This window comes from Emys orbicularis, chromosome 4 (genome assembly GCF_028017835.1).
Source record: "Emys orbicularis isolate rEmyOrb1 chromosome 4, rEmyOrb1.hap1, whole genome shotgun sequence".
Lineage (NCBI taxonomy): Eukaryota > Metazoa > Chordata > Testudines > Emydidae > Emys > Emys orbicularis.
Window position 1 is genome coordinate 50,439,484 of NC_088686.1, and position 144,179 is coordinate 50,583,662.

General features: G+C 41.8%; 1 protein-coding gene across 1 annotated transcript; it reads right to left on the bottom strand.

The window, feature by feature from the left end:
* Nucleotides 1-7,787: 7,787 nt before the first annotated feature.
* On the bottom strand, nucleotides 7,788-80,534 carry ARHGAP5 (Rho GTPase activating protein 5). Its single transcript, XM_065403798.1, has 8 exons — nucleotides 80,472-80,534; nucleotides 74,768-74,877; nucleotides 66,901-70,800; nucleotides 51,948-52,095; nucleotides 22,595-22,672; nucleotides 21,289-21,420; nucleotides 18,532-18,637; nucleotides 7,788-8,118 (listed from the first exon to the last, which is right to left on the bottom strand). The coding sequence occupies exons 3-8, from the start codon at nucleotides 70,624-70,626 to the stop codon at nucleotides 7,788-7,790; spliced, it is 4,521 nt and encodes a 1,506-aa protein (XP_065259870.1). The 5' UTR covers nucleotides 70,627-70,800; nucleotides 74,768-74,877; nucleotides 80,472-80,534.
* Between the last annotated feature and the right edge of the window lie 63,645 nt (nucleotides 80,535-144,179).

The following is a 144,179-nucleotide window of genomic DNA, read 5'->3' on the forward strand; positions in this document are numbered from 1 at the left end:
TTCTGGAAGCCCGCGCAGAACACTGGTCTACTGTGCTTCCCACATGCAGCATTCTGCACTAGGCTCAGCATCTGAATGGTCCTGAGTGCATTACAGCAATCTAATATTGAGGGGACAAAGAATTCATTGGAAAGAAAAGGTTACACTACTCTGGTCAAGAGTTGGTAGAAAAAGTATTCTTGGCCACAGCCGCTACCTGGGCATCCAAGAGTAGCCCAGAATCTAACAGCACCCTGTGTTGTGCTCCTGTTTTCAAAATTGCTGTTGTACTCTCTCATTAAGTTCGGTATAAGCAGTGTACTAAATACACTGCAACCCATGTCTCCTCGCTAACAATCTCATATACCCCATGAACAAGAAAGGTGATATTACAGACCCCTTCAGCAGCTGCAAAAGAGCACTCTTGGAACAGAGAAACCATTGACCACAACTCCCCTTTGTGGTACTCTCAGAAAGATAATAGCCACTCAAAAGCAATGCCATCCATCCCTGCTACTGTCTGTAAATCAGTCAACAAAAATCTCATGGCCAACTGTATCAAAAGCTGCTGACAAATTTATAAGACTCATACACCCTTAATCTTTGTTCATTGCTTGGATATAATAAACTAATGCAACCAGGGCGGTTTCTACCCCATATTTGGGCCTATGACCAGATTGACTGACTCCAAGGAAATCTCAATGACTTTCCTTAAAAATGGGAGATGGGACATAGGCTGACAGCCAGAATGTGAACATCAAGGGTTGGTTTCATGAGCATGAATCTCTCAATAGCTTATTTAAGAGGTGCTGGGATCCTGTTCTCATCCACCTACAGAAAAACATTCACAAGCTTGACAAACAATGGACCCATTACTTCTCCACTGGCCTTCACTAGCCAGAAAGGACAAGACTGCAACTCACACATTGTGTCAGGAAGCAGCTACAGCACCTCCATAGCCTCTGTGAGTAATACTGGCTGAAACTCAAGCAAAGAGGACATGAGCTCATGTCCTCTCCACATATGGTTGAGTTTCCATAGCAATGGGTAGCTCAGTTCAAATTTGAACTTCGTCTGCAAAGTAACATGAAAGCTCTCCACAAGGAAAAAATCAATCTGCAACCAAGTGGACACAGCGAGGATTCAATCACTCAGCACAGTTCTGCTATGTGAGATGTTGGAGAAGCTATAGCAGAAGTGAAGAAAAACAGTTTCTTCACTTTCTCCACAGCCATGGCAAACGATCTTTAAATATTCTGTATACTGCAATCAAATTAAGGATAAGATAGGGCTAGTGTAAGCATATAGGTTGCCCCACACTGATAAAAAAGAGCCTTCTGGGTTGATTAGGTTCCTTACTACACTGGTGCTGGAATCATCAGGACTGGTAACAATTATTTTAATATCCATGTAGATGATTCAACCCAAAATTCCATGGCTGCCATGATAATCATTCTACTGTCTCAGGTAGTTGTAGGCTCCATTCATAAGGCTGGACATGCTTTGAATCAGGTGTTTGGACTTGGGGTGGAAGGCAGAGGGATTGATATTAACATCTTTCTGTCAAGGACTGACCATTATCTTTAAAGTTAGGGCACACCAGTCCCAATGGAATGACTGATGTTTTGACAGTTTGCCTTCAGAAGTTGATGAACCGTTTGAGTTTCTGAGCAGCTACAAGGGATAAAATTGTTCTTCTGAGTTTTCTCTATTGATAATTTGGTAGGAATTTACACAATCTCTTGTCCTCCACTATTGATACGAAGGCTCCTCACCACCAGCTTTGTCCTCACAGGTCACCTTGATTATAGATTACCTGAGACAGATGAAGCAAGAGGGAAAATGGCTAGCAAGTCTGGGGCAGAAGTCTCATACTGATGTTGGTCTTTGGAAGGGCCCAGCTGTTACTGTTGGGTACTCAGATAAACTCCCAGGACAGACCTGCTTTCCCCCATGGAGGACTCTTCCTCACAGTTCGCTGCTTTTCACCAATTCATCTCCCTCCACAAAACCAGTCCAATCACACCTTCAAACACAAGATATCACACCACAAATTTAAAAAGCAACCCCCCCCCCCCCCGCAGATAAATTTCACTAATGCCTCACAATCCTGAGGGATGATGGCAGTGGTGGTTGATATAGGCCTTCCCTTCAGTTCCCCATCTGTAAAATGGGGACAATGGTGCTTTCCACCATCAGAGAAGTGTTATGAGGATTAACACACTACAGATTGTGAGGTTCTCAGATGCTATGGTTGATGGGAGCCATAAGTACCTAAGGGTATTGCTATACAGCAGACAGGAGGGTGCTTCCCAGCAAGGGTACATAGACACATGCTAGCTCACCTTGAGCTAGCACGCTAAAAATAGTCATGTGGCAGAAGCAGCACAAGCTGGCCGTTTTTAGTACAATAGTACAAGGATTAGCTGTAGTAAAGCTCTTATACATTTCTGAAAAGAGCTTGTGGATAAGTAAAGGAAAGATAGAATTCACTTTGACAAACAAGGTAGTGGATCAAATTAATCCTTGCTATACTCCACTGAAGCCCAATGGAGTTACCAGCAGGGATAAATTGACCCCAAGTGAACACAAATGTTACCCCTAAAGTCTGAACATTTTATTATAGTTAAGTTTCAGCACAGGAAACAACGAAACTAAAGGGATGTGTACAGAATCTAGTGAATCACTTAGATAACCTAGTGAAAATCTTGAGAATCTGGCATATGGCAAAATATAATGAAAGATTAAAATATGATGCAAGCAAAGGACATTCATCTTTGACAGAATAGTGTTCAGATAATAACATTTGTTGATCTAAGAAAACATATAGGGTTAATCTGGATTTGAAGGCAGCCAGAAAATTTTAGTAGTGATTACTACATCATAAGCCAGTGGTTTTCAATTGGGGATCTGCAGACTATATCTAAGGGGTCCGTGAAAGGTGACTATAAAATTAAAGTTTCAGATCCCAGAAAAGGCATTCCATTTTTCTGATCAATCAAAAGTATGTGAATACCCCCAGCTACAGGTCAAAACCTGGAAGCATTGTTGTTACCATAGAAGCCCACAGTTCAGCACCCTTTCTCGCGCTGTATCAAATGCCGTGCCAAACACATGCAACATTTATAGTTCAATTCTGTTCAGTCAGTTTTCAGTCTAAGACTTTTATGGTGGGTGTTCACAGACCACAGGTTGAATTTCCAAAGAGGTTTGCACCTCCATTCCAAATTTTTTAGGGGTCTGCAGATGAAAACGGGTTGAAAACCACTGTCGTAAGCTATATTGCTCATTGCAGTCTGACAGACATTGAAATAGCAAATACCTCCCGAATGGCCACATGTGCAAGAATTAAAACAGTGCAAGTATCAAGTTTGAAAATTAGAGGATATATTCCTGTCTAGGAATAGCAGAACAGCAATCCATGGAAAATTGACCAATATTATATAAATTAGAGAATCTAAAAATAGCCTCAAAATATGCACAGATAATTTTTAGTTCAGGATTAGTGTTCCAAGCAAGGATAAAAAAAATATTATTCTTCATTCTTAAACTGTTTCTCGGCAAACCAATATCAAGAAAAATGTTTCCATAATCATAACCAATTTCGTGTTGAACAGCTCAAATCAGGTTAAAAAAAGTCAAGACGCTATGAAGACACGAAATTTAACTTCTGTTGAACAAAGTCCTCAGTTCGTAAAGGATAAAAATATTTTAGAGGTTTTGTCATTTTCAGGGGGTCTATGCTTCTTCAGTGTATGTGTGTATACATCTTCATGGACCAATATATTCCTAAAGATGACTCAATTATTGCATGCATCAATACAAGGGGAGAAGTTATCCCTTATTGGCATGCTTTTATACTTAAATATTCAAGAAACCAAACAGCTTTTCAAGTTTTATAAGAAATGTTAAAGAGATTAAAGAAAACTACTGAATTATAAAATATTTGGTGTAGTCAGTTTGTAAAGACTTACTGCTAAATTTCACCTTGGCATTTTATTGAAAGATATTGGGTGATTTTGCCTTTAAAATTTTAATAGGCAACTAAACTGAACATTGTACACAGTAAGCATCTTAATGTTTTATCAACTGAATTCTTTATACAGAATAAGTTTCACTGATATTTAATTCACTGCAGTATTCTGTTGCTGGTGCAACACAGGATTACATTAATTATAATCAAAGAACAAAGATCTGACTTTTTAAAATTATATATATATATATATATATATTTTTTCTCTGTTGACAAATAGCATCACAATTACTGTATAAAAACTGAAATCACCATGGAAGCTAAGGCTTACATTTTTTTAAATCTCCAATTAAGTTTCCCTCTGTATATATTTACCAGAGATATTAGGAACAAAATTCCAGTACCTTAAAAATAAACAAGTCTATGGTAATTTCTAGCAACCACTATCAAGAAATGAAGAAAACATACAAGATAAAAATGTTTCTCTTCATTGAAGTCAGAAATCTGTCACCTATTCACACTATGTTTGTTCAAAATCCATAAAGTTGTGTATATAACGAATTTTAAAATAATCTGTAAAACATTACTTAACAAAATGCCACTTTTCAAACTCAATGTGTGGGATTTAAAAAATATTCAAAGAAGAATCTACTGAAAGAACACATTTAAAAACAATACATTTTAGTAGCAAAATTGCCTATAACAAAATACATAAAATACTAATCGGAGTTAAAGTGTCAGTGTGAGATGTTCAAGACAACGTCACATGTTTATCAAGATATTGCTCTTATGATTATTGTAAAAATGCTCATTAAAAAAATTTAAAGCAATGCTTTTCGTGGTTTGAACTTTAATTAGAACAATTATAAGAGACAATTCCATTAGCTAAACTACGGAGAATCTGTATGGAATGACATTCTTCCTTGCTTTATAGCAGTACTAAAGATTACCTATAAACTTCATTTTAAAATAGCAATGGTATAATTTTCTAGTATCTTTATTTTCTGTTACTATATATATAGCCATATAGTATTTTAATATTAATCTAAAGCAGGGGTCAGCAACCTTTCAGAAGTGGTGTGCCGAGTCTTCATTTATTCACTCTAATTTAAGGTTTTGCGTGCCAGTAATACATTTAACGTTTTTAGAAGGTCTCTTTCTATAATATATAACTAAACTATTGTTGTATGTAAAGTAAATAAGTAAATAAATTCTTAAAATGTTTAAGAAGCTTCATTTAAAATTAAATTAAAATGCAGAGCCCCTGGACAGGTGGCCAGGACCCAGGCAGTGTGAGTGCCACTGAAAATCAGCTCGCGTGCCACCTACGGCACACGTGCCATAGGTTGCCTACCCCGATCTAAAGACTACACAAGAAATACTGACAATGTCACCAAGTAGGTGTGTCATGCCAAGCTTTTTTTTTTTTAATTGAACCTTTTAGTAAGAGTTAAAGACAATTTCTAACCAGGCCAAATACAAGAGCAGCATTTTAACAACTCATTATGGATTAAGGGATGCAGTTGTAATAGCATACATAAAAACAGATGATATTGCAAATATTTTTGGATCTATAATAAGCTTAACTTGAAATGGAGTTGTGGAAATGTATTTGTAACATAAAAATAGATAATTTTGTAATCAAAGATGAATTTAACATCATGGCCAACTAAACGTATACTTCCACACAGGAAGCAGAACGTTAAAAATGAAATTCAAAACACAAAGACTGAAAATTGTTTTACCAGCTAGAACTTTTAAATATAGTTTTCTTTTTAGCCTACTTCCAATAGATATAGTTTGGTTTGTTTCCTGTACAGTTTGATGCTTTGTCTATACCATATATAGTAGAAAAATAAATTCTTTAGCAACCTAGAAACAGTTTATAAAACTCTTGAAGTTTAATTTTTCTTTGCTAAACATGCCAATGTTAGACTGACACCTATAAATAAAAGCTATGTAGACAACAGATGTAATGTAAAACAAGTTAAGAATACTACAATTTACAGGACAGACTTTATTATTGTACTTATCAATTCCTGTGTGCTTTGCGACAGGAATAGGGCTTTTTGTTCTTGTTTTCTTAGAAAAGATAATTACTTGCAAGAATATAACACAAATATCAAGATAATTTATCATATACATGTACTTCAACAGCAGCCTTGTTTATGGTATCATCTTAATCTAGAATGATAATCCAAGTCATAATTAGAAGTACAATACCTAGGACATAATTGGGAAAGGCAATTTTTATTTTAGGAAAATGGAGTAAATCAAAAACTCTTAAGAGCCTTAATTCTCAAAATCATCTATTTACTATAATACATAGAAGACGATCTTAAAATCTCATTATGAATGAAGATTACAACGGTGACCATCATAAAGCTTTTTTAAACTACACATAACATATCCTAGCAGCTGAGTGAACCAAATTTATTTTTTTTCCTTTCCAGACCCAAAACCAAAAAGCTATAATTTGAGCTTGAAAGAAAAAAACTGCTAAAAGTCTCAAATATTTTTTACTTATGTCCTCCCCTCAATTCTGCTACAATGTGTAGTCTTCTAAAACAATTACCACCAATTAAATGTTTAAAATTTTTTTTTAAAAGCAGCACTCTTTTAAAGCAAAATTGGTACCAATGTAAAAGAAAAAAGTAATAATTAAAAATGGTGCAAAAAGTCAGTAATTTTGAATTTTTAGTACAACATACCACAGAAAAAACATGAATACAAATATGTGATTTTATATATACACTCCAAAGAGGTTAATTGTCAGTACCCAAAGTATTTATTGCTATATATTAGCAATGCATTTTTGTATATCTTTAAAGGGCCGCATAAAAATAGATTTAAAGAATAGATTAAATTGAAGTCCTAGATTAAAACATTGTTTGGTTTACAGAATTTTACTACAACAAAGTTCATGTTTATGTATGAAAAGTTATATAACCTTATATGAAAATGTCATGAACTATTTTCTACACACTAGATGTGTTCCCAAGTGGGAAAAATTAAAATATCTAAAATATATTAGATTAAGTTTACAAGACCATCAATGATCTTTTAAACATGCAGCTGTTTACAGAATTAACAGTATTACAAAATGTTTAATTCAGTAATGGAACATAAGGAAATAACTAGGAGACATCAAAATTTTTGCACAATATTTGAAACTCACTTTTACAACAAGCATGTCCTTGGTATTGTGCTGTAAGAAATAATAAGCAAGTTCAACAAATTATCCACAGGTTTACTTAGAAGTAAAGATGGAAGGTGCAGGATTGTAATATTTTCAACAGTGCATTTTGCATTTTTTCAAAAACCATCCCAAGCATACTATAGCACAAGTAGCCAGGAGGTTACAAAATAAACTACAGCTGGGCTTCAGCTGTCTACACAGAATGCCTGAATGTGAATAACGCTGACAAAAATAGCACATTAAATAACAAAAACAGCCATAAAGCAGGCTGTAAGCACTGAATGTATCATAAATGTGATCTTTTAAATCATTAAATTTCTATAGAAAAATTTTATTCACAATATATTGTGACAAACTGCCACAGGAATGATATAGTGATTGCAATAAGGTTTCATGCAGCAGCAGCTTTGTACTTTATAGCTATTTTTGTTTTTAAAAATTAAACCTCTCCAGTCATGCTTATCCCATGGTTTTGATCTGCAGTGTGTATGAATGAAGAAATACAGTATGGGTTATAACAAAAATGTCCCATCAGTTTGGATGTGAATTATTTTTCATAAATATGAAGTACATTACTGAATCCTGAAACATGCTTTATTTTCTGTCCAATGCCAGGCTGCCTGCATCTTCTTCTATTTATATAATACCAAGAGGATCTGCTTGTAATTGTGGTTGTATCAGCTGAGGTTGCAATGGTGGTGGTAATTGAAGTGGTACCATTGGTTCCACCATCTGCACTGTGTTGGATGGTGGTGGCTGACATGCCACAGAGTTGGAGGTTTCTATAATCTCTCCATTGTAAAAGAAAAACTGGCACTGTTGAATGAAGGTCTCTATAACCGACTGGTGAATCTTGGTGGTAGACAGGAACTCTCGGTTTTCAAAATCAGGTCTCATCAAAGTTGGCCAGAAACAAATTGATAAGTTATCAGCAGTCATAAGATTGGTTCTATTTTGCTGGCTAACCCTGAAATGAGAATAAATTTTCAGAACACATTCACAAAGAACAATTAAAAATGATATATAAACAGGTCTGATTTCAAATATTTTCATAAACATGAACGTTAATGCAAAAGAATATTTTTTACAAATATCTATTAAAACAATAGCCCATATTCTTAGACGTTACACTGATGCAAATCCAGAAATGAATAAATTATTTCAGATTTAACAGCTAACAGATAAGACTTTGACTCAGTGTTTTACTATTCAAATTTGAATCATTGTGAAAACTAAAATGCAAGAAGTTATACATTTTAAAGAAGTGACAATGAATGTATATGTTAGAGTCCAGCAACTCACAGGGGATTTCCTGCCCTGCAAGGTAAAATCCATGAGCTCTGCATAACGTTTGACCTTTGTGCTGAGAGGGTTGGCTACGGGGGAGCTAAGGCAAATTTTGGAGTGGCTATAGCCCAAACAAGACCTCCCCTAGCACTGCCCCTGTCTATGTGTCTGACTTTTAAATTATAAATTACTTTTTTTTGCCGATCTCAGTGTTCTGGTCTTCGGTTTAATGCAGCTCTATAGCTGCTGAACAATCAAGCCCTCTAATGTTGTCTCAGCCCCAGGGGCAGCCTTAGGGAAAATGGCACCCCCGAGCAAACTTCTATTTTGGCACCCCTTCTTTGGAGGCAGAGTGGGGCTGGATGGGCTCAGGCTGTCAGCCCCAGCATGTACGGGGCTAGGGCTTACAGGCGGAGCTCCGCCATTCATGGGGGCTTACAACTCACGAGCCCCACATAAGAACTTTGCGACCCCCAGTTTGAGGACCCCTATTCTAGAAGAAAAAGAAGACAGCATGCCTATACAAAGCGGAACCTATATTTAGTAATATCTATATATCAAAAGAAAAAAGCAAGTGAAGATTGAAATATTTCACTTCATTATAGGCTTTTCATATTAGCCAGTGATAAAATAGTGTCTGAAATTAAGCCGTGCTATTAAGCAAATTCCCACTGTTATCAGTAGGTGTTTTGCATACATCAAGATGCACAGGTTGAAGTGCAACATGTCACCCCTCACAGTTACTTTGAGGAACATACACTGTTGAAACCTAGATGATTCTGCCATGTCATCACTAGCTAATGTGAAAAATGGAGAGTATAAATAGGAGTAAGATTAACTTTTATTTTTTAAAATGTTTAAATTTAATATAGCTGGGCAAAGCTGGCAATTTTTTTTTGCGAAATACAATGGAAAAGTTTTCACCCATTCATTTTGAATGGTTTGAGCCCTCCCAATTTTATTTTTCACAAAATTTCAAAGTCCCATTTTTTAAAAGTTTCTCTTGAGAAATCTACTCCCAACTTGATGTTTCAGTTTTATATCTTTGACCGCTTGCGCAAAAGCACCACAGTAGCTTGAGTTCCAGCTGATTTCATTTTTTAGTTCTGATACTCAAGTTCAAGATGCTAAAAAGATGTTTTTAGCTTGGGTGGGGAATGGGGGAAATCTATAATACAAACAATTGAGGCCAGGTCATGCATTTTGCTTTTTGTTCTGCAAGATGGAAGCTGTTGAATGAAGCATCATAAATTAAGCTGAAAAGAATAAAAAAGGTACCAATATGCTGCTTCAGTGATTATCCTGAGACTCAGAGAAATCCTCCAAACTGAGGGAAAAAATTAACTGTATTGTACATTTCAGATATTTGTATAGATTGATAGTTATTGTACATCAGTGACCTCCAACCTTTTTACACCCAAGGTCACTTTTTGAATTTAAGGGCAACCCAGGATCTACTCCGCCTAGGGTGACCAGATGTCCCGATTTTATAGTGACAGTCCCGATTTTGGAGTCTTTTTCTTATATAGGCTCCTATTACCCCCCCCCCCCGTTCCGATTTTTCACATTTGCTGTCTGGTCACCTAACTCCGCCCCTTCCCCAAAGCCCCGCCCACTCCACCCCACTCTCTGTGTCACTCGCTCTCCCCCACCCTCACTCACTTTCACCAGGCTGGAGCAGGGAGTTGGGGCTCAGAAGGTGGTGCGGACTCTGGGCTGGGGCCGAGGGGTTTGCAGTGTGGGAGGGGGCTCTGGGCTGAGCCTGGGGCAGAAGGTTGGGGTGCAGGAAGGGGTGAGGGATGCAAGCTCTGGGAGGGTGTTGGGGTGCAGGAGGGATGCAAGCTCTGTGGCAGAGTATTGGGGTGCAGGAGGGGGTGCGGGGCACTGGCTCTGGGAGCGGACTCAAGGCTGAGGTGTGGCCTCCCGCCGGGCGGCACTTACCTCAGGCAGCTCCCGGTCAGCGGCACAGTGGTGCCAAGGCAGGCTCCCTGCCTGCCCCCGCCTCACGCCAATCCCAGAAGGGGCTAACGCGCCCTTGCAGGGGTGGAGGGGCCACGTGGCTCTGTGCGCTGCCCCTCTCTGCAGGTACCGCCCCCACAGCTCCCATGGGCCACAGTTCCCCGTTCCTGGCCAATGGGAGCTGCGGGAGCAGTGCTTGCAGGCAGGAGCAGCGCGCCGAGACCCAGTCCATTGCGATTGACAAGTTGGTGACCACTGTTGTACACTGTAGAATCATAGTCTTGATTCTTGTTTTCAGGATAATCTCCACAAAGCAGGTCTATGTTAACAGACTGTTTGTCCCTGTTGACACACAAACCTTCTATATAGGGGGGCAAAAATGAAGACTTTCTGTGCTATGAAGGGCCTTGTTTAATCTGCAACTTTGGAACAGCTCTCTCTCACTTACTTTCCATTGCTGATTTCCCTGACCATCACCTTTTCCCCTTCAACATAGGTCTCCTGCCTCCTCCTAGTCCCTGCCCTATCCAACCCTTCTGAGATTTCCAGTCTACCCACATCAGTGACTTCTCTACTTTAAGTCCTCATCCTCTCCTCTGTTATCTCAGTAGATAACACTACACTTCCCTTGACTCCTTTGACTCTCTCCCATTGCAAGGTTTGCCTAATCAAGCACAAGCCACGGCTCAGCCCCTCTCCTATATCTGTTGCTTACTTTAATAAAGCATGATTATTTCACTGTTAACTTGTCCTCCCCTTCTTCACTTGTCTGCTTCATTCACCTGTTGTCTTTCGCCATATTTAAGCTCTTTGGGACAGTTATTAAATTATATGCATATAGCACCTGGTACAATACAGGCCAGATCCCTGATTGGAGCCTCTGTGCATACATAACCAACATGAATTTGTAGTGATAGGGCAAGAGATAGGCAGTTTTAAACAATTTTTGTCAGTATTTTATCGATTAGGTTAACTATTGATATTGCTCTGTATGTCCTACTGCAGTGGGTCTCAAACTTTTATACTGGTGACCCCTTTCACATAGAAAACCTCAGAGTGCGACCTCCCCTTAAAAATTAAAAACACTTTTTATATATTTAACACCATTATAAATACTGGAAGGAAAGCGGGGTTTGGGGTGGAGGCTGACAGCTCACGACCCCCCATGTAAGAACCTTGTGACCCCCTAAGGGGTCCCGACCCCCAGTTTGAGAACCCCTGTCCTACTGTCTTTTGGATCTTCATACATTTTTTCCCCAAAACATATGGTTATACACGCTTCCAAAGAGAAATATGGGATTTTGCCCTTTCGAGGAAGTGACAGAATTTTAAAGTATTCAAGGTATATAAAACTCCTAAAAAGATGTATAGGTATTCAAACAGTAAAGTATCAAAGAACAGTACCATAACTAATGCCAATCAATATGGTTTTATTAAAAATCTATCTAGTTAAATAAATGTGTGGTTTTTTGTTTGTTTGTTTGTTTTTAAGAGATTATACATTTGGTTGACAAAGGCAACTGTGTTGACGTAATAGACTTCTGTAAATCATCTGACTTACTATCACATGATATTCAGATTAAACAATCAGCACTGTACAAAAATCAACATAGTACACATTAAGTGGACTAAACACTGGTACATCCCAAAAAAGAACTGTAAATGGGGAATCATCACACAACATATTTTCTAGGGTCTTGCACGGATCTGTTCTTGGCCCAATGATATTCAATATCTTTATCAATGATCTGGAAGAAAATATAACATTGCTAGTCAAGTTTTCACATGACAACATAGATGGAGTGGTAAATTTTAAGGAGAAGTCAGTTCTACTGAGTAATCAGAATTGCTTGGTAAGCTGGACTCATTTGAACCATTTTAATATACTCAGAAATACAAGGTCATACATCTATGAACAATGAACATAGGTCATACTTACAGAACGGGGAGGGGAGCCCTGAATTTTGGAAAGGAGTGCAATGCTATGCATAAGAAACCTAATGCCATTATTGGATGTATAAGCAGGGGAATATCAAATAGGACTAGGGAGAAGGTATTATCTCTGTATAAAGCATTGATAAGACAAATACTGGTGTGCAGTTCTGGTGTCCACAATTTTAAAAGAATGTTGACAAATTGGAAGGAGTTCAGGAAAGAGTTACAAGAATTATTCGAGGTCTGGGAAACCTGTCTTCCTGTGAGAAAGTTAAGGGATGACTTCTTCATGGTCTGCATGTATCTACATGGAAAGAGTATGTCTTACAGTAGAGGGTTCTTTAATTTAACAGTCAAAGACAGAATTTCCAATTACTAGAAACTGAAACTAGAGATTCAGACTAGAAATGTGGTGCAAAATTTTAACAGTGAGGGTAATAAACCATTGAAACAATTTACCTAGGAACATGCTGGGTTCTCTGTCACTAGAATTCTTTCAATTCAGTTTTGCTCTCTTTCTACAAGATATGTTCTAGCTCAACCAGAGGTTATGTGCTTGATGCAAGAACTACTGATGAAATTCTATGGCCTCTGTTATGCAGGAGGTCAGATTAGGTGATCATAATGGTCCTTTCTGGCCTTACAATCTATGAAACTCACTGGCAAGCTTGTCTTTAAATCCTGTACTTTACCCAGCAGCAGTATGTTGGATTTTTAGGTTCTTCAGAAAATGATATATTTGTTTTATAGCAGAAGTTCCTGAGAATGAATTAAGCATTATATAAAATTTTAAATGCTTTTAATGCTTTATCATCAACTCCTGTAATGAAATGACATTTTTAAAGTAACAGCTGGCTTTGTGGCCAATACACACACACACACACAAAAAGTTTGAAATGAGAGTTCCTTTTGATTTAGATGTGACCACGAGAGAGCTCTTGCTTCTTTGAAGTTCTCAAGTTGCAACTGAATTTCTGTTGTGCCTTTGTTTCTTCTGTTTAAATGTTCCTGACAAAATGTGGGATTCTGTCCTACTTTGAAATACTGCTGCGTATATTTATTAACAAGAAGAACAATTGTTTTCAACATATAAAACGAGAATTTCCATCTTGGTGCCTGATCTTTGATATCCTGCACTCCTGCCAGGTGTGTGATCTGAGATAGGTATAACACCTATTTACTAGGCTAAATATTTCACTACTGTTTCAGCTTTACTGAAAATCAAATTGGTTTTAGATAAGGAATCTTTACCTTTAAAATGGGAAAAAACCATACATAAGACTACAGACATAAGACTACATCTTGTTGCGCAATTACAGATTTTAATGTTTTAGATTTGTTGTTTATCTGGAAATTGGGCAGAGTTTTATCTATTTTGGTTTTTAATACATGATTAAGGTTCACCAAGTTCATTATTTGTAGTGTGAAAATAATTGGTTAATAAATCTGATAGACAACTGGGACATTAATCTGGACTGAATGTATACACCTAATATTAAGATAATTGTACAAGAAAATATTTTCTCATTTGCAGTGGCAGAAGTAACTGCAACAGGTAATATTTTGTGTTAATAAATGTAGTGCCTTTATCAAGTAGTATAGGATGCATCAAATATTGTCTGTTTTGAATGTATCACGTCCAGAGATATTTACATACTCATCCTGAATTAGGGCAATATGCACATTCTCTTTCTTGAGAACTTCTTACATTTCAATGAGTAGTTAATGCTGTCAATATTCCATGTACAGAATTTTAAAGAATTCAAAAGACAATAGGGAAGAGGTTGCATTTTGTTTAATGCTTGTATCCAAGAATTTCAAACAAAAAAAATTGGCTCTTCTACATATAATTGTTTCTTAGGGTACCCCTCAGAGGAAAATTAATGAGTCAGTCTGTTGCCAACTGAATAATTTAATTAAACTTTTAAGAACATTGTTAAATGTAAACAGGCTAAAATGGTACACAATACCCTGCTGACAGCAAAGGGAGTAGACTAGTTATCAAAAGGTCATGTTTAAAGATAGAACAAATGTTCAGTCTTTAAAGTTATCACAGAACCTTCTTCCTTTTCTCCTTGAAGTAATTCAACATGCTGCCTAGAGATGCTCTCTGGAGCTCTGTCTTAAACTCCATCCTTGACCCTCTCCAGTGAGACTCCAGCTCTCTATACTTCTCTGAAACTGCTCTCACTTACATTGCTAATAACTTCTTCAGTGCTAAGTGTCAGAAACAGTATTCTATCCCCACCTCCTGTCAGGCTGCCTTTTACCCTGTTGACCATGCTGAGTGCAGGGTTTCATCATTTTTTTCTGAAAATAAATCCCAGCCATCAAACGGTAAGTCCTCAATGGTCTGCTACACCTCACATGCAATGCCCAAATTCTGCAGCCATGAGGCCCTCCTCATGGTCACAGCCAATGCTGCAACTCTGGTTGCGGCATCTACTATGTCCAGTGCTAACTGCAACAGTCTTAGCCACCATACGACCTTCTGCAATGAATGCTATAAACTATTTCCTGAGAGGGTTCTGGCAACTTATCCACAAACTATATAATATACATGGCTGTCCAATTGACAAGTCATATTTAGAGACCAACACCCGATTGTTCCCAATGGACATTTGCATGGAAGAGAAGGTATAAATCTTCCTCCCCATTAAGGCCATCCTTTTGGACTCTTTGTCCTTAGGGGTGGACTTATACCTTCCCTGCCATGCCCTGTCATTTGCTGCAGTTTCCACCAGAGAGTTAGGGGCCAGATGGGTGTAAAAACCCTCAAAACCTGGCATGGGAATGAAGTACCACTTTTCTGAATGCTTTGCCATGGGAGGCAATGAAGCTGCAGTATTCCAGAGGGCTTCTACAGGCTCCAAAAGAGCCTCATTCATCAGGAGGGACACTCTCCCTAAAGCGAATGATCGGAGAATATCCAACAACTTACGTGTATTCTCCTGTGGGCATTCCACCTTGATACCCAAGATAGCAGCCATATGCCTTCGGAGGACCTGATAAGACTTAAAATCCTCAGTCACTGAGGGAGAGAAAGATTCTGGTACAGAACAGTCATCTAGGGAGGAGGTTTGCTGCATCGCAACGGGTCCTGTTTTTGCACCATAAGATCTGATCGGAATAACCCCGGAGGTCCAGGGGGAAACAAGCTCAGCAGTTGCTTGCAGCTGAGATGGTCTGGGAGTGGGAGCCACCATTGGGACCGGGTATCTCGCTCTGTTGTCGGTCAAGGAGTGGGACCTCAGGGGCAAAGAAGCATCCGAAGGCTTCCAAGGAGGCCACTGGGCTTACAGATGAGGCATTGTTGGCCAGTATGCACTGGGCCAAGAGCCCCTGTCCCAACTGCAGGGCCAGATGCCAATCTCCGTACTGATGGTGATCCAAAGGGTATCTGTGATGCCTATCTGATGATGAAGGGTAGGATGACCCAGACCTGGAGCTTCAGGAGTCCTGGAGCTTCTCTGCTGACAACGGGGCAAACAAACAGACTCATCTAAAGTCCAATATGGGGGATAAGCAATGGCAGTACCAAATGAGAGAGAGAGTCCCATCTGGTACTAGGAGAAGCACCAGTATCAAGACTAAGGGCAGCACTGAAGTTGACAAAGAAATCTGCTGCCAAGATGACGGTGCTGAAGGATGCATCACCACCAGGGGCCATTCAGTGCCGGGCCCAATGTTGGCCTCAATTCCACAGTCTGAGGCCCAGATGGTGCTCTGGTGACGACGAGCCCAGGAGCTCTGCAACATGGCCACAAGATGGCCAAGGGCACAACAAAGGACAAGGCTGTAGAAGCCATATCACCAACCAACTCTTGAACCAGTGGAGAGGCTGGGACTGAGAGACAAAGCAGGTCGATGCTGCTTGTTATGTTGCCAGCATGGAGACAGTTGCGTGGTGCAAACATCATTGGTACCAGACTCAATGAACGCCCCATGGCCAGAACCAGAGTCAACAGTACAGGCTCTCTGAGTGGTATCAGGGAGCAGTTAGATGACACTGCTCCATCCTGTGTGCTGGAGGAAATACATTGCTCCTCTTAGAAGATCAGGAGAAGCCTCCCCAAGCCCTGGAAGGGTCCAGATTCATTTTATGGGATCTCTTCCTCACCATTCCAGAGGAGGGAAAACAACAACCCCTTTTTCCTCCTGGGGAAATGACAGAGCCCAAGCATGGAGCAGAACCACTTGCCAGATCTGAAGGTGACTGCCGATCTGGCAATGAAGCCCTCATCTAAGTGAGCCTCCTTCAGGTGCTTGTCTCTCACCACCTGAGTCCTCACTGTGAATGACTTGCAGATGGTGCACCACACTTTAATGTGTCCTTCACCAAGACACAAGCACCTTGTGTGGGGATTACTGTTGGGGATGCTCCTCCCCACCCCATGACAGACAATGCTTAAACACACAGGGCAGCCAACTACAGTAACTCCTCACTTAACATCCTCCCGCTTAACGCGGTTTCAAACTTATGTCGCTGCTCAATTAGGGAACACGCTCATTTAAAGTTGTGCAATGCTCCCTTATAACGTTGTTTGGCTGCCTGCTCTGTTCACTGCTTGTAAGATTCTGTGGAAGAGCAGCGACTTTACAAGGGAGCATTGCACAAGTTCCTCTTCTTCGCCTCCTCCTCCTCCCTCCCAGCGCTTCCCCCACCGCCAAACAGCTGTTTGGCGACGCTTAGGACTTTCTGGGAGGGAGGGGGAGGAGCGGGGAAGCGCTGCGTCTCCACTCCTCCCCCTCCCTCCCAGAAAGTGTCCTAAGCACCGCCAAACAGCTGTTTGGTGGCAGGGAAGCGCGGAAAGGAGGTAAGTGGGGGTGGAAAGAGGTGGGCCTGGAGTGGAGCAGGGACGGGAAAAAGCAGGCCTGTTCTTCTCCGGGGAAGCTGCCGCTGCTGTTGCGAAGGTGCTTCGTAGCATCCTTGCCTACAGCGGGGTAAGCCAGGGGCACTTCCCAATCACAGTACAGTACAGTACAGTACAGTGTATAATGCCTTTTGTCTGCCCCCAAAAAATTTCTTATGGGAAAATTGGATTCATTTCACATCATTTCACTTAAAGTTGCATTTTTCAGGAACATAACTACAATGTTAAGTGAGGAGTTACTGTATTCTAACTAATACTATACTAACACTAAACTTAACCTAAGTGTTACTACATCTCTACCCCGATATAAAGCGACCCAATATAACACGAATTTGGATATAACATGGTAAAGCAGCGCTCCGGGGGGCGGGGCTGCGCACTCCGGCGGATCAAAGCAAGTTCGATATAACGCAGTTTCACCTATAACACAGTAAGATTTTTTGGCTCCCAAGGACAGCGTTATATCGGGGTAGAGGTGTATATTCAAGAAAAATTTCTTAGAAACTGAGACAGAAACCGTAAGGTAAAAAACACCACATGGAACTCCAACATTAGCCACAAGTGGTCAGAAGGAACTGAGGAGGTCGGGACAGCATTGCCCTTTTATGGCCAGGGGAGGGGCTAGGGCCATAGAATATGAGTGTGCTCCTACAGGTAATGCTAGGTAAAGTTCTCCAGCTCCTGTGAGCTGGGTACGCACACATCTAAGTAGATTACACAGCTGCATCTACTCAAAGAAGAACCAGGGCTCCACAGCACACAGACACTCACAATACTGCATGCTTGTCTGCAGACTGTGAGCCACAGCAACAGAGCATTTAAGGCACCAGGGTTACAGGGAAGGCAGTGACACAACCTCTTACTGATCTAGCCTGCAGAATATGACAGTAGATTAAATACTTATTGCATTCTAATGTTATTTAGTTCATTGTATGGTTTTGTGCTGAATTTTAATTAAAGAACTCCCAAATCTACAACTGTTGCACGCAACTGTCTCTTCAACAGAGACATTTACTCAAGATATAAGAAATTTTGCTCTATCCCACAAAACTGATAGTGTCAGATTATCCTACTTCAACACATCACAGTATTAATAAGCTATAGTAAGGCAAACCTATTACACAAACCATGAACTCTTTTAATTACAAATTAACTTACATTTCAAATCCCCTTTCTTGCATTCCCTTTTTTTTTTTTTTTTTTTTTGGCCCTTAGTATTAGTTTGGTCATGCAGTCAATATTTTTACTGACAGATGAGTGATATGAGCATACAATTTTTTCAGTAATTATTAAATAGATTTTTAGTAGTGAAAACAATACTAAACCTGTTTAGATGAGTTATTACAAATTTGAAGACATCGTAGTTCACAGGATGGAATTTCTTCACAATTTCTTTTAACTCATGCAGTCGTTCTGTCTTATCCAAGATCTCTGTAGAGATAATAGCAAAACACCAATTTTCCTTATATACTTAAAAGGAAACCTTTACAAATGGTGCTGCTAATTCGTCTCATTAGTATGTAGGGACAGATAAAGCATCCATACTGGAAAGGAATGCCAACGTGAGAAATAGTATTTGATAGTTACATGAAGAATTGTATCTAGACGAACTATTATATAGTTTTACTTCTCTATCATAGGTAGAACACGCAGTCTGTGCCTGATAAAATTATTTATCTGTGTTTAACGTTGGAAAATCATTTTAATAGCTCATTGTTGGCTTGTGAGATGATCATTAACTCACTTACGAGTCAGATTTCCCTCTTTCACACTATTACTACTCAAAATATTTTATAAGACTTTTATTCAGAGACAGAAGATGCCCAAAATTTGGGGGAGGGGTTGTTCTAATACTTGATTCATACCCATGAATTGAAAATATGTTAAGCCTGTCAACTAGTCCAATTGATGAAATAACATGATTGAGCCTGGGAGAAATGATTTAAAAACCACTCCGTTTAGAAGAGGAAAAGGTAGAAACTAGCAGAAGCAGGCAAACATTCAAATTTTAAAGAGCAAGTATGGACAACAGTCTAGAGAGTAAATTAACAGAGAAGCCTTCCACAGACTATTAAAAGTGCAATGTACATAGGCTAATTTTTCTGTATGGATAGCAATCACAAGTTTATCCAAGCCTTTACAATTTATTTCAAATAATCTCTGCAGCTGCTGTTTGCAATTTCAGGGTGAGTTCTTAGTATTTAGATAAAAGGGCTGGCATATAAGGAAAGGTCATTCAATATAAAAGAAAAGAAGTTTAACGTAGCAGTAACAGAGAGAGCCATTGGAATGGGCTTGGTCCCTCTCGGAAGGGATATGATCAAGATACCCTCTTTAGCTGATATTTGGGAAATATTTTGTGGCTCCCAGTGGAGCAACAGGCCTGGCAGTTTAGTACTGCTGAAAGTTACAACTGCAGTTACAATTGCAGCAAAAGGACTGAAGCTCCCTCTTGGTTCTCCAGAAGACAGTCATAATTTCTTCAAAGGCTGACTGAATGAAAGTCTAAAGAACAGAAACAAAGGATGCCATCATGCATTTCTCTGGGTAGCCCACCAAGATGCATATGTGAAAAATTTTTGAGTTTTAAAAATGGAGAGAGAGGTGGGGGTCAACTGGCCAAATGATATTGCTAAAGGGAGCGATGCTGTTTTACAGCTTAAAAAGGACTGAAATGGAATTGTGTCTAGGGCCAGGAACTCCGTGTTTGTTATACAGAGGAGGAGACTTCTAGTGTGTTTTCCTATTTAGACGGTGTTAGGATTATTACTTTCTTTAAAAAAACAAAACAAAACAGTTCTTTTGATCCATCAATTTTACTGTTACCTTATCCTTCTGACTGGTAATGCTTAATTAAAAAAAGGAACAAATCTCTCTTACCCAACCTCAAAATAATGCTACAATTAAACAATATGTAGGCATCAGGGAGTTTCCACTCTGCCCTGAACATGCAAACATTTTCCGCGGCGTTAGCGCCATTTGGCATCTCGTTCATTAAAATGTTATCTGCATGATTTTATTACTAAAACCAAATTTGAAATTCAGGGCCATACAACACAGCATTAAATCTGTTCCCAAATTGGGATTATCATTCTGGAACAATAACATTTAATTTATATTCCTTTTTAAACAGTTGCTTCTATAGAAATTAAAAGTTTTCATGGGTTTTGACACATCTAATAAAAAAAAAAAAAAATCAGTAAAATTTGCCTGTAGCTCTATTAATCAAGTAATCTAACTAAAAATACTGATTGAGAATTAAGACTACTAACACCTTTTCCTATAAATAAAGTATTTATGGATATCAACTAGATAAAACCAAAACATACAAAGATACATGTGTTAAAAGGTAGGTTAATCTAGCTGGTCTTCTGTACCAAATTTCCAGTTTTAGTGTGATGAATATATTGTCATGCTTTGGATAAGAAAACAATACTATTTATGTCATAGTTCCACCCTGCAAAAATATGTAACACTGGCTTACGTTTATGGAATAGTTTGCTGCAATCCAATTCCCTGACCTAATCTGATTCAAAGAAAGAAGGCCTTTAAATGGGTGAGATCCATAAAAGGTATGCTTTGCAGCTGTAAGTGTATGAAACATACATGAAAGGTAAACAGATTTAACATTGTATAGTTTTTGGGTTTTTTTTAAATAAAGAAATTTGGGAAAATTCCCAAGTAAAAAGAATATTAAATATTTTTAACTTATAAACCTTTTTTAACAAAATATTTATTTCATGCATGCTTCCTTATTACTATTATATAAATTTCATCTTCAACTTTACTATAAACTGGCACAAAGCTAATTCTTTCAATTAAATGAGTTATCCAAATAAGACAAATAATAAAATCACAATTTGGTCTGAGATGTTCATTAAAGATTTACTTTTTTATGTAACAGTGTTCATTCATTTTAAAGCGTGTTATTTTAAAACTGCATAGACACAGCAGAGGGCAGCAATTTATTCTAAAAATTTCAGTTTCACAAGAGCTAATCATTTCAAAATATAATGAATTTAAAACCTATAATAAGATAACCCACAGAATGTAATCAACAAGAGACAAGATTTACTACTTACTTGATGCTTCTACCAACTCTGGATGTAGAGAATAAGGTATTAAAGGATCTGGCAGATCTGCAAAGAAAGCTTTAAGAGCCCCTGCCACAGCATTTACTGTCACTTCCATAGATTCTAGGTTGATATTATGATCTGTGAGACACAATGAAACAGCAATTTATTAGTGTAAGCAAAACCAACAGCTATCACTGCACATACCGCGTTATATTGAACTTGCTTTGATCCACCGGAGTGTGCAGCCCCGCCTTCCCGGAGCACTGCTTTACTGCATTATATCTGAATTCGTGTTATATCGGGTCGCGTTATATCGAGATAGGGGTGTATATTGCATCAATCCAACAGTGGGAATCAAGGTCAGAGTGGATGTTTCTATATAAATGACTGAAAGACTGGGGCAGTATATTACAGGGTGATGTTCAGAGAGGAATAATAAATAAAATAATAATAATAATAATAATAATACAGGACATCTTCCCTTGGAGATCCAGATTATAACCACAATACACTATTTGCATTCATGTACATGCTAACAAGATGAATAAAGGCTCTACATTGTACTGGAAGTGGACTACCTAAATTTAACATTTTAACAAGATTATTCAAAATATAATTCACTAATAACAGAATCCTCATTAGTCATACATCTTGCTTTTTAATCAGAACATGAATGCCGAATACTAATAAATATAAATATTTATCCAAAAATGCAACACTTAAGCTAGAAAGAAAGTAGAGGTATTTTGGGAAATTACAGTTGAGAAATGTCAGTCAGAACATAAGAACTGCCATACCAGATCAGATGAGTGGTTCATCCAACCAACATCCTGTCTCAGAGTGACCAGTAAGAGACAGGAGTGCTCTTGGATTCTTCGCTAACACTAAGGGCTTGTCTAAATGGGAACACTCAGGAAAATTAATCCAAATTAATTAAAGATATCAATTTACAGTGGATTAGTTAAACTGCATTAAACCCATGTGGACAAACATTCAGAATTGAAGTGGGTTTAATTCACTTTATCTTAATTCACTTCCAAAGTCAGTGTTCCGCTTTAGGAGTAGTAAAGGGGATATGTTAAAATACACTGTTAGAAGTAGAAGAACTCAAGAACTAATGACATTCATTTGAGCAATCTAAAAGGAATTAGAAAACAAAATACCTGAGCTCTTATGAATAATATTTAATTTATAACTGCAGAATGCTAAAGAGTGACCAATAGTGAACCCCAATTCCCTTCCAAAAATAGCTATTAAGAATAATTCTGGAGAAGAGACTTATTGCAGTACCAGGAAGACCAGCTACAATTACCTTGATCAAACTGCTTCTGAATGTTGTCTTGATCAGTTTTATTCCCACTAACACGGTAGAGGCCTTCAGTGCATAGCCCTGATTGGGGAAAGAAAAAACAAACATTTTTTAAACACAAAATTATATTTTACAGAATAACAATGAGATGGACATACTGTACATAATTATTCATTCATACATGAAAGTAGCAATTAATGTGTTCTGCACATAAATTCATTCAAAATAATTTGCTGGGTATTACATTTATATAGGAATTACCATATTGTTTCAGTCTAGTCCAGTATCTTGTCTCTGACAATGGCCATAATTAAGGCTACATTTTAGTCACAGGTATTGTTAGTAAAAGTCATGGACAGGTCATGGGCAGTAAACAAAAATTCACAGCCCGTGACCTGTCCATGACTTTTACTATACACCCATAACTAAAACCTGGGTGCTCTGGAGGGGGGTGGCCCGGGGGCACCGTGGGTGTTCGGGGGAGGGGTGTGACCCGGGACCTCCGCTGGTGCTGGGGATCAGGGGAGGTTGAAGGGGCTGGCTCCCTGTGTTGCCGCTTCTGGGGAGCCACCCCTAAGTAAGTGCCACCCGCACTCCAACCCCGTCTCAGCCCTGAGCCCCCTCCCACACCCAAACTCCTGCTGCTGTTGGGGGGAGGGGGTGTAGTGGCCAGAGACTGCCCCAGCAGCGGCCGGTGCCGCTGGCCCAAGGGCTGCCTGAGCCGCTCTGGCAGCCCCTGGACCAACTGCACCAGCAGAAGTCACGGAGGTCACAGAATCCTTGATCTCTGTAACAGACTCGCAGCCTTAGCCATAATACGTGCCTGCATTAGCCACATGTGGAATAAACTCCCCGCCACCTAAGAGATAAGGATTAGACCTAATCATCAGATATTTGCTTAAATCATGAAGTCCAAGGTTTAATATAATTTCTAAATGCACTGTCATTAACAACAACAACTTTGGATATTGATATCTATGTAAATATATAATCCTTTTTTGAATCTTAATAAATTTTTTGGATCAACAACTTCCTGTGACAATTAGTTCCACAGTTTAATCACATGCTGAATGAAAAAACTACCGTATATACTCGTTCATAAGCTGAATTTTTTTAGTAAAAAAGGGAAGCACCAGAGAAGGGAGTTGGCTTATGAACAGGTATAGAGAGGGAGAGGTGGGACACAGCGCCTCCCACCAACAGAGGGAGCAAGGAGAGGCAGCACGGCGAGCAGAGCCAGAAGGGAAGAGGCGGGGACAAAGTCTCTCCACTTCTGGACACGCTGCTCTCCCCCCTACCTCCAAAGCAGCTGCAGCTCCGGGGCTGGCAGGCTGCAGCCGTGCCGCTCAGCCCCGCCCCTGAGACCAGGCTGTGGCCGTGCCGCCTGGCCCAGCCCAGCCCGCTGGAACATGCTGCGGCCGCACCACTCACTCTGGCCTGCCGGAGCAGGCTGCAGCCGCACTGCCCAGCCTGCCGGAGCAGCTCCAACCAGGCTAGAGACATCCTCCCCTAGCCCTCCCCAGATAAGGTGGGAAGGGATGGGATGGGGAGAGTGTGGGGGTCCCAGGCTAGGGGTGGGGTCATGTGGGGGGTGGTCACAGAGGTTACTCCCCTGACTCCCAGCTTCTCCCCCCCAAAAAAGTTTCCCCACCAGTTGCTGTCCCGGCCCGTTACGGTAAGCACTTTGTTTACGTAGGCTTACCTCCGTGCCTGCGGACGCTCGATGTAAAAAACCATCTTGGCCCACCAGCGGCTTATCCTGATGGCCCGGGAGCCAAAGCTTGCTGACCCCTGAATTATAGGGTCGGCATATGAACAGGTTATATTTTTTTCCCCATTTTTACTTATCCATCTTGGGGGGGGTGGGGGGGGTCGGCTTATAAACGAACCTGCTTATGATCGAGTATTGGTTTTGAATTTTCTACCTTTTAATTTCATTCTACCTTGTTCTTAGTTAAAAAAGAGAACAGATGCCTCTGAGATCTACCTTCTTTATATCATTTATTATTTTATATACTTTTATCATGCCCCCTCTTATTCATCTCCTTTCTAAGGCAAATAATCCCAATCTTTTGAGAATTTTCCAGGCCTTTGATCATTCTCATCAATCTTCTCTGAACCTCTTCCAGCTCTGCCAGACCCTTTTGAGTTGGGGTGACAAGTATTACAAAAGTATTCCAGCTGAGGCCGAAGCATTGATTGTATAAAAAGGATTATGTTTTCAATATTATCCTCCATTCCTTGGGTAGCCTAATATCTTGTTGGTTTTTTGGCACATTTTCATTGAGCTGTCACCAGTGATACCAAAGTTGCTTTCTTGGGTTGATAAACTTAATTTAGAATCCTGTGAGATTTAAAAGTAGTTTAATTTTTTTCCCTCTACTGTGCATTACTTGATGTCAAATTTTGTTTGCCATCATAATGCCTATTCACCTAGCTTTAGGTCTGTCTGTAGTTCCTTACATTCTGCTCTGGTCCTGACTGATCTAAATAACTTTGTGTCATATGCAAGTTTTTCTACCTCACTACTCACTTCCCCCACCCCCTTTCCCAGACCATTAATAAATATATTAAACTAACACCAGGCCTTGTATGCAGAGACCTAGGTGTTAACCTTTTGCCATGTTGAAAATTGACCATTTAATCCTATTCTGCTTTGTCTCCTAGCCAATTTTTGATCCAAGACAGTACTTTGACTTTCACCCTGCGCCTACTTAGCTTCTTTAGTAGCCTCTTGCACAGGACTTTGTCAAAGACTTTTTGGAATTCTACATACACTGCTACCTCGATATAACGTGACCCGATATAACACGAATTCGGATATAACGCGGTAAAGCAGTGCTCCGGGGGGGCGGGGCTGCGCACTCCGGTGGATCAAAGCAAGTTCAATATAATGCGGTTTCACCTATAACGCAGTAAGATTTTTGGCTCCCGAGGACAGCGTTATATCGAGGTAGAGGTGTATATTATGTCATCTTGTTCTCCTTCATCCACTGCTTTACTGATGCATTCGAAGAGTGAGATATGATTTTCCTTTGCAGAATCCATACTGATTAGACCTTAGCAGCTCAAGATCTTCCAGACATTTTATTTTTAATTGTCAAATCACCAATTTGCCATGTATAGATGTAAGGTTGACGGTTCTACAATTCCTCGGATCACTCCAATAGCCTTTTTATGGATGCAACATTTGCTACCTTCCAATCCACTGGAACAGTAAATGTTTTGAATAAAAATGTATTGTTAGCAGCTCAGCTACTTCCTACTTGAGTGCCTTTAGAATTCCTGGATGTACCAACTGGGCTTGGAGCCTGATTCTATTTTAAATTACCATTTTGCTCCAGCACCTCTCTGAGAGTATATAATCTTTATCATGAAAAAGCATGCTCGGGCTAGGAATCTTCCCAACATTGTGAGTAGTGAATACTGATAAAAAGAAGTCACTTGGCTTCTCAGCAACATCCTCATCTTCCTTAATTACTCCCTTTAATCAGTTGTGATCCAGCAGATGCACAGATTCTTTCACAGGCTTCCTACTTTTGATACATTTAAAAAAAACTCCTGCTTGTTTTTGCACCTTTAGCTATTTGCTCTTCAAACTCCACTTCAGCCTCTCTCATTTACTTCTTTCTTAATGCCTGCTGTAACTTATGCTACTGTTTATTGGCTTCACTATGGTCAGATAAATACATTTTGAGTAATTTCTATTTGGTTCAAATAGCCTCTCGAACTTTGCCAGTTAGCCAGAATGGTTTCATCCTTGCTTTCCTGGTTTCCTTTTTGTTTAGCAGTATGCATGTCTCCTTGACTATTATTGTTTTTCTTAGTAGCACCCAAGCCACATCCAAGGTTTTAACTTCCTTTACTTTTCAGTTTAGGGCCTTTTTGGCTACCCATCTCATTTTATTGAAACCTCTTTCTCTATAGTGTAGTGTCACTGTCACTTTTTGGTATGTTACCTGCTTTTCAGATACTGGACCTAATTAGATTACGGTCACTTATTTAGTGGGTCAGTTATGGTCACCTCTTGAATTAGCCTCTATGTTGCTCAAGACTAAGCCACAAATAACCTCTGCTCCTGTGTGATCTACAACAAGTTGTCTCAAGAAGCAATCACTTAAGCATTGAGAAATTGTTTCTCTGAAGACTGTTCCGTTGTGCCATTTGACCAATTTGTATGTTATCGTTAGATTTCACTGCCTCATTGATCTTTCAACATTATGCATTTAATTTCCTTTTCTTCATCTGGAGACCACTGGTACTGCCCAACTAATATATTTATAATTTTTTCAGGTTGAGATTTGTAGTCATATAAAATTCAACTGTGTGGCCACTCAGAATTTTTATCTTGTTGGATTCTCTGAAATCCCTTATATTCAACCGTACTCTCCCAACACTTCAGTAGTCTGTCTTTCCTGTACAGGTATTATCATATCCCATATGGCTTATATCATCCCACCACAGTTCTGTAATGCATGTTATATCAAGGTCCTCATCCACTGCAAGGCATTCCGGTTTGCTTATTTTAGCATTTAATCTTCTTGAAGTTGTATACAGACATTTACAGTTTTTATTCTGGATTAAGTGCCTGTTTTTATTTAACACCTTAATCTAACACCTTGCTGAGTTTGCAGAATTTACCTCTGTGTTCTTATTCTGTCTCTTCTCTAATTCAGTTGTAATTTGCACCTTATCCTTTACTGGATACACAGATACCACTGTATTACCATCTTTATCAGATGACTGACTTGTGGGCTGCTCAGCTACTGTCGGCTTTCCCCATTTATAAGTTTAAACATTCCTCCAACATATTATTTATTTTACGTACCAAACTCTCCTGTGCTCATTTCACCTTCTGAGTCTGGAGCTTCTCCTCGTTGGAGACAAGCCTCTCTCAGCCTAGCTCTGTAGATAAAGCTATCCCAAACAAAGACCAAAGGCCTCAACTCCTACCACCCACTTGATTAGTGATGATTAGTGTCCTGAAGCTGGCATTAAAGAACTTAGTACAATGCCTAACTCAAAAAGTCTAGGGGGATGTCTACACTACAGATGCGAGAGCGGTACAGCTACAACACTGCTGCTGAAGCACCATAGTGTAGACACTTCATACATTGAGGAAAGGAGTTTTTCCACCTCTCTGAGAGGTGTTAGCTAGACTGACAGAAGAATTCTTCTGTCAAACCTAGCTGTGTATACACTAAATCCATCTCAATACAGCACTCAGGGAGCAAAATTTTTCACAACCCTGAGCAACATAGGTTGATATAATTTTTAAGCATATACCAGGACTAGTGATGGTTATACAGTTTGAAGAGTTGCTGTATGTGAGAGCCTCTTTAAAAAAATAAAGAAAGTCAGCAAGATATTTATAGATCAGTAATGTAAAACTGAATCTTCTTAATATGATTAACATCGTTCTAGTCAGTTACTACTGACATCTCTAAATCCATTCTCTCTTCCATACCAAAATTAGATATTTTCTGTAGACTGAAATCTTACACCTAATAGTGTAACTTGGCCTTTATTATAACCTAGTGGGACTCAGAGGCAGTGAGGAGCAGCCTATGAAGTAAAAAGCCTGAAGGCTTGGGGCAGGGAGTGGGGTGTGAGGAGTGGAAGCGGCAGGGGATCCTAAGGCAGCCTCCCCTCTTCTTCCTCCCACACATCCCTTATTTCCCTTCCCTACTCCAGCCTGTCCCCTTCTGTTCCTGTCCCCTAGCACCTCCCTCTTTTTCATTCTGCTCCTATCACTCAGTCTACATCTGTTTCTGGCTCCCCCAACTCTGCATCTCCGAGCATGCACCCCATCTGATCCCATCCTTCTCAGTCTGCACCTTCACCAATTTTTTGTCCCCCATCTCTGATCCTCAAGCCTCTGCATTTGAGTCATCTTGTTCCTCCTCCTCCACACTGCCTAAACACCAGCAGGGGGAGTGCTGAGAGTACAGGAGAGTCTCTCCCTGTTCTCAGGGCTGGTCTACACTGGGGGGGGAGGGGGAGAGGGGTCGATGTAAGATACGCAACTTCAGCTACGGGAATAGCGTAGCTGGAGTCGACGTATCTTATTTTGACTTACCTCGGGTCCTCACGGGCGCGGGATCAACGGCCGCGGCTCCCCCATCGACTCCGCTACCGCCGCTCACCCTGGTGGAGTTCCGGAGTCGATGGGAGCATGTTCGGGGATTGATATATCGCGTCTAGATGAGACACGATATATCGATCCCCGATAGATCGATTACTACCCGCCGATTCGGCGGGTAGTCTGGACGTACCCTCAGTACTTGTCACTGGCACCACATCAATCCCCAGCTGTCAAGAGAAACAACTGAAAGAGAAGTTCATCTCAGCCCAGCGAGACAATGTTTTGAGATTTTAGCTGTTTACAAAGCTCTAAAGAACACGATAGACTAGGATACAAAGCAGGGGTGGGATAGAGAGAACTGGCACAGCAGGCTGCAAGAGACAAACAGAGAAGCCTGTGCCCAGTAGAGTACACTGTTCCAGGACATGGAATGGGACCCAGCAGTCTTGAGTCACCCCCTTCGTCTACTGTCAGCAAATATTTGCAAAAACCACTGGCAAAGTTCATGTTTTCTGCCCTTCTAGTGGATGGCCCATATGGAGGAGGGTCAACCAAATAGTACTAACAGTTATACAGTTAGCTCAAGTGACAGAGGCCTGTGCTGTGGACATGAAAGTTCCAGCCCTGCTGATGACTCAGGTAATGGTCAATATGAGTCCCACAGGATGAAATTTGTTTTTCTGATTTGTTTTTAAAAAGTTAAGAAATTACACACAAAATGCTATGTTAAAAGTATGTTAATGATTGCAAAGTCACGCTTTCAAGTGTTAGGAAAAGAATTAGATTAATTTGGCATTCGAGTGTGTATGCATGATACAATCCTTAATTATGTGATCAGAGTTTTTCCAGTATTTTCCAGACTATTTTAGTGCTTTACAAACATATAACAAAAAGGTATCCTCTGCTCCAAAGAGTTCATTATGCAAGTTACCAGTAATTATTAGTAATCTAAGGTTGTTCTATAATTGCAGACTACAGGTTTTCTTGGGTCTTCCCCTGAAGCATCAGATATGTTGTCAGACTATACTGAACTAAATGAACCATTGGTCTGATCTTGTATGGCAATTCCTATGTAAATTAAATAATTTGTGGGGAAAGAATCTAACCCATTTTATTTTTGAAGGGGAAAAAGAATAAAGCAAATCACTTATTCAAGATATGTTAAAGTTTCACATGAAATTAACCTATATAAATGATAAATTTAGAAGAGCAGATATTCTTAATCTAAGCTTTTTAATTTGTAGAAAGGGTGGGATTTACAAACTACTAAAATGAGGTACCATTCATAAGCTCAAAAAACCAGAACCAGACAACTTCAACGTTAAAGTGATCTAACTGCGCTAATGAAACAATTTATAGTGAACATTAAGAACTTTCAGTAGGCAGTAGTGTGATCATTTAAAGTTCAAACTTTTGAAAAGTAAAAAACAGGGAGAGCTTCATCTGATGTTGAATTAACAGTTCTACATCTGCAAATACTAAAACTTTTTACATTAACCAATCTCTAACAAGCCCTCTGGCACTACAGCAAGCATGGCTATTCACAGCCTTGTGTCCTACAGTGCATTCAACCTGCTGACAACAGAATAAGATTTCTACTAATATGACATGACAAGCAGCAACTCACTTTCCCTGCAGATGTCCTAGAGGAGGTGCCTATGCATTTATTTTATTAAAGAATGAGTAACTCAAATGTGAAGATTATTTAATTTGACTGTACCCAACTGTATCAGGTGTTTGGCTGCTTCTGGGGGGCGAGGGAGGATAGTATATCAGTAACTACAGTGAAAGCAGACATTGACACCCATATTTAGATTTATGCTCATATGGTTTATATCTTCTTTACATAATTTCCATTGTGTTGGCTTTGAAGAGATATCTTAATTAGAAGATAGTTGAAATGTACAACATTATTGTATATTTCAAAACATGTGACATTTCAAGATCTTGTATGATACATAAAAACTAATTTCTTTCTTACTTGTATTCTGTGAAGCCCCACACCAGTACAAACTAGTGATATGTTTCTGTCCTCTGTAGCACATGTGGTGTCCAGTCAGGATACATGATTTTTCATGCTGGCCTCTGCCACCTTCTGTATTTGTGCAGGCAGACTTCTCACTTTATTATTTCCAAACTTGCATAATACAAGTTAATCTGTGATGTCTTTCCTAACCTTGTCACTCAGCCCAGGCCCCAAGTCCGATGAGGTGGGCATTTATAAATGCATGGTCACTCCATGACAAACAATTGACGGGTAAGAATGTTACTAGCAATACTCCTAAGCTATGGAGGGAAAGCTAAAGGCCAGGCTGAGGTAAGGTGACAAAGTCAGAAGGGGATAAAGGAGTGAAAAATTGGTCCTCTCCCCTGTGAACGGTAGCTTAGGTCCAACAAGAGACTACAGCTCAAAGCACTTACTGTCTTTGCCATAGCTGAAAAGGATCAAATGGAGGCAGAATTGGAGAAGGTGCATGGAGTACCAAACAGCAGTCTGATAGAATTCATCTACTGAGGTTTCTCCCTCTTCTTCCCAGGAGATGGGAACTATCCCAGCAGAGTGAGCCTGGAGTTAGGGCTCTAATCCACCGAGTACTAATTTAGAGGCTTTGTTTCCCTTCTTAAAATCCTCATATAAGAAAGGAATTGGAATTGCCTAAATTCCTTGATGAAATCAAGATAAATCTTACATACCCCACCACACATCTAAGGAATGTGACCAAATTTCTATGTGTGCTTTGGAAGAAGAGCAGAGAAAGAAGTCTGCTTAAAGAAAAAATTGACACTATTTTGGGGGAAAATGAGACAGATAGGAGTAACCATTTTTCTCGATCAAAAACTTGGTAGGCTCTGCAGACAAAGGGGCTAGCCACCTAAATGTAAACTATCCAAGACAGAAGAGAGAGAGGCACTCCAAGTATTCAGAGGTATCTAAAAATAGGTGTTTTCACACTAATTTGAGATTTCAGAGGGTCTGAAAACTTAAATGGGACGGGGATATCTTAGGTAAAATAAGTCACTGAGAAATCTACACATGGCCAGATAAGATCCATTATGAATCCTATCTACCTGACCCTGGAAGAAACAAAGGGCAGAGACCTGGACCTAGAAGAAGCTAACTGCAGACTGTTACCAACACTGGCCTATATGAAACCTAAAATTACCAGCTGTACCGTTTTCTGTTGGAGAATTTGAGAAATTTGCATTAAGTGCCTGGCTCAAATCCTGTAGTAGGCAAACAAGGGCTGTTCTTCCAGTGGGACCGAAGAATGATTAGGACTCTGCCATGCTTGATTTATTTAGAAGGCTTTGTTTACAAGGTGGGCCATTAGCCTTTAAGCTGCAGGACTGTGATGCAGAACAGATTTATCAAGCAAGGTTGGGTCTTCTGGGAAATGGAAGATTGAGACCTTGAGACAACTAGAGCACATCTGCAAATCACATTCTTGGCCAATCCAGAGCCCCTAGATCAGTGGGCCTATGCTGTTACTTGCCTTTTTGAGAAACTTCCAAATTAGACGTGGGAGTAAAGTAAAAAATTCCCACGCGTGCGTGCGTACACAAACACAGAAAATACATCTTGGCCCACACCTTGGGTTCTGCATACTGGCTATAGCACTGTGGTATCCAGTTGAAGATTAACTCAATGACCTCTCAATGTTGGCTATTAACAACAGTTCCTTGCACAGCAACCATTCCCTTCCTTGGATGGATCTATATTCTGCCAAACCAGTCAGTTTGGGTGTTCAAGAGGGCAAGGAATATGGAGCACTTTTAAAGAGACTCCAAGTGCTTCTCTGCCCATTAACAGAAGAGAGAGGACTCTCAGTAGATCTCTACTCCTGGCTTCCCCAGTCTCCTCAATAGTTTGGGATGCTCTCCTTGTCATCATAAGCCTGGGTTCTCTTTATAACCTTAGCCTACATGTCTAGGAATAGTGCCAATCCTCCTCCTCCACAGCTCTCTTTTCCCCTGCACAAAGCCTTGGATACCAAGGAAGCAAAGGAATAATCAAGGCTGCCTTCTACTGGGTTTTTCCCATTTGGGAAAAAACTGAGTTTTTGTGTCAGATTTCTGAGAGGAATGAGTCCAGTATGGCTGGATCTTGGGCTGGTATGGTCAGTACTCAATTGGAGACTTGCAGATAGAGAGATCTGGGTCAGCCCCTCCTAGAATAAAGGGGGAAAAAATGTCTCCATGACCTTAGATTCCAAGATGGAGAAGACATGTATAAAGCAGGGAGGTTTTTCTCCTACCAGGTCTCTTGGAGAGCTGAGTACTGGACTTCACAAAAGAATTTTGAGAAATTAGAAGATCTGAGCTTTGAAAATAGAAACTTCCCCCGTGCCAAACTTCTGGGGTTCTGCTTGCTAAGATGAAAGCCTCCCCACAAAACAACAACCTCAAGATAATTATAGACCTGAGCCTTGATGTTGAGACTCTTCAGAGCTAGCAGACACCTCGTTAGATTTCTGCAATCTAGTTTGTGAAGCCAGGAACAGAGTACTCTTGTCTAAATGGACCTCCATTAGACTTCAGATGGCAGCTGTAGATGTACAAGGGACATGCACAGCTGTGGCAACAGGCTTACACCCTAGGATGAATATCTGTCTGATCAGTCCTTCGTTCATGCAATTACTGTCTCCAATCAAAGACTCGAAATCCTGAAGTAAGAGGCCACTGCTGACTCCAAACTGGGGTGGGGCAGCCAGAGATCCTGAAACACTGAAACTGAGTTTGTAAACCTTGTGCTGATTCATAGGAAAAGAAAAGGCCTTGTCCAGAGTGGAGTAACCCACCTCTAACATTTTGATAGAGGGATGCACAGCGAGGACTTTTTCGTGAGTTAGCCCTTGAAGGAATACTGAAAAGCTCAACCTCATTCTTTGTGATCTTTTGCTCAACAGCAAAGATAGAAAGTCAGTGCCAAATGAGACATTAGAGAGGCCCACATCTCTGGTAAAATTATCTGGGAATTCCCCAGTGAAAAGACTGGATTTGAGAGAGGGAGACAAAACTGGATCTTTGGAGTAAGAGCCTACTTTCACTTCAACCTTATGCTTCATCTCCAGAGAAATGGAGAGCCACACACAGGACCCTTCCATCTCTCAGGGAAGACAAGTCCAAGAATAGGCCTGAGAAGGAAAGTCAGAAAGCAAGATGAGAGGGAGCCATTTAAGAAGCTTGTTACCTGAGGAGAAAGGACCTAACCCCCACAGACTGGAAAGGAGGGAAGCAGAGTATGGTTGGTTTACCTAGGCAATGGTCCTGGGATGCAACATCAGGGGGAGAGGGGGGGAAACAATGGGTAGGGAACTCCACTGGGTAGGAACAGGGAAAAGGATCTCTGAGGGTAGGTCCTCTTCCTTGAAAATAGTTCTCCTTTTCTTCCAGTCAAGGGTGAGGAGGAGGCCGGAAATATTACAGGAGAACCCAAATTTGACCCTGCTCCAGGTCACACCAGTGGCAGCCTGCAAAGGCCTGAGGGATCTGTAACAGTGGGGAATGCATTAAAGGGATGAAAATTTGAATAACAGAGGGAAGTGCTTGTACTTCCTACTTGGGATCCCCTCCTTTCCTGTTTTTTCCATCTTCAAGACTGAGGTGGGTCTAAACACCCCTTGGCCTGTGGGAGAGCCTGTCAATTACTTGATTTTTTTTTGAGAAATTAGGTGCAGTGAGGAAAAAAAAGATTATCTCCCTGTTTCTACAGCAGCATAGGAGATTTCTGCAATTGTAGCTGTCAAGATGGACAATTATACTAACAGCTTTTGACAAGCTATATTATCTAAAGCAGTGGTTCTCAACCTATTTACCATTGTGGACCACATATGCAGCTCTCCTTATGTTATATAGGCCGCATCCAGGGATGAAAGTAAGTTAGGCCAGTTACGGGTATGGGCCGGGGTGCGGGGGGCCCTCTGGCCCCTGGAAGGGGCAGGGCTTCGGGCAGAAGGGGCGGGGCTGGGGGGAGGTCAGCATCCCCCAACCTGCCCTTTCAGGCCGCCTCGCCTGCGCCGCCCAGGGCTCTGGTGTTGATTTAAAGGGTCCGCTAGCGGCAGCAGCGTCTGGAGCCCCAGGCCCTTTTAAATCGCCGGCCGCAGGGCAACTGCTCCCTTTGCCCCCCCCCCCGCCCGTCAGAGGCTGCGGTGGGGGGGGGGGCACAATGGGGCAGGGACATTAAAGTGCTGCAGGGCCCTTTGCCATGGCAGCGCTTTACCGTTGCTGCTCCCCCCACTGACCGGGGGGGGGGGAGGGGCAGCACAGGAATGTTAAAGCGCTGCCATGGCAAAGGACCGTCATGGCAGTGCTTTAATGTCCTTGCCCCTTTTGCCTCCCCTGTCGGTACGGACCCTACCAGCAGGGCTGCCGACGGGGGGAAGAGGCAGCGAAGTTAAAGAGCTGCCACGGCAGCACTTTAAGGACGGTCCTTTGCCGCTGCAGCGCTTTGAGGATCCTTAAAGCGCCACAGCAGCGCTTTAAGGTCGCTGCACATTCCCCCTCCCCCGTCTGCGGCCCTGCCAGTACAGACCCTCCCGGTAGGGGAGGCGAAAGGGGCAGGGACTTTAAAGCACTGCTGCAGCAGCTCTTTAATGTGGGCTGGGTATGGGCCGGTGCGGGTTCTTACCGGTACAGAGTACCGGCCTGGCCCACGTTCACCCTTGGCCGCATCCACACACTATATGTACCCTGTATAGCCCTGAGGATATCACATGGGCTCAGCTGTGTGCTGATTGGGCGGGTTGAGAACTACTGATCTAGAGTCACCCTATTTCTATGAGAGAAATAGAACAAAGTAGGTATAGCAAGTGAGAAAATGAAGATATGAAAAATTATGCTCAAGTGGGAGTTTCACCACTTTGAACCCTAGCTGTTAGCTATATTGCACATTGTAGGTGGGGCTGGTAGCACTGCATAGTATTAAACTTACCTGATACTTCTCATTATAAACCCCTATATTCAGCTGCTTATAACTTTACCAAACTTTAACCATTTGGGCTGAAGTTTTCCATGCCAGGTGTCTGCCCTAGGCTGAGTTTTTTTGGAAAATTTCAGTCAAAGCAGTTCAGCTGTTGCCAAGAGAGAGGCTAGGGAAAAAACATTTTGCCCATGTTAACTCTTGGTAACCTTTACTTTGAATAGTTCTGGCATCCCCATGCTTTGGAGCAGGGACTCCAAATTTGGCAGGAAAGCGTCCCTTGTATCACAGATATGTCTTTTGCCAGCCTTGTGAAAATCCACTTAAATTTGGCTAAGTTATAAGCCTTTGGGGGGGAGGGGGGAGGGAGAATGCAGTTTGCATGTGCTCAGTAGATACTTATTAGGATTAACAGCTAAAATCTCTGAAGATTCTGCCCACACTGGGTATGCTCACGGCTCAGCAGGACTTTCCTGCAATTGCTGCTCTGGGCTGCTGTAGGCTCTGTCAGGTCCAAGCTCCAGAAAGCAGAGAGCCTGTGGGCTTGTTGACACTGAAAATGCTGTAGTGGCACAGCTGCACTACTGCAGCTGTGCCCCTATAATGATTCACTGACGACACTATATATGCCAAAGTGGGCTTCTCCCATCAGCATAGGTAATCCACCTCCCTAAGAGGCAATAGCTAGGTTGATGGGAGAATTCTCTAGTCAACCTAGCACAGTCTACACCAGGAGTTAGGTTGGTTTAACTGCATCATTCAGGGGTGTCGATTTTTCACACCCCTGAGCAACACAGTCATATCGACCTAATTTCCTAGTGTTGACCAGGCATATCTTCCTGTGCTCTCAAAGCTCCCTGTGTTGATATCAGGATATTAGAGAAACAAGGTGGGCGAGGTGATCTCTTTTACTGGACCAACTTCTGTTGCTGAGAGAAGACTTCTGTGTAGCTCAAACACTTGTCTCTCTCACCAACTTCAATTTGTCCAATAAAAGATATCTCACCCACCTTGTGTATCTAATATTGCATACACTGTTTAAGTGTGCATCCCTCTGAAACTCCTTACTCTGATTTTTAGAAAACAGCAGGTGGGAAAAAACCTATAATGTACATGCACTGAACACAAGTTTCAAATAATTCCCCATCAGTGAAGTCAGTATCTTTAGTTTGGGACATTACAGTTCATTTTCATGGTATAGACTGTGATGTCACAAACACGATAATTTTCCATTACTAAATGAGTCAATAGGAGTAGAGAAAAACAAGGTGAGTGAGGTTATCTCTTTTATTGGACCAACTTATGCTGGTGGAGAAGACAGGCTTTCAGGCTTCAGAGAACTTTTCTTTATGTCTGGAGAAGGAAACTAGAGTATCCACGCTAAACACAAGGTGGGACAGATTGTTAAGTATAAGGGGTTCACATATTTTGTAGGAGACCGCTTAAAATGAAGTTGGCAATTAACATTTCTGTAGTCATAGGACAATGAAGGGATAGTAGACTGCAGGGTGTGCTACTAGTTGCTGTAATAGGCCACAAAACCAGTGTGTCTATTAAGTCCATGGTTTTTAATGTCCAGAAGAGTTATGAATTTAAGCTCCCAGGCTCATTTTTTTGATGATGTTGTGCAGTTTTCCATTGAGGATATATCTGACCTCTCAGCTCTCAGATTGATCTCCTTGTGCAAAGTGTTCACCCACAGGGTTAGGGTGTTTTTGTCTTATTTTTCTGAGACAGATCATTCAAGAAAATGTGTTGGGGCATTTGATGCGCTGGATGAGGTACACCACATGTTGTGATAGGTATGTGTGGGACCCATACATCTTGAAAAGTGTGTTGTGTGGCACATTGATCATTGTAGCAGTGGAGATACGTCTTCAGATTTTACATCTGTTATTCTGGCAGGGTCTGGTGCCGCTTTGAGTTAAGTGTGTCCTGGTCTGCGGGGAGCTTGCCAAGGTTAAGGGTTATCTGAAGTCCAAAAGTGGGGGAGAGTTGGAAAAGATTTCTTCCTTCAGGATGTAGTCTCCATCAAGTATGGGTTGTAATTTTTGATGATACCCCATATAGATTCCAATGTGGGGTGGTAGGTGACAGCCAGGATGTGCAGTCTGTTTTTGGGGGGGGGGGGTTCTCCTGAGGTATTTGAAGCAGGTTCTCTTGAGGTATTTGGGTGGCCCATTCCATGATGTGATCTACTTCTCTAGTGGAGTGTTCTTGTTTGGTAAAGGTGGCTTTAAGTGTTAAGGTGTATATCCTGGACTTTCCCCTCAGAGCATATTCCATGTTATCTGAGTGCCTACCCACTCAGGAGTTCTAGGTTTGTTTGGGCTGGCTACTATATCTGTGGAAGTAAGTGTGGTGATCCATGGATTTCTGTCTATAGTTGTCCATAGGGTTCCATTGCTGAAACAGATTGTGGTGTCCAGGAAGTTGATGCTGGTGTGCGACTGTTTTAGAGTTTGATGGATGGGTGGTGGCTGCTGAGGTTGTGGTGGAAATCTGTGAGGGAGTTTAGGTCATCTGTCCAGAGGATGAAAATATCATTGATGTATCTCAATTATATTACTGATTTTGTGGTACATTTGTCCAGAAATTTTTCCTGAAGGTGGCCCATTAAGAGACTGGCATATTGGGGGGGCCATCCTAGTACCCATGGTTGTTCCCAGGGTTTGGACAAAATGTTTGTTGTTAAATGTGAAGTTGTTATGGGTGAGGATGAAATGGATGAGTTTCGTGACGTTGGGGTGGATTTCTAAGCGTTGTCCATTCTCTTGAAAATATTTGAGGCAGGCAGCTATGCTGTCATTGTGAGGCATGTTGGTGTATAGGAAAGTGACATCCATGATGGCAAGGATGGTTGTTCTGAAAGACACGTTAATGCTGTGGAGTTTCTGGAGAAAGCTGGCTGTCATGGAGGAAACTGGCCCTATGTGTAGTGAGTGACTTCAGGATAGTTTCTACAAAATCTGATATTCCTTTAGTAAGAGTGATGTAGCCAGATATGATGCATCTGCCTGTGTTCTTTTTTTTATCTTGGGAAGCATGTAGAAGTTCCTGGGGCAGGTTTATGGGGGATGAGGTTATAGAGTTTCTCTTGGAGTTGTTTGGAAGAAGTATGTGAAGATATATTTAAATTACTGTGTTAAGTGTGGTGGGGGGGTCTTCTGAGTTCTATAAAGTACATTGTGTCACTGAATTGTCGGTTGGTCTCATCAACGTACTCATCACGGTTGAGGACTACAATGGCACCCCCTCTGTCTGCTGGTTTGATCGCTATCATAGCTGAATGTCAGGGACTGAATAACTACCTTCTCAGCCACAATGCTCAGGTGGATGTAATGTTTGTTAAGGATTTCACAGTCAATATTTTTTCTAATGCAATTGATGTAATGATTCATTGTGTGGTCTTGTCCACTGGGGGGGCGGGGTGTCCAGTCAGATGATTCCTTTTGCTTATGATTGTCCGGGATGCGGTAGTTCTGAGTGGTATCATCTTTGTTGTGAAAGAATTCTCTGAGGCAGAGTCAGTGAAAGAATTATTTTTGTTCACCATGTTAGTAGGATACCAATTTCTGCAGTGGTGCAGAAGTTCAGTCCCTTGTCATGGTTACTCTAGAGCAGTGGTTCTCAAACTGTGGAGTGCATCCCCTCCCCCCCCCCCGGGGAGGAGTGGAGAAATGTTCGGGGGGATGGGACCGGCCCCCACAGGGGGCAGGGAGGGTGTGCCACACTTCCATCCCCGCTCCACCCCCAGACCAGCTCCACCTCCAACCCCAATCAGCCCCCAGTCCTGTTCCACCTCCAGGCCCAGCTCCACCCTCATTCCCTCTCCATCCCAGACCAGCTCCAACCCTAGCTGCAGCTCTACTCCACCCCCCAGCTCAGCTCTGCTCTCATTCTCTCTCCATTCCCAGACCAGCTCCGTCTCTATCCCCAGCTCCTCCCCCATCCCCAGTTCTGCCCCCAGCTCTGCCTTCAGCCCAAGTTCCGCTGCCGAGGAAGCCTTGGCTATGCAGTAATGAAGGGGAGACGCAGACAGATTCAGTTACTGGGAAAAGGGAGGCACAACTGAAAAAGTTTGAGCACCACTGCTCTGGAGGTGTTGTTCTGTTGGTTGTGGAGTTATAGTTGGTTCCACTTTTTGTTTTTGTGTTGGATGGCTTGTTACCTGGGGTTTTCAGAACCCTAAGCAGTGGTAACTTAACTGTTTCTCTCCAAGGGGTAGCAGAAATAAATCAATGGGAACACCATGCTTCCATCTCATAAATGATTGATACAAGCAAGTGTGCTCTTATCTAAAACTACTATTTATTAGATATTAAGCACACACCTGCAACAGGTTGAGGACATCGCAGGTATAGTTACCCATAGTCTGAGATGGTTTCGAGTGATCTCCAGCTGGGCTTCCAGGGACCCTCCTTCCATCGAGTTGATGGGGAGTTTAGAGGTCAGCTCCTTGCCCTATGAAAAGCTCCCGCGAACTGCTTTGAAGTATTTACTTTTACCTAATCTTTTATAGCTAATTCTAACAAAGCATAAAGCCTATATAGTGGCTCCTAGCGGGTCAGCATAATAATCTCTACTGGATCACCAATTCTCCTAATTTCAACAAACTACTCACTATCTCAAAACATTTGTAGCTATAAAAACAATATGTCAGAGGCACCTAAAACCAAGGTCTCTATTCACTCACTCTCTTCCATAATTTTTGTGTCCCATCCTCCCATTCTGATTAGCAAACTGCAAGTATGCAGTCATCTGACCTTGCCTCACAAAAGCCTAAAATTATTCCTCGATATGTGGCATTTGGTTTTCAGCTGGCAATGGCTGAACATACAAAATAACTGACTGTGGTACTATCAAGTTCTGGGGTGCAGGAATGTTGAATTCCAGGGTAACAGGCTGACACCATGTTTTCTGATAGTTGTTTTGAGGTTCCTGCATGATTTCCAGTAAGTTTCGTGATTATTTTTTCTTCCAGTGTGTGGGATAATGTAATGGATTTTTTGTTTGACATGGTCCCTTCTGGAGTATGTGAGGTGCAGAAGATGGTTCCTCAGTTTTTCCAAAGTATGTCTGCAGAGCTGTTCAGCATATGTGGAGTTTTATACGGCATATGTGGTGGTCAGAAGGTTGTAAAAGGCGAGTTCTCTGGGGATGGTATTTTGTTTCTTGCCTTTGCTCAGGAAGTAGCTCAGAAACTTTGCACTGTTAAGTTTGGTTTCCTTCTTGTTGTCGTTGTGGAGTTTCCATTCAGTAGGAGCAGGCAGATTATCACGGTCTCCTAGCCAAAAAACTCAAAAAACAAGGAAGAAGAACTGGTTTTGAGACTAAAGAATTGGTTGATTGTACAGCAGATACCTGGCCTTTAATGTAATGGAGGCTCAGGCCTTTGGAAAAACAGGTAACCGGAACCCAGTAAATTTTTTTAAATAGTGGCCTGCAAGAGATTTATTGCCTTTGGGCACACTAGAAAAACCCATTCTCTTGCATGTTCTTTTATTCTTCCTCATTATTAATTTAAGGAGGAAATCCAATAGCTGTCTGAAGTATTTGTGCTATATAAGACAACAACTGGAGTCTCAGCAGGTCTGAATAATGAAAAGGACCTTGATGAATTAAGTATCTCATGAGCAAAAATAGCTATTAGTCTGATGTAGATAAGAGAACCATGGTCTGCGAGGCCAAAATTGGAAAGTTAGAATCAAAAAGGCATAATCCCTATAACTTCCAAGCTACTTTTACCAACAAATAGAAGGCAATAAGTCAAGCACTCCTCAACTAGAAGGGAAAAAAAAGAGTGTCCATCTTCCAAGACTCCACAATGAAACTTCTGTATAGGTAATTTGCAAACAAGGTTATCTTTTAGAATTAACTATTTGGGGCTAGAAACACAAGAATATCCTAGCTCATTTTCCTTTATTTCTGTGAAGAGATCTCTCAGCCTCATGTGGGCTGCTTCCTCTAGATGTAAGTGGTTCAAAATGGAGATCTAGATGTTACAGACATTGGCAGGATTTCTGAGTTTCTGGATCTGTTTGTTTCTAGTGCCTCCTTTCCTACTGATGTGAACAATGGTGATGTGGTTGTTGCTTTCTATAAGCAGAACTTCTAACAGCATTCTTGGAAGGATGATTTTATTGGACTTTCCAAATGACCTCATCGTCAAAAGGCTTATGCTGAAACAAGAATCTTCAAGATCACTCCGGACTAAGGGAAGGCTTGGCTACACGTTGAGTTGCTCCTGATTAACTTTTCTTGATTAACTCCGTGTGTAGACACGAATTCCTGAATAATAACATCAGAGAATTAAGCAGAATAAATCAGCGTGTGGACTAACTGTTTTCCCATCTGAGCATCTCGCAGAGAAGTAGAGAAAACTAAATACTGCACAAGGGGTATTTAGCCCTCAATCACCACTGGGAGGAGATTAGTCACAAAGCAAAGTCCTGAATAATAAAACAAAATGGGAGTCTTACAACTGAGGAATGAGAAAGGTGAAAGACTAAGCCTCAAATTTGAGGCTTACTTGTCTTGTTCTTTGCAACGATTGGTAAGAAAACTGGCGCTGAAAGCAAAATAAGTCTGAATGTATATAATTACATAATCTTGAATTATTTTGTAATTTTCTCCTTTTTCTATTTCTGCCATCAAAATTACCACTTCAGAGCATTCCACGTGATTTCTGTACAATGTGGCAACGTCTGCAACCGAAAAGAAAATTGCCAGACCTTGGCATACTGGGACAGCAAGTGTTCCTTACAAATTAGGAAAGGACCTGGAAGGAATGCTAAGAACCACTATACTAAGCCACTGGAAAAATCAATAGCAGTTTGGAACTCTAAGGAAAGCTTCATGTAATGCTGGTGCCAATCATCAAAAGTAAAATCTTGCTTGGGGGATGAGGGAAGGCTATATTAAAATAGAAACTGGCAAAATCCAACAAGTCTACTCTTTAAAAACTTAAGATATTACACTGCTCTGAAAACAGATTTGCTTTCTTTAACATTTATTTTTGCTTCATCTGTCATAAAACAGAAGCTTTAGTAAATGGAGTAAATGCTTGTTTTATGGCATGTATATACTGTAGATTTTTATGGCATGTATATACTGTATATACATCAGTATATTTGTAGAAGTTCCGGTTCTTTCTTCTTACATTAATTATTCACTGAATATACAACCTTATGGAAGCAGTACAAATGGAAAGGGGGGTGGTGAGGCTATTTTCAGGGTGGGTAAAAATCAATGATTTTTTTTTTAAATCTGATTTTTTTGATAAAATGCTTTCTTTGGGGGGGGAATCTATCTAAAGATAGTTTTAATTAAGATACATTATAGCTCAAAGATATCTCATCATGGAATAGGGATTATAAATTCTAATTCTAGGGTATGAGACAATATATTTATGTAATGTTTAAGAAAAGTTTTCTAAATGAGTTCCAATAGTTCATGGATTAGGGACCCAATCTTATGGGGTTCCAGGGGCTTCAGTATAGATTATTTAGGTTAATCTTTCTATCTACCCAATGGGACTCAGTGCTCAGTCAAGAAAATACTATCAGAGATGCTTAGTTTTACAGTTCTCAAACTGTGGATTTGTGTCTCCAGAGATAACATGCTTGTTAATAGCAAAAATGTTTTTAAATAAATAATATATAGAGGTGAGAAATAACAGACCTCAACCCTATTGTCTGTCCCTCTGCAAATTTGTGTACACAGAGTCAATCCCTTACCTCTCTCTAAAAGTGCAAAGTTTCAAAAAGTTCAATGAATAGAAGATTGTTGGGGGCAGAATAAATCTGGATAAGGAGAAATCTGGAGATACATGTGAGAAGGGAGGGATAGGCAGTAGAAACAAAAGTGAAACTGTTTGAGCCAGCATATTCCAGAAGTCTTGAGGTCTGAGTGTAGCCTTCATTGATTTGAGATCTACCATACCATTCTCTCACTAGCAGGTAAAACCTATAATTGCTGCAGGCCATAAAAGAGACCCAGTTTGGGAATATTTTAATGAAGTTCCTCTATCTGTGGGTAAGACAGGCATGCGTGCAAAATGCAAACAGTGCAACAAAGAAATGCAAGGCCTGGTTGCCCAAATGAAACAACATCACGAGAAGTGTTCCTTCTTAGGAGGAAGCTGTGTTGAAGATGATGAAAGGAACATGTCTGAACATGCAGGATCTTCAGGTTGGTAAACTTTTTTATTTCATACTTCTTTCTTAAGGACTGCCTGTCTTCCTTCTGGACTACTCTTAAATACTCATGTTTGAGCAAAAAAATAATAGTTGTTTCTCTATGATACTATCATTTTAGATGCAGTTTTGATAAAAAATAAATAGCTGAAATAGGCAGATCTTCCTTTTACAATTTCACCTTTAAGGTAGTACTGAGTGTCAGTGAATGCAATGAGTAATACTAAATGAGCAGTATGGTAATAAATTAAATAACTGCATTGACTTATTTTGTTTAGGAGAATCCATCCTCAACATACAGGATTCTGAAGACTATCCACCTTCAAGATCACCATCATCTTCTATAGTTTCAGAGTTATCTGCCAATGATAGTGCTACAGTCACATCATGTATGTCACATAGCCACAGTATATCACCTGTAGCAAAAAGAGAAAAAAAATCTCCATCATCCAGAAACAACCAGTTTGTGGTAAGAACCAGCAGATTACAAAAGAGGTAATTGATTAAAAAATCGCCCAGTTTGTTTATGCAACAAACTCCTTTCCATATGATTGAGAACCCACACTTCATTAACATGTTTCAGTCATTAAGACCAGGATACAGTCCACCCAACAGAGCAGATGTTGCAGGCAAATTGCTGGATAAAGTGTATGAAAGAGAAACTGAGCAGTGTGCAAAAGGTCTAGAGGGTAAAATTGTTAACCTGAGTCTTGATGGGGGGAGCAATGTCCACAATGATCCTGTCGTATTTGCTTGTGTGACAACAGAAGAAGGGAATGTCTTCCTCACAGAAACAATTGATACATCAGGAAATGCACAACACACAGCAGAATACTTACAAGTATCAGCAGTTAAAGCTATAACTGTGAAAAAAATTCAAATGTCTAGTACGCAGCTTGGTCACAGACAATGCTGCAAACGTATCCATGATGAGAAGAAATTCTTTAGAAGAGAGTCCCAAGCTAGTAACATACAGTTGCAGTGCTCATTTGATGCACTTCCTAGCCAAAGACTTGTTGAAATTGCAAAATACTTCCGTAACAACCACTTTGCAGCAGCTGCTCTGAAAAAACCAAGCTAACGCTCCCACAAGACTTGCAATGGAACTCAGTAGTGGACTGTTTTAAGCACTATATCAAGAACTGGCCTAATCTAATGAGAGTTTGTGAACAAAATCATGAAAAATAGATGGCACTGTCACAGCCAAAGTTCTCAACATTGGGCTTAAGAGAAATGTTGAACACATGCTGAGTACCCTGAAACCTATTTCTGTAGCCTTGAACAAAATGCAGGGAAATAGCTGTTTTATTGCTGACGCTGTTGAAATTTGGAAGGAACTGAGTAAGATCTTAAAAAGAGAAATATGCAATGACAGAGTTAAATTACAAGCATTAAAAAACAAATGGGACAAGCACCATCTCCAGCTCATTTTCTTGCAAATATTCTCAATACTCGGTACCAGGGTCAATTCTTAACTGCTGAAGAAGAGGAGTTGGCTATGACATGGACATCCAGCAATCATCCCTCCATAATGCCAACTATATTAAACTTCAGAGCTAAGGGTGAACCATTCAATAAATATATGTTTGCTGATGAAGTTTTAAAGAAAGTCACACCAGTGAACTGGTGGAAGTCACTTAAGCACTTGGATTCAGAGACTGTTGAAGTGATAATCTCATTTTTAATGGCAGTAGCTTCTTCTGCTGGTTTAGAAAAAATATTTTCTTCCTTTGGACTAATTCATTCCAAATAGAGAAATAGTTTGGGACCTGAAAAAGCAGGAAAGCTTGTTTTTCTTTTCCAGATTATGAACAAACAGGAAAATGAAGGTGAAGACGACTGAGTTAGCTGCAGAAGCCAATATTTTAAGTTTCTCATGTTGACCTGGCTGACAGTCGATTTAGTTAGTTTGTTTTTTACATATTTCATTTAACTATTTTAGTTAAAAACAATTTTAACAAAAACAAATCTGATTTTAAAAAACTTGAACGTTTAACGAAATTCAAAAATTCATATGCTTGTTTTGTTAAAATATTAAACGTTTGCTGTTGAAGAAAAAAATCCAGAATACTTAACGTTGTTGTTTTAGTTAAATAAAACAATTTACATGTTTGTCTGGTGATGTTCTCCTCCTAATACAGCATGGCAAGAAAATCCTCCAAATATTAATGATTAACCTGTTGAATTGGAGATAGTTCACCTCCCAATGATTTCATAAATATCTGCTTCAATTACCTTTGGTAAATGAAATAACCAATCATTCATTTTCTGATATAGCTGTAAAACTAATCTGAAAAGTTTTCAAAATAAATCACTTTAAAAATTTATAGTGTGTACCTTCTAAAAATGAAACCTACATTTATCTCTGAGTTGTGAAGAATATGTATTAAGGTTATAACAACCAACAAGAATGCACTTTTATGTAGAAATCCATGATTAAATCGAGTCTTCCTGACTAGTGATTTAAATCAAATCCACCCTGGCTATTTTCAATCTCTCTTCAGTCATTTCAAAAGCTCAGTGCAAAACTAGGACTCCTTAACACTGATACTAAATATGTTCTGTACTTGGAAGTCTGAACCTAAAGAGACTAAGGAGGAAAACAGAATTAAACAAGAACAACATATAAATAGCTGACAAATATATCTGTTAGTGGTATGCTGAACAGTGGGGGTGGGGGGAGGAAGAGGACATGGGCATGCTCCCACACCTCTGAAAATGAAAGAAAGTCAGTTTTCCTACTAATGCCAATTAGATTCACATATGGCCAAATGGCTTTTAGTATCTTAGCCTTCAGTTGTATGTATTTATATTATTTTAGTTCAATTACATAACTGCAACATGAAAGCCGTGCAGCATGGGACCACTGAGACTGCCTCATAGGTAGATATGCCCATAACTCCAAATACTGTTACAGCTATCAAACCCAACAATTGTATAACACCTGCTGAATCAGACAAATCTTTTCCTTCCTCAACAATGAGAGAAATGATACAGCCTTGTGATTAAAAGCACTAGACTGTTACTCAGAAAATTCTGGGTTAATTTTCCATGTCCACTGCAGTTTTCCTTTGACCTTCAACATGTCAATCTCTCTGCACCTCAGCTCCCAATCTGTAAAATGGGGTAATCATACTTTTCTCCCACTCTTTGTCTTGTCTATATAAACAATAAGTTTCTTGGTCCAGAGATTACTTCTAGTGTGACAATGCCAGTTAGGGCTGCTAGGCACTGCTGTAATACAAGGAATATTCAATATTGTCATGATCCACACAGGAAGACTGGTGCATCCTGACACATCTGGGGCAGGAAGTTTTTCAGTTGGGGTGTGGCAAGCAGGACTCTTACGCAATGCGCAAGGTACCATGAAGCAAAATCACCTGCTTTGTGGCACATTTGGAGCAGTACATTGGAAATTCTGGATCAGCCTCAAATAAATTTAAAATAAAGATTTTTAACTGAATACACAAAGGAGTATAATCCAAATAGTACTTGTTTTTATTGTGTTATATTAAGTTTAATGTGCTTTTCCTAAATTGTTCAATATTCCACCTACTTTTGTATTGACAATATAAAACTGCATTGCAGAATTTATATGGGGCAAAATCTAACCAATTCTTGTAATTCTGCATTAGGAATTCCCATGCCCTGAAAAAGCTCCCACTGATTCAGAACAGAGCACCCTGCCTGCTCAGAAACACAGATTGCCAGGAATACATTACTTCAACTTGCCAATTTTTGCACTGACTCCCCAGTGACACAGACTAGTTCAAGGCTATTGTCAAGATTTTCAGAGTCCTACGTGACAGAATGCTTCTCTGTCCACAACCACCTCTCATGACAGCTACACTGGAACAATTAAACTGTTGATCAATATGGCAAATTTATGACTGCAAGAAACAGAACTTTCATGGGAGCCAAACAAAGACAATGGAACTCACTGCCAGATGAAATAAGAATGACCAGCATTAGCAGAATTCAGAGCTAAATGCAAAACTCACTTAATCCAAGCTTTCCTGCAATAGTACCCTCAACTTTTGGCAACTATAAACGTTACGAAAATGAATCCATTTTTATGTAAAAGCTTCCGTTAAGTAGGAAGGTCTGCTAATCCTTGCAGTCAATCTTCAGCCTACGTGCAGATTTGAGGAAAGAATCAGACTTGTCAACCACTGGCAGTAAAGAAGTGGTCCTTTTCCTGGAGAGGCCACTAGTTTGAAAACTTTCACATCTAAGAATACCGTAATTATAACTAGATGTCAAAGTGAACATTTGTAACAGTGAACTCTAATAGAGAAACTATGAATTTGCAGTTCTCTAATGAAGATCTTAAGAATTTTCTCCTCCACTTTGACAGCTACCATTTCTTATAATACAACGTTTTAGCCCAGGATAAATTAGATCTGATGAGATTCTCAGATAAACACAGATAAGGGAAGGACAAAGGAAGGTCAATAAGTAGAGCATAATTTTAGAACACTGCGCAGTCAGTGTGGGAGATAAAAATGTTGAGAACTATACATACAATTTACATATCTGTTTCCACCTTACAGAAATAGTACAGTAGACTATACTTTTCTGCTAAATGCAGCTTCAGTTAAGCTAACATGCCCACTTTCCAGAACTTTGAGAGAGTGTGATGTCCTTGCATTTGTAGCCTATGTAGCTAAAACTGCAGGACCCTAACATGCCAAGTCCCTTCCTTACCTCAGCAGAAGTGTGGCAATTCTCCAAAAAGGGCCATATTTTTGGAGTTTAATATACCCACTGTATACACAATCACATCATATAGGATTTGAAAGTTTATTTTAATATGTTTAGATGAGATCTGATGTTGAGCTGCCAAGTGGTGCCATAAGTCTGTAGACGAGGTAAAACAATGGTACCCAAAATAAAAAAGTGTCTTTTTTTCCCCCCCAGTTCCAGAAACACTGCAATATGACTACTGACTATAGTTATTACTGATTACATTAACTCAGAAGCTTAATGTGGTATTTATTGGTCAAAGCTACCAAATGACAACGTATTAAGAGATTTTTAGTGGTTTTGAATGGTCAAGGATTTCCCTCCCTGCCCCCCCGAAATGATTAAACTGTTTAGCATGTGTCAAAAATAGCAAATAACATTTTGCAACATACTAACATGAAATATTTTCACATTGCATATTCTTAATTATTGAAGTATTTCACAAGTGATAACAGTTTTCTATACTTTCAACTGAACACTGCTGACCATATCAGTCTCAAACTAAAGGTTATGCACCAGGAGCATGTGTTCTCATGGCTCGCACACCATAGCGGGTAGATATAATGTATGTGAATTCCTATCGTAATGCTTCTCCACTTGCAAGCTTTTGTTCATAAATGCAGCCTCTAGTCTTCTTAGGGCAGGTCTACACTATGGCAGGGATCGACACTCTGAGATTGTGTCGATTTAGCACCGGCGGTCGATTTAGCAGGCCTAGTAAAGACCCACCAAATTGACTGCAGATCACTCTCCAGTTGACCCCTGTACTCTACCCCCGACGAGAAGAGTAAGGTAAGTCGACGAGAGATTTTCTCCCGTCAACCCCCCGCGGTGTAGACTCCGCAGTAACTCGACCTTAAGGTACGTCGACTCCAGCTATGTTATTCACGTAACTGGAGTTGCATAGCGTAGGTCGACTTACCGCAGTAGTGTAGACATAGCCTTAGTAGAAGGTTTTAATTTGTAATAGCCTGTGCATGCACTACTAGCTTTTGAAATACTCTAGAGACTAGCTTTTTAATTCTGTGTCACTTATGCACAGGTCAGTATTAGTGTTATGCATGACAATACACAGCTTCATAGTATATATTTGCAAAAGCTATTCATAATAGAGAAAGAAGTGGCCCAACAAAAAGTAGTGAAGACAAAGTTCACAAACAGGTCCTCGCCTCTGAACTGAAGACGAATGTAAAGCATGTAACAGCTCCTACCAACCATGTCATTAATAATCTGAGAAACCCATTGGTCCTGAATCACATCTAGAGGTGAATATCAGCATATCTACCAGACTGCATGTGACATCAGATAGACAAGAGACTCTACTGACAATAGCAGATGTTGGTGAAGAACAAATGGAGAGATTGGTGAGAAGTACACTTGATTCTGATGGGACATCTAGCTCCTTCAGCGCAGTCAAGAAAACTGTCATCAAAACGTTTGCTGACATGGCCAAGACCACCAAATTTGGCAAGGGAAGAAGAATCACAGTAGCTATCAGTCCAGATATTGCTTCCGCAGAGCCCTGTCCTTAGCAAGACAAAGATGTTTCAATGGGAACTGTTCTTAATCACCCAACAGGACTATGTGCATATGTCAGACAAAGCTGAATGAGGGCATCAAGTAAGAGCTCAAGCTGAAAGAATCCATGAGCTAAAAACCCACAAGCAAAAAATCCACAGTGTACATCAGCGATGCCATGGCCATCATACCAATGATGGCTGGAGACAAACTCCACACTTTTGATGAATTGACTGCTGAGCATTTGATGTGGGTCCTAAAAGGATTTGACAAAGCTAATTCTGCAATCAAAGGCTTTGAAAGATACGACAATAGTATCTCTGAAAAATGCAGAAAGACAGCACAAGACAGGATACAAGGTTAGCCGCAAGAAATACTAAGCGATTGGTGGATGCTCTGTGCCTCCATGTGTGGTATTCAACAAGCAATCACCTGTAAAATTCCCCGGTTAATATAGGATTCAAAATTAACTTCAGAGAATTGAAAGTGCTCTCACAAAATTAAATGTCCAATTTATTGTTTGACAGCTAAAAGACCTATGAATATGCAAGAGTTTATTTAGATAATATTGTATAGTACCTATCTGTAGCCTTTCTAAAAATTAATTTATTCTTCCAAAATATCTGTTGATAAAAGTTATTTTAACTTAGAACATTTTATTCCCATTTTTAAGAGAACATTTTTGATTTGGGCAATGGATTCACCACCAATGAACATATTCATCTGCCATATTCTGGTAACATTTGCAAGCCATTATCAAGTAGACTACTGTATACAGTGCCTTCTCTCTCTCTTTTTTTTGGAGGGGGGGGGGGGTCAAACACCAGCTCTTGCCTTTAGGCAGGGAAGTCATGAAAGAAAAGTGTTAAAGACAGACTATTCATTTTCTTAATTCTCTGATCCTACAAAAGGTCAATGCCAGATCAGTTCATCTAATGTATGGACATCATATCAATGCCACATACGACAGCTGGAACTCCTCCATGGCAATGACTATTAGTCATATCACCTGTAGTAGCTCTCTTGGAAACATTACAATAGCACATACTAAACAGCATTTGTATTACTGATAAAAATATACAGTTTTATTTTACTAGCAATAGAAATACTGTGTCTCCCTACAACCATTGAGATCACTGGAATGCTACAGGGGGTAAGAATGCTGGCCAACATGAATCAGTAACATCTTAGTATGATACTTTCACTGGTGTAAAAAAATACAAAACAGATTAAGAATGTGTGTTATGCTGTATTAGAGAGTGTGCATGCATATACTGTTTTCAAATATTTTTCACTATTAGAGAATCCTCAGAAGAGTTCAACTGGACTACACAATCAATGTACTGCATGAACAGTAATTTTTACTTGAAAAATGTTAAATATCATAAGAAAACCACTAAGAAAAGCATTATTATGTCAATTTAAAAAGAAAATTTAAGTTGGTAGAAAGGATTTTATTGAACAAATTGGACTCACGTTAAATCAAGAAATTGTTTTCGCCACTTGAAAAACGTGGATTGAGTTTTTTTATATATGATTATGCAAAATAGATTAGTGACAATCATGGTGTCATTGTGTTAAAGTTCTAAATAATTCTACGTACATTAAAAATGAAGCTAGCCGCTTATTTAAAGAGCTGCAGTGGCTGTATTTAAAAATTGTGTGTGTAAATACCATAAAACCAATCACTTTAAGCATATGGTCTAAACATACTCGATCTTCCTGAAATGTATTTTTATCTTACAGTAAACAAAATCTTAAAATTGTACAAATATGTACTTGTATGTCAAAGTAAAATTATCAAATCAATTTCACAACTAAAGAAAAGACATACATTCCTCACTGAAGAAAAGGGTAAAAATCTTTCTTCCAACAATACTTCTATCCTACCTGTATCTTCAATAAATTCCACACATTTTTCAACAAACAGTGGTATGGGCTTCTCAGGTGTAACCAGATCCTGTAGGGGCATCCCAAAGTAATTACTTTCCCAGTTTCTACGGGTTGGAGGATTGAATGCCTTAGTTTTCTTTTTCTGCTACAACAAAACATACCACAGTTACTCCAAAAATATTGTTATTAAGCAGTGTAATAAAACATTCACAATACAAACCTTCAATTAAGATCACATCTACAGTATGTGAGTTTTCCTTAATGGCAAAACTTAAGTAAAAAGATACTTAAAATAGTGTGCTTTAAGTAAAAATCATTCTGACATAATGGAAATGATTGGTCATATCTGCACCAGAAAGCCAACAGGATGACCTCCCCCCCAAAAAATCACAAGAACAAATATGCAGCCTCAGGAATATAATATACTATTTGTCTAGAGTTACAGTGACGCTTTTTCTTCTGTATTTAAACTAATTAACATGTTAACATGAAACACCATTCAAAGTGAAATTATAATGATGCCATCTTTCACAAATCTACAGAAGTCAGTTATGATTATGTATACACAAAAACAGATGTAATAAAGATTCACATTGACAACAAAAGAGGTAAGAATATTTCTGCATCTTTTGAGAACCAAGTTGCTTCAGTATGTTTTATATTAAGGATACTGCATTCTGCACATTAGTTAGTTTACTTACACACACACACACACAATATCCCACAACAAATGTAAAATAAAAGTATAGTGTAGCATCAGCTTGGCATCTAGGACCCATTCATTGGGGCTTATTAAAAGTTTTGCCATTAGGCTTGTGATTTTGGCTTAAAAAAAAAAAAAAAGTTTGCTCTGGGTGAAAACTGAAGAGAAAATAGCTGAATTTCATGTCCAAGTCTTTTACTATTAGCATGTGCAGGAGCTTTCCATAATGAAATTCATGTTCCAGCTACTAAACAACTGATGAAAATAATCCTGAAATCAAACATTTTATCTGTCAAAAATGTTTGCAGCTACATATCCACTTTTTTCCATTTCACTTGTATAATCAGAACCTAAATGTGGAAATTAAACTAGCAACCAGAAATAAAATATTACATTTCATTTACAAGTTATACACATACAAAAATGTCAAACTGAACGAAGATCAGAGTCAAGTATGTGTCAACACAAAGATGCAATCATCAGTCAACACTTAGAAAATAGTACAAGAGTAGTGAGTTGGAGGCCATCTAAAAACTACAAAAGCAAGCTTTTAAATTTGTTAAGCAACTTTTCAATAAAATGTTATTCAAACTACTGACCATAATTACAGTTCTGCTGATATGTCCAAAAGATTATCACCTGAATTAATATTTAGAGTACAGCATATAATCCAAGATTTTTTATTAGGAAAAAACTCCCTACTAAATCATCATCTTGCAAGACACAAGGACCTATTAGGATATTTAAAGACAGAATTTCTTTAGATGTTATTTCTTCTGAAACTTCACACAGTTTCTTCAATCTCGTGTTTACAGGAGGGTATTTTCCTTGGTGTGAAAGTAAATAAAAACGTATCTGTTGCACAGGATAAAACACTGCAGCATCCTCCCCAATAATGGGAAAAAAACAGACTAATAGAAATGTCTACCTTCTAAACTGGGTTGCATATAACAGATTATTAAAAGTAACTGCTTCCCCCCAAAGCTGAGTATTTTTAAGTTATTACCCCTTTGCCTACTACAGGGCTGCTTCTTCTGAGGAGACTGGATTAGATCAATGTACACAAGAATAATAGCCTCCCTACCTCACATGAGTGCTGTGAGGGATAAAATTCTTTAATGGTGGTGAAACACTCACAGACTACAGTGAGGATGGATAAATGTGTTAAGTTCTTCTCTTGGTGTTTTCCCTGAGGAGGCAAGGAGAAGAAATGAAGCGGTGCTGGTGCATCTTACCATTAGAGCAATTTGAGCAGGACAGGTGAGGCAACTGACGCAAAGCCGTGCCAGCACATGAGTGCCATATTCTGTGCACAGCCACTCCAGAGGCCTGTTGGCAGTGGGATAGGGCAAGAGAACAAAAAGCTAAGAGGGATTAAAAAAGTGGTTTTTTCTCAGGGTCAATTGTCACCCTCATCAACTCCTTTCCTCAGAGATCCCTCTAAGTATATGCTTCATTTATAGTTCAGGCATAAGGGACTTGGGATGTTTGGCTTTGAGAGGACTTGGCAGTGTGGGTACTTCCTGATCCTGAAGCTCCTGCAGGAGAAAGACCCCATGCTGCACTCACATGAAAGCTGACCCACTGCCAATAAGATTAAAAGCTGGAGGCACAGCAGTGTGAACCTCAACACTGAAATGTCCTTGTTTTTGAGTACTTGACTTTGTAACTGTAATATTCACTTAAGGTATTTTTAAGGCAATTTCCTAATTTTTTTAAAAAGCCTATTGAAAAAAAAAACCCACAGGAATTACATGTGGAACCATTATGACTACCAGACAGCTCATTAGAAGAGTTGGAACCGTGAGAGCCAGAGCACAGATCACGCAAACTACTTGAGTAAAATGAGTAACTGATAGCAGTTAGCCTCTATGCAGAATAGAAACCATAAAGGGAAAAGACATTTTGCCAGTGCGTTTCACAGCTATTTGGAAGACAGCAGAGGACTATTGAGACTCCAAGACCCTGGATTAAATTCAAAGTTCTGGAGGAGAATGTTTTCTAGGAGTTAGACACACTTCTGCACTTCCCCTTCACAGATACTGCCTGCCTTCATCGGCCCCTATTTCTGCTGTCAGACTCCTGCCCCATCCCCTCCACCTTCCAAGCTCTTATCCACATGAGCACTACTCCTGTCCCTTCCCCACTCCAATCCACATGCACATGCCTCCTGCCCTCTTACCACCTGTTTTTAGCCTGTTCCTGTCTATTCCATCTTGTCCCTGCCCTCCCTCTGCATTCATCAAGCAAGTTGAACTATTTCCTCCTCTACTGCATGGTGCCTGGGTAAAATGTTTTTTTTTCAGGGTGGGAGGTGGGAGAGAGGGGCATTCAGTACACAGGAAAGTTTTCCTGCTCCCCATTTTTGTGCTCAGCAGTACACAGCCAGCCCTTGGTAGCCAGGAGGAGCTATTGCAGGAAAAGTCCTCAGTTTTGCCAACCCACAAAAGTTCTAAAATCATGAGTCAAACCGCAAAATAATCACGACTGGCCCAAAAACCGAATTTTTAATACACCAAAAAGTACAAGACATTTTTTTCATTTCTGAACTCCCCCATGCCACCCTGAATGTGTGTGTGGCAAACCAGTGTGGCCAGCTCTCTCAATTCGTAGAGAAAGGTGATTTTGGCCCCTGCTGCAGGAGCTCTCGCTGGCTGTCTAATGATTTGGATCTTCCAACTTCTCTCCAAATCCCAAAATTTTAATGAATTCTGTGCTGTCCCCAGCATCATATCTATCTGTCCCCGAGCCTATCAATGCATTCACCTCCCAGCCTTGCATCTTCCCCTTGCTCATCAGTGTACCTCTGCTTCTCCTGAGGTTTTTCACCCTTCCTCCCCAGGCTTGGGGGGGTCCAGCTCCATCAATTTTTCCACCCACCCACACACGAAAGGGGGAGGGGAAGTTGAAGGAGTAGAGGGGATCAAATCCATTTTTCATGTATTCACAAATGTAAGGTTTTGGACTTTGAGAGAAAAGTCCCCTGAAAAATACATCTGCAGAAGACAAAAAACTGGTGGTGATATTAAAAGGTCCCCCCCACGAAGTAGATTCATGGGTAGGAGTACAATGACACAATATACTGTTTGGGACTTATAATATTGAAATATAAATATGAAATAACTAAATGGTAAGATTAAGAGTTATATTTTAATAATTTATAATTATGAATAATGAATGAATTTAGATAAGGTAACACTTAAGTCAAGGCCTTACTAGCATGATTGTGGTTTTGCCAATTCTCCTCCTCTCATACAGATTTGCTTAAAATGATGTTATTATTGACAGGACAAAGGTATCATGTTGTGCTGGAAGTTCTGAGGTAAAAATACACAAACCTATAATGACAAGAAGCCCCCTTTTCATGGGAAAATCCAGGGGAAGGATGACACTGAACCATGACGACATGGAAATTAAACAGCAAAAGTTGTGTAAATTGAAGCTTGTGCATGACCTAAAACGCTTGCTTAATGTGTTTAAAATTGATTGGAGAAAGGTTAACAAATATGTAATGAGGAAATGTATAAAAGTACTGAAGTAAACAAGGCCCAAATTGGAGAAACAGCAGACCAGAAACTGAAGGAAAAGGACTGAAGGAACAGACTGAGGGATCAGAGGAGGTGACAACCATCACAGAGTATAGGAGAACTTCCAGGTGCCTTGAAATGTGGTAAATTGGGACCCATACCCATATAAATATATGTTCAGACAGTATAAGTCAGTATTCGGTCTGAAATTGTATAAATAGGGCAGAATAAATTGTATAAAAGGCAGAAATTCATTAAGCCTAAATTGGGTGGACTCAGTTTCCCACCTTAAATCCCAACAGGGTCCATTTAATATTTATTTTCAAAAAGGGCAAAAATCTTCAGCCACATTTATAGAAACATTTAATAATAATGCTATTATGTTTTAATCATGATTGAAAAAAGGGAAATTTAAGTGAATTACAAACAATACATTTTAAACAAGTATTTGAATGTAAATGTTTTCCTGAAACATATGCCCAAAAGAGAGATCTGCCCTTCTGCTTACTACAATTTTAACTTCAACATCACTTACAGTAGTTTTACATAGACATGCATGAATATCCTCCTGTAGCAGCCTGGTTTATACATATTGTCATCCGCAACTCACTGGCAGCTGAAAAAAACCTTTCTTTCAAGCTTTTTAGCCTTTGGACAATTGTTATATATGCTTAAGAAAATAAGAATGGCCATACTAGGTCAGATCAAAGGTCCATCCAGCCCAGTATCATGTCTACCGACAGTGGCCAATGCCAGGTGCCCCTGAGGGAGTGAACCTAACAAATAATGATCAAGTGATCTCTCTCCTGTCGGTCATCACCACCCTCTGACAAACAGAGGCTAGGGACACCATTCCTTACCCATCCTGGCGAACAGCCATTAATGGACTTAACCTCCATGAATTTATCCAGTACTTTACATTTATCCACATTAAATTTAATTTGCCATTTTGTTACCCAATCACTTAGTTTTGTAAGATCTTTTTGAAGTTCTTCACAGTCTGCTTTGGTCTTAACTATCTTGAGCAGTTTAGTATTGTCTGCAAACTTTGCCACCTCACTTTTTACCCCTTTCTCCAGATTATTTATGAATAAGTTGAATAGGATTGGTCCTAGGACTGATCCTTGGGGAACACCACTAGTTACCCCTCTCCATTCTGAAAATTTACCATTTATTCCTACCCTTTATTCGCTGTCTTTTAACCAGTTCTCAATCCATGAAAGGATCTTCCCTCTTATCCCATGACAACTTAATTTACCTAAGAGCCTTTGGTGAGGGACCTTGGTGAGCTTTCTGAAAACCTAAGTACACTATGTCCACTGGATCCCCCTTGTTCACATGTTTGTTGACCCCTTCAAAGAACTATAATAGATTAGTAAGACATGATTTCCCGTTACAGAAACCATGTTGACTTTTGCCCAACAATTTATGTTCTTCTATGTGTATGACAATTTTATTCATTACTATTGTTTCAACTAATTTGCTGGGTACTGACGTTAGACTTACCAGTCTGTAATTGCCTCTAGAGCCCTTTTCAAATATTGGTGTTATATTAGCTATCTTCCAGTCATTGGGTACAGAAGCTGATTTAAAGGACAGGTTACAAACCATAGTTAGTAGTTCCGCAATTTCACATTTGAGTTCTTTCAGAACTCTTGGGTGAATGCCATCTGGTCCCAGTGACTTGTTACTGTTAAGTTTATCAATTAATTCCAAAACCTCCTCTAGTGACACCTCAATCTGTAACAATTCCTCAGATTTGTCACCTATGAAAGCCGGCTCAGGTTTGGGAATCTCCCTAGCATCCTCAGCCGTGAAGACTGAAGCACGATTATAAAACGATTAAATTCTTGCAGATTCATAAAAGTTGAACTAATAGGGATATTCAAACTCCAACATCTATGATGGTCCTGGCAGCACTATTAGGTGTTTTTCCATTTGCCACAATTTTAACTTCTGTAGACAAATAAGTCATTGCCTGTCCTTTAGCTCAGGGTCTCCAAATTATCCTATTCAACATTCCCACACACGCAGTTATTGGAAAGTGTCAATATATAATCAGGCTAGACATGCATCATGTAATTTTTGGGTCATCTTCTCTTTCATTTCCAAGCAATTCACTGTATAGCTGTAGTTAAAAAGTTAAATTGTGCAGATTCTTTATTTTCATACTTCGCATCTCCACCAAATTCCTCCACATGTCCAGTATATGCGCCGTCACAATACGGCTTCTCCAATTTCTTGACCAGGATAGGTTCTCTAAAGCTCACAGAAAAGCAAAAACCACTTTCCCCCATTTATAAAATACACTGCTAAAGGAGCACATTGCTATTATATCCTAAACTCACTTTACTTAGGATCACCAACCTATTTGTACGTGGCCTGGAATTCAAAAGACCATAATTTTATAAAAAAAAACATAATAGCTAATACATTTCTAAGTCTTTAACCGAAGATTTTCTTGATTTATGTATTACAGTGCAATTCTTCCCAAATATTAGGTAATACACTTTAGAGAAGGTTTCCTAGTCTACTTTGATTATGACTTCTTAGCAAGAATACTTGTAGAACAGGCTGACTGCTGCTACATGAACCATGGTGTATTTAGCCTATAAAGGTAAAAGGCTGTGGTACTAGTGTCAAGTCTAAGGGGAATACACTGAGCATCTCGAGATGATTAATAGTTCCTGGATCAAGAACCAGGTGAAGAAAAACAAACCATCTTCAACATCTTACTTCTGAAGTCAGTATTACAATTTACGAGCAGAATCTAAAGACCTTGTCTGGAGTTAATTTCCATTTCAGGAATGAGTGTAGCTGCAACAGCGCAAACCCCTAGTACAGATGAGGAAAACTTCAGTTTGCACTTGTGAAGTTTACCTGAATTTCAAGCAGGTGTAAGCTTCACCATTGGAAATTGTGACTCTGTCTATAGTAAGGGTCTACATCAATGCAGCTACACTAGTGGTTGAAAATGGGGCTAATTCCAGGTACAGAGAAATTCAAAGATCCAACAACTTCATACTGAACCCCAGTCCCATTCCAGGTATAACTAAGGGTACATCTACACTGCAGCTATAGGTATAATTTCCAATTCAGATAGACTACATGTACACCTTTACCTCGATATAATGCTGTCCTCGGGACCAAAAAAATCTTACCACGTTATAGGTGAAACTGCGTTATATCCAACTTGCTTTGATCCATCAGAGTGCGCAGCCCCGCCCCCCCCGAAGCGCTGCTTTACCGCGTTATATCCAAATTCATGTTATATCGTGTCGCGTTATATCAGCGTAGAGGTGTACTAAAAAATACCTCTGCAGAAATGGCAGTGTAAGCAGCAGCATAGACTATCCTCCTGAGTTAAATCCCATCTGAAACCTAGTTAAGTACTCGGGCAGCTAGCCCACACCACTGCTGCCACCTCACTACTATTTTTAGTGCACTAGCTCAATTAAACACTAGTGCATGTACATCTACCCGACCTTGAAATTACACCTTGGGTCTAAGGGTTAGGTCTAATTTCCAAGGTAATTCCTGGAGCCTTTTGGATTCAAGCCTCTGCAGTTGAGTCATACATTGTCCCAGGAAAGGATGTGACAGGCCTGAGAGATCATGAATTAGTCAGACTGTAGGGAGAAAAGGATCATCTTCCATTGCTCTGAAGAGAATGGAGCACAAATTACTGTCACTCCAAGCTCCCTTTTAGAACTGACACAGCACTCTGATCCAAAGGACTCCAAAGGTAAGAGAGCAGACTGTCAAGAATCACATCTGAGGGGCCCAGAATTCAGAAGGTCAGAATTAAACACCCCTTCTGACTCCAAGACCCTTCCAAACCCAATGGATGTTACCGCCTGTACACTAAACTCTTATCACTGGCTCTTCATACTGGGCTCAAAGACAGTGCTCAGATTCTTGCCTTTGTCTCTGGCAATCAGAAAAAAAAGGGATTAAGAATTCTCTCAGGCTTTGTCTAAACTGGATTTTCATCGGTGAAACTTTGGTTTTTCTCACACCCCTCAATGACAAAACACCCCAAACGACAAAAGTTTCACCGACAAAAAACACCGGTGTGAACAGCACTTTGTTGGCAGGAGAGCTCACCCGTCGACAAAGCTACCACCGCTCATTGTTGGGGTTTTTGTTTTGTTTTTTGTCGGCAGGAGAGCTGCTACCCTGTGCACCTTTTAGCGGCACGGCTGTAGCAGCACACCTGCGTCGCTAAAAGGTGCATAGTGTAGACAGGGCCGGCTTTAGGCCGATTCAGCCGATTCCCGCGCCTAAGAGGGGCCCGCGCCCTTGCCATCGCCGGTACGCCGTACCGGGGCGGCCCGGATTCCCCAGGGGGCAATTTAAAGGGCCTGGGGCTCCCAGCAGGAGCTGGAGCCCCAGGCCCTTTAAATTGCCACCAGAGCCCCACTTCTGGAGTCCTGGGGTAGGGCTGTGGGACTCTGGGGGCTATTTAAAAAGTCCAGGGCTCCCGTTGTTTCTACCGCCCCGGCCCTTTAAATAGCCGCGGGAGCCCCACTGCTTCCCTAGGGCTCCAGCAGCTATTTAAAGGGCCGGGGCGGTCGAAGCAGGGGAGCCCCGGGCCCTTTAAATAGCCCCCAGAGCCCTGGGGTAGCAGGGGGCTCCGGCGGCTATTTAAAGGGCCGGGGCTCCAGATGCCTCTGCCGCCCCGGTCCTTTAAATAGCCACGGGAGCCCCACTGTTTCCCCAGGGCTCCGGCAGCTATTTAAAGGGCCGGGGCGGTAGAAGCAGGGGAGCCCCTGCCCAGCCCGCAGCCAGTCCCTGCTGCACCCCCTGCCCGCACCCCCTGCCCTGCCCGCAGCCAGCCCGTCTCCAGCCAGCCCCTGCTGCACCCCCTGCCCTGCCTGCAGCCAGCCCGTCTGCAGCCAGCCTCACACCCCCTGCCTGCAGCCAGCCCCGCACCCCCTGCCCTGCCTCCAGCCAGACCCTACCTCCAGTCAGCCCCTGCCCTGCCTCCAGCCAGCAATGTACACAATATATAATTTTGTTATTATTTATATCGTTATGGAAAGTAAATACATGGAAGAAATGAAAGTTTTTTTACGTGGTTTTTTTTTTTTTTTTAGTCATCCCTGCCGGGGCCCCATTGAAAATGTTCGAATTGGGCCCCGCACTTTCTAAAGCCGGCCCTGAGTGTAGACATGGTCTTAGTCACTCAACTCCAGATCTGAGTACATAGGGTTCAGGGGAGAAGGGCGGGGGGGGGGGAGAGAAAGGAAGAGATGGGACTTCTGCAAAACTACTTAAACACAGCCTTCAGTCCAAAGCCAGAATATTTGGATCTGGTGGACTGTTTCACTCTGAAGCAGCCCTGCATCCTGAGGGATTTAAGAGTCTCTGAAACAACAGGAATGAAAGAAACGGAAACAGTCCTATTAAGCTCAGCACTCTAGGTTCTCTGTGTTAATGGTAGCTCCAGCCAATGCTCCTGCTTAACTTAATCCACAAAGCCAATACACTGACTGCAGAATCCTTTAGCAAAAGAACTGAGGAACTTTCAGCATTTGGAGTACTGTTTTCTCTTGGATACTTTGTCCGAATACGACATCTGAGATCACTTGAATCCAGATTTCTATGCAGAGTTGTTGCATTTGAGCAAACAAAAGGAGCAATGATAAACTTACACTAAACAAGAAAACATTTACATAATTTTACTTCTTCCTAAGTTAGAAATGTTAAATAGTACTGAGCACTTAAAGAGAAATGATGGTTCAGAGACCTGCTCCCTTCAATAATAGGAAATGAACATAGAACAGGAGCCACAGCCCCTTTCAGACACATGTGAAGGCATATATACCAGCCCCACATAGTGATTTCCAGATGGTTCTGTGACTAGTAGGCACTCTTGAGAGTGGGGATCTGCAATGGCAATACTTGACAGAAAAGAAACCAAAAACCTGGCAACTCAAATATGGAAAAAAGAAAAAGAAAAAAAAAGTGTTTTAATCTATAATCATTAGCCATGTACAAATCTGGACTCATCAACTATTTACACCGTTCCATGACATGCTGACCAAGATCATCTTAATCAAAGACATCAGCAATTTATAAAGACACGTCTATTAGGACAAACATACACAGTACCAAGGTAAGGCCTGAAAAGTGCTTCCTTTAATCAAAACAAGCTGTTCTGGTCTCATCCTAGGCAAAAAAGCATCCATCTCCTAGCACAAATTAAATATAAAAGCCCCTCAAGCTGACCAGTTTATTGGACTTTTATTTTCTCAACAAAACTCAGCTATATAGCTAGTTTCAGCTATTAGAGAAGATCAAAATACTTACATTATACACCAATAATTCTAACTTTAAAGCAATAACATGGCAGCAGGGTAAGTTGTAGATGTGGCTTTTTGTATTCAAATATATATATAAAAATATCTTACTGGCAAATAACTAGAGCAAGATTTTCCTTTGCTAAAGACATTTCTAAATAGAGAAACAGCAGCCACACAAACGCTGACGCAATATACTTTTATCCTCTCATCCAATTTGTATATTCTACTGAAAAGTATTTTTATTTTTGGCACAGCACAAGAAAAAATTAGTTTCTATAAATTTTGTTTACTGTGTGGGTATTTTGTTTTAAATACTTTTACTTCCAATAGTATATCAAGCTTTTTACATTAGACAAAAGAAAAGGTGTGTATACATTGTCTTGGTTAGAGACTATTGAACAAAAAATCAACTAAGTGTATACAGACACTCCCCGGGTTAGACAAGACCCGACTTATGCAAATTCACACTTACGGAAAAAGTTCCATAAGCCAGAAATACGATTTTCGAGTTGCGGAAATTTTTGCGTAAAATACGGATATACGTTTCCAACTTACGCAAAATTCGAGTTATGCAAGGCTTTCTGGAACGGAACGATTGCGTAAGTAGGGGGGCATCTGTACTGGAAAATTCTGCCTTCAGGTACATAATTACTTTGCTTCATAGCAGACAGAAGATAAAAAACTTAAAGACTTTCCACAACCTTCTATGCAAAGAGTCCTCTGCAGTGCTATACAAGAGACCCAGATTAAATACCAAGTCTTTCACTCCCTTAGCCAGAAAAGAAAGAAAGGAGAGTGTGTTTCAACAGCTACTATTTAAACTGAGTAGTCAGAAGCTTCTAAGGGCATCTTACCTGGAATTTCTCAGTCACTATAGAATGTTAGGTGTTCGTGACACCAACAGAGAAAGAGAGGACACCAGTCCATGCATAGTTTTTTTAACGTTCATTTTCTTTACATACTTACAGCAATCAAACTGGAAGTTTCCAAAAAGTTTTATGAACGCATGGGCCACAAATCTATCTGAAACATAACAGTACATTCCACAATGTATTTCTAGCCTAATAACATAAAAATAATAATATTGTACCATATGTCATAGATGAAATAGTCACTTGCTGAGAAAGGTAGCCAACTGTCCTGTAGCACCTCCTACAGCTGAACAATTGAGACTGATTAACAAATTTAAGAAGCCTGTATATACACCCTTCTAACCGTAAATCTGTAACAGCAGTCCTTTCATGGTTGAAGGGGAAAAAAGTTTAAAAGCCTCTAAACAAAAATGCAATAACAGTTTTATATTGGTGGTACTAGGAGAATCTGGATGTTTGTCATATGTGCAACATATCTTTTCTATTCAGTGAGGAGTAGATGTAGTATAAGAGTCACATTCTGCAATTATAAAATTCACAAAGTGCTAAAAGACTACATCTTACTCCTGAGGGCATTCTGCACCAAAAATTTTAAAATTCTACGCACAATATTTTAAAATTCTGCAAATTTTATTTGTCAAATAAATGTGGATGCTCCAGCATGGCATTGGGGAGCACAGGCCACTGGCTGCACAGAGGTGGGAGATCACTGTGCAGCTTCCCCCGCCCCTCCCCTCCTCCCACCCCGCCCCCCGTGACACAGACTCAGTGGTGAGGCTGCACCCAACCCTCACATCACAAGGACCGGGCCTGCCCCAGAAACACCCCAGGACCCTGTCCCTCCATTCCAGGTGCACCAGGTGTGGGCAGGCAGGCTCAGCAAGGCAGGATCCAAGTGTGTAGGGGCTTTGTGTGGGGGAATCCAGGTGTGGGTTGAGAGGGTTCTGTGTGAGGCAATCTGGGTGTGGGCAGCTCAGTGGGGGACCCAGGTGCAAGGGACATCTGGCTGCACAGGTGCTTGTTGGGGGAGTTCTGGGTGCAACAGTAATGAGACTCTGCAGGGGGGTCCAGGTGAAGATGATTGGGGATCAGTAGGGGGGTCAGTGTGAGGGGCGGGAGCTCAGCACGGGGGCCTGGGTGTGCGGGACTCAGTGGTGGATCCGGATACTGGCAGAGTGGGGCTCAGTGGGGTGGGGATCCAGGTGTAGCTGGTTGGGGCTCGTTGGGGTGGGGATCCAGGTGCGGGTGGCTCATTGTGGTGGTCCAGGGGGAATGGGGCTCATCAGGGGGGTTCTGAGTGCAGGGGGGTTCGGCTCAGTGGGAGGGACTGGATATGAGGGGATCTGGATACACGGGGTTAAGGAGATGAGGGACCAGCTCCCTGTACAGGGATCCCTCCTCCTGCAGCTGAGGAGCCATGGGTGCAAGAAGTGGGGGGAGGGGGAGGGCGGGCAGAGGGCAGGAAGTTTGCAAAGATTCCTCCCCAGCCTAGCCGGGACTAGCAGCTGAGCCCGCGCAGGGTAGGAACCACCAGCCGGGTCTTCCCCAGTCCCACTCCCTGCCTCACAGTGATTTTACCTCTCTGCCCTGGGCACCCAAAACATACAGCTGGGGAGGGTTGCATAACTGCTCTTGTGGCTTCCCTTTGCTTCCCTGTCAGAAAGTCATTTTTCTGCAGGGAAGCAAAGAAATCTGCAGAGAACGAATTCTGCACATGTGCAGTGATGCAGAATTCCCCCAGGAGTCATGACATCTAAGAGGTGTAGGAAAAGAAGAAAGGACTACACCCTTCCAAACTGAACTTCCACTCTGCCAGAGAATCCTCTTGCACTTAGATCAGTGGCTCTCAAACTTTTCTATTGGTGACCCCTTTCACACAGCAACCCCCCAATAAATTAAAAACACTTTTTTATATTTAGCACTATTATAAATGCTGGAGGTGAAGTGGGGTTTGGGGTGGAGGCTGACAGCTCATGACTCCCCACGTAATAACCTCATGACCCCTATCCCCAGTTTGAAAACCCCTGACTTTGATGATCCTGCTGGAGGTATATATGCCAGCTTCAGAGCAACTTTGTGCCAGTAACGCAGTACAGCAAAGGACATTTTCAACTCTACACAGCAAGACTGTTTGCACCCAAAGTAATAGACACCCCTCAATTAGGTTTATTACAAAATTATTTAAAAGTGAGTATTTTTGTAACTTCACAACTTTGTCGAAGATATTTCATGAACATGAAGGCTTCATTCATGTTAGTTTGGGAGCCTCAAGAAATTGGCAGTGACTTCATATTGAATACTGTATTTCAGAAAGTACCGTATATACTCGATCATAAGCCGGTTCGTTTATAAGCTGACCCCCCACCCCCCTCCCAAGATGGATAAGTAAAAATGGAAATTGTTTATAACCCGTTCATAAGCCAACCCTACAATTCAGGGATCAGCAAACTCTGGCTCCCGGGCCATCAGGATAAGCTGCTGGTGGGCTGAGATGGTTTGTTTACCTCGAGTGTCCGCAGGCACGGAGGTAAACTTAAGTAAACAAAGTGTCCCGGTGCACCAGCTGCTTACCCTGACGGGTTGAGACAGCAACTGGTGGGGAAATTTGGGGGGGGGGGGGGGGGTGAGAAGCTGGGAGTCAGGGGAGTAACCCCTGTGACCACCCCCCACATGACCCCCACCCCTAGCCCGGAACCCCCACACTCTCCCCATCCCATCCCTTCCCACCTTATCTGGGGAGGGCCTGGGAAGGATGTCTCTGACCTGGCTGGAGCTGCTCCGGCAGGCTGGGCAGCGTGGCCGCAGCCTGCTCCGGCGGGCCAGACTAGGTGGCGCGGCCGCAGCATGTTCCAGCAGACTGGGCCGGGTGGCACGGTTGCAGCATGCTCCGGTGGCATAACCACAGCCTGCTCTGGGGGGCGGGGCCGAGCGGCAGGGCTGCAGCTGCTTCGGAGGCTGTGGGAGAACAGCATGGCCAGAAGCGGAGAGACTCTGGCCCCGCCTCTTCCCTTCTGGCTGTGCTGCCTCTCCTTGCTCCCTCTGTTGGGGGGGAGGGGCTGTGTCCCAGCTCTCCCTCTCTATACCCGTTCATAAGCCGACCCCCTTCTCTGGTGCTTCCCTTTTTTACTAAAAAAAAAAATCAGCTTATGAATGAGTATATACAGTAGTCCATTTATAAAATGCGGATTTTAATTTTTCATGTGTTTGTGAAGGTGAACCTGTCTAGAACTTTGTAAACAACTGATGCATAAGGGAAAAAAACCCAGCTCATTCCCTCATATTAAACTGGCTGTGCAGTGCTAACAAGATTAAAATATGTAAAAACTTGCACAAAAGAAAACAAATACAAGTCTGAATATACACAAAGAGCAGATCTATTCATAAATGAAGTGCCACTTTCTAATCACAGAAATTAATGTTAATGCTTTATAAGTTAGGACAGCCAAAGAACAGTTTAAAAAATTAAAAAATAAAAAGGGAGTCTTAGCTTAACGGAACTCATCTATACACCATTTAACAAAATGGATTGAACTAACTTACCTTCTTATCTTCTTTTACTTTGTGAGTTTTCTTCTTCATTTTTTTGTCATCTAACTCTTGATCTGAAGTGATAGCGGGGTTATCAATGCCACCTTTCCAGGTTTCAACTGGAGACAGAAGTGGATCTTCTTCACTTCCACGATGTCTTCCTTTTCTTTTTGTTTTCGATGTGGTAAAAGGCTCATCATCACTTGCATCTGAATGTGTCCTCCTGTAGTAAGATTTTGCTTTGCTAAATAGTGTCTTGGATTTATATTTGTATTTTGATGGCCTTCTTTCCCCATGACTCTTTGATATTCTATCAGAAAATCCATTTTCTTCATCTCCTGGGGCATTTATAACAAATGAGTTTCGGATTTTAATAATACGATTCTGACTATCATCTGGAACTGCATAGATATCATCAGTGAAACCTCTGTGTTTAAAAATAGTGTCAATAGGTTCTGCATAATTATCGGATTGGTCTGAATCTTCTGGTGGTGCCAAAGGCACTCGAGAGGATTGTTTCCTTGGGTTTTTACCAATGCCAGCCTCAATTGTTTTTAGAAGGTTTGGATCCAGTTTTTTCACATTTCCCTTAGGTACAAGCGGCTTGGGTTTTATAGGAGGAGGTACTTTGTGGTTGCGCTCATGGTCATGACAGTTGAGTGGTGTGCTATGAACAGGATACTCATTTCCTTCCATGTCTAATCGATTTTTTGAACGATCGCTAGGTGTCGGGAGCAACTGCACATCATCTCCAATTGGGCTGTAGGGGGGTGGTGCTTCCGTATCATCTTCTGAATCCGGGTAGTAATTATATGCAAGAGAATTTCCTCTGGGAGACTGCAGGAAAACATCTTCACTTGTATGTGTTGATTCTCTGGTGCTATCAGACATATAGGAATTTTCAATCATGTTTTTCTTCTCTAATACATCACTGAAGAACAATGTGAAAACCTCAGTCTGACGATGATACTGAGATAAAGAATATAAAGCTGTAAATTTAGCAGTAATCTCTGTTGCTATATGTTCTCCTTCAGTCATTAATTCCTTGATAGCTTCATTCTCAAAAAAATCTGCCTGGCTATCAGTTACAGCCACCAACTGGACAGGAATAGTGTCCTGTACTTCTGAAAGAAATGCCCGAAGCATTCCCATGGATGCCTTCCTTTTAGCAGAATAAACTAGTATATACCCATGAACTAGTTCATCTTTCCTTACACCAATTGAAGAATGGTATGATAATATTGTTATCTGTATTCGCCTCCTTTTTTCACCTATAATTTTATCAAGCATTAAAGAGTTATTCTGGCCAGCCTGAGCAGCACTACAGGAGTGAGAGTCAAGGAAGGGTGAAAGAATAAGATCCACACTAAATGGATCTCCACACATGGCACACATCACAATTCTCAAGTCAGCTTCTGACAGATCTTTAATGGTGGGAACTGGGCTTACAACATCCAAATTGTGTTTAACTGCTTCCAGCACTCCCCTTAGAGCTTGCTTTATTTGAGCTTCATTAAATTTACGTGGATATGTACCAGCAGGCACATCTACAAAAGGACACTGTAACTTATTGGCTAATTGCTGACCTTGGTGTCTCAGAATAGGTAGGTTTTTGCTAATGCTGTCTCTCTGATTAGCCAATATTAATGTAAATGGAAGACTAGCCATATACTTGTCTCTCCTTATCTGAGATGCTTCAGCCCTTATTTTTCCAATGCATTCTCCAATAAAATTGAGGGATTCAATAGAGTTAAACACACAGAAAAATCCATGTGGTTTAAAGGCAGAGGTCCATAACTGACTTAAAAGGTAAGGTGACTTTGCATCAACTGGCCTAAGATCTAGTTCATATATTTTTCCATCTAAGGCATATTCATCATCAGTGGATTGTGTCCGAATCTCATTTGCCAACTCTTGCGCAAGACCATCTTTACCCAAAATGAAAAGATTAACTTTATCAATATTGGCTCTATCATGGTACAAATTTAAGCGACCATGGTCAAGCTGCAAAAGACTATTGGCAAGTAACTGCTCTACTTTAATGTCCATGCAATTTTGGCCACTGAGACAAGTTTCTTTAGTGGGATGATAAACAAATCCTATGTGTTTAAGAAGAAGAGATTCTCTATCAGGTGCAAGTTTCTGTAAAGCTTTGTATCTAGGCTCTTCACTCAGAACTGCATGAATTTCACTCATTTTATCTGAACTGGGTGTTGCATTAAGATCTAGGTCATAGAACAGTTCCGAATGTTCAAAAAGCATTTCCTGAAACTCCTCTTTGGCTTTTTCAACTATTTCCCTCTGATGCCTACTATATACTTCTTTACTGTCCGCATCAGTGATATATTTGAACGCTTCATCCTCCATTACAAAGCACATAACTTCTTCCCATGGCTGCCCAGGTGAAATGAACTGTATTTTCTCAAGAGTTTTTTTGAACTTCTCCTTCATTTCAACCCTCCTCTTCTCAGATATAAGATGCTGTACATGGTTTTGATAGACTTTTTCAGCTTCTAATGTACTGAGAAGGTCAAATGGTATCCTCCTATCATTCACTTTGTCTATATGGTCAGTTTCATCCCATGGTGTTTTTTCTAACACAATAAAACAAAGTTGGAAGTCTGGTCTTTTCTCCATTAACTTCAGGGCTTCTGACCAGTTCAGGTGTTCAATCTCATCAAGGTTTGACAGCAATGTGTTAAAAGCTCTTGGTAGTGTATTAATATATTCTTCTCTTCTTTTTCTTATATGTTCCTGTTTAAGCTGCTCTATGTGTTTTGAAAATGTATTTTTGGCCTTTTTTGTTCCTTCCAAATGTATGTACTCCTCATAATCAGGATGATTTTTCAGTTTATTACTAACCATTTTCCAAGTTGCATGATAGTCTCTCACAGTTTGCACAAGTTTTTCAAATTTATCTGTTGCAGTAACAACAAGTTGTCTCTGTGTCTTATAGGCATCCAAATACGGAATTATTTTAGGTTTGCCACGAGTTTTATCCATCATTTGTACCAGTGCAGTAAAACATGTCTCAACGTTGATATTGAATCTTGCTGATGTTTCCACTACCACAAGGTTCTTTTTATTTGAAGCAAATGCCTGAACCTCTCGTAGATAATGATCCACACATTCATCACATTTAGTTGCTGCTATTATTATAGGTTTTTTAGATTTTGAGAGCTGGATATAGAGATTATTCACAAATTTAAGTTGATCATCGAATTTCCTATTGCATCCTTGGCTAACATCAATGCATAATAAAAAGCCATCTATGTTCAGTTTCCCTTCAGGCATTTGTTTTTGCTCAAAGTCTTGCTCCAAGCCTAGCTGATCTGTGCAAATGTACATTAATTTTTCTGCTGACTGCAATTTGGAGGCAGCTGCCCGTTTTATATATGGTTGTAAATTCGTACTCCGATGAGGCAAGAAAGTCTGATCATCAATGAACTCAGTCTGTTCAATTACATGAATTTTGCATTCTATTCCGTCCTCACTGCTTTGTGTTACGTCACCCCAGTACAAAAAATGATCATTATTAACAACTCGTCCTCCAAAGTCAATTGTGCTAAGCACAGAGGTATGCTCAGGATAATATTCATCTGCTTTCGAACGCACAAACCTATTGCACAAACATGACTTTCCAACTCCACAATTACCTTTGTCTTTTTCAGTTCCAGATAGTCCAACCACACTAACAGCATAGGATGGGGGACGAGGCTCTTTGTTTTTAGCCATCATAACTTTCTTCTCGTCCTTCTGCACTCATCAAGATAACTGAATGTGGTTTTCATTCTGAAAAAAACTCTTCAAATTAAAATTGTATCTCCTCGTCTCCAGGATTAATTTTCAGTTTTTCTTGTTTCCTCCATCACCATGAGAGCTTACATATTCAGGATTAGGTGAATCATCGTCCTATAAGAGAAAAAAGTCATTTTTTAAAATGTTGACTATGATTTAATTGAATATTTCAGATACAAAATCAATAAGCAAAAGTGAATCTATTTCAATTTTAACTTATAAATATCATATTACAAATGCCCTTTTCAAGTTAGGAGGAAATTTTATAAATACTTTAAATTAAAAACATTTGTAGTTCAGACTTCACCCTTTTATATTATTTAAAGCACCAAAACTTAAACTTGTGTCTGAAAAAATGTCAACTACTGTGTTGTTAAATTAACACTTTAAACTACTCTAAAAGATGAGAGAAAAATAAATTCTGTAGGGTTTTTTCCAGGTTGTTGGCTCTGTACATTTGGCAGCACTTTACACATAATCAGTGTTCCATTGTTTCCCTTGTTTGTTTTGGTCTTTCACATACCACAAGGCAACTAAAAAAAAAGAACACTGAATTCTCACCTAGATAAAAACAATACAAAATATATTCTCTATAGAACTGATGCTGTACACACTTATGCATCTCTCTAATCATGTGAGTAGTTCAACTGAAGTTAATGGGACTATTCATATGAATAAAGTTACACGGATGGGTTTGGGTCTTATGTTTGTAAAATCCAAGTCCTACTAAACGTAGCAGGAATCTGCATGATATTCCTTGAATACTTATTTCAGTAAAGAAATGCTTAAAAACAGAGTATAAAAACAAAAACTTGGTAGAGTAACTCAGGAGTACACACACAACCCAAAAACTAATATTTGCCTTTTTTTTTTTTTTTTTAAATGGACTAGATTTCATAGTTGACAGCAACCCATTTAAGCAGAACAAGTCACTAACAAAGCATAGAAGAAAACAAAATGTTAACATCCAGAATGGGCAATTACAAAATAACCTTAATACTGAAATACACACAATCTCAAATTTTGTAATTGGTACCACTCACATTGCTTCCAAGAAAAATAAAGGTTTAGAATTTGTTGTACACAAAAAAAAAAATGTTTTAAACAAACACCAAATATAATGGAGTTACTCCAGGTTCACAATGGTGTCCCTGAAACAATAATATGGCACAAAGACTACCACCAACTTTTAGCTTTCTTAACAGATCATCTATTTAATTTAGAAACTATGAAGTTATGGGGAGAGGGGGAAGAGAGGAGTACATTTTGATAGGTAGTCTATTCTAGTTATGATCTGTTTTGACAGACTTCTGGGAAAACAAGAAGTATCAGATGACACTGAAGACTTGGTAGGACTACTGCTAGATTACAGTACCACCCATACATTTGTACAGATGTAATGACTCATAAAATAAACATCCAATTGTGCATCTATAAGCAACCAAAACGCAAAGAAAAAAATTTAGGTGGGTTATATAGACTGAAATTCCAATTTTGTAATCAGACAAATTATAAATTTAGTCTTTATTTTTATTATCCCAAGAAATCCATAGACAACAGTGGATATGAATGATGTGATTCCCAGAAAGCTTCTTTAGGGCTTGTTTACACAGGATGTTAATACACTGCAAACTAATGTGCTGTAGATTTGCACCGTGGCTTGCCACACACTAATGTCTCATATAGACAAGCTCTTAGGTTGTTGTTTTTTGGTTGTTTTTTTTAAAAAGGTTGGCATAATACATTTCCAAAACCTGTCAAAGTTTAGGTCAAGACTTTTAAAACTGATAGGCAAATATTAAAATGTATCTAAATTTGAAATCCGAAATTAAGATAAGGTAAACAAGAATGTATTGTAAATAGACTAAACTGATGAAAAATAATTTCTTGAATATTTGACATGGCTTTATCTTGTAAAACAAATGTAACACTTAAACACAGCTTTTCATTTGACATCTACATTAGAAAGAACTAAAACTGAGCTTCAAATTGATCAGAAGCAAAATGCTTACATGTACCATCCATTGTCATGATACTCACTTAAAATTTAACAGCTTTCACCTACAATGTTATCTCAGCTATACTGCTATTACTAAAATGGGTAATTTTAAAACCAAATACATTTCATTAAAAACAAGGAATTTAAACTCAGATTGATTTCTACATCACAGTGAGTTTTTTGGTCACAAGAGGCAAAACTACTATTATGCATTTTATTATGCTTGATATTATTTGCCAACAGTCTCAGTCAGAAACATGTTCAAAGAGAGTAAAACAATGTAAGATATTGCAAGTTCCTTCTTCCTAGGTTTATTCCTGCTCTTACAACCCGGAGAATGCAGGGCTAAAACAAAATGGCTCTCTCAGCAAAACCATTTTAGCAAAAATAAATCCTTTGGGAACATTGTTTATATTACTATAGATAATACTAGGTTTATTTGTTTGTTTTTTAAAGTAAAACACATTATAGCGGCATCATTCACGAGATGAAAATTAGACGGTGAGTCAACATTTTCATTATAAACTATTTTCTGTTCATCACAGTCCAGTAAAAATTTGCTGTGAACTGAAAGTTGGAATGTAAAGTCTTGGCCAAGAAGGTCTGATTCGCTGATTTATTTCAAAATACACCATCAATTTGAAATCCAGTTAGTTGAAAAAAATAGTAAACAGTAATTTCAGGTACTATGACTACAAATTTAAGGTTTTACTTTCACATTCTCGTTTTTGATTTTTAAAAGTTTTATTTTCCTTGTGGCTGTAAGATGGCATAACAGGACAAAATGAATGACAATACCAAAGACTGATACCAGCTGCAGACAGAATACTGTCAAATGAGAGGTAAACAAACATAACAGAAAAAAAAAATCTTATATGCTTTTGGTTATAACAAACTTGGAGTTACTCATAACTCTAGCATATAAATGTTTTCAGACATAACTGATTTTTCATTTGATGTATCCCCTTTAATATATAAACTGCACACCAATTCTTTCCTTCTCCTCTCCTCTGCTTTTAAGAAGTCTGGGTTCAGAAATCAGTATCAACTTTCAAGTTGTACAACTGAGAAGACAGTAAGGAAGTTATTCTAAAAGACTAAACACTTAAGAACAAGAGGAATTAAGAGCAATTTCAACTAGGAATAACAGAATGAAATTAAAGAAAGAAAAACAGTTTTGCTGAGTAGCAGTGAAAAGTTCCTGACAGGTGTATTAGACTGATGAAGATCTTTCATGGAAAGTGGTAGATGTTGCATCAGTTGGGGCATTAACAAGACGGACAAAGGAAAAAATTGAAAGGAGGGTTGGCATTAGCAGGAACATGAACTACATGACCCAGCAGTTCTCTTTCCATCTCATTCATATATAGAGATAGCTATATATAGGTAGATATACAGATATCGAACTAGAAAATAACACACAAATAGACAATGAAATGCCTTTTAAATAAATACATGAGAAAGTAATAAACCTGTTAAAGAAATATGCTGACTATGAGTAGGCATTTAACATTACTACTATATTGTTCCCTAAAGGGAAGCAAGACTTTCTTCTAAGTACACCTGTATAACCCTACCTCTAAATGTTCCATGTTTACAAAGTTTTGTAAACTTACAAATGTGCATTTTCTAGAAATTCATGATAAGACATGAGCTTTAAAGTCTTATTCTATTCAACATAAAATAATTACACTGAAGTATCATTAAAGATATGATTAAAAGATGAATTTCTAGAAACTTTCCCTAGTGTTTTTGATTGCTGTGAGTTCAGAGCTTTGTTTTGTTTCATTTCTAAAATCCCCTACCTTCCAAGATTTTGGGGTTACTAAAGGATCACACAATTTCTATCTTTGGGTCCCTAAAAGAAGGGCTTTGTGAATTAAAGCATATTAAAAAAATGCAAGACATCATTGCAAAAAGAGTTGCTTTGAATTGTCTATGTCTTGCCATAGGACTTTGTCTGGACGGGTTTTTAAATTTCAGAATGTTGTTATTATAAAAAAACATAATATGTAGCGATCAGTATCCATTCACTTCTATTAATTTTTTAGAACATTATGAAGATCGAAAGCTTAAACTTACCCTGATAGAAGCAAGGTACCAAGCAAGAAGATGGTTAACTTGCAGGGATTTCCCTGCAGTGATGTCACACATTTAAACTATCTCCTTCAATGAGTCCTTCCTTGAGGGATCTGAAAATGAACACATGATCCATTAATACTTTCAAAATTACAAAGGCATAAGAAAACCAGCATTGGGCTAAGGAACAAAACATTTTATTTTGTTCCATCAGAAAGATTTACTTTAGTTTAAATCTACAAATACATGTAATTTCAGAGGCAAAATCCAAGTCAGAACTCCATCCTTAACTTATGCTGTTGTGCAAAAATCCTCAGCACCACCACATACAGCTGAGATAGAAACTTAGGCCAAGATTTTCTAAATCACTTGTGATTTTGAGAACCCAACTTGACATCGAGTCCTGATTTTTAGATGGTGGACGTGCTCAGTCTTTTCTGAACATCAGGCCCCTTAATGGCGCCTCATTTTGGACATCCAAAAACTGATACAACCAAAATCACTAGGATGAATTTATTTTTGTAAGTCTGACTCCTCAATATTAAAATATAACATAGGTGAATTACATTTGTTTCTGCATATATGTATCTTAAAAATACTTACAAGAAATATATTTTTAAAATACAGTTATATATTACATTAAAAGCTACTGGATAGGTTTGTAATTAGGAAGTTACAGTGGGTTATAACAATTGGAGCAGAAAAATAAAAGCATCGCTATGGCTCAAGATGACAAATCCTCAGCTTTTGGATACAAGTTTTTTGATTTTAGCTCTCCCCAAAAATTGAGTTTATACCAAGGGATGCTGCAATAAAGTAATAAGGGAGGAAAGGGAATTACACTTTTACAGTGCTGTCCTTTGAAAAAGCACATGAACAAAGGTTCATTTTTTCCTGTCTCTGGTGGTGGTTCAGTTCTTAATTAAATATTAGACTGATTTGATTTTATTTTGGGGGCGGAGGAAGGTGTACAATGAAACCTTGAGTCCCGGGAAACATTCACTAGGTTTTAGTGTTCAAGGCTGGGTATGAACTATATTGATGATGCATACACCAGAGCCATTGAACCACCGGTATTCATTTCATTACTTTCAGACATCTCAAGATGTTCCAGGATGTTAGTTACCAAGAGTTACCCTTAGATGTTACTTGTGAGGGCCGTTGTAAAGTGAGTTGGTAGTCTCAGTCCATCGCCTAGTGGACAAGAGTGGACGCACCTCACTTCAAATCAACACTCATGCACATTAAACAAAGCAGTTTTGGAATGCTTGCACTACCTCTGACCATATTTTACTCTTAAGTATCCAAGACTGTCAATTGGACACCTTTCATAAGCATTAATAATTTTAGTAAGAGTGACTATAACCAAACTGAATTATTTATAAAAAATGATTGAAAATGTGTAAATAACTTTCAAAAATTATTTTAAAGGGTTAAAAACCCACAAACACTAAAGCAAGGAAGAAAACATTCAGGCTACATGTCAGGAAATAAGTGCAACACAGGAATAACTAACAAGAATAAATACGGGAACAAACTACAGGTCTGTCGCATCTTACACTGGGGTTACGTTCTGCAGTCAGTGCGTAAAGCGAAAATCGCGTATAGTCAAAATTACATTGAGTGTAATGGCGGGCGGAATTGGCCGCACTATGGGTACAGTATTAAAATTGTTCTTTTTCTCTTTTTTGTGTTTTGTTTTTGCCAACCGCGGAAAGCTGAAATCGCGCATGTTAAATGCGCGTAAGATGCAACAGACCTGTACCAAGAGAGGACTTGAGCACTAACATTGCAGGTATTTCAAGATCAGAGAAGACATTAGTTTGAATGATACAGTAAGTAGTAATGCGAAATAGACAGAGGATGAGACTGGGTGATCCAAATTTTCGTTTGTTTTTCTTTATTATATGAATTCTAAATATATCACATTACATTTTTAAAGAGCAATACAATCTAATTAATCCTCACCCCAAAGCTATAAAGAAACTGCTATCCTCATTTTACAAACTGGGACGGACAGAAAAATTAAGTGCTTTGCCCAAAGTGGAACCAAAAAAAAAAAAAAAATACAATGGCAAAACTCGGTTTAAAAGCAAGTGTTCCAAGTTCTCAGTCCCTTTCTCAACCCACTAGATTTTCCATTTCATCTCTGACTGACTAATATTACATTCAGCTTGAAAATCCCTAATTCTCTTTTATGATTTAACATAATCTAAAAATTATTTCCACTTTTAAAAACAAAACACCCCCCAGAGCTCTCAGGATGGGATCTTGTATTCCAATTGTTCCAAGAGTAACTATATTTTGACTATTGATAATTTCACATGGTGCTCACCAACTAAGTTTTCAAAATAGCAAATGGTAATTTCTCTCTAAAATCCTAGGAAGCATTTTTATGACTATTACATTACTGTATTCAGATAAAAAGTTAACTACAAGTGGATGTTACAATCAGGAACCTCCCACAACATGTGTTTTCTTGAAATCTCAAACAACTGTTTTATGAAGACACACATGTTGGCAAACAGTAATGGTTCAAATTACCATCACTATTCAAGTCTGAACTTTTTTTCTCTAAATTAGGCTATTGGTCTTTTACAGAAGATTTTCAAATATCTGAAAGACAACTGTTAAATTTAGATACAATACCATTATTTAAAACAGAAGCAAAAAGTAAAACTGTAACACAAAATCAGACTAGGCCTGATCTTGTAGTCATTGTGCAGGAGCAACTCCCACTGAAGATATTCATGCTGTTCAACAAAAGTTTCTCAGTGCAAAGACTGCAGGATCAGGCTCTCCATTTACAGATAACATTATAGTTACTCAAAGACCACAAAAGTGTTGCTGGAAGGAAGATTACCAAGGGGAATTATGGGGAATTCAAGACAGAACCTGCAAGATAATGGGATAAAGGAAGTGATGGGGGGGAGGGGGGGGGGAAGAGAGAGAAAAAAAGTCATAAATTAGAAGAAGAAACTGTGAAACTGAACTAAAACCTGTTTGGCATGTGGAAGAAAAGAGAATAAATCCAGTCACTAAAAGGATAGAGAAAATAGTGGAGCAGAACTCAGCAACCCATAGGTGTTGTGCCATGTAAATCAAATGTCCCTTTTAAGGAGGAATTGTGATATATGGCCTAGGCCACAGTACTAAAAGTCAGGAGATCTGGGTTCTAGTTCTAGTTCTGCCACTGACATGTGTGACCTTGGGCAAATCACACATCTTTGTCTCAGTTTCCCTCTTTACAAATGTGAGTAAGCATTATTTTCATTTTACAAAGTGCATAAAAAGCACACTCCAAGTAGCAAATATTATTAACTATTATAAAGAGATACTCTGATACTTTAGGCCAAGTTTTACCTTTGAAAACATTTTGCAAATATCATCTTCCAGTGCTAAAATAATTGCTCACTGCAGTAGTGGTATCAAATTATCTGGGATTTACTCAATGTTTTCTCTAGTAACTGCCCATTTACAGAAGAACATCTCTATGCATGGTGACTACATTTTGAAGTCACAAATTACTCATTCACTCCAGACATCCACTTAGACAAAACTTTTATTCCTTCAATAAAGGTAAATTCACATATAGAATCAACTCTGGAGGCTGCTTTATAGAAAATTTTAAAAATATCCCAAAGTCTCATCCCAAATAAATGTTTTAAAACTATATGTAAGGCATCCTCCAGGAGTGCCACTATATTTACCTTTAGTTTTACCTCGATTTACTTTTAGTTAAGGAAGTATGTTTGGGGGTCTGATAAGATTGCCAGCATCCTTTAATACTTTATTAAATGGAATGGAATTATTTTTAGTAGCATTATTAATAAAGATGCTCCGAAAACTTGAATACACTAATATGGTTATGTAAACTTCATAGAGAAAATTTCTGTGAAAATAAAGACCTACGGGACAAAGAAAACTTTTTAGCTTTAACCTCAAAAAACAAACTCTGTTTGTTTATACCTGTGCTAACAATAGAATTTTAAGACAATTTGTTCGGAGCATAAAATATTTAATTGGATTATGTTACCCATGCCGCACCTTAGCAAAAATAAAGCCTAACACCACCAAAAGAAGAACCTTGGCTGTAAGTCTTTCATTTTATTGAGTTGTTCACAATTGCACCATTAAACCTATTTAAATTCCAATCAAGCTTATAAAAGATATGTTTTAGTAATTTGTATATTCAGTGTTTAGAATGTTATTTTTCCAGATTAAAAGCAACAAGCTAGTGATAATGTAACAAACTCTTAAAGTAGTGTTCTGACACTGTATGATGTACTATATGGCCTCTAAAAATATCACCACTGTATTAACTGCACATTTACTACATTATAGTAAAATTAGTATATTTAAGTTGTAGCATATAACCATAAACAAAAACAATAGTCACAGGGAAAAAATATAAGCCCCCATGTCAAAAATGTACCTGGATGCTCATTTATAAACCTGCCAGTTTTAAATATGCACTGTTAATTCTTTTTTTTTTTAAAGCATAATTCTGGGATTACAGTAACTGTTGTCACAGCTGAAAACAGTTTTCATACCACAGAACCTTATAAGGTAGGACACAGTGACATCAACACAATAGAAAAATACCACCTATTAAACTCCTCATTTATATATGAAATGGGTATACCAGTATCAGTGCTGTAATACATTTCAATAGTAGTGAAAGCCTTCCAAAGACACACAGTTAAAATGGACGTGCGATTGATCAGCAAATGCAGTGATCCATTTCAGTTTTATTCTGCAGTGCACACTTTTAAAAAAAATTCTGTCAATCTCTACTACCTAAGCAAAAAAAATTAATCATCTGTGTGAATCTCAACTTACGGATACACACACACACACACACACACCTCTACACTATTTTGTTTTAGATTTAAAATGTTTGACTCCCACTTATTAGGCAAATCCTTAGCACTGAGGATACCAAAAGCCTCATATACAGAGGGGGCAAAAAAGGGGGGTGGCTTCCCATTTTCTCTGTTATTGATCTTAAATTTTTAAACAGATCCAGTGTTTCACCCTCCCTATATCATGCATCTGCAACACCATATTGTTATTTCTATATGTATCTCTGGAGCTTTCCTTGGGTGGAGAAAGTCTAAAGGTTACACCGGTTGAAGGGATATAAAATGCTGTAAATTGCAACATCTCATCCTGGATCCCCTATTTCAAAAACCCACCTGGTGGAAAAATAGAAACGCACACAGATCATTAAGGGAGCGAAGTTTGCTGAGATTTAATTTCTAGGAATTTTTGAGGCGTAGGGGAAGGGGACTAGGGTGGGAGAACTGAGAACAGTTGAAATCCATTAGAGAGGGGAAGAGAAGAGAAAGGAAGAATTAGGAGGAGGAGGGAAGGAAGGCGAGAGGACTAGGATAGCTCCCCCCACAACCGTGACCAGCTGGCAGCCTCGTACGGCAAGCTCAGACCCTCCCATTACTCAGGCCTTGCCCTTCACCTGTCTGGGACCAGGCAGCGCACTCCTCTCCCGCCCTCCCCCGCGCGTAGGTGCCGGGGCAGCCGGCTCCCCGGTTCCGCCGCTCCCGGCAGGCACCAGTCCCAGCCCTCCGAACTGGTCACACCCAGCGACGGCAGCAGCTCCCCTTTCTCCGCCGGCCGGCTGGCCGGCCCCGGCAGCCCGGGGTGGGGAGCCGGGTGAGATCCCAGGGGAACGGATTCTTTCCCCTACCTCGCGCGGTCGGGATCCGGCTCCTCCGCGGCGGCGGGGGTAGTAGCATTCCCGGGACGGTCTCTCCTCGCCAGCGGCTTCTCCTCCCCGCCGGGCTTCCTAGACTCGCCGGCTCTCAGCGCTCTTGGCCGCCGCGGCCCCGTCCCACCTCCCCAACGCTCTCGGCTCAGTAATGGCGGCCGCTGAGCCTCCCCGGCTCTCGCTTCGCTGACGGAGTCTCTCTCTCCCCCTAACTTTACCTCAGCAGCTTCCCTGCCGCCGCGCGACTCCGCGCTCCCGAGGCCCGGCCGGCTGCGCGTGCGCGGGAAGAACCTCTGCTGCTCCCGCGAATTCCCTGGGAAGCTGGGCGGACGCGCGCCTTCCCGCACTCCCAGTGCGCGTATCCGTATGGGCGCGAGCTGACAAGGCTGATTTATTCCCTCTTGGCTAAATGGCTAGTCCAAGGAACTGGCAGAGGGTGAGACTCCGGTTCTAATCCCACCTCAGGCGGTGATTAAGGGCTACGTGTGCGGCCCTGGACAGGAGACACTTAAGCCAAGCTTTTTGAAAGCAGCTGTCCAAAACATTGGGCAGATGAAGATGGTCTTTTGAAACTGGGGGAACGTAACCTTTGCACACACACACACACCCCTTCTCCCCTCTATAAAGTGGGGTAGTGACACTTGCCTAGCTAATAACATGGTTTGCGAAATTTAATTCCCACAGGAAAAAAAGCAAGAATTAAAAGTGTAAGGACACAATGATCAATAATACAGCCTATGAAATTTGCTTAACACTCCCATTCTAAGACTGTTTTCAAGTGCTTATAATTTTGCCAAACTATAACTGTTTGGGCTGAGAATTCCAGCTAACACCCACTGCTCCTCAAAGTCATCTAAGGAGTCAGTAGACACACTCTGCCCAGAGGCATGATCGGACAAGGACGGAAAAGGACCCACCATTGTAGAACAGTTGTAGAACATTCTCCTCCCTACCCTGTTCTCCACTTTCCTTCTCCTGCTGTGCTGGATGGCTGTCTTAGCCAGCACCAGGAGCAGGTTGACAAGGAAGTCTCGCAACTTTCTGAGGCCACAGATGGTGTGTGAGTGAATCAGGAGGTGCGGGAAGAAGTGTAGCCAGAACTTCAGTAGGAGGTTCTGGAGGTGCTGGAAGAAGGGCTGCAACCTGACGCGTTCTGTGTAGATGTGCACCAGGTACACAAAAGGGACAGTTGTTGGGGGAGTTTGTGTTTGTGAACCACACCAAGTACACAGCTGTGCTCGGAGTTCTATGAAGGAACTGCCAACCATAGGCAATGCATGGGGATTGGGGGAGGGGCATGCAGGCTCAAGTACACCTCGCCCCCCCAGATTTCTGTTTGGCCTGCCAGGAGGAGGGAGAAGGGGTCTGTCCTTGTCTCGCTGCACCTGCCCCCTGGCACACTCAGCCCCTGTCACTGGCAACCGGGCTTGGTTGGGAACCAACCACTTTTCACGTCCGCTGCTCCAAATGTGCCAGGGGGCAGTGGGAGAAGGACAGAGCCCCCCTTTCCCCTGCAGATAATTCTGGTGGGGCAGCAAAAGCACGGTGGGCCCGGACTGGGGGCAGAGTAGGGGGGGTGTCACTGGGCAGAGAAGACGTGGGGTGGTAACGTGTCCTTCCCTTTAGATTGTGCCCCGCCCCCATCAGGAGGCACAAGTCGTCTATGACATCAACTAATATCCCTGGCGGGCTGTGGGACCAGAATGGAGTGCAGACTGCCCCACCGGGGCTCCTCGCCCTCCTTCATTGGCAACAAGTCCCACCACTCAGTGTCGGGGCAGGACACAAGGGCAAGGAAGTGGATGGTGTGAAGCACAAGTAATACAGATGTTTCCTGGGCGCAGTCCAAAGGCAAACCAGCTGAATGTTGTGCATTCGGCTCAGATTGCATGTTGGGGTCAGCCAGGGAGGCTCACAGGACAGGGGCCCATTGATGGGTTCCAGAGGGCCAGGGTGGACAGCCTCATGCACTGGTTAAGCACCATGGGGTCCTCTCAGACCCTCCAATTATAGTCTTGGAGGTCTCAGTCTGGTGGTAGCAGCCAGGACCAACCTCCAGTGCATCAAGGGAGATTCCACCACCTGCACACATAGACAGAAGAGCCAGTCCCCTTTAGATCCTGCAATGGAACCCAGAATTCCTGAGTCTCACCATACCTCTGCTGCCAGCAAACTTCTTTGAAACTCACTGACAAACTGTATCATCCCCTTTTAATGCTGGTCTGCATAAAAAACCATCCTTCTACTTCTATCAGTCACTCTATTAGCTCAAGCAGCAGAAGTGTATGTGTGAAGTGTAAAGGTTCCAGCCCTGTTGATGATCCACGTGGGTGTCCATACAATGCCAAAAAATTAAATTTGTTTGGGTTTTTTCAATTTGCTTTTTTAAAATCATAGGAAATTAACAAAAACAAAAACCACCAAACATTAAGCCTGCAAAATCAGGCATTCCCTAATTCTAGTATTTCTTAACTTTTGAGTCCTTAACTTGGCAGACTTAATAATGTTCTTTTGTGCATAATTATATATACATATTATAAAATTCTGGAAAGAAAACAGGAAATTAGACGGCTAGTTCAACAATCTTCTAATCCCTTCTGAAGACTCGCTTCTTCTGAGATCTTGTCTACATGAGAAAGTTACACCAATTTAACATCATTGGTTTAGAAACCAATTTTGTAAATTGGTAAAAACTACTTGTGTGAACACTTTCAGTATAAGAATACCCATATCAATTTAGCTTACATAAATTCCTCACTGGTTTAAGTTAAATCAATATGATCCACTTTAAAACTGAAATAAAGAGTGTCCACACAAGAGGCCTGAACTAATTTAAGGTTTTTTAAACTCACCACTACAACATCCTACTTTTCCAACTTTTGAATTTTTAATCTTAACTCTAAATTGCGTGACTTTCAAGTGCTTGGGGATTTTTCTTTTTCTGTTTTGTTTAAAGTTTACAACTTAGACCATTGTAATTACCTTTTACATTACTGCATATCAAGTTACAGTTTAAATTCTATCTGAAAGTTTTTGCCTCGTATCTTAAGAAAATTGTTATTTGTATAGCTTTCTAAAAGCATTGAAATATTGATTACCTGAACTTTTTAAAGTAATGAATTAAAAAAATGTTTTATCCCATATACTTGTGTATAAGGCAACTCAGATATGAACCACCCATTTTGCCCGCAATCTGAATGTTAAAGTCATTCAGGGAGTAAAATTAACACAAAATGAGTAGGCTTATATTTTTATATAAACAATAGTACTAAATGGGACCAGGAAATATCAGGATAACCTGTCCAGCAAGCCCAAACCTTAAGAGTATGAAGATGAGTCAGGCTGCCTGAATTAGGAGCATACAAATCATCATTAGAAACTGCACTCCTTCAGAGCTTGAGTAGGATTGTCCCTTCTGCTTTCAGGTCTTTGGGGAATCTCCTCACTTACGTATGAAAGCAGAGTGAGTTAACTGCCTCTGCAGCACCATTTCCTTGTTCCCCCTCCCGCAGTCCCACCAAGAATGCTCCACTAGAGAAAGGGGCAGAGATTGTAAAGTCTCTTTGCAGGAGTGGGTAGAGTCAGGGGGAATGCTCATTCTTCCTCTTCTGACTTCATGGTATCTCAAACAGGTTATTAATAAGAGAAAGCAGAAAGCCTACAAGGAATGGAAGATGGGAACGATCTGCAAAGAAAGCTACCTCTTGAAGGTCAAGAAAGTGTACGGGAAAAGTGAGAACTGCCAAAAGCCAAGTAGAGCTAGACCTTGCAAAGGGAATTAAAACCAATAGTAAAAGATTCTATAGCCATAGAAATAAAAAGAAAAAAATGAAAGAAGTGGGACCACTAAACACTGAGTATAGGGTAGAGATTAAAGATAATCTTGGCATGGCCCAACTCCTAAATGAATATTTTGCCTCAGTTTTTAAATAAAGGTAATGAGCTTAGAAGTAATAGAAGGGGAGCTAATGGGAAATGAGAACATGGAAGTAGAAATTACCTCATCCGAGGTGGAAGTCAAACTCAAACAGCTTAATGGGGCCAAATCAAGGGGCCTGGATAATCTCCATCCAAGAATATTAAAGGAACTGGCAGATGAGATTGCAAGCCCAATAGCAAGGACTTTTAATGAATCTGTAAACTTAGGGGTCACACTCTATTACAGTAATGCTAAATATGTTGTTTATTGCTAATTATCTTTTGTGCCTTCTTTGGGACACAAATCCCCCTTGGAAACGCCACAATACCTCAAGTACCTCACTCTTGGGTACCTGGCATTCCATGAAAGCTCTGTAACATAGGCTAGTTCTATCTCCCGCTAAGGCAACATGACCTGAAGGGGAAGCAACAACTCATTGCCAGCCTCTCTCTCTCTCACACACATGCACACACTTTTCCTTCACTGGCAGCAGGAGGAGAGGAGAAGGCAATTCATGTCTTTATCCATCCCCTCTCCCCCAACACTTCTGGAAGGTTAGAAATGCAGTCTTGCTTGGTGACTCACAAATCATAGACCAGACCAGCAACATACACACTCCTCCCACTGTCATAGTATTTTCTTAATTGCCTTTACTTTTCTATCACTGCTTTCTTTCAATAATGTTGTAAGCATTTAGTCTCTTGGTTATAAAATGCTGTATTATATAACAGACAAAATGCTTACAACATTGTTACTACATGGTTTGATTAATTATTGTAGCATACTAGGTAGTATTTTTGTAAGGGAAAACAAGTCAACCTGGAAGCACAAAGTATTTATACGTTTGCATTTATATATTACAGAAATGTTATTTAATTTCTGATAGGAATCACTTAGATATTTTTAATTACTTAATAGGCCCACCACATCACATAGACTCACAACCAGGGATTTAGCTGTAGTGGAAAGACAGAGAAATTCCCCACCCTCAAAAACCTATTGGTTTCTTAGTTATAAAACATAAAATACCTTTCCAGTCCCAGGGCAGGCATTCCCCACATCCCCCTTTTGCTTTCACGTGTCTTGAATTATCATTTGTTAAATATGCTATTACATTCACCTGCATCTTTGAGATATTTGCATGATTTGCCATTCCCAAAGGAATTTCATAACTAGTGTAAATCATTGCGCAGAAGCCAGGTTATGCAAAATCAAGTACACTTTTACTATGATGCGTCTTCCCTAAGAATTCTTGACATGTTGTATGTAAACAAAAAGTGCCATTTAGTAAACCATTAGGTTACCATAGTTCCGTGTTTAGATTTGCAGAAATAAATTCTTTTGGAGAGAAATTAGTAGGGCTGTCTTGTAAAACAACTCTGGTGTTTTCTCAATCTTATTATTATATCGGAAATGAATTGTCCCATGCTATAAAAATTATTGAGCAAAGAGGACCAGTAAAATAACACAAGAAATGCTCTGTTATGTAAACATTGATATGTGCATCCATAAACAGTCATTGGATTAATCAAAAATTGCTTGGAGATTGTAGGCTTCTTGAATATATGATAATTTGTATATGTTAATCCATCCTTTACTGGCTTTTTGTGGAGTAGGGTTGATAGTTTGTAAAAAGCTGAAGTGTCAGTAAAAATTTTGAGTATGTCAATAAACTATTTTTATATGGATTGTTCATATCCTACAATATTTACAAAACTCTTCATTTTCATTAATGATTTCCATGACAAGATCCTTGTCTTAAGTGTAATCACTAAGTGATTTACTTTATCGTCCCATTGCTTCACTCTGGTTTTGGCAACAGTGAGTGACAGAATCATCACTCTTTCCCTATCAATACTCAGGAAACGCTCTATGTTTATTCAGCTAAAGCCTCTGGTTTAGGAGAAACTTTTGGCACAGCATTGCGGCGGGGGCAAGACTACCAAAAGGGATTGTTGTGCTTCTGGTAGGTGAGTATAAATCCCTCCCTCCCCTCACTGTGTGTTCCCACACTTCAAAATAGCGAAGCATGTTCTCCCTTGTACTCCCAGATAACTCTGTGGGCCAATGAGGAGGAGCCATAGACCCATCTTTGCCATGCACCATTAGGGAAATGTGTTCTCCCCAGGGGTGTACAGAAGAAGCAGTTTTTGGGAGCCCCTTAGGATAGGAACTGCAAATAACCTTGGTTTCCATGAGCATGCAATGGGAGGAAAGTTCCTTTCAGTATTCTTCTGGGCTGAAATAGTGGCTACAACCCCTGTATGCATTCTGTGAACTGTGGCTGCTGGATCCATGTAACCCTGAATGCAGTTGTCCTGCCATCACCCTTTCCCTTACTCCCCCCCACCCTAAATCCACACCATTAATGGGCAATATGGAGCCCAGCTCCACTGCACACAGAAAGTGTGGTGTCCAAATAGCCTAATGGTTAGAACACGAGACTGGGGGTTCACAGACCTATATTCTAGTCCTACTTAGGCAGGTCACTTACTCTCTCAGTCTCAGTTTCCCCTCTATAAAATGGGTATAATACTTATCTGCCTACCTCATTGGGTTTTGAGAGGATTAATTATTTAAATTTATAGAGCACGTTGAAGATTTAAAATGGTATGTAAATATTATGTATTTATTATTATTGCTGGCCAGTGAGAACCAGAACTGTACTGGTTTCACTACTCTGAGAGCTTTTCATAGCCTCTGCTACCATAGATGAATTTCATCATCCTAAAGAAGGTTGCATACTTCCTTTTGTGTGAAAAGAAAAGACAACATAGGGAGAATCCAAAGAACAAAATAAAATGCAGAAACCAAATTCACCTCTACCCTGATATAACGCGACCCGATATAACACGAATTCGGATATAACGTGGTAAAGCAGTGCTCCGGGGGGGCGGGGCTGTGCACTCCGGCGGATCAAAGCAAGTTCCATATATCGCGGTTTCACCTATAACGCGGTAAGATTTTTTGGCTCCTGAGGACAGCGTTATATCAGGGTAGAGGTGTTCTTCTAAAGAAAAGACCAATAAATCTGAGAGATTAAATACATACCTAGGAGTTCAAAATAAAGAAAATAGAAGGAAAAATTGTAAAACTTAAATGCAAAACAATTAAAAATATTGTCTGAAAAGCTTGACTGTCCCAAAGGTCATCTGCTCTTGCCTTAGAAATATATATTTTTTTAAATTGCGCAATGCAATTTAAAACATCACCAGAGGTTTCACTTCACATAATATCTGTTCTTCATTTTATTTGGCAAAATTAACCAAACAAAGGTTTAGCCAGGGATCTTGCATGTTTTTGATTTAGAGATTTTACAGGGAAAGTTTAGCACTTTGCAATATGCCAATAGAACCTAAACTTTCATGGTGTTTTAAGACCTCTACAAGAGGTAAATTTTCAATTTTGTGTGTGGGTAAGGAAAGAGTAGGTTAGCCAATTATTTGTTTGTTTATTTTATAATAAACCAATCTTAGCTTCAACTCAAAGGCCCTGACTGCTGTAATCCAGCATCAGAGAAATCTTGAGTCCAGTACAATGGAATGCAATGCATCAGTGGCACTCCCCTACCCCCCAACACACACCCTGCACCCTCTGTAGGAGGCTCAGGGTAGTCACTGCCTTAACATCCTTCTCAGCCAACACAGCCAATTGCTGTAGCCTGTACTGAGTTGGATACCCATTCCCATAGACTTCTTAATAATTATGAATGATTTCAATACAGGTACCAGTCTGGTGCAGGAGAGGGAGGAAGGATCTTTGTGAACAAACACGCTTTTTCTGTTGCCTGCATGCTTAGGGAAGAAATCAATGAGTGAAGCTTTGGCAGCTGCTGGTGAGAGATTACACTTATCACAGGTGAACAAGAAGAGGGCTGTGAGAGGCAGATACCAAAGAAGACTCCTGGGGACAGGGGTATGAAGGTGGTTTGCTGTTACCATCCCTCCCTCTGCTTTCAGACAACTCAAGCATTTCTATTTAGTGGCACATTGCTCTTTTTGGGGAGGAAGGAGGGTTGGGGATAAGCTGGTTTCCTTTAGCTCTTTCTGTTAGATAATTGGATAGTACCAATATATTGCAGCTTCTGATGCCTCAGGGACACAACAGTCTAGGAAATGGGTGGATTTTATTTGCCTAATGTTTTAAAGCTATAATTGAGGATTTCTCTGTATGAAATAAAAAGATGCTAAATATGCCTTAGGAGAGGTGGTGGGAAATATTTAGACCCCATTCAAGATGATTGCAAACACTGTAAGGCTGCAATGCATGCAGATGGCCTAACTAAGCATATATACTCGAAATCCTCATTTTACTGTAGTATTGTTGGTCAAATCCTAACCAAAACACCAAAATGATTTGGATGGCCAAATTATTGAACTATCAGATATTAGCCCCTTGGCTCTTACAACATATGTAATTATAAAATCATTATTTTCAAAAGTCTTTTTTTTTTTATAGGGAAAGTACTTTCTTCCCCTCCACACTAAGAATAGTTAGTCCAAATACTTTGGTATTTTAGTATCATAAAAAGAACTATTGCCTCAAAATTAAACCCATTTGGTGAGTTTTAAGGTTTACAACTTGAATTTATGGGGTTCATTTTACAATTTGAAAATAATACATTTTATACAGATTTCTAATATTAAAGCACTAATTGTAAGGATATCCCATGTCCTAAGAAATAAGAAAAATTGAAAACCGATTGGAACAAAAAATACTTACCCACTAGCAGAAAGGAAGGTATAGCTACAACAGTCAGACACAAAATGGCAACTCCAGGGCTGCTGTTGTTTGTCTCTCCCAAGTTTAAAGGGCAAGCTCTGAGAAAAGCATGCTAGAAGAGGTTAACTATTAAGAAAGGAATTGCATTTTTATGTTTGCAAGGGATAGATGGAAAAGGTCTTGGGTTTCTAAAATATCTTTTTGATAGTATGCAAGTATAAAAAAACTAGATACTTTTTGAGCATCCACTTAGAGTTAACCTTTAATGTATCATAGTACTGTAATTCTGATGCATCATAAGACTGTTCTAAAAGTAATTGCTTTGGAAGAGAGCAAACTGAGATCAAATAGGAAACATGTATGTTATGATATTTGTTATATATATATATATACACTAACTAGTATTTCCTGGTTAATTATTAAATAAACTTACATCCCGATCCTGCAGCCTTACTTAGGGTATGTCTACACTACGAGAGTAGTTCGATTTTACTTAAATCGAATATGTGGAATCGATATTACAAAGTCGAACGTGTGTATCCACACTAAGGGCAGTAATTCGACTTTGTGAGTCCACACTAACGGGGCAAGCGTCGACATTGGAAGCGGTGCACTGTGGGCAGCTATCCCACAGTTCCCGCAGTCCCCGCTGCCCATTGGAATTCTGGGTCGAGCCCCCAATGCCTGCTGGGGAAAAAAATGTGTCGAGGGTGGTTTTGGGTAACTGTCGTCATCCAACCATCATTCCCGCCCTCCCTCCCTGAAAGCGCCGGCGGGCAATCATTTCATTTTGCGCGCTTTTCTGGTGAGTGACAGCGCGGACGCCACAGCACTGCGAGCATGGAGCCCGCTGCAACCATCGCTGCAGTTATGGCCGTTGTCAACACCTCGCACCTTATCGTCCACCTTTTCCAGAGGCAGATGCTGAGAAATCGGGCGAGGAGGTTACGGCATTGCGGTGAGGACATGAAGTCTGAGAGTGGCACAGACCTTTCGCACAGCTCGGGACCCCGCGCCGTGAACATCATGGTGGCAATGGGTCATGCTGATGCTGTGGAACGGCGATTCTGGGCCCGGGAAACAAGCACGGACTGGTAGGACCGCATAGTGCTGCAGGTCTGGGATGAATCACAGTGGCTGCGAAACTTTCGGATGCGGAAGGGAACTTTCCTGGAACTTTGTGAGCTGCTGTCCCCTGCCCTGAAGCGCAAGGACACCCGGATGCGAGCAGCTCTGACTGTCCAGAAGCGAGTGGCCATAGCCCTCCGGAAGCTTGCAACGCCAGACAGCTACCGGTCAGTCGCGAACCACTTTGGCGTGGGCAAATCTACCGTGGGGTTTGCTGTGATGCAAGTAGCCAACGCAATCGTTGAGCTACTGCTGTCAAAGGTAGTGACCCTTGGAAACGTGCAGGTCATCATAGATGGCTTCGCCGCGATGGGATTCCCAAACTGCGGTGGGGCTATAGATGGAACTCACATCCCTATCCTGGGACCGGACCACCAGGCCAGCCAGTACATTAACCGAAAGGGCTACTTTTCAATGGTGCTGCAAGCACTGGTGGACCATAGGGGACGTTTTACAAACATCAACGTCGGATGGCCGGGCAAGGTTCATGACGCTCGTGTTTTGAGGAACTCTGGTCTGTTTAGACGGCTGCAGGAAGGTATTTACTTCCCGGACCACAAAATAACTCTTGGGGATGTGGAGATGCCTATAGTGATCCTCGGGGATCCAGCCTACCCACTAATGCCCTGGCTCATGAAGCCCTATACAGGCGCCCTGGACACTGAAAAAGAACTCTTCAACTACCGTCTCAGCAAGTGCAGAATGGTGGTGCAGTGTGCTTTTGGACGTCTCAAGGGGAGATGGAGAAGCTTACTGACTCGCTCTGATCTCAGCGAAACCAATATCCCCATTGTTATTGCAGCTTGCTGTGTGCTCCACAATCTCTGTGAGAGCAAGGGGGAGACCTTTATGGCGGGGTGGGAGGTTGAGGCAAATAGCCTGGCTGCTGATTATGCCCAGCCAGACAGCCGGGCGATTAGAAGAGCCCAGCGGGACGCGCTGTGCATCCGGGAGGCTTTGAAAGCTAGGTTCCTCAGTGAGCAGGGTAACCTGTGACTATTAACTTTGTTTAAAGAGAAGCTGAACCTGCCCCCGTTTCTTTACCCAGTTTATGTTGACTATCCTCTGCAGCTACATACCCCGTTCACCCCGTCCCCCCCCTTCCAACACACGTTTAAAAATAAAATACATGGAACTTTGTTAATGAACACCATTGTCTTTATTACGGTTTTCGCGGTAAAGGGTTGAAACTGGGACGCAGACTGTGGTGGGGAGCGGGCGTAGTGATGGAAAGAACGCTTATAAACTCGAGGAATGACAGGCTCCTGCTCCTAGAGCGGTCCGCAGTGCTGGACTGGTTGTTTCAACGGAGCCTGCCACCCCTCCTTTTCGGGACTCTGTGTGTGGGAGCTATGTGACTTTGTGGCGGGGGAGGACGGTTACAGATCCCCTGCTGCGTGGCTCTGTCATCCAGGATAAGGACCGCTGCATAAGATCTCTAACCGCCCTCCCCCGCCACAAGTCACATAGCCCACCCCCACACAGAACATGAAAACCACCTCCCAGACTGACCAGGGTGCCTAGTGACTGCAATGTGTGTGTGACCTGCTGCTGAACCTGCCCCCGTGTCTGTACCCTGGTAAAGGTGACTGTCCTGTCCAATTACCAACCCCCTTCCACCCTTCAAACACACTCTACTATAAAAGAACATGATGGAAACAGTAATTAACAGAAACGTATTTTTTATTAGCAACTACACAGTTAGGGGATGAAACTGGGACGGGGGCTTGGGTGAGGCGGGAAGGAAAGGACTTATCAAATTTTGGGGAATGAGAGCCTTCTGGTACTCGAGCAGTCTGCAGGGGTGGAGTGACAGTTTTCACAGCCCCTGCCGCCCCTCCTTCTTGGGACTTTGGGTGAGGGGGGTATGGGACTTTGTGGCGGGGGAGGGCGGTTAGAGATAGACTGCAGCGGGGCTCTGTCCTCCTGCCTCCGGTCCTGCAGAACATCCACAAGGCGCCGGAGCGTGTCCGTTTGCTCCCTCATTAGTCCAAGCAGCGTTTGAGTCGCCTGCTGGTCTTCCTGACGCCACCTCTCCTCCCGTTCAATGTGTGATCAATGGATTTGGGACATGTTCTCCCTCCACTGGGTCTGCTGGGCCGCCTCGGCTCGGAAGCAGCCCATAAGTTCTGAGAACATGTCGTCCCGTGTCCTTTTCTTTCTCCGCGTAATCTGCGCCAGCCTCTGGGATGGGGATGCCAGGGTAGGTCGGGAGACAGTCGTAGCTGTGGGATGGGAAAAAGGGAGTGAATTCCTCACAAAGATAATTTTTTGTGAACAATGAACATAGTCTTTCTCTGTGAACAAGACCATGCACAGCACCTATCACATGCGCACTCAGGACAAGGTCGAATTTTCGGCCTTCGCATTCAGTGCCTGGGGTCTTGCACTGGAGATCAGAGAAGCGGGGCAGGACAGCGGAATTCGGGTAGCAGGCTGACATGGTAAACCGTAGACTTTTGGCTGCTTAAAACTTAAATTATAGCAGTGCCCTCCTTTCACGTTCAAAGCAATGCTCCTAGCGTTGGCCAGTTCCTGCTGCCGGCAATCCGGCAAGCATGAACTCTGCCCCTGTCCCACCCCCTCGCGGCTGTCCCCGGTAAAGATCCCTGTATGCTGCCCCTCTCCCGCCTCCACCGCGTGGCTGTAAACCGCCGGTTACAGTTCTGTAAAGGAACAGGCAAGCAGTCCCAACAGTAACATTCCCCTAATTCAAAGCAGGTCACCATGAGCGACATCACTCTGCTGAGGATTTCTGGGACAGAGAAAGACCGCATGCTGCGTGAAAGCCAGCAAAAACCAGAGCCGTATGCCGCCATGCTCTGCAAGGCAATGATCCCGGAGTACTTGATGATAGCCTGGCGTGGAAAAGTTTCCTACCACGGAGGACCCAATAAGGCCGCTCTCCCCAGGAACCTCATGCAAAGGCTTTCCAATTACCTCCAGGAGAGCTTCGTGGAGATGTCCCAAGAGGATTTTAGCTCTATCCCCGGACATATAGACCTTATTTTCCAGTAGCTGCACTGGCAAGGAGTAAAAAGTAGAGCGCCTAGGGCAAACTAATCATCATAAACCGGACATTGTTTGATTCTTTTGCAGTAGTTGCACTGCCAAGGACTAAAACGTTAAGCGCCTAGGGCAAACTAATCATGAAAAACCCATTGTTAATATTGTTAATATTCCTGTTCTGTTCAAAATAAATGTTTACATGTTTTAAACACTTACCGACTGATCCTTCCCCTGATTCTGGCTCCGGGTTAACGCCTGGGGACGGTTGGTAGGGGATCTCTGTGAGGGTGATGAAGAGATCCTGGCTGTCGGGGAAATCAGCGTTGTAAGCGCTGTTGACTGCCTCGTCCTCCTCATCTCCTTCCTCATCTTCCCCGTCCGCTAACATCTCCGAGGAACCGGCTGTCAACAATATCCCATCCTCAGAGTCCACGGTCAGTGGTGGGGTAGTGGTGGCGGCCGCACCTAGGATGGAATGCAGTGCCTCGTAGAAATGGGATGTCTGGGGCTGGGATCCGGAGCGTCCGTTTGCCTCTTTGGTCTTCTGATAGCCTTGTCTCAGCTCCTTGATTTTCACGCGGCACTGCGTTGAATCCCGGCTGTATCCTCTCTCTGTCATGGCTTTTGAGATCTTCTCGTAGATCTTTGCATTCCGTCTTTTCGAGCGCAGCTCCGAAAGCACGGACTCATCGCCCCACACAGCGATCAGATCCAAGACTTCCCGATCAGTCCATGCTGGGGCCCTCTTTCTATTCTGGGATTGCATGGTCACCTCTGCTGGAGAGCTCTGCATCATTGCCAGTGCTGCGGAGCTCGCCACGACGTCCAAACAGGAAATGAGATTCAAACTGCCCAGACAGGAAAAGGAATTCAAATTTTCCCGGGGCTTTTCCTGTGTGGCTGGTCAGAGCATCCGAGCTCGGACTGCTGTCCAGAGCGTCAACAGAGTGGTGCACTGTGGGATAGCTCCCGGAGCTATTAGCGTCGATTTCCATCCACACCTACCCTAATTCGACATGGCCATGTCGAATTTAGCGCTACTCCCCTCGTTGGGGAGGAGTACAGAAATCGAATTTAAGAGACCTCTATGTCGAACTAAATAGCTTCGTTGTGTGGACGGGTGCAGGGTTAATTCGATTTAACGCTGCTAAATTCGACATAACCTCCTAGTGTAGACCAGGCCTTAGTCAAACCTCCCATTGGAGTCATGGTAGTATTAAAATGTTGGGTAGCGATCACACCAATCATGTGTTAAATCATATGTAAAGAGACAGGAGCAGTGCAGAACTACCAACATATGCTCTGATCCTGGAAAGAGAGCTGTGTGCCCTACACTTGCATGGAGCCCGGCTGATTTCAATGGGGCTTCCTGCAGCCCACAGGGGTCCATACCCATTGCTCTCTTTGCAGGATAAGGGCCATAGTATATTGGCAGGTTTCAGCTGATCTTACAAAAATCTTTATATCTAGAGTTCTGGGCTCTGACGCCAAGGTGACTCAGCAGAAAAGTTTTGTATGCCTATGCTGATTCCTAGAACTTGCCAACTTCTTACTTTCTAAATCATAATTTTAAAACAAATATAAAATAAATGGTCAGCTTGGCAAAAACAAACCTTAAAAAATGTTGTTAAAACACAAAAGTTATTTGCACATATATAATAAATAGAACATGTTTTGGACTTTCTTTTGTTTTTTGTCTTTGTAAATGGTTTAATGGGACTTTATATGAACATATTTAAAGGCAAACCTGCACATATTTAAGTCATTGGGAGATGGATCAGGCCCTAGTATTGTTTAAGCAGTAAGTGCATTCTTATCATTAGCATTGCCATTCATGCCACTGCAAGTATAGGATTTTGTCACTGCATTGTAAACCACTGTGATCACTGTGTTCAAGGGCTTTATATCTTGATATAAATAATTTTTCTACCATACACCCAAATGCAAATTTGAAAAACACACCTATGACTCAAGAAAAAAGGAGAAAAGAAAAGTGTTCGGGGTCTGGTTTAATTCCTTCTGCATCTTTAACTAAAAGATTTATTCTTTGCAGTGAAATCTTCCTGCCAAATCTTAACAGGAAAAAATGTAAAATATTTTTTGGCAGCCAAATACCTGTCTTTACCCAGGCAGGATTCCCATTGACTTCAGTGGAAGCAGGAGCAGATCTTGAGCAAAGACAACAGGATTTGGTCCTTTCAGCCTACAGTGTAAATAATACCTTTAGGTATTTTCATTTAAAACAAGTAAATGTAACTATTAAATGTATTCTTTACAAGTGTATTGTTTCTGCATGTATTTTTCCCCCCATTGAAAACTTATGCAGATCTTTAGCATATAAAAATTGCAGAACAACCTGATTTTCATAATAGACTCTAATGGTTCTTAGATGAAAAAGGTCCATAAAAATTTCAAATATAGATCCTAACATCTCATGCAGCTTTCTTCTTTACCCAGTGATATGAGTTCAGGACAATGAGCCTATTCTTGCAAACCTGTATGTACGTGGGCATATTTTATAAATGTGAGTACACCTATTGCAGCCAAGAGTATTACTCACTTGAGTAAGGACTTGTTGCTTGAATGTGTTTGCAGAATCAGTTTAATAAGTACCCCTTAACATAGTAATTCTTGGCATAAATTATGTGAATAGTTTTGCTTTGTCACAGTTTTACAGACCTGTTCTTCTCTTGATGATTTTTTGTTTCCTATTAATTCTTTCTCAGTGACTCCTGTAATGTCATTTTCTATTGCACATTGGCATATATGTAGGTCTGGCTGGCAAGAATCACATGGTGACATCGTGGCCCCACTGGAGTCAATGGCAAAATTCCCCCGGATGTCACTAGGGCCAGGATTTCTCCCAGAGAGTCTGCTCTTTCCAGAACGAAAACACACACACGCACAAACACACAGAGCAATTGTACAGCAAGTGGCTGAAAAGATCAGCTAAAATTGTTTTGCTGCTAGACAGCTGTTCTCCTCCTTGAGTACCCCTCCTGAATCTGCCAACTTCTGACTATGAATCTGTTTTGAATACATGGAGGTGTGACACCCCTGTATCTTTGGCCACTGAAATAATGGGAAGGAAGTGTTTGGTGAACAGTAAATATAAGCATTAACTTTTCTGTTATCTTATAAATTCCTTATTTACAATACCTCATCCATAACAATGTTGAAATGGGAACATAAAATAGTCTTCGCAAGTGGAACAAGTATGAATGTACTATAAATCCTGTTTCATCAAACAACTTGACAAATTCATCTCCAAATTATTTTGCAATTAGGGGACTTTCCCTCTACTACAAAAGCCAAAATGAATCATATTCCAATAATTAAGGGACTTATGAAATAAATCAAGCTTTGGATCTATTTTACATTATAATTTTCAAAAATATTTGCGTTTTTGCCAAACTAAACTAGAGTAACTGCTCTACATTAGACGATGCTTAGTGATGATGCAACATTATTATATTTATTTTAGCAAATATACCATATAGCAACATTTATTTGGGTTTTTGTGGAATTCTGGATACTACAACTACAACCAAAAAATGAGTACATTCCACAAATTCCTGTTTACAAAACATGTCTCTCCCCCTGTGCGGCTTTTTTGCATTCCTTTGTGTCTTAAGGTCAGAATGGCCAGTTCGGTGCAAAGGTGAAGTTACACAGAAAGAGGTTGTCCAAGATCAGAGAAACAAAGAACATTTATTCATTAATAAAAATATTTAGAAGATATTTCAACATTGGTAAAGTATAATTTAGAACTATCCAATACTGAACTAATCAACATTTTATAGTAGTGACTGCATCTCAACAGACACATTAATATGACAGCTGAAATGTGTCTTGAGCACACCCTGTATTCATCCTGCAGCGGCAGCTCGGCTCAGCTCCCTGCTCTGGGCATTGCAACCTGGTACACAGGGTTTCAGCACCTCTCCAGTTTGGCTCAGCTGTCCCTCCAGCTTGAGGATGGGGACCAGCCAGGCCCAATTTGAGTGAGTGGCACTGCAGCCCCATGCACTAGGTCGCAATATCACTCACACAAATTTGGCCCAGCTGGCCCCCAGGTCAGGGAAGCCAGACCAAACCCAAGCAGCACTACACCCTGAAATCTGCAATGCCCAGAGCGGAGAGCTGAGCCCAGCCAGCCCCTCAGGACAGGAGCCACGGGAGCCAGTGCTTACACACTCTATACTTATTTAGTACTTTTTACGTTAATGTGTATATTATATATCATGGGTGAGAAATATTTAGTAAGCCAAATGGTTTTTGCACTAGAACTATTTACTGGATTGCAACAGGCCATCAAGGTTTACAAATGAATCCTCAGCCCCAAACGGTTGAGACCCACTGCTTTAAGGAGTAGGATCAGTAAGGACATCATTTTTGCTGGTAAATATGGCACAGCAAGTTGGTAATTCTTCACAAACCCATTCTGTACTGAGTTCAAATCCTATCCTCAGTTAAGTCAATGGGAGATGTGTCATTAACTTCACTGGGACTAGCATTTGGCCCATCATGCATGTATATCATTCATTAATATGAATTGGGTGTGAGTACTGAAGGCCAAATCATCCCTAACAGGGCTCATGTAGGCATATGTCAGGTGTGTGGCCATACAAAGTCCTGTTTTGTGGGTACCTACTGTGCATCCCTTCCCAGATATAAATATGGTTCCCCCATTAAATTTGGATACTCAGCTCTTTATGGCCAAACAATGAAAAGTACACTTCCCTACCAGCTGTCCACAGCCTTGCTTCCTGAGGGCAAGCCAGCTGATCTCCTGCCATTTGCCAAACCCTACCTTCTGACCCTTATATGTTGCATGAGTTAGTGTAATCTGTCTGAGGCTCATGAATTTTCCTTTACATAGGGTGTTGCAGGGGTTAGTATAGCTGTTGGTTAGAGCACAGGAGTGTGAACTAGGAGTTCTATTTCTAGCTTCTCCCGAGTTCTTGTCAGGTGGCGCGTGCCCCAGAGGGTCTGTGCCAATCCACCAGCGAGATACGCCTTGAGTCCCTTAACGTTTATGCCTCAGTTTCCCACTCTGTACAATGTGTCTAAAACTTTACAAGGATGTTGTGAGGCTTAATTAATTCATCTGTAAAATGCTTCGAGCTCATTAGGCGAGTGCAAAGTATTATTTTCATTATTCAAAACTGTGCTTAATTTTCTGTACATAAATTCAATGCACCTATTCATGTATGTATGTAAAGTTAAGTGGGTACAGGATCACACCCTAAGGCAGCTTCTGCCTACAGAATAAATAAGTAGATATAACACTAATAGAAGCATAGGCCATTAACATGTCTTCATTTGTTGGTGTTTTCCTTGTCCTAACTACATCTCAGATTAACTATGACCCTATAGGAAACTTTGGATTCCTTTGCATGTAGGTATGCCATAGTATGCTCTCTCTCTCTCTCTCTCTCTCATTGAATAGTTATAATATTCACATTCATTTGTTCTTATGAGTGACAGTAGCAAGAAATGTTTTCTATTGTCTCCAGATTGCTAGAAGGTTGTTCTTGTTCTTCTCAGATGACGACTTTTCAACGGTGATTCACAAATTCATCACTTCAGCACTTGAGTACTATATATCCCTATACCTAGGCATTTTGGTCAAGGACAACTAAAAATTCAAGCTCGTACAACACACAGCAGCCTGTCTCTGGAGCAGAGCTTGCCTCTCAGAGCACTTTACTGCAGAGGTCTACAACTTCCATTAATTCCCCCTTCTCTTCCAGGTCCAATTTAAAGTTCTGCCTTAAGGCTCACGATGGAAGGAAGCAACCTCTCCATCTGTGTCTCACCAAGACAACCGCACTCATTGTGTAAATATTACACAGAATTCTCCAATCTGTGAAGTCCACTTACATGGGGCAAAGTGGACTTCAAGCAGATGCAGATGACCAGTAAAGAATTCCTCCTGTGTAAAGGAACAATGCCCATGGGGGCTGCCTCTTGCACCAGCCACACCCCTTAAGGATGCAATCCTCAAACTGTGCTGATCTTATGCTTGGCATTGCTGAAGAGAGGGGAAGCAAAGGTGTTGCTAAGCAACCCTATGCCTCCCCTAATTCCAGAAGCAGTCAGGGGCCAAACTGGGCCCTGGCACAAATTGGAACACACCATGTAGAACACATCTCACACCTCCTAGGGACTATTGCTTCTGCCAAGGATTGGTGGAATGACTCACGCCCTGGCTTCACTCTTCCTTCCCTAAGCCAGCCCTGACAATTCCCTGTGCCAGGGATGACAAGGAGAGGCAAGTGTAAAGTTGTCTTTATGTCACCCCATGATTCCTTCATAATCAGGAACCCCATTAGACTTTTAGGGATAATTTAAGGGTCCTTTGTGTCACCTTAGCAAGGGCTATGATTCTGTCAGCAGATTGGCACAGCAGGAGCGTGCTGGGCCCATAACCCAGACATCAATGGGATGAAACCATCCATTGTTAGTTGTCAACTCTTTCCTGGCAAGCAGTGACTCTGAAAAGGACTTAGGGGGGTCACAGTGGATAACCATCTGAGAGCTCCCAGTGCAATTCAGTGGCTAAGAGGGGTAATGTAATATTTGTATGTACTGTACTGTGTACATACTTTAAAAAGGATGCTGAAGGTTTCAGACAACAACTACAAGAATGGCTAGAAGTCTGGAAAACCCGCTTATACACTCAATCTATTTAGTTTATCCAAGAGAAGGTTAAGAGATGACTTGATTATATTCTACAAGTACCTTGACAGGGAGAAGAGTTGATAGTGGAGGGCTCTTTAATCTAGCAGTCAAAAGGGTAATGAGATCCAATAGCTGGAAGCTCATGTAAGACAAATTCAGAAAAGAAATAAGGTGCAATTTTTTTATCAGTAAAGGTAATTAACTATTGGAACATTTTACCAAAGGATGTGGTGAATTCTCCAGTCAAGACTGGATGCTTTCTAAAAGATATGCTTTGGCTCAGAGGGTAAGGGATGAATACAGAAGTTACAGGGTGAGATTCTCTGGCATATAGTATGCAGGAATTTAGACTAAATTATCATAATTGTTGCCTCTGTCCTTAGAACAAAAATAAAAAGAACAAGACAACAATGAATCTGACCAATAACTTTCTATGCGGAAGGGGGAATCTTACATGACTCCCAGTGCTTGGCTCTGGGCTGTGAAACACTCTCTGGAAAAGATTAGAGAGAGCCCTACTCTTTTCTGTTTTCAGACCCCAGTCTGAACACCACCACAGCCTACCTGCAGTAATAGGTACTGATAAATGAACCTAGAAGAAAGATAGCTAAAAGAGCATTTAGGAGCATGGAAGTGAAGTTTTTCAGTAGAACTTACTCTATGTGTCAACATTAAATCACTTACCATACATTGTTGTCATTTACTAACTCTGGGCCCAATCCTGCAAGCCCCTGATCATAGAATCTAAGAAATGTAGGGCTGGAAAGAGCCTCGAGAAGCCAGCAAATCAAGTCCACTGCACTGAGGCAGGAACAAGTAAACCTAGACCGTCCCTGACAGGCATTTGTCCAACCGGATATTTAAAACCTCCAATGATGGGGATTCCACAGCCTCCCTTGGAAGCCTATTCCAGTGCTTAACTGCTGTTATAATTAGAAAGTTTTTCCTAATATCTAAAATAAATCTCCCTCCCTTCAGATTAAGCCCTTTACTTCTTGTCCTACCTTCACTGGACATGGAGAACCATTTATTACAATCCTCTTTATAACAACCCTTAAAATATCTGAAGACTTACCAGGTCCCCACTGAGTCTTCTTTTCTCAAGACTAAACATGCCCAGTTTTTATTTAAACCTTTCCTCATAGGTCAGGTTTTCTAAACCTTTTATCATATTTGTTGCTCTCCTCTGGACTCTCTCCAATTTGTCCACATCTTTCCCAAAGCGTGGTGCCCAGAACTGGACACAATACTCCAGCTAAGGCATTCCCCATGCTGAGTAGAGCCAGACAGTTAGCTCCTGTGTCTTACATACAACACTCTTGTTAATACACACTAGAATGATACTAGCCTTTCTTACATTTACTTCACATAGTAGATCAACTGTTGAGTATGTGTCAACAATAACCCACAAATCCTTTTCAGCAGTACTACCAAAGCCAGTTAAAGTATTTTTTAGTTGTACACTTGATTAGTCCCTCCTAAATGAAGTACTTTGCATTTGTCTTTATTGAATTTCATCATGTTGATTTCAGATCAACTCTCCAGTTTATCAAGATCATTTTGAATTCTAATCCTGTCCTCCAAAGTGCTTGCAATGCTTCCCAGCTTGGTGTCATCTGCAAATTTGGTAAGCATACTCTCCACTCCATTATCCAAGCCATTAATGAAAACATTGACTAATATCAGACCCAGGCCTGACCCCTGCAGGACCCCACTAGATACACCCTCCCAGTCTGACAGAGAACCATTGATAACCAACAACTCTTTGAGTATGGTCCTTTAACCAGTTGTGCACCCACCTTATAGTAATTTCATCTAGAACACATTTCTCTCATTGGTTTATGAGAATGTCGTGCAGGACTGTATCAAAGCCTTACTAAAATTAAAATACATCATGCGTACAACTTCCCCTCTATCCACTAGACTAGTAACCCTGTCAAGGAAAGAAGAGAAGCTGGTTTGGCATGATTTGTACTTCACACATCCGCACTGGCTATTCCTTATAACACTATTATCCTCTAGGTGCTTACAAACTGACAACTTGTTGCAGTCTCCTGCCACATACTGAAGTTAGGCTGACCGGTCTATAATTCTTAGGGTTCTCTTTGTTCCCCTTTTTAAAGATAGATACTAGGCTTACCCTTCTCCAGTCCTCTGGAACCACACCCGTCCCATTGATGATTGCTAGCAGTTTCAAGATTAAAATTCATCCCAGGGTACTTAAGGAACTAGCTGAAGCAATCAGGCCCCATGACTTCAACACATTTAATTTATCTAAATATTCTTTGATCTGTTCTTTCCCTACTTTGGCTTGCATTCCTTCCCCTTGTTGTTAATATTAATTGTGTGGAATATCTGGTCATCATTAACCTTTTAAGTGAAGACTGAAGCAAAACAACACACACCTCAGCCTCCTTGATGTCATTAGTTATTAGCTCTCCTTCCCTGCTAAGTAGAGGGCCTACACTGTCCTTCATCTTTCTCAGGCTCCCAATGTATTTAAAGAAACGCTTCTTATTGCCTTTATGTCCCTTGCTAGGTGTAACTTATTCTGTGCCTTAGCCTTTCTGATTTTATCCCTACCTCCTTGTGCTATCCTTTTGTACTCCTCCTTAACAATTTGTCCATGTTTCCACTTTTTGTAGGATTCCTTTTTGACTTCCAGGTCATTAAAAAGCTCCTGATGGAGCCATATTGGCTGCTTACTATTCTTCCTATCTTTCCTTTGGATCAAGATAGTTTGCAGTTGGGCCTTTAAAATTGTCTCCTGGAGGAACTGTCAGCTCTCCTAAACTCCTTTTTTCCCTTAGAATTTCTTCCCGTGGAACCTTACCTATCAGTTCTCAGAGATTGTTAAAACTGGCTTTTTTGAAGTCCGTAATCCTTATTCTGTTGCTCTCACTCCTTCCTTTTCTTAGAATCATGAAATCTATCATTTCATGATTACTTTCACCCCAAATTGCCTTCCACCTTCAGATTCACTACCAATTTTTCTCTGGTGGTCAGAATCAAGTCTAAAATGTCTGCCTCCCTGGTTATTTCCTCCACTTTCTGGAACAAAATGGTTTCTCCAATACATTTTAAGAACTTATTGAACATTTTGTATTTTGCCAATTAGTTTTCCAAGAGATGTCTGGGTAGTTAAAGACTCCCTTACTATCAGGTCTTGTGTTTTGTATATTTCAGTTATTTATTCTAGAAATGCCTCATCCACCTCCATTTCCTGATTTGGGTGAATATAGTAGACCCATACCATGACATCACCCCTATTTTTTACCCCTTTTATCTTTATCTTACCCCAGAGACCCTCAGCTGATCTGCCTCTCACCTCCTTTTGGACCTCAGAACAAGTGTATATATTCTTGATGTATAGTGCAACACCTCCTCCCTTTTTATCCTGCCTGTCCTTCCTGAACAAGGTGCCTCCATCTTTCAAGGACAGAGAAAGAGCAGCATGGGGTTGTGGACAGATGAGCCTTGGCAACCTTCCCATAATTATTAGATGCAGGCTCCAGGCAGGCAGCACTCCTCACAGGCCATCATGTAGGTTGGCAAAGGAATGTCTCCATCCCCCTCAGAAGGGAGTCCTGACTGCCAGTACCCTATATCTTGGCTGTGGTGGTCAAGAGCCTCCCATCCTTGGTGGCAGGTAGCTTCTCCTCCTTAGCCATGGGTCTGCTCCTCACCTCCTGTTGCCAGTACATCATACCAGTTCTCAGGGTTGGCCTTACCATGAGGTGAACTGAGGCGGCCGCCTCAGGTGCCAGACTGGGGAGGGGGGAGGGGGCCAGTAGGACCCAGAGTGTAGAAAATTGTGTCTGCTGCTGGTGCATGTGTATTCTCTCTGCTCTAGATGCACAGAGATGGTGGAGTGCTGTGCTGGAGGAAGGAGGGCACAAGAGACATAACAGGCAGGCAGGCAGGCAGGAGAAAAGGTGAGAAGGAATAACAGAAAGCAGCAGGAGCTTCAAGGAGAGAGAGGAGGAGAAGCCTCTTATGTACCTCTCTAGCACCCCCAGGAGCCTGGACTGATTAACACCAGCTTCTCAGGGAGCTTCCTGTTTCCTGCTGCTTCCCTGAACCGACTTGAGGAGAACAGGCAGTCAACTGAAGTAGTAGGAGCAAGTTAGGCCCTTAAGATGCTGATATCTTCCCTCTGTCTGGCCCTGCTACCAACCTGCTTATTTGTCCCCTTCAATTGAGTGTTGAGAGCCACTATAGCTGGCACAGAACAGCAGTCATGAGTGAAAGAAGAAAACGCCCTTCTGGGGCAGCATTCAGAAAAAGAAAGAAAGCAAAGGAAGCTTTTCTATTTAAGCAGGAAGGAGCTCTCCTGAGATACATAGACACAAATGTTCACAGTGAGCCTTCCGGCCCCAGTGAGGATGTGAGTGGTGAGGAGATGCCTGATCTTCCAGTTAGTCAGACCTGGCAGCTACTGCAGAATCCATATCTCCATCTCAAATGGATGTAACCCTGCACATTCCTGAAGAAAAGTGTAGATCAGAGAAGAGTGTGGTGGAGGTGCAAGAAACAGGACTGTGGATCCACTTGAGCAGTAGCCTGAAGGACTTCCTTGTACTGCATGGGCCACAGCAAGTGAAAAACTTCATGTTCCCCAAAGACAATGAAAATAGAAGTTTCCATCCAACACATTACTGGTGTGAAATCCCCAAAGTGACAAAGTGGAGAGGCCATGGCTTATATACTCAAAAACCCAGAATGCTGCATACTGTTTTTGTTGCAAACTCTTCCCGTCTAATGTTCCACCCACATTGGGTTCTACAGGAACAAAGGACTGGAAAAATCTGGCTAGAAATCTGGCATGCCATGAGAAGGCAGCAAATCACCAGAGAGCATTCCATAGGTGGAAAGAGCTTGAGATGAGACTAAGGTTAAAGACCACCATAGATGATCAGCATCAAGAGAAGATTGCATCAGAGTCTCTTTACTGGCAAAATGTTCTGAAAAGGCTCATTGCCATTGTGAGAATGCTTGCTACCCAAAACCTAGCACTGCATGGCACTTCAGATCAGCTGTATGTGCCAAACAATGGAAACTTCCTTAAAACTGTGGAGCTGATGGCTGAGTTTGATGCTGTACTCCAGGAGCATCTAAGAAGAGTCACCACCCAAGAAATGTACACACATGACTACCTTGGAAAAACAATTCAAAATGAGATTATACAGTTACTGGCAACAAAAGTCAAACAGAAGATTGTGGCAGATCTGAAGTCAGCAAGATATTACTCTGTTATTCTGGACTGCACACCTGACATCAGCCATACGGAACAAATGACTTTAATGGTGCGTTTTGTAACAACAACAGAACCTAGTGAAAATGTCCCTGCAATGGTGACTGTCAGAGAGCATTTTCTAGAATTTATTGACACTGATGATACTACAGGAGCTGGTATGACAAATGTGCTTCTTAAAAAGCTGGAAGATATGGGAGTTGCGATAGCGGACATGAGAGGTCAGGGCTACGATAATGGTGCCAACATGAGAGGAAAGAACAGAGGAGTGCAGACAAGGATCCGACAGTTAAACCATTGAGCTTTTTTTGTCCCATGCAGTTCTCATTCATTGAACTTGGTGGTCTCTGATGCAGCATCAGCTTCTAGTGAGGCTGCTGAATTTTTTAATGTAATTCAAAGCATCTATGTATTTTTCTCTGCATCCGCTCAGCGATGGCAACTTCTGGGAACATCCTCTCTGACACTGAAACCACTGAGTGCCACACAATGGGAAAGTCGAGTGGAGGTGATAAAGCCTATCAAACACCAAATTGGGAAGATAGATGATGCCATAGTTGGCATTATGGAGGATAATGCTATGACAGGAAGTGTTCATGGGAGAACAGTGGCAGAGGGAAATGGAATCACCAGAACCATACATAACTTCAAATTTCTGTGTGGCTTAGTGTTGTGGCATGACATACTGTTTGAAATAAATGTTGTAAGCAAGAGACTCCAAGGTGTTGACCTTGATATATCTGGAGCAATGGAACAACTGGACAAAGCAAAGTCATACTTACAGTCTTACCGGTCAGATGAGGGATTTCAAAACATTCTGAAGAGTGCACAGAAGTTGGCAGAGGAACTTCACACTGAAGCTATTTTCCCGCCCATTCAAGAATACAAGAGTCACCCAAGAAGAAGACATTTTGATTACGAGGCATGGGATAATCCCATAAGAGACCCCAAACAACAATTCAAAGTTGAATTCTTTAACCAGGTGCTAGATTGTCGCAATACAGTCAGTTAAAGAATGTTTCATGCAGCTCAAGGCACACAGCAGTATATTTGGGATGTTGTATGATATTCCAAAACTCCTCACTATATCTGAAGACCTACACCAGCAACGCAGGGCACTAGAGACAGTGTTGACATGCGCTATATTGATGCGAATGATTTAGGTGATGAACTGAAAGCCCTTTCAAGATACATTTCAGCAGGATCAACTCCAAAGGCTGTTCTGGAATATATGTGCACAAATAAGATGACCACCCTCTTTCCAAATGCTTTAATAATAATATATGGAAATATACCTATCTCGTAGAGCTGGAAGGAACCCTGAAAGGTCATCGAGTCCAGCCCCCTGCCTTCACTAGCAGGACCAAGTACTGATTTTGCCCCAGATCCCTAAGTGGCCCCATCAAGGATTGAACTCACAACCCTAGGTTTAGTAGGCCAATGCCCAAACCACTGAGCTATCCCTCCCTTTTGTTGTTCTATGCATACTTCTAACACTTCCTGTAACAGTTGCCAGTGGAGAATGCAGCGTCTCCAAGCTGAAGTTAATAAAAACACATCTACGCTCCACAATGACACAGGAGAGGCTGGTCAGCCTTGCAACCATCTCAATAGAGCATTAGTTGGCCCAGACTGTGGACCTTCAGGAAGCAGTTCAAATCTTTACAACAAAGAAGGCACGGAAAGCACCACTTTGATTATTCAAACAGATAAAAATGCCAATGTTTACTATGCAGACAAGAAAAGTTACATTTGTTGGTCAGGCATTTGAAAGTTAAGTGTTACTTAAAATTTTTGAACAAGGTATTTTTAGTTGTTAGTTCTCCTTTATTGGGATAGGTACCAGAGCAGTGCCATGAGAGGAGTAGAACAGGAAGAAGGCAGAATTGAGACCTTTCAAAGTTTTGGCCCAAGCAAGGGGGCGTCATTTGAGCTCCCCGCCTCAGGTGCCAAAATGTTGTGGGCCGGCCAATTCTTCACTTTGCTACACAGGGGACCTAGTGCTTCTGTAATCATCTGTAGTCTGCTAGCACCCTGTGTCCCAGGTGTTTTCATGTGCATTCTGCCGATGAAGTCCTTGTGCTCCCAGATGCTACACAGATGAGCCACCTCCACCTGAAGTTCTCTTACCTGCTTCCTGAGGGACTCCACCAACAGACACCTCTCACACCAGGGAGTCCCCCCTGCCTGGACTGTGTCAGCAGGGACATGCAGGCCACATTCCCAGCAAGTCAAGACTAGGGCCTGGGTAGAAGGCTCCAGGGTCAGGATGCCTGTCTGGCAGTTGGGCCCACAGGTACAGACAGAAGAAAAGTTAGCAGTGGTGTTGACAACACACCATTTTCCTTCCATTGTTGGTTCTTCCTTGTAGAGCACCTGCTAGTTAAGTAAAAGAAAAGAAACAAATGCAACCCTATCTCCTGCCAGCGAACTCAGCTGACTAACTCCCTTAGTCTCCTCACTGCCTCAGTCTCACCAGCCCCATGACCTGTGCACAGAAGCCAGTGGGTGTTCCATGCAGGATAGGGCTATTGCTATACTTTACAGATGTGGTAGATATTTCACTTTTTATTTTCATTTATTCATTCAAAAATAGTTATTACTACCCTACCACATGACTTCAGAATTTTTTATTGCAGACATTTACATGCTTGTAGTTCTTTCTATTGCTGTGGCTTTTGAATCCTAGCTATAATCGAACACACAGGAAACAGAATACATTCCTGTGCTAGTATACTGGAAGTATAATATCCTAAAAATCAGACCATAACTATCGATGCAAAGCATTTAATTAGATCAATTCTGTTGTAAAGACCAGTGCTGTAGCTTGTTTAGTGTGACCAGATGTCCTGATTTTATAGGGACAGTCCCGCTATTCAGGGCTTTTTCTTATATAGGCGCCTATTACCTCCCACCCCCTGTCCCGATTTTTCATACTTTCTATCCAGTCACCCTAAGCTTGTTACAAGAACATTGCAGTATCACTAGAAGTATGAGGTTTGGCCACCAACTTTGGTCAAATTTGCTTACCTGGCACCTGTCTGTGGTCCTACTGACTATGTTATGACTAGTGGGTTGCGTCAGGCAAGCAGGATTTGTCCCTACAATTGTGAAGCTAACAGGCTGAGTACCCAGGAAAGACAGCATATGCTGCACTTCTCTTGCACTATTCACTCCTGGTTGAGCCATAACCTGCAATTAGCACCAGTTCCCATGGAGGCTCCATTCTCTAGCCCACCCGCACCCTCCAAACTGATAGACTTTTTGTTAGTGCTTGACAGCAAGAGGTGACAATGAAAAGGAGAAGAAAATGTCAGGGTGAAGTATCAGGAAATTATGGCACAATGCATATTCAGTTATGGTTTAAATTAAGATGTAAAACTTTTAAAATCAGTATATTGTGTTTGGAGAGTGACATGTTAATTTCATGTTTTGCATAGTGGGCAGAACCTTAGCAGAGCTCTTACATGAAAACGAACTTCTAAGCCATCTTGATGCTAGATGTATACAAGCCTATCAAATACATTAAACCCAGATAAGCATTATGTTATGTAAAACTAATTCCTTTTGAATTTTCCACAGCAGGTATAGGCTACCCAAGAAGAGCACAAAGATTATGTGGTATGTATAACATTTTGCAGGATTGAATATTCTTTTCATATTTGTTTTCTAGCAGTTTCTTTAGGTTCATATTAGTGAATTCATAAATTGAATTTCCCTTTTCCAGTTTATGAGTTCACAGTATTTGTCTGAGATATATTTTTCTACAGTAAAGAAATGTAATGTTCCTCCATTCACTTGTATTACAAATTTGCCATGAAACGATTTTTAATTTTTCAAAACTTTTTTCAACTTAATCTTCAATTTTCATTAATATTTTAACACACGTCAATAAAATACATTTATCAGTTGTTTAAATAGAAGCAGTATCAATTTTCAATTAGTAGCAATTGGATTTTGTTTATAAAGCTACTTCTATACTTATGGAAACTTTAAAAATCCAGGGCCAAATTGTACCTTTCTGTAGAAATAGCACAAAGAGGTTGGCCCAGCAAACTCCAGAAATTGACCTCAAAGCTTTCTTCAAGTTCTTCTCACAGGAGGCAGAAGTTTGTGGGGGGACAAGGGACAGGATGGAAGTAGAGAGTGTGGCCACCCAGTCCTGAAGAACCCAGGGATTGGAGGGGAAGGCAAATCCCCCCATATAGTAGTGACCAGATACAATTTTTCTCTGCCTGCCTCCTACCTCTTTCTTGGCAGTATGGCTTCTGCTTTTTTCTATATTTCCTTCCCCAACATTACTAATTAATATGAAAACAGAAGCCCGCATTCCGTGATGTCACAATCCAGTTGCATTTGCAACTTCAGAATACATTAATATAGCAGTTATCAGAAATGGTGTGACAGAAAATACAGAAGAGCGATCTTAATAGGGTCTTTTAAAAAGATGACAATTTTCCCTCTTCAAACACAATCATTTTATTTTATACATATTGTTTGATCCTTCTCCCATTGAAATAAATGGCAAAATTCCTACAAGCTTAAGTGGATACAAGATTTAGCTCATAGCCTCATCTGTCTATACATAAAATGGATCATGCAGTAGAGAACAAATTCATCATTTGCTTCTCTGTGACTGGTTTGTTTTTGAACCTATGGTCAGATTAGGGAGTTTGACAGATGGTACTTTCAATTTAAATGGATTTATATGCCATTAAAAGAAATATTTGCTGTGGCTAAGAAGGGCATTGACTGAGGAAGTCAGAGCTCTAGATCATTTCCTCTGGGAATATTTCAGTATCCTTCCAATTAGTCAGTCAATATAATGTTCTTATAAAGATGATCCTTTATTTTTCTCCAGGGGTTTCCCTCTACCCTCAATTCAGGATGTTTCTGAAAAGGACAAAACCTTTTTCAAAGCATCTACTCCTCCAGCACAGTGTTTATGATTAATATGCATTCCCATGTTATGAATGATAAAGAAGCACATGTACTATTGCTTGCTCTGTTCACACAATGAACATTTGCTACAATTTGATTTCTAGCCAACTTTCCTTTTTTTGGTAATAATTAGACAAATTATACCAGTAACCAACAATCAGAATACAATAATCATACCCATAACTTCCACCAAGGACCTTTTCCAGTAGTTGAAAAGATAATATTGTAGTTGCAGTTACATAATTCAGTATACATTCCTCATCATCTGCACTTTTTTAAAAACACCAACTCTGGTATTAATCACAGCAACAACTTTCTATCTGCCTTCTTAAAACAAAAGTTATCGTTTGCAGGACTAGTGGTTGCAAATATTTCAAATGGAATCTTCATCTTAAGAAAAAATGTAATTAAGCTTATTAAAAGATTCATAAGGTGTTTATTTGGATTCTAATTAAACAAAAATATTTTCACTAATATCTCATTTGAATAAAATATATCCATGTAGGATTAAATTCATCCCAGTGTAGAGGATTCATGCAAGATTGTCTCCACAATTTAAATTCCATATTGCTGCCTACAGCACCAGGATAAATTTTAACTATGTTGGCTGATCATTTTTTTGTTTGTTTTTCTTTATCATTATAACTATATCAAATATCAAACCCAATCCTAGAAACACTTTCTACTTTACTGCTGTGATTAGCCCCTTTGGAATTATGATTGTAAGTGCTACACACAATAATGTTTGTTGCACCAGACCTTTATAGTGTGATGCTGTAAACGTAAGGTTTGATCCTCCAAACAAACAAGAGTAACTTGAAAGGGATGAGTCATCTCATTGAGTTCAATGGGACAACTCACATGAGTAAAGTTACTTCAGGATGAGTAAGTGTTTACGGGATCAGGACAGTCTTCTAATGGAAAAAAAAACCTACACGTTTTGCAAAATTTCACTTCCAAGAAGTAAAATTCTACGTTTGCAATCTGAAATAAAATAGTAGAATGTTAGTAAAACATTTTGCAGATCTCTTTCACCATTTCACACAACTCTAAAACCAATCACAATACAGGAAACATGAAGACTTTTCCAGCATGCTGAGATTTTGATCCTGGCACAAGAATTATTTAGCGTGTGCTTCTTTTAAGGCTATAAAAATATACTTAAAGCTGAATCCTGGTCCCTTGTGCAAACCCCAGGTAAACAGTCCTTTCACAGGGGGATTTTGCAAAAACCAGGTAAATGCAGTATTTCTCCGAAGCCGAGAAGCACCAGCAAAGCTGCTGTCACAAACCACCACTACATGGGTGAGTCTGACCTGTTAATCCTCAGTCATAGATCCAGTAATTGTACTCCTTACCCCACCCTCTCCCCACCATCAACACACTACACTGCCCTCTTGTGGAGGCAGCTGCACCTAAGCAGCAATCAGTGGCATATACAGATGCAGTCTCCCCCTATGTGGCATCTCCTTAACATAGCCCCTGACCAGCAAAGTTGTCTGAGCTCTTCAGCCCTTGTTCATGTGCATGTGACTTTGATCCTTAATATACATTTTTGTTGCAGCGTGATCTAGGAATCAAGTGACCTGCTATATTAAATTGTGGATAAAACATATCACTTTGGCAATAAGCATCTTGATACAGCCCTAGACCAGAAGGCAAATCCCTATTTTAATAAACTGGTATGGAGATGGCGATATTTTTAGTGTTTGCTTTGTATCGCCCCATTTGTAAGGAATTTCATTCTGTAACTAGCTTTTCTACTTTCCTTTTGGGGGGGGAGGTTTCTTGAAAACAATCAAAGAGTTTGTACTGAGAGGAATATATATAGTCTCGCTGAGTCAATGGGGTAACTGGGAGTTATGGATGTACACGCAACTCCCTACTGTCTTCTACTTGCTTTTGAAAGGGAAATACAGAATATTAACATTAACATTTGAAAGAGCCTGAATGGCTTGAGAAAAAAATCCACGTAAAATAAGGAATGTTTTAGAGTCTTTCTGTGAGGTGATTTTTGAAAGCTTATAATATTTCAAAAACTATTCAAAAGGAAGAAAATGCTTTGCTTTTAAAACTAAAGATTTTAGAGACACACAGCTCAAGGATATTTTAACATATATCCTATAGAACAGCTCCAGTTCTGAAGAAAGGTATTTATTGAACACAAAGTTTTATTGATAATTGTTTTTCTATAGCTCTGAATGTAACAGTAGAGGTTTAACAGACTCTAAAGCTATGAGGGAGAAACTGAAAAAAAATACTTCAGTTTAAGGTTACATTTCTCCAGTTGGCTGGAAAACATCTCTTTTAAATCTATATAGTTTGCTTTTTAAATCTAAACAGAAATTTTAAGATCACTGTCTGGAAAATAATTACACTATTTCTAAGGTGTGCTTGAACTTTTTCTATCACTACAACCACACACATTGATCTTAAGCAACCCCAGTACGTACACCGGCTGAGCCATTATATGTTGATAAGAACTCCTGACAGAAGAAATGCCTGGCCCCAGCCCCCACAAAAAACAATGAGCCTAACCCAGTTCAGCAAACAAGCTGTACTGTAGATGTGTCATGTTGGGCCCAAGCCTATGGTTTTTATGCAGACAAAAATCTCATTGACTTCAAAGGAGATGGAGTTTTATCTGCATAAACCACTGAGGAATGGGGCTATTAGTAACAATACACAACTTTTCAGATAGTAGTATTTAATCTAATCTATCTACAGATTTATAGTTTGCTTTTCATCATGATATCTAGGCACCAAATACAAAACCAATAGGGAGGTATGTTAGCTATACAGTTTTATATTTGTCATCATATAAAACTTAAAGTTTACTTTCACTGTCCAAACAGAATGATAAGAAAAGAAGTGTATACAGTGAACAATGAGTTGACAGAGGCAGAAATATATATAAATACTGGGCCCAGCAGTGGAACTTACTCACATGAGTAGTCCATGAGATTACTTGCATAAGTAAGTAAGTGCTCCCCACTTCCTGGTAATTAGAGTCCAAATACTGCTCAATTTACTTAAGCAAGGAGACCCATTGACATAAGCAGGACTATTACTGTGATTCAGGGCTTCAGGATCAGACTGAAGTTTTGTAAAATAGCACTATAAAAACTCTTGCTGTGATGGGCTTTGGTGTAAGGCTGCCAAGTAATTCACTGCAGGTGTCCACACAGTTATGTGCTACCATTGATATAATGACGAATGTCAGCTCAGTGGTATTTTCACCCCTCCTCTTACTGCCTCCCTTTTGTTCTCCACTCAGTTTGAGTCACAAAACTGCATTTCGCTGTTCATGACTATACTAACCATATAGAAGAGTTTATTTCCTTAACCCAGATACAATGAGGGATTGGAGAAGGAATACATTTATTTATAGGTGCATCGTCATTAACATTCAAAATGTGCAAAGGGGGAAGGCTGAGTGATTACCAAAGAACATTTTTGCATTACTTTCAGTTATATTTAAATGAGCTAAATTAGCAAAATGAACTAGCATTCATGTTCACTTTTACTGTGTGCATTATAATTGCATAATCTATAATATTTGTAAATAAGTGCCTTGATAATTAGAACAGAAAAAAACAGAACAAGACTGAGGTTCACAAGGTATCCAAATGGAGTTCTCCCTGCACTTGCTAGGTAGGGCTAGATCCTGTGAGGTTTTGAAAACCCCAGTCCCACTGAAGTCAACAGGAATGAAGGGTGCAAAATGCCTTGTATTACCCTATGGGACCTGATATTTAAAGGATTAAGGCCTCTAAAGATACAGATGGGGGTTTTGAAAATCCCAGAAAACCCCTAGGTGCCCAACTCCTACTGAAATCAATAAGAGTTATGCATCTGGATGCTTTTGAAAATCCTATTAGACCCCTATCTGCAGCTTTAGGAGCCTAAATCCTTTAAAAATCTGGCCCTTCATTCCCAATTATTTAACAAAAAAATGCTTTTAGCTACATAAACAAGTTTAATTCTAGTGAATTTACTAACATAATGGGAATTTACAGTCTAGCCATATTGCAGCAAGTTTGCCCTAGTGTTAGTCCTTATGCTGACACTTAGATAAACTAGAATTCCAGCTCTGATGAGAAATAGCATGATACTAATCTCTGGCAAACACTTGCAAATTAAAAACAAAGGGAGTAGGGACAGCAGTGTAATGTATTACTCCCCAGCATCAGAAACAGCTTCTCTTAAAGACTTGGCCAGCCAGCCTCACACACAAGCTTACTTTTATGGAACAGAAGTTTAGTGGTTCTTAATTTTTATTCTTAAAAAATGTGATCCAATCTATAATTTGGAATGAGTTTGGGATTAAGTTAGAAACAGAAGACCTAACACCTGTGGAGTTACTCCGGCGTAAAGCAGTGGTGAATCAGGCCTTATGATCCTAATGAGCCAGAAACACCAAGTAGGATCAAGAAATTCTGGCTTCTGTAAGTGTAAATTGACTTGTTCAGGGATCCATTTTCATTTCTTGTAACCTTTATGCTATCATAGAAATTCTTGTCTTTTCTCCTCTGCCCTTTACTGCATGATCAGCTAGCCTATATGTTTTTGCTATAGACTGTTTCCCTGGTCAGTCTTCAGAGCACAGAATGTTAAAATTGAAATCTTTGAGGTGTCTGAATCAAAAGTTGTTTTTTAAATAAAACTCACACTTGCCAGAACTACTCATCCCTTAGTAACATTGTGAAATCAAGTTTCCCAGGTTGCTTACAGCTCTCAGCATTTTGTTAATTACTGCAAGCAATGAAAGTGATAGACACACTCATATCAGCCAAAGCATCTTCCTCTCTAGTGAAGCATGCAGTTGAAATACTGTGCCCCTGGCTGATTCAAGGATCAGAAAGAAAAAGAAACCCCAGCAGATACATCTTCTTGACTCTGAACACCTTTGGATGATCAGTTGTTATTAATTATTATTGTTGTCACCTTTTTTCAACCCAAGTGACTAGTCAAATTTCAGAGCCCTGGAGATGTTGCTGTTGGAAGTAGAAACTGATGAAGTCTGGTATTTTCTTTGATGCAGTTTCGGTTTTTTACAAATGTGACAAAGTGCTCAGCCAAGCAGATAGTGCACCTGCCCTTTGGCCCCTTGCCTCTCTGTCAGGGCAATAGATGTGCCTGATTCCTGACCCTAAGCTGGGAATCATCTGCCTCCACCCACATCTGGATAACAGCCCTTAAGGGAATGTGGTAGGGGAACCCAGGCTCTCCCTCTCCTCTGGTTTCCAGCCTAGGGCCCTGTGGGAAGCAACACCAGCAGGTTCTTCCCTGCTGAGTCTAAGTTCACAGCCCTGGACTACTTGCTACCTATATGTCCCTTCAGTCTGGGGCATGGCCCCGATAACTCAACCAATCACTTAAAAAAAAAAAAAGCCAAATGAGTAGGGCTCTAGAGGACTTGCTCGTTCTCAAGAGAGGGTGGGGGTGGAGATTGGATCTGTCTGAGGGTCTTACCCACTCTGTAGTCCCCTCTCAGTCTCAACCCTCTGATGGGGTTCCTAAAGGAGAATTCTTCTCTCCTACAACCTGTCCACTCACTTTTGCATGGCCTTCTAAGCTCCTTTTAGCCCGTTCTTCAGTCAGAATGTAATACCAACAGACCCCGGTCATCAACAGGTGGGATCGAACCTGGGACCTCTGGAGCTAAATGCATAAGCCTCTCCTATATGAGCTAAAAGCCACATGCCTCTTAGCTAAGGTTGTAGCAGACTCCTTAATCTCTAAGTGGTCTTGGTGTCACTAGAGGGGGACAAAGCACCACACCCAAGAGGTGTGTGGGTTACAAGAGCATGCTCTGCAAGCCTGGAGAGGGGGGGGCTATCTGGGTCTAGTATTGCCTTTTAACCCTTTTGGGCCCAGTGTGGAGTTTGTGTATCCCATAACACAAACAGTGTACAAAGGCTTGTGTCTCTGAAGGAAGAAGGGATCAAATATCAGGAAACAGCTTCTTTTGCTCACAGCACCAAGAGCATTCTCATCAGCCTGCGCCCTGACCCCAAACCTCTTCCTAGGTTTCTTCCCGAGTCAGTGTTTTCAGCTGCTCACTCAGGCACTTTCTCTCTCTCATATAGTATGTCTATCCTACAAGTGCTACAGCAGCACAGCTGTAGCTACACTGCTGTAGTGTAGACACTTACTACAGCAACAGAAGGGGTTTTTCCTTTGCTCTAGTAAATCCCCACTCCCTCCAGAGGTGGTAGCTAGGTTGACAGAATTCTTCTATTGACCTAACGGTGTGTACACTGGGACTTGGGTCTGCTTAACTACATCTTTCAGGGGTGTGATTTTTTTACATCCTTGAGTGACATAGCTAAGTCCACCTGAGTTTTAGGCATAGACCAGGGCTCAGTCTTTCAGTATTCTGTGTGTTCGCTCTGCCCCACACACCTAACTAGTAACAACACCCAGATGACTCTTCTGCCCACTTGGTGCTAATTTCTGGGCAGACTATTGGGCTTTGTTTTAGGTGTTGCCCCTTAACTGTCTCTTACAATTGTCTTAAATGGGGGGATGGATTCACACATTTTTTTCAAATGCTGTTTTAACTCAACCCATAAAAAGTTTTCACCGTACTCATAACATTATTCTAGCCATCAGCAGTTACTGGTTACAAGCAGGTCATGGCTATATGACAATGGTACAGTTTGTGTGTGTGTGTGTGTGTGTGTGTGTGTGTGTGTGTGTGTGTGTGTGTGTTCCTCTTCTATTTAGAAATGCAGCTTGTAAAGGAAAGGAACAAGTTTATTAGGAGAGAACCATAGCTTGTGGAATGATATCATAGCATTTAGATTTTGAATTTACAAGGATTCCTGTGCTAAACTTTAATTAAACTCATTACCTATTGATGGACTTGACAGCTCAAAGGTTTTGAAAAAGGACACAGGGTAAAAATTTCAAAAGCCTACAAGTGACTTAGGAGCCTATGTCCCATTTTCAAAGTGATTTTGTGCTAGATTTTTGATGATATTTAGACCTCTAAAGATGCTGATAGGCACTTAACTAAGGACCATTGTAAACTTCACCACCTTCTGTGCCAAGATCAAGGCACATTTCTTTCACTTTCTCTAAAATACTTAGCAACATGTATTTAAAAAAAAAAAATTAAAACTCTTTCAAAACAAGACATTCCACTCAACACTCTTCTCCCCCTGGGAAGAGGGTGAGAGAACAAACAATACATGGCAGATGTTAGTCATGTTGCTTAATGCACTACTGAAAGACACTTAGATATTATGGCTATGAACATAGTATAAGGAATGATGAATAGAATAGAATAGAATAGAATAGAATAGTGCTGAGCAAGCAAAAAAACCTCACCTCTCAGTGAGCCCAGAAAGAATGTACCCAGGCATGAGGCAGGTTTTGGCAAATGTGAACAACTCAATTTTTTTCCTTACAAAGCACATTTTTTTGTTTGAAAAAGATCCATATTGTTCCTATATATAAAAGTACAACCCTGTAAATAAACTCTGGGTTAAAAACCTGAAAGGTGATCAGCACCTTGGAGGTGGTGCTAAACACTTGTAGGGTCAGAACCCATATAAATAAATATTATTAGAACTAGAATGCAAGTGTTGGCGATAGAAGTCTATAAATTGTGTAATGAAAATTATCAGGTTATATCTGTCAAACAAACAAAAAAAACCCTAAAGGATTTGTAATAGTTCATTTAACGGAGGCTGGTATTTCAGCCATTAATGATCAGGGCAACAAGAGATGTTAACAAAAAGCTAAAAGGATGGAGGGGGCGGTTTTTTCTTTTTCCATCTAATTCAGAGAAAAATTACTGCTAAAATGATGTAGGACTTTCCTGGAATTATTAAATTATATTGCTCCTAAATTGATTTAACTGAGAAAATTATATCATTAAATATTTTATTCTAACTCAGCATAAGAAGGCATTAAGAACAAAGCTGCTGTCCTGGTAAATTTGGAAGGAGCATTATTCTGCTATGTAGAATATCCAGTTTTGGAGTGAATTTAGGCTTCTCACTTCCGGTGGTTCCATGTTACAGACTGACTAACAGACAGGCATGTTAAGACTCCAATAGAGGGAAAAGGTGAAAAAAAAGGAGAGGGTGTTAATAGTGCAATATTTCTGTATCCTTACTCTCAATTAGCACTCCTCCTAGGCAAAGATACAGGACTGGATTCTGACTTCAAATACAATTTGTTAATTCAAATTAACTCAACTGAAATTTGTGGTGCAACTCTGGATTGAGATCAAAATCTGGCCCATAACCTGTGACCCTGTGTGGCTAAGGGAAATGGGGATACATTATTTACCTTAACTGAAGCGAAGGAACCAGAGGCTGCACATTTGGAGGGTCCTTTTGTTAGAGGTAGGTGCAGCAAGAGAAATCTCATGTCCCAACTGGAGCAAAGACGGGCACAAGTGCCAGTCCAAGAATAGAAAATAAAAGCTTAAAAGTGATTTACAATTTATTCTGTTCCAAATTCAATCATGAGTTTTATTTTCTAGTTTCCACTGTGTAGGTCTATGTAAGTGTCACCAGGACAAACACTAACAAATAATTTCAACCATAATTATACAATATTAATTCTGGTCTGCACACAAACTTGCACTGAAATAACTAGATCAGGTTTAATTCACACTTGTTATTTCGGAACAAATCAGTGTGTCAACAGCATTATTTCAGAATAAAGGTTCTCTATTTTGATTTTTCATAAGTGGATAATAAAACTAAGTATGACACTTACTCTGAAATAAGATCATCCAAATGCAGACTTACCAAAATAACAAAAGATATGAATTAAAACCAAGTTAGTTATTTCAGTGCAAGTTTATGTGTAGAGCAGCTCACAATTACACATACATTATATACAATAAATAAAAAGTGTTATTGCAAGCCTTTTACACTGTCAGAACAAGTATTTACAATAATGTTTCCCCATCTATAATATACACAATATATATTTCAGAACTATGTCTCTCTATTTTCACTACTCAACAAATCTTCTATCATTCAACAGAACAGACCCAAATCTTAAAATCTTTTCTTTCTCTCATGTTTCTACTTTGAATGGCAATACTGTAAGCTCTGGAGATTCAATTTCTTTAAGGGCACAGTGGCAAACCAGTAAACAAATGATCCATATCTGTATAACTAATAGCACCTTAAATTATTAAATGGATTTTTTTCTTCTTTAGTTTCAATTTCCCATTCTCATGAACTAGCACAAACTTATTCTATTTGGGTTTCTTACTGTGCAAAGGAATGTTTAATTCTAAAAATGATATGCGCTACGTGAAATTAACAAAAAATAATTATTCAGAAACCCCACACAGTTCTATTAGCTTTAGGTTTTTAAAGTCCTTCTTTAAATTCTACATTTAGCTTCATTTAGCCTAAAGTTTTAGCTTAAACCATTTGTTGATTTCCCTTTAAATTTCAATGAGAGAAATTGAGGAAGTGGGAAATAATTCCATAGCATCTGAATCCTTTTTCCTACTCAATACAAAGGGCAGGTCCAGCCTTTACTGTAGCAGTTCAGGAAAAACTGCATACCAGTGCAGCATCTTGCTACAGTGTAATTCAGCATGCTGCAGCTATAAAGAAGTCCCTAGTGCCTTTCACTATAGCTAATATGCTGTCATGGGAGAAGCAGAAGCAATACAATGAAATATGTAAGTTCTAACTGCCATTCATTATATCCCTTCTCTGGAGAAATCTCCTTATCTGTAATTAGAAAGAACATGCATCTTAACTTCCTGACATAAGCTATTGTGGAGAGTTGCTGTGTGCTGTTAAAGAGTTGTCACGTTCCACCCCAGAGATGGTTACATTTAAGGATGAGTGACCTCTCTATATGACAGTCAAATTCTGGCTCACCTCAGAAATGCCCCCTCAAAATGTGTCCCTATATGCTGCAAAAGTAGCATTAACATCCATCTTTATAATAGCAGGCAGAATTCTCATGCACAGCCTCCAAAATAGATTATTATTCTTGCTAAGAGAATAAACAATGTGTGCAGGAGGAAGGAGTGTGTAACTGAAATTGCCAGGTCAAGAAGTGGGCATGCGCAGGTATGTAGACCATATCCCTTGATCATTAGGTCTTATCCCTAAATGACCTTTAGTAGTTCATGTCATGAAGGGTCTACAGATCAGCTTTTCCATAGATTTTGCAGTAGCCATACCTGGGGGACATGGCTGCCTTATGATTCCCTTTTGCCTCTGGGTTTCATGGTGTCTCTCTCCGTGTACTGGGCACCCATAATTTGGCCCATAATTTGTAAATCAGTTTATAAAGCTTTTGGGGATCATTCTGGAAGAAAGGTGCTACATAAATTAAAGTAAATATTACCTACATTGGGCCAAACTTTCAGAACTGAATACCTAAAATCATATCCACAAAACTTATACCCAATATAGCCACAAATGGGCAACTGTAGCTGTATTTATTAATTTTATATATGTGAACAATTTATCATCGGAGTATTGCACCAATCAATTACTAACATCTCTTATTTTACATTTGAAATACACAAGCATTAAAGGGGGTAAAGAAAAATGTTTGTAGTTCCTATATTTTGTAGAAAAGTAACATTAAGAAGCTGTGTAAAGCATACAACTCATTAAAATGCTTTAATATAAAAGCCACAAAATGAGGCCCAAAATGCATATTCATGTTGAAATTATTCTTTGGGGTAAAATTAAATAACCTGTATCCCTTTTACCACCGTGCTAGCAATTCATTAGCTTTTTCTTCAAAAAAGATTTTATAATACAATATTTTAAAATGGGCACGCCACCACCATTAGAATTATACTTTACAAATCCATGAGTTGTTTTTGCAAAGCTAATTGCATATGTTGTATTTCTTCTCTCAGTCTCAGAGTGCAATTTTATGTGTACTATATGCTAACACCAAAAAGAAAAACAACAACAGATAGGCACTGTAGCATTGCAGTAATTAATTTAAAATAAGGTTGATTTGTTCTACTGCTTCTTTCCCTGAGGCCAATAACTGGGAGCTAGTTATACTTCAATTCAATAAGCCAGAGGAAAAACACCTGTTGCATATGATTATGGCCTATTAAAATGCAATGAATAATTCAGCATGAATATTTTAAACAGCAGCATTGTTGTCTTGCCACCAGCTTCTCAAGAGTATGTATGAGGCTGAAGAGAGACAGGGTCAAGTCAACCCAATAAGTTTCTGTCCTGTCACTCCCCTCCACTTCCTCACATCTTGGAGGCATTTTATTGTGGCTTCGTTTTCTTTCAGCCATTGATTGAAAGAGAAAATAACTGTGGTATTGTGCTTTTAACCTAGATTCTGCATCTTCTGTGTTTAATTTTATCTCACACGGCGATGGGCCCAAACCTAAAACTCCAATCTGAACAGTGGCTGGCACTTATGTATCTAGGGGGCCAAATCAAAAACCCTGATCTAAACTCCCCCAAATTCTGGGAAAGTTTGGATGTGAATTTTACTGTATTTAGGCCCTAATCTTAAAAAGTTGTTGCTCCTCCTAGAAGACACAGTGTTCTCTCAGGATGAAGGTTCTACTTCCATCTCTATTTTTCTTAAAACCAAATCCTAGTCTCTCTGAAGTCAATGGCAAAGGTCCCATTTACTTCAGCTGGACCAAGACTTGACCCATAGGATCTGATCCAACTCCACTGAAGTCAATGGGAGTCTTTCTATTAACTCCAAAGGGAGTTGGATTGGATCCTTACTGCATCCTGGTGCCACGTTACTACTACTTAGGCCTGGTCTACACTACGACTTTAATTCGGATTTAGCTGCCTTAATTTGAATTAACGCTTGACCCGTCCACACAACGAAGCCATTTAATTCGAATTAAAGGGCCCTTTAATTCGATTTCTGTACTCCTCCTCGACGAGAGGAGTAGCGTCAAAATCAGTATTGTTAATCCGAATTAAGGTTAGTGTGGCCGCAATTCGATGTTATTGGCCTCCAGGAGCTATCCCACAGTGCACCATTGTGACCGCTCTGGCCAGCAATCTGAACTCGCATGCACTGGCCAGGTGGACAGGAAAAGCCCCGGGAACATTTGAATTTCATTTCCTGTTTGCACAGCGTGGAGAGCACAGGTGACCACAGAGAGCTCATCAGCACAGGTAACCATGCAGGCTGATAATCGAAAAAGAGCACCAGCATGGACCGTACAGGAGGTACTGGATTTGATCGCTATATGGGGAGAGGATTCAGTGCTAGCAGAACTGCGTTCGAAAAGACGAAATGCCAAAACTTTTGAAAAAATTTCCAAGGGCATGATGGAGAGAGGCCACAATAGGGACTCAGATCAGTGCCGCGTGAAAGTCAAGGAGCTCAGACAAGCCTATCAAAAAGCAAAGGAGGCAAACGGTCGCTCCGGGTCAGAGCCGTAGACATGCCGCTTCTACGCTGAGCTAAATGCATTTCTAGGGGGGGCCGCCACCACTACCCCACCTCTGACTGTGGATTCCGAGATGGGGATAATCTCATCAGGTACACCTGATGATTCCGTGGAAGGGGAAGAGGAGGAGGAGGAGGACGAGCTGGCAGAGAGCACCCAGCTCTCCGTTCTCCCCAACAGCCAGGATCTGTTTCTCACCCTGACTGAAGTACCCTCCCAAGCCAGCACCCAAGACCATGACCCCATGGAAGGGACCTCAGGTGAGTTTACCTTTTAAAATATAAAACATGTTTTAAAAGCAAGCATTTTTAATGATTAATTTGCCCTGAGCACTTGGGATGCATTCGCAGCCAGTACAGCTACTGGAAAAGTCTGTTAACATGTCTGGGGATGGAGCGGAAATCCTCCAGGGACATCTCCATGAAGCTCTCCTGGAGGTACTCCAAAAGCCTTGCCACAAGGTTTCTGGGCAGTGCAGCCTTATTCCGTCCTCCATGGTAGGACACTTGACCACGCCATGCTAGTAGCAAGTAATCTGGTATCATTGCCTGACAGAGCCTGGCAGCGTATGGTCCCGGTGTTTGCTGGCATTCAAGCAACATCCGTTCTTTATCTTGCTGTGTAATCCTCAGGAGAGTGATATCGCTTAGGGTAACCTGGTTGAAATAAGGGAATTTAATTAAGGGGACAGAGGTGGCCGTTCCTACTGGGCTGTTTGCCTGTGGCTGAAAAGAAATCCTTCCCTGCATTTAGCCAAGTGCAAAGGGGGGGGGAGGATTGGCCCAGAGCTTTTCGCGTTTTGCTAGCAGGGATCTTCCCTGATACCAGCCACGCGGTGGGGGGGAGGGAGAAAGCACTCATCCCAGAGAATTCATGGCGGGTGGGGGGGGGGTGTTAGTTTGGTTCCTGCAGGGATCTTCCCTGATACCAGCCACGCGGTGGGGGGAGGGACAAAGCACTCATCCCAGAGAATTCATGGCGGGTGGGGGGGGGGTGTTAGTTTGGTTCCTGCAGGGATCTTCCCTGATACAAGCCAGGCGGTGGGGGGAGGGACAAAGCACTCATCCCAGAGAATTCATGGCGGGTGGGGGGGGGTGTTAGTTTGGTTCCTGCAGGGATCTTCCCTGATACCAGCCAGGCGGTGGGGGGAGGGAGAAAGCACTCATCCCAGAGAATTCATGGTGGGTGGGGGGGGGGTGGTGTTAGTTTGGTTCCTGCAGGGATCTTCCCTGATACCAGCCACGCGGTGGGGGGAGGGAGAAAGCACTCATCCCAGAGAATTCATGGCGGGGGGGGGGGTGTTAACCTTCAGCAGCAGAAAACAAGCTAACAGGAAAACTGCAGCACAACAGGCTTTGCTTGGTATGTGGGAAAGCAGGGCGCAGAAGCCTAAAGACAGTGGCTTACCATGGCAGCATGCAAGGTGAATTCTGTTGCCCGGACCTGCGTCTGTGATCTCTAGCAGCAAAGCCACAGGCACTCAATATTAAGAGGCAAAATGCGACCTTGCACAGAAATCACATGTGCTATGTAATGTGAATAGTATACACCGTGAAAGAGTATAAGCATTGTTCTGAAAAATGTATCTTTTAAAAAAATTCTCTCCTTTTTTCACTCCCTCCAGCAGGTGCAAATGTTTCAAGCCTCCCTATTCCTTCCCGAAGGCTATCCCAGATAAGGCGTCGTAAAAAAAAGACGAGAGAAGAGATGTTTGCCGAAATCATGCAATCCACCAGGAGTGAAAGAGCTCATCTGAATGAGTGGAAGGAGACGGTTTGCAAGTATAGGAAAGAAGCCAGTGACCGTGAGGACAGGAGGGACCAACGTGAGGACATGAGGGACCAACGTGAGGAGAGGAGAGACGCTCGAGATGAGAGGTGGCGGCAGGAAGATCAGAGGAGTCGGGAAGCAACGCTGGGGCTGCTGCGTGAGCAAACAGACATGCTCCGGCGTCTGGTGGAGCTTCAGGAACGGCTGCTTGAGAACAGAGTGCCGCTACAGCCCCTGTATAACCCCCCTACCTCCTCACCATGTTCCATAGCCTCCTCACCCAGACGTTTAAGAACACGGGGGGGGAGGCTCCGTACACCCTCCCATTCCACCCCAGTGGACAGCCCAAGCAAAAGGCTGCCATATTTTTAACCTTTTTTTACTGGGCTTTTCTTTCCCGCTGATCCTCCTCCCAAACCCCACTCAGGTTCTGTGCCGCTACAGCCCCTGTATAACCCCCCTACCTCCTCACCATGTTCCATAGCCTCCTCACCCAGACGTTTAAGAACACGGGGGGGGAGGCTCCGTACACCCTCCCATTCCACCCCAGTGGACATCCCAAGCAAAAGGCTGCCATTTTTTTAACCTTTTTTTACTGGGCTTTTCCTTCCCGCTGATCCTCCTCCCAAACCCCACTCAGGTTCTCTCCCTCTTTTTATAATCAATTAATAAAGAATAAATGATTTTTAAACAATGGTGACTTTATTTCCTTTGAAAGCAAGCTGGGGGAAGGGGAGGGTGGGTTCCTTATCGAGAATGAGTCAATAAAGGGGGCGGGTTTTCAGGAAGGATAAACAAACATAAATTTCACACTGTAGCCTGGCCAGTCATGAAACTGGTTTTCAAAGCTTCCCTAATGCGCAGCGCTTCATCGTGTGCTCTTCTAATCGCCCTGGTGTCTGGCTGCGAGTAATCAGCAGCCAGGCGATTTGCCTCAGCCTCCCACCCTGCCATAAAGGTCTCCCCCTTGCTCTCACAGAGATTGTGAAGCACACAGCAAGCAGTAATAACAATGGGGATATTGGTTTGGCTGAGGTCTGAGCGAGTCAGTAAGGATCGCCAGCGACCTTTTAAACGGCCAAATGCACATTCTACCACCATTCTGCACTTGCTCAGCCTGTAGTTGAACAACTCCTGACTCCTGTCCAGGCTGCCTGTGTATGGCTTCATGAGCCATGGCATTAAGGGGTAGGCTGGGTCCCCAAGAATAACAATTGGCATTTCAACATCCCCCACGGTTATTTTCTGGTCCGGAAAGTAAGTCCCTTGCTGCAGCCGTTTAAACAGATTGGTGTTCCTGAAGACGCGAGCATCATGAACCCTTCCCGGCCAGCCCACATGGATGTTGGTGAAACGTCCCTTGTGATCCACAAGTGCTTGCAGCACCATTGAGAAGTACCCCTTGCGGTTTATGTACTGGGTACCCTGGTGCTCCGGTGCCAAGATAGGAATATGGGTTCCATCTATCGCCCCACCACAGTTAGGGAATCCCATTGCAGCAAAGCCATCCACTATGACCTGCACATTTCCCAGAGTCACTACCTTTCGTAGCAGCACCTCCGTGATTGCTTTGGCTACTTGCATCACAGCAGCCCCCACAGTAGATTTGCCCACTCCAAATTGATTCCCGACTGACCGGTAGCTGTCTGGCGTTGCAAGCTTCCACAGGGCTATCGCCACTCGCTTCTCAACTGTGAGGGCTGCTCTCATCTTGGTATTCTGGCGCTTCAGGGCAGGGGAAAGCAAGTCACAAAGTTCCATGAAAGTGCCCTTACGCATGCGAAAGTTTCTCAGCCACTGGGAATCGTCCCACACCTGCAACACTATGCGGTCCCACCAGTCTGTGCTTGTTTCCCGGGCCCAGAATCGGCGTTCCAAGCCTATAACCTGGCCCATTAACATCATAATCTCCAAAGCACCGGGGCCCGCGGTCTCAGAGAATTCTGTGTCCGTGTCCATGTCCTCATCACGCTTGTCGCTGCGCTGCAATCGCCGCCTCCTCCTCCTCGCCTCTTTTTTCTGGTCCTGGGTAAGCATAAACTCCACGAGAACGCGCGAGGTGTTTACAATGTTCAAGACTGCGTTCTGGAGCACAACGGGATCCATGCTTGCTGCGGAATGGAGTCTGCAGAGTTCACTCAGGAAAAAAGGCGCGAAATGGTTGTCTGCCTTTGCTTTCAGGGAGGGAGGGGGAGGCTGTACCCAGAACCACCTGCGACAATGTTTTTTGCCCCATCATGCACTGGGGTCTCAACCCAGAATTCCAAGGGGGGTGGAGACTGCGGGAACTATGGGATAGCTATGGAAAAGCTACCCACAATGCAACGCTCTGGAAATCGATGCTACTACGGTAGCTTGGACGCACACCACCGAATTAATGGTCCCTAGTGTGGCCGAATACATTTGAATTTATAAAATCGGTTTCCTAAATTCGAATTATATAAATTCGGATTAATCCTGTAGTGTAGACATACCCTTAGATTAGAAGCTCTTTGGGGCAGGGACTGTTGTTTCACCTACCCGGAGGTTAGGGACTAGGGATTCTGGTGGCCTAACCTCAACTACTCTCGGGGGAGGGAGAGGAGTATTGATCCCCCACCCTCCTGAGGTGGCCTCTCATTCCCCCCACATTGAGTCAAGGTGAGCAGAATTCCTTCTCCTACCTGGCTCTGGGGCCTTTGCATTTTCACAGATCCTCAAGCAGTCAGAGACTGCGGGAAGGAGTCCCTCCTCCTTCATGACTGTAGTTATCATTGTCAGCTCCCAAGCAGCTGTCTTACACTCTACTTGGGCATTTCCCACTCTGGTATGTGTGTGTGTCATAGACTTGGCAGTGCACTGCAGCTGCCTCAGTCCCTACTTCTGGCTAGAGCCATTGCCATCACCACGCTTTGAATGGCCTCTGGGTCCCTGGTGAGGGTAGGCAGAGAACTTATTTCCCTGAGCCCAGAGAATTCTACTTGAAGTCCGTAGGTCTCATCACTCCCCTCTTCTCAGGTATTTGTTTGCCTACACTGGAAAAGTAACTGGATTCCTCTTCACCTCTGGCAGGGGAATGCCACCCTTCACTCCATCCCCACCCCCAGCTTTTCTATTTGCATTTTGGCTCAGAACGTCTCCTCTGTCTGGAGCTTACTAAGGGGACCTGATTTACTCCTGCTTTCAAAGCTATATCATCATTGTCTGAAAGCAAAGATTATGGACTATCTAACAATACACTTACAATCACCACCTGTGACCTTTCCTGGGTCTGTATAAAAACCTGTGCTGTAGGTAGAGTGAAGGCTTTATCACAGTAACTTTAACCCACATTTCACACCCTGGGAGCATTTGATAGAGTTTCATGACATGAGGCTTAAATATATTCTTAGCAGTCTCATTAATCCCCAAGCAGTAAATGTCTCCCCATTAATTACCATCTTCCTCTCCTACTGATGATCCAATGGACCTGCATCTGGGAGGGTGTAGCATGGTATGTAGGTGGTGGATTGGGGGTGAATGATTCAGCATGAACATTATATGCCATCTGCAGACTGGCTGTGTGACTCCCTCCCTCCAGAGATTCAGTCACAGAGTTAACTCTCTGAGGTTGGGGTGCAGCTGGTCTTTCCAACACTGGTACTCAATGGGCGACATAAGTATTCTGGTCAAAGTGACCCTGCTGGTCACATAGGGAAAACTGCTTTTCCCCACTGGACCCAGGGCTTCTCAGAGGTGGTTTCCTTTTCTCCTGGGCGAGGATCTCAGCATAGGCCTGATACCTATCCTCTGAGTCCATTCCATCCCTACCAGGTTTTCTATTAACCCCAGGCTGACTATCTGGATATTGGTCTTCCCATTTCCCATTTACATCCCTAGGGTTTTTGTCTATTAACCATGATTTCAGATTAGAGGGGCAGAGTTTATAGAATTGTTCTATACCCATTGCGAAGAGGCCCATTGGTGCTAGCTGGCAATGGATTCACTACTCTGGGTATGTCTACACTACGGGATTAGTCCGAATTTACAGAATTCGAATTTTGGAAACAGATTGTATAAAGTCGAATGTATGCGGCCACACTAAGCACATTAATTCGGCGGTGTGTGTCCATGTACCAGGGCTAGCATCGATTTCCGGAGCGTTGCACTGTGGGTAGTTATCCCATGGCTATCCCATAGTTCCCGCAGTCTCCCCTGTAGGAGCTGGATTTTATAATGTACTATGAGAATTAATGTATGATTTGATTTCATCTTGTCAGCCACCCTTTTTGAATAGCAGAAAGGAATGACAGACCAGAACAATCCTTATGAGTGATTATGGTCACCCTTTTGTTTTAGAATAAGTTATAAAGCTACTTTGGTTTCCTATATGTATTACAAATTAGGAAGTAAGAGACAGGATTCTCTATTGTATCTATGTTAAGAAGATTAGAGGAATGTTGAGGGCCTGAAGCCCCAATGTGAATTGTTTTAGTTATAAGATTTAGCAAGGCTTGGTTTACAATGTATTCTGCTGAATATACAATACTGCTGTCTGTATACTTTTGATGGTTTCTGTAAGAGATTGTTTGTGTGAATGAGGCATGCATGCATCAGAAAAAGATAAGGTATGAAAGCCATCACAAATGTCCAGATGGTCAAGAAGAAGTGAGAGACTTGGAAAGACCAGGAGATAATCAGAAAACATCCATTGTATCCGATGTTAAACATGTTAGCAGCATTGACGACCTCAGAGGTGAGGCAGGCACCCCCAAAGGCGAGACAACAAATAAGAGATAACGATGGGAAGCCCGACAATAACCATCAAATGATAACACCACTTAAGGACTAATGATGACAGGATGACATTGCAAAATGCATGGACTCAAATGGAAATTTACAACTATAAAGCTGGGGTGTTTTGCCATGGAACTCTGGGTTCAGTCCTGCAAAGCCTCAGAGCATCGGATCGCGACCGACAGAACCCAGCTCCACACTCGTGCTCAATCTAACTGGCCATTAGATTGACTCCAGCTACAACAGACTGGTAACTATGAACATCACTGGCAGGACTATGTGTGTGTGTGTGTGTGTGTCTAAAAAGCATATGCTAACTGTGGTATTCTCAATAAATGCTGTGTATTTACCTTCCTCTATAAAGATCCCGTGTGCTTTGTATGAGCATAAAACCCCCGCCCATTGGAATTCTGGGTTGAGATCCCAGTGCCTGATGGGGCAAAAAACATTGTCGCTGGTGGTTCTGGGTACAGCCTCACCCCTCCCTCCATGAAAGCAACAGCAGACAACCATTTCGCGCCTTTTTTCCTGGGTTAACACTGCAGACTCCATACCACGGCAAGCATGGAGCCCGCTCAGCTCAAGACAGTAGTCCTGAACATTGTAAACACCTTGCGCATTCTCGTGCAGTTTATGCTGAACCAGGACCAGAAAAACGAGGCGAGGAGGAGGCGGCGACGGCAGCGCAGCGAAAAGAGTGATGAGGACATGGACATGGACATGGACACAGAATTCTCTCAAACCGCGGGCCCCGGTGCTTTGGAGTTCATGTTGTTAATGGGGCAGGTTCTATCCGTGGAACGCTGATTCTGGGCCCGGGAAACAAGCACAGACTGGTGGGACTGCATAGTGTTGCAGGTGTGGGACGATTCCCAGTGGCTGCGAAACTTTCGCATGCGTAAGGGCACTTTCATGGAACTTTGTGACTTGCTGTCCCCTGCCCTGAAGCGCCAGAATACCAAGATGAGAGCAGCCCTCACAGTTGAGAAGCGAGTGGCGATAGCCCTGTGGAAGCTTGCAACGCCAGACAGCTACCGGTCAGTCGGGAATTAATTTGGAGTGGGCAAATCTACTGTGGGGGCTGCTGTGATGCAAGTAGCCAAAGCAATCACTGAGCTGCTGCTACGAAAGATAGTGACTCTGGGAAATGTGCAGGTCATAGTGGATGGCTTTGCTGCAATGGGATTCCCTAACTGTGGTGGGGCGATAGATGGAACCCATATCCCTATCTTGGCACCGGAGCACCATGGTACCCAGTACATAAACCGCAAGGGGTACTTTTCAATGGTGCTGCAAGCACTGGTGGATCACAAGGGACATTTCACCAACATCAACGTGGGCTGGCCGGGAAGGGTTCATGATGCTCGCGTCTTCAGGAACACTACTCTGTTTAAACGGCTGCAGCAAGGGACTTACTTCCCGGACCAGAAAATAACCGTGGGGGATGTTGAAATGCCAATAGTTATTCTTGGGGACCCAGCCGACCCCTTAATGCCATGGCTCATGAAGCCATACACAGGCAGCCTGGACAGGAGTCAGGAGCTGTTCAACTACAGGCTGAGCAAGTGCAGAATGGTGATAGAATGTGCATTTGGACGTTTAAAAGGTCGCTGGCGATCGTTACTGACTCACTCAGACCTCAGCCAAACCAATATCCCCATTGTTATTGCTGCTTGCTGTGTGCTTCACAATCTCTGTGAAAGTAAGGGGGAGACCTTTATGGCGGGGTGGGAGGCTGAGGCAAATCGCCTGGCTGCTGATTACGTGCAGCCAGACACCAGGGCGATTAGAAGAGCACACCAGGAAGCGCTGCGCATCAGAGAAGCTTTGAAAACCAATTTCATGACTGGCCAGGCTACAGTGTGAAATTTCTGTTTGTTTCTCCTTGATGAAAACCCACCCCCTTTATTGACTCATTCTCTGTAAGGAACCCACCCTCCCCCTTCAATCACAGCTTGCTTTCAAAGGAAATAAAGTCACTATAGTTTAAAAATCATTTATTCTTTATTAATTGATTATAAAAAGAGGGAGAGAACCCGGCTGGGGTTTGGGAGGAGGATTGGCGGGAAGGAAAAGGCCACTAAAAAAAGGTTAAAAAAATGACAGCCTTTTGCTTGGGCTGTCCACTGGGGTGGAATGGGAGCGTGCACGGAGGATCCCCCCCCCCCCCCACGTTCTTACACATCTGGGTGAGGAGGCTATGGAACATGGTGAGGAGGGAGGGGGGTTATACAGGGGCTGTAGCGGCACTCTGTTATCCTGCTGCCGTTCCTGAAGCTCCACCAGACGCCGGAGCATGTCTGTTTGCTCACGCAGCAGCCCCAGCGTTGCATCCTGCCTCCTCTGATCTTCCTGCTGCCACCTCTCATCTCGAGCGTCTCTCCTCTCCTCACGTTGGTCCCTCCTGTCCTCACGTTAGTCCCTCATGTCCTCACGTTGGTCCCTCCTGTCCTCACGTTCACTGGCATCTTTCCTATACTTGAAACCGTGTCCTTCCACTCATTCAGATGAGCTCTTTCACTGCAGGTGGATTCCATGATTTCCGCAAACATCTCGTCTCGCATCTTCTTTTTCCGACACCTTATTTGAGATAGCCTTCGGGACGGAGGAGGGAGGCTTGAAAAATTTGCAGCTGCTGGAGGGAGGGAAAAAAGGAGAGAATTTTTTAAAAAGATACATTTTACAGAACAATGCTTATACTCTTTCACAGTGACCAACACTATTCACATTACATAGCACATGTGATTTCTGTGCAAGGTCGCATTTTGCCTCTTAATATTGAGTGCCTGTGGCTTTGCTGCTAGAGATCACAGATGCAGGTCCAGGCAACAGAATTTGGCTTGCATGCAGCCATGGTAAGCCATTGTCTTTCGGCTTCTGCGCCCTCCTTTCCCACATACCAAGCAAAGCCCATTGAGTGCTGTGGTTTTCCTGTTAACCTTCAGCAGCAGAAAACAAACTAACCCCCGCCCCATCCAATTCTCTGGATGATCGCTTTATCCCTCCCCCCACCGCGTGGCTGGTATCAGGGAAGATCCCTGCAGGAACCAAACTAACACCCCCCACCCCGTCATGAATTCTCTGGGATGATCGCTTTACCCCTCCCCCCACCGCATGGCTGGTATCAGGGAAGATCCCTGCTAGCCAAACGCGAAAAGCTCAGGGCCAATTCCCCCTCCCCCCCCCCGCACTTGGCTAACTGCAGGGAAGGATTTCTTTTCAGCCACAGGCAAACAGTCCAGTAGGAACGGCCACCTCTGTCCCCTTAATTACATTCCCGTATTTCAACCAGGTTACCATGAGCGATATCACTCTCCTGAGGATTACACAGCGAGATAAAGAACGGATGTTGCTTGAATGCCAGCAAACACCGGGACCATACGCTGCCAGGCTTTGTCATGCAATGATACCAGATTACTTGCTACTAGCATGGCGTGGTCAAGTGTCCTACCATGGAGGACGGAATAAGGCTGCACTGCCCAGAAACCTTGTGGCAAGGCTTTTGGAGTACCTCCAGGAGAGCTTCATGGAGATGTCCCTGGAGGATTTCTGCTCCATCCCCAGACATGTTAACAGACTTTTCCAGTAGCTGTACTGGCTGCGAATGCATCCCAAGTGCTCAGGGCAAATTAATCATTAAAAATGCTTGCTTTTAAAACATGTTTTATATTTTAAAAGGTAAACTCACCTGAGGTCCCTTCCATGGGGTCATGGTCTTGGATACTGGCTTGGGAGGCTTGGGAGGGTACTTCAGTCAGGCTGAGAAAAAGCTCCTGGCTGTTGGGGAGAACGGAGTGCTGTGTGCTCTCCGCAAGCTCGTTCTCCTCCTCCTCCTCCTCTTCCCCGTCCGCAGAATCCTCAGGTGTAGCTGATGAGATTACCCCCGCCTTGGAATCCACGGTCAGAGGTGGGGTAGTGGTGGCGGCCCCCCCTAGAATTGCATGCAGCTCGGCGTAGAAGCAGCATGTCCGCGGCTCTGACCCGGAGCGACCGTTTGCTTCCTTTGTTTTTGATAGGCTTGTCTGAGCTCCTTGACTTTCACGCAGCACTGATCTGAGTCCCTATTGTGGCCTCTCTCCATCATGCCCTTGGAGATTTTTTCAAAAGTTTTGGCATTGCGTCTTTTCGAACGAAGTTCTGCTAGCACTGAATCCTTTCCCCATATAGCGATCAGATCCAGTACCTCCCGTACGGTCCATGCTGGTGCTCTTTTTCGATTATCAGCCTGCATGGTTACCTGTGCTGATGAGCTATCTGTGGTCACCTGTGCTCTCCACGCTGGGCAAACAGGAAATAAAATTCAAATGTTCGTGGGGCTTTTCCTGTCTACCTGGCCAGTGCATCCGAGTTCAGATTGCTGTCCAGAGCGGTCACAATGGTGCACTGTGGGATAGCTCCCGGAGGCCAATACCATCGAATTGCGGCCACACTAACCTTAATTCTAAATGACAATATCGATTTTGGTGCTACTCCGCTCGTCGGGGAGGAGTACAGAAATCAATTTTAAGAGCCCTTTATTTCGAAATAAATGGTTTTGTTGTGTGGACGGGTGCAGGGTTAATTTGATTTAACTGCTAAATTCGAATTAAACTCATAGTGTAGACCAGGCCTCTGTGTCAGCAACTCCTAACAGACCCAACAAACTCACTACAACTAACACACTACTTTCATAGTATTCATCCATAAAGAATATCATGTCAGATCTTAAACGAAAGCCACATCATGCAATGACCAACATGATTCTATGTACGGATGATATTTAAGAAGTTGTGGGTATGTCTGAAAATATATCCTGAGAGTCTGTATCAAGGTGTGAGTCACTAACAAAGATAGGTTTTCCCTCAGACCAAGACTATTTGTCCATCTAGTTCAGGCCTGCACAACTCGTAAAGCGGCGAGGGCCATATTACTCCAAAGAAAATAGCTGAGGGCCGAAACCCCCCGGCCGTGCTGAAACATGCCCCCCCTCCAGCGCCACCCAGCCCCACCGAACCCCATCCCCCCCCGCAGCGCCGCCCAGCCCCCGTGTAAGCAAGCAGGACTCACCCCGGCGGCGCCTCCTGCTGGTCTTCTCGGGCATTAGCTCATCCAGCCGTTGGAGCGACCTCTGCAGGCCAGTGTCCCACTGCCGCTGTCTCTGTGTCCCTCCTGGACCCCGGTGCCCTTTGATCTGGGGTGCTGCCCCCTGGCAATACCCCCACACTCTGGCTCTTGGTCTCCTCTCTCTGGGGAACCCCCAATCCTCTAATCCCCACCTCACCTCAGTATAAGGCTACTGCCAGTCACTAACTAGCCCCCGCACCCTGGGGTAGACTGCAGTATATCAGCCACTCATCACAGGCAAGGTTGGGTTTGGACCTGCTGCCTCCCTCTATAGCTGGGCTGCCCCTCTGCAGCCCTGGTACTGGTCTTAGGCCCTTAGCTAGGTCCGCAGCTTGGGGGTTTTCCAGGCTGGAGTTCCCCAGCTCCTCTAGCCTTCCCCAGCCCTGCTCCACTCCCAGTACCCTGCTCAACTCCCTAGCAGCCAGACCCTTCTCTCTCTACAAGCAGAGAGAGACTTCCTCTGGGCCTCTGGCTCACAGCCTTTTTATACAGGCCAGCTGGGGCCTGATTGGGGCATGGCCCAGCTGCAGCGGCTTCCCCAATCAGCTCAGATTTTCCCCTGCCACAGCCCTCCCCCAAGGCTGTTTTAAGCCCTTCAGGGCAGGAGCGGGGTAACCATCCTGCTACACCCCCCGAAACACATCCCCCACCCCAGCGCTGCCCGCACCGCGGAAACAAACCCTCCTTCCCCAGCGCCGCCCCGCCGAAACAGCTGTGGGCCGAAAAGGAAGGGTTTTTTTTTTGGGGGGGGGGGAGAGGGTGTGATACTTTATTAAGAATTTTTCAATTAAAGCAAACAATTTTTTAAATTATTTTAATTTTTTTTATGAATCATGGAAAAATGAAAAACACCTGTTCCGTTGAAAGAAAACATTTGTACTTTTCATAATTATCTTGCAAATTTAATGAGAGATATTACATCTCTTCGGCAACAAGCTTGTCGTATTCGGGGGTCATATTTGAAGTGGATATTTTCATAATGTCTTCCAAATGGTCGTCAGTCAGAGAAGAACGTTGCTTGTTTTTATTCATGTTCATGATGGAAAATGTTTGTTCACATATGTAAGTGCTTCCAAAAATGCTGAACGTTTTCAGTGCAACTTCAATAAGATTCTTGTATTTTTCATCGTCCAGACTTTTGTAGAAGTCCCACAGGCTGCTTTCTCTGTGCTTATTTCGGTAAACTGCCGAACATTGAAGTTCAATAACCTCCAACTGCAAATCTTGTGGCACTTCCTCTGGATCCACAGAAAAGGGATCTTCAATCAGCTTCAACTGAATGTCATCATCTTTAGACAAAGTAAGTCTTCTGTCAAATTCTCCAATCAAAAGATTGATGTGCTTTGCATATTTTTCTCCTAACTCGGCGTGTTTGTGCTGAGGGATACGCTGTGCACAAGTGGGAAAGTGAAACATTTCACCTTTTGACAGCTGACTTCTGAAAAGTTTCAATTTCATTTTGAAAGCTTTCACTGCTGCACACATTTGAAATATAAGTTGATTTTTTCCCTGAAGTTGAATGTTGAGATCATTCAGGTGTGCTGTAATGTCACAAAAGAAAAAGAGATCTTGATTCCAGGACTCATTTTCAAGCTCCGGGAATTTTATTGGCCCATTTTCTAGGAATTTTGCTATCTCCTCTTTCAAAGCAACGAAACGCTGGAGCACTCTTCCTCGACTCAACCACCTCACTTCCGTATGGTAGATTAAGTCGCTGCACTCGGCGTCTTCTCCTTCAAGAAAGGCTCGAAATGTCCTATGTTTTAGTCCTCTAGAACGGATGAGGTTTACAATGGAAACTACCACTGACATTACATGCTCAAATTTTAAGACTTTGCTACACAAAACCTGCTGATGTATAATGCAGTGATGTTTGGTTATTTGTCTCCCGATAAATTCTTCAAGAAGAGTAACTGCTCCAACATTTTTTCCACACATAGCTGGAGCACCATCAGTACAAATGGCCACCAAGTTTGTGAAATCTAATCCCGACTTATCATTCGTGCACTTTATCACTTCACTGGAGATTTCTTTTCCGGTTGTGCGACCCGTCATGGAGCACATGCCAGCAAGTTCTTCAGTAATTTCAAAGTTTTTATCAATACCTCTAATAAAAATAAGAAGTTGGGCGGTGTCTTTTAAATCGGTGCTTTCATCCATAGCTAGGGAGTAAAAGCAGAATTCACTGACTCTCTGCTTTAACTGATCACTTAAATTGGTAGAAATGTCAGCTATTCTTCTCCATACAGTCATGCGTGATAGACTGACATTCTCAAATATTCCCCTCTTTTCTGGACATAACTCAGATACAGCAATCAACATACACTTTTTTAATAACTCGCCTTCTGTCAAGCATTTCCCAGCAGCAGCAATTTCCTTAGAAATTTTAAAGCTTACTTTAGTAACTGTATCGTTCTCAGTGCTCACTTTCTTGAAAATTTGCTGTTCTCTACTAAGGTTTTTCGCTAAACTGGCTGCTTTAATTATTTTTTCATTTGGGCTCAATTTGGCGAGATTGGGATGCTTAGTTTCAAAGTGCCACCGAAGGTTGTATTCTTTCGGAACGGCTAACGTTTCGCGACACATGAGGCACAGTATTTTGTCTTTGGAAATAGTATATAAGTATTTATTCGTCCATTCAGTGTTGAAAACTCTGTGCTCTGATTCTATTTTTCTCTTTTTCTTTTCACTCATGGTATCCATTATGAAGCTCAAGATTTTGTTGAATAAATTCACACACAAGGGAAACACTCACAGTCACACACAAAGAGAAGAGATATCTCATGGCGCATGGCACACTAGCAAGGCACTGACGGTGTGTGGAAGCCTGTAGGTCCAGGGGTCACTATATTACTGCACACAGCAGTCAATCAATGCAGTTGTAGATAAATCTCTGCATTATGCATTTTTGTATAACTTTTATATGACTTTGTATTGAACCTTGGTACTATGTTATAGCGGGCTCCTAAGATAGTATAATTAAGGTAAAAGAAAAATGTCTTCTGTGCAAATTTTTGAAGCAGAGGTCAAATTTGTGTGCCATGAGGCAAATGCGCCCAAGTGAGTAAAATGCTTATACATTTAAAAAGTTTTAATTTGCAATTTGTGTCAATTTATATGGGTTTTCAGATAGACATCATAAGTAAAAAAAGAAAAACAAAAGTTTGTGTTTTAAATTGAAAAAAATTTAAAACTGGATAATGTGCTCAGGGGCTGCTCCCCCTGAGCACATTATCCAAAAGTGGCGCCTTAGGAGCCGACCCCATGGGTGCTCCAGCTCTCCGCCCCGCTCCCCGGCCCCAGCTCACCTCCGCTCCGCCTCCGCCTCTGAACACTCTGCCCCGCTTCTCCCCACCCCCCCCCCCCCCGCTTCCCGCGAATCAGCTGTTCGCGCGGGAAGCCTGGGAGGGCAGAGAAGCAAGCAGTGGCTTCGCGCTCAAGCCCAGGGAGGCGGAGACGGAGGTGAGCTGGGGTGAGGGGAGCCGCCCGCGCCACAGCAGGTAACCCGGGGGGAGGGGCGCGGAGGGGAACCGCTCCCCGCCCCAGCTCACCTCTTCTCCGCCTCCCTGGGCCTGAGTGCGAAGCTGCCGCTTGCTTCTCAGCCCTCCCAGGATTCCTGCGCGAACAGCTGATTCGCGGGAAGCAGGGGGGCTGCAAGCTCAGCCTGACCCGGTGCTCCAGGCACTGCACGGTGGCGGCGTGGCCCGGCTCCAGCCGAGCGGCGTGGCTGTAGCGCCGCCAGCCACCTCCAGGCAGCGCGGTAAGGGAGCAGGGAGGGGGTGTTGGAGAGAGGGCAGGGGAGTTCAGGGTGGTGGTGGTGGGGGGTGGATAGGGGTCGGGGCGGTCAGATGGCAGGGAACAGGGGGATTGAATGGGGGCAAGGGTCCCGGGGGGCAGTCAGGAAGGAGCAGGGGTTGGATGGGGCGGTGGGAGGCAGTCAGGGGCAGGGGTTCCAAGGGTGGTCAGGGGACAGGGAGAAGGGGTGGTTGGATAGGGAATCAGGAGAGGAGTTGGATGGGGCGGCGGAGGGCAGTCAGGGGACAGGGAAGGGGGTGGATGGGGCAGGGGTCCCGGGGGGGGGCATCAAGGAACGCGGGGGGTTGGATGGGGCAGGAGTCCTGGGGGGGGGTGGGCCAAAAAGCACTCAGGACGGGGGCGGTAGCTGAGCCCCGTGTCCCTGCTAAGGGGGGGCGAGGGCTCCGTGCCCGTGTCCCGCTTGGGACAGTGGGGAGGGGCAGCAGTGCGCGAGGGCTCCGTGTCCTGCTTGAGGCCTGGGGGGTGCGGCGCTGCGCGCGGGCTCCGTATCCCGCTTGGGGCGGGGGGTGGAGGCGCGGCAGTGCACGAGGGCTCCATCCCCGTGTCCCGCTTGAGGCGGGGGGGGAGCCGGCAGCGCGCGAGGGCTCCCTGCCCGTGTCCCGCTTGGGGCAGGGGGGCCGGTTTCGCGCGCCGCGGCCGCTCGGGATCTCCTCCTCCCTCCCAGGTTTGAGAGTGAGCCCCCGCGGGCCGCACAGTGAGCCCCCGCGGGCCGCATGTTGTGCAGGCCTGATCTAGTTAATTGACATGTAAATTAAGCATTGTATTGTTTCACAATGGGCCTGCCCTCACTGGTTTGAACTGAATGCTAATTAAGAACAGAGATATGTGAAGTCAACAGAAAAAACAAGCAATGAAAGGGAAGAATCTTATCTTCAAAGGTTTACTGGCCTATAACTGGGAGACAAACATTTTGTCATCTATTCATGGAGTAAACTCATGGAAAGGCGTGGGATGTTCATGAAAGCTTGCCTTCTGGTTTTGATTGAAAACCAGCAACTCTGTCAAAGGCCTGGTCCCCACTAAGCCCCCACTTCGGACTAAGGTACGCAAATTCAGCTATGTTAATAACGTAGCTGAATTCGAAGTACCTTAGTCCGAACTTACCGCGGGTCCAGACGCGGCAGGCAGGCTCCCCCGTCGATGCCGCGTACTCTCTCGCCGAGCTGGAGTACCGGCGTCGACGGCGAGCACTTCCGGGATCGATCCGGGATCGATTTATCGCGTCTAAACCAGACGCGATAAATCGATCCCAGAACATCGATTGCCTGCCGCCGGACCCTCCGGTAAGTGTAGACGTACCCAAAGACTGAATCCTTGGGAGACAATCTACTTTATCAAATAGGAAAGGTAACTATTGATAAGTGTAGACCTAAGTTTATGTTTTATATTTTGTTTTATTTGTGGAACCATTTCTGTTTCCATTATCCTTACTCGGTATCTCTTAAATCTTAATCTTTGTTAATAAAGATATGATTGTTTTCACAATAATTAAATCTCAGTGCTGTGGTACTATAAAGGACCTGATCCTGAGTTGTATCGGTCAAGCTGTGTGTATACTGTTTCCTTGGGAATAGCACACATGATAATTACTGTGAGTGGGGCTGGATACTAAAGGGGGAGGCTTTCTGAGGGCTTGGGGTGCGACTAGTGTTAACCTACAAGGCAAAGTAAGGGCTGACAGAGCTCTGAGAAGACTGTATGGGTTGCTAATAGATTGGTGGTGTCAGGGAGCTGATCCAAGTCTCTCTCTCAGTGAGGCAGGGGTAACAAGGTGGCTCACAATCCTGGGCACCCTGAGATAGAGTCATACCCATTAATACGTAGGCCTCAGTGACTGTTTAAAACCCCCAACCATTTCCCCATTTCCTTATGTACCCCCTAATTTGAACTGATGCCTCAGCTTAGGTCATGTCCTCTCTTTTCTGGACTCCCTAAAACCTTCTCCTATATGCTTGAAAAATCAGTTTAACTTTTGCAAAAAAATCTTGTTTTCATTGTTTTCATTCATAATCTTTGTAATTCTCTGTCCATAAAGGTGAAAATGCCCAAGGCCTTTGTTCCAGACCATAATGGAGCCAGATTCCGTATCATGTCCTCCTTCCCCTACCTTATTCAATTCACACCTAATTTCACAGGCATTTAGAAACATCCCCCTCCCTAAAGTGAGGAATAATTTGGAGTCTATGCCACCCACAAGGACAGGTGCAGGAGCCCTGGCTTCACCTATCAGCTTAAAGTGTTGAAGGAACAGTTTCCTCCATCTCAAGCTGATATTTACGTTCCTTGTCCTTCTCTTTCTCATTATAATGGTGCTGCTTCTCCTATTCTGTCTGGTGCTGGTTCTTCTTCTCTTCTTTCTCAAAGTGATGCTGGTTCTCCTCTTCTCTCTTATACTGGTGCTGGTGTTCTTGTACTGGTGCTGCGAGCTTCTGGATATCCAGATGTATTCAATTCCTCTCCAGATGCAGCTTTTTTTTTTTTTTTTTTTTTGCTGGAACTGTTCCGGGAGAACAAAGGGACACCATGCACCCTCCCTAGAAACTGCCTGGGAGGTAGGAATGGGAGGAGCAGGTCTCAAGTGTACACCCAAAAGTTTGGGATAACAAGGGGCATATGAGAACTTAGCCCCAGAGGTTCCTAAAGAGAGACATTATACAGGATGATTGACAAACAGTATGGATTTTTGAAAGATGTATGCTGGCTTACTAGCAGACTGTTTATTATGTACATAATTGAAATATGAATTTATGAAAAGTAATGGCAGAAATGGCAGGGAATAAACCTGTCCAGGAAATAAATCAATGGGTGCCCCTAGGATGCCTGCCAAGCACCTTAGTTATACCCACTTTTTTAGGAGGGAGAGGTGACGGAGATGACAATATCCTGCAATAAGCTGGGCAAACCCTAGGGACTTAAGTTTAAGTATTTTAGGAGTTCACTGTATTAAAAATGCAAATGTTTATGTACTATTGAGGAATTGTATATATTTCCATGGGGGATGGGAACCACACCTCTCCAGGAACTAAGAACAGTGAGGACTGGCTAGGCAAATTCATGCGGGTTGTAACATGTCCAGAGAGCTTCCACCACTTGGGTGTGGAGAGGCTCACAGATACTGGTTCAAACTGAATTTTCCAGGGACCTACAGAAAACAAAAGGATTTTTGGTTACATAGCCTGAGTTAAAATTGACTTTTTTCTGATTCAGCAAATGGACAGGACCTTGGTTCAAGGGAAGCCCCAATCCTTAGGAAAAGCTTGGCAGGACTTTGGCCTACTGGGGTCCCATAAGACTGAGGGGGCTTGTTCTGAGCTGAAGTTGTGATGAACTTGTGGCCACAGGAAAAACTACTGTGTGGGGTTTGGAGAACTGTTCACCAGCCAGAGCCCTTGTTGCAGTTGAGGGTGATCTCTGCTAAGCTTATTATCATTCATGTAAGTTCTTTTAAGATGTTTTTTCTGTAATATTTGTATCTTCAGAATAAATGTGTTTGCTTAGCCAGAGCTGTGTGGTCACCCAACAGTGGCAGTTACATTGTGTACTGTCTCTGAGGAGAGAAGCAAAGCAGGCCTGGTTTGCTAGGGATATCAGAGTATAGTTGGGGAACGGTGCAGCCTGGGAAATTCCCCAGTCAGACGAGAGAGAAACAACAAAGAGAGGTAACAGCTGAGGAGCCTGGATCCTAGAGTGGGTGCCCTTGACAGGTCATAGAGGGGGAATACAGGTGTAGATGGTCTGAAATGTGACAGATACTAGATTATAAGCTCTTTGGAGCAGGCACTTGTCTTTTTGCCAAGTGTCAGAACAGTGCCTAGCACAATGGGGTGCTGGTCCATGACTGGGACTCATAGAGGCTACCAGAATATAAATAAGTAATAATACTTAACATTTGTATGTCCATATTTAAATAATCTTAAGTGCTGCAATGTGGCTTCCTCTCAATATTCTGAGCTACAGCTCATGCAAATATTTTCATGGGACTTTATAGACTAAGCTGTCTTGGTCTCCAATCAGCTACTGAAAACAGTGATCTTGCATCACCTCTATATCACTGGTTCAGATCTAGGTTAGTTCAGTAGTGATGAAAAATTGTGGGCATCTGAGGAAATTTTTCAATGGACTATATAAAGTTAATTAGTGCTGTTAATTAATTTCATAATAGAACATCCCAGCACAATCTCACAAAACATTGCCAAATAAAATGATCATAATCTGCATCTGTCTAATTACTGCTGCAACTAAAAATAAACAATATTTTGCACTTTTCAGCTAGAGATCACTAAACACTTTACAAACCTGATTACCCTCCCCGTTTTGCAGATGGAGTATCTGAGGAACAGGTAGGCTGTAGGCCATGTCCCTCACACAAGAGTCAGGCTCAAAGCTGGAAATAGAGCTCATGGACTAGATTCTCATTCTCATTCTAAATTCAATCAGCCTGGAGAATAAACTACCCTCTACCTTAAAGACATCTAAAAATGGTCTCTCCAAGTCAGGAGCACTGAGGCTGAGGCAAATTGATGAGGCAGCATGGGGAAGCTTATACTGACACTGACTTTCCATGCTTTACCCACTGGGTGAAATCCTTGCCTCATTGAAGTCAATAGAAAAACTCCCATTGACTTCAGTAGGGCCAGGATTTCACCCTCTCTAACTACATAGAGGACATTAATTGCCAAAACAGTCAATCCAGCATATTTTACAAGCAATATTTAATTTAAATAATTATTGAAAGTCATAAAAATTTTGTACATATTTCTGAATACACACGCTTAAGAGCCTGCTATTGTGAAAAGCTCAAAAACACATCAAGGGTTCAAATTTGCAAGGTATGAGGTACCTAAAAGAAGATGCTGAGTGGCTCTCATTAAACTCATTGGGAGTCAAGGGGATTCAGCATCTTGCAGGATCAGGCCCTAATGAAATAAAAATACCTTTTCTCACCATAGCTGGAAATGAGATAGACACAACAGTTGGTTTTCACCCATGCAACTCAATGGAAGAGCTCCTCAGGTGTTAATGAGGATTGCATTTGGCCCAGCTACAGCAGAAAGATGGTGATCTGAAAAGAGACTAAAGGGGAGATTTGTAAAGGCACAAAAGGCCAGTTGACTCTAATTCTAACTTGTTTCCCAATAAGGAAGCTGCATGCTTTGCCCCAGACATAGGGGAGAGAGCCACAAAAAGAGCAAGTAAAGGGGCTGCATTCATTCTCTGTGGGAACCTTAACTGTTCCAATTCCCCTGACTTTTAAAACATTTAATAAGTCATTCAGAAACTGTCATGGTTAGGTTTTAACTGACTTTCTCCTGAAAGTCACAGTGTCGATGGAAATCTAAAGCTCCAAATCGTTTATATCTAAAAGCCTAATTCATTCAGAAAATGACTCATAGAGCCAGGTTGTACTGTTCTTTCTACAGTTTTACGCATATACTGGGAAGACAATCAATAGTACCCATGATTCATAAAGGGAAATAACCCTTTTGTTAAAGTGCTACCTACTGGCAGATGGGGCAATGAATTCAGTCATTTGGAAGCAGGCTTTTTTATGTCCTTCCATGAACCGATCGTTTAATTCATATTCTCACCGGGTGTCCTGTTCCTGATTAGAGCTCTATGTAAATGCTTCTACCCAAAGGGAAACTGATATATTTTGGGCTTTTCAGCAGCTATTCTTTTTGGATTTGAAATTTCTAATGATTCTTTCTCAAGTTTTGCAGTAGCAAAACGTTTCTTTTTTCTTTTCTTTTCTTTTTTCTTTTTTTTTTTTAAGATTGACTGGTTTTCTCTCAAACCTAGGGGGAAAATTGCAGCATTCTGACTTTTAAACTAGGCCAAAGGATATTTTAAAACTTCTCAATGTAGGTGCAAAGGGGAGACGAAAGTTCCTCACCCCAGTCCTTTCTTGCTTATTTTCTACCAAAGGGCTACAATTGCTTAACTAGTGCAGTATCTGGTGACATCCACAAAACACTGCACTAGGCCATATAGGAATCAGGGTTTAAACAAGGAAGGCAAGCCTCCATCTTAGGAGATAGACAAGTCTTCTGTCCTGACTAAAGTTTCACTTTCCTTCATGCCAAGGACTTAGAAGGTCCTTATTTCACATAATTTTTCCACTAGGCTGGGATGGAAGGTTGTAGATGTCACTATTTTCACTTTCACAATTTT

Excerpts from the sequence above, each read along its gene's own strand:
- ARHGAP5 (XM_065403798.1), bottom strand. The coding sequence starts at position 70,626 with ATGATGGCTAAAAACAAAGAGCCTCGTCCCCCATCCTATGCTGTTAGT. Across the intron at positions 18,638-21,288 it reads AGAGTTGGTAGAAGCATCAA|AGATCTTGGATAAGACAGAA; the intron begins GTAAGTAGTAAA and ends TTATCTCTACAG. Across the intron at positions 8,119-18,531 it reads GTAATAACTCATCTAAACAG|GGTTAGCCAGCAAAATAGAA; the intron begins GTTTAGTATTGT and ends TTCTCATTTCAG.